This window comes from Brachyistius frenatus, unplaced genomic scaffold, assembly GCF_029030835.1.
Source record: "Brachyistius frenatus isolate BFR_SWC_R1_liver_20210118 unplaced genomic scaffold, ASM2903083v1 Contig_286, whole genome shotgun sequence".
Classification (NCBI taxonomy): Eukaryota; Metazoa; Chordata; class Actinopteri; family Embiotocidae; genus Brachyistius; species Brachyistius frenatus.
The window spans coordinates 267-115,255 of NW_027210885.1; the positions used below are offsets into that span (position 1 = coordinate 267).

General features: G+C 41.3%; 1 protein-coding gene across 1 annotated transcript; it reads right to left on the reverse strand.

Annotated features, from left to right (window-relative positions):
• Window positions 1-1,356: 1,356 nt before the first annotated feature.
• Window positions 1,357-104,959, reverse strand: LOC138635044 (ryanodine receptor 3-like; the record flags this gene model as incomplete). Its single annotated transcript, XM_069722352.1, has 92 exons — window positions 104,840-104,959; window positions 87,305-87,424; window positions 81,090-81,194; window positions 78,030-78,050; window positions 74,699-74,713; window positions 74,188-74,262; window positions 73,729-73,807; window positions 73,234-73,346; window positions 70,375-70,474; window positions 69,909-70,002; window positions 68,910-68,984; window positions 67,647-67,803; window positions 66,026-66,190; window positions 64,398-64,519; window positions 64,088-64,268; window positions 63,441-63,576; window positions 61,026-61,121; window positions 60,751-60,869; window positions 59,594-59,727; window positions 59,056-59,297; window positions 58,079-58,271; window positions 57,285-57,501; window positions 56,776-56,880; window positions 55,045-55,148; window positions 54,461-54,544; window positions 54,032-54,191; window positions 53,705-53,849; window positions 53,087-53,292; window positions 52,510-52,684; window positions 51,692-51,900; window positions 51,337-51,500; window positions 51,134-51,182; window positions 50,869-51,029; window positions 49,569-49,731; window positions 48,582-48,668; window positions 48,014-48,240; window positions 46,823-47,035; window positions 45,375-45,981; window positions 44,657-44,857; window positions 42,265-42,367; window positions 41,764-41,898; window positions 35,672-35,945; window positions 35,375-35,489; window positions 33,183-33,315; window positions 31,386-31,489; window positions 30,603-30,738; window positions 29,098-29,281; window positions 27,241-27,343; window positions 26,594-26,714; window positions 25,496-25,665; window positions 24,015-24,235; window positions 23,103-23,193; window positions 22,390-22,530; window positions 21,729-21,892; window positions 21,437-21,515; window positions 21,167-21,256; window positions 20,552-20,695; window positions 19,490-19,552; window positions 19,310-19,385; window positions 19,055-19,178; window positions 18,662-18,777; window positions 18,492-18,559; window positions 18,277-18,398; window positions 18,018-18,067; window positions 17,867-17,927; window positions 17,508-17,746; window positions 16,887-16,968; window positions 16,239-16,369; window positions 15,964-16,082; window positions 15,217-15,415; window positions 14,350-14,444; window positions 13,923-14,068; window positions 13,355-13,442; window positions 13,169-13,261; window positions 11,346-11,513; window positions 10,997-11,056; window positions 10,761-10,895; window positions 10,217-10,329; window positions 8,775-8,871; window positions 7,628-7,740; window positions 7,383-7,434; window positions 7,222-7,275; window positions 6,945-7,044; window positions 5,990-6,069; window positions 5,809-5,885; window positions 5,651-5,724; window positions 3,735-3,815; window positions 3,545-3,633; window positions 3,325-3,453; window positions 3,095-3,199; window positions 2,472-2,553; window positions 1,357-2,301 (listed from the first exon to the last, which is right to left on the reverse strand). Coding segments are annotated over exons 1-92 (12,601 nt in total), but the record flags the coding sequence as incomplete, so codon positions are not given.
• Window positions 104,960-114,989: the final 10,030 nt, after the last annotated feature.

The window sequence follows — 114,989 nt, forward strand, 5'->3', positions numbered from 1 at the left end:
CATACTATAGCATGTCGTCCAAAATATGAAAAAAAGTCATAGTATAGCATGTCGTCCAAAATATGAAAAAAAGTCATAGTATAGCATGTCGTCCAAAATATGAAAAAAAGTCATACTATAGCATGTCGTCCAAAATATGAAAAAAAGTCATACTATAGCATGTCGTCCAAAATATGAAAAAAAGTCATACTATAGCATGTCGTCCAAAATATGAAAAAAAGTCATACTATAGCATGTCGTCCAAAATATGAAAAAAAGTCATAGTATAGCATGTCGTCCAAAATATGAAAAAAAAAAAGTCATACTATAGCATGTGGTCCAAAATATGAAAAAAAGTCATACTATAGCATGTCGTCCAAAATATGAAAAAAAAAAAGCATCGTCCAAAATATGAAAAAAAGTCATACTATAGCATGTCGTCCAAAATATGAAAAAAATTAATATTTTGGAATGTGGTCCAAAATATGAAAAAAAGTCATACTATAGCATGTCGTCCAAAATATGAAAAAAAGTCATACTATAGCATGTCGTCCAAAATATGAAAAAAAGTCATACTATAGCATGTCGTCCAAAATATGAAAAAAAGTCATACTATAGCATGTCGTCCAAAAATGAAAAAAATGTCCAAAATAAAAAAAGTCATACTATAGCATGTCGTCCAAAATATGAAAAAAAGTCATACTATAGCATGTCGTCCAAAATATGAAAAAAAGTCATACTATAGCATGTCGTCCAAAATATGAAAAAAAGTCATACTATAGCATGTTATAGCATGTCAAAATATGAAAAAAAGTCATAGTATAGCATGTCGTCCAAAATATGAAAAAAAGTCATAGTATAGCATGTCGTCCAAAATATGAAAAAAAGTCATACTATAGCATGTCGTCCAAAATATGAAAAAAAAAGTCATAGTATAGCATGTCGTCCAAAATATGAAAAAAAGTCATACTATAGCATGTCGTCCAAAATATGAAAAAAAGTCATACTATAGCATGTCGTCCAAAATATGAAAAAAAGTCATACTATAGCATGTCGTCCAAAATATGAAAAAAAGTCATACTATAGCATGTCGTCCAAAATATGAAAAAAAGTCATACTATAGCATGTCGTCCAAAATATGAAAAAAAGTCATACTATAGCATGTCGTCCAAAATATGAAAAAAAGTCATACTATAGCATGTCGTCCAAAATATGAAAAAAAGTCATACTATAGCATGTCGTCCAAAATATGAAAAAAAGTCATACTATAGCATGTCGTCCAAAATATGAAAAAAAGTCATACTATAGCATGTCGTCCAAAATATGAAAAAAAGTCATACTATAGCATGTCGTCCAAAATATGAAAAAAAGTCATACTATAGCATCCCTTGAAGAAGCCAGTGAAGAGCATCCAGAAGAAGGAGAAGAAGCCGGTGATAATCTCCTTGAGGCTCAGCTTCTTTATTTTCTTGAACTGCTTGCGTACGTTTTTAACAGAGAAAATCTGGCGGACGTGCGCGATCTTCGTCTTGACTGAGCGACACGCGGTGGTGAAGGCAGAGGCCGACTCCAGCGCGTCCTCTTCCTCCCCTTCCAGCTCATCCAGGAGGCTGTGTCCCTCTTCCTCCTCCTCCTCTTCGGGCTGTTCGACCATATCCGAGTCGGAGATCTGCGAGGCCAGCTGCATCTCAAAGATGGTGTCCTCGCAGAAGTTCACAAACATCTCCATCTTCTCGCTCTCTCCGCCCTCGTTGACCACGGCAAAGATGAACTCGCGCTTGGACTCTTTGACCTGCGGCTTCTCCCACTGCTCGCGGCTCGACTCGCTGATCTCGAAGTAAATCCTCTCGATTCGCTTCGCGCTGCCCATGATTTCAATACGACCCAGGTAAGGCTCAAAGTAGCTGAGCACACTTTCTGCCAGATCCAAGAAGGTGGCGAGGCGCGAGTCGTAGGGCATGTGCTCAGACAGGTTGGTCAGCAGCACGGCCACGTTGAAGCCGATGTCTTTGGCCGGCTCGTGGAATCGCTCCACGAACTCCTTGTAGTTGAACATGTCGTTCTCGTCGGCCTCCGCGCACGAGAGCAGGAACTCGATCTCCGACTGGTTGTACTGCTTCTGGTTCTCCATGGACTTCTGGAAGTCCTTCTTCGAAATAATGCCCTTACACTCGGGGTCATACTCCCTGAAGTTGTCCGAGGTGGTGAGATCCTTCAGCTTGAGGAACATGTCGAAGAACTTGAGGATCATCTCCACATTGCTGGAAGACTCCACCAGCGTGTCGACCATCTGCTTTCCAATGGTTCCATTCACCACATTACCTGACGGCGACAGTTCATTTGAATAAATTACAAACAACACCACAACAACAACACAGACGTTTACTAGAACAATCCCAGCAGATTTGTTATTACTTTTAAAGCTCTGAATAACGATTTTACCGTTCCTTTTGTCATTTCTCGGACACTGAATGACAGCTTCAGGCTCTTACCCTCAAGCAGAGACAGCAACATGACAACCATGTCCTTCTGTAAGTCCATCAGCTCCTTCAATAGCTCGATCTGACTGGCATCCTGCAAGGAGACCAGACACTGTTTAGAGGGAGTTTTCCCAAGAAAGAACACCAAGTTGTTTACACTTTAATCGTTCACCATTTTAAATCTTTGTTTTACTTCGTGGCATACATGAATGCCCCCCCCCCCCCGTGCAAATACATGCATATCTAGCTATTGTAATTAATACACTCGTCAGCAGCAGTTGCTACACTCGAATCAAAAAATGGAAAGACTTAAACTTAAAAAGATGAATAAATGAACTAGATATTTTTAAGGGATCTAAATTAATAAGATAGAACAATGTCTAAAGGAATTTCCTAATGCTTTGAGTAAATACGTTTTTTAAATGTGCACAAACACGCAGCTTCATGGGGATAGTCCGTTTTTTACATACAATTTGCGGTAATTATAATTAACAAGTGATTTCTCATATTTCCCACATACTATGGTGTAGCCACATTGGGTTACTTATTGATGTACTTCATGACATACCAAAATAAAGTCTGTTAGCTTGTTACAGTCTGTGAGAAAAAGTCAAGCAACACACGGTTTGTCGTACCTGGGATAGTTTCATTTGCATGTTTGCAAACACGTGCAAGAATCCCACCACTGCATCCCACAGTCTGCTGTGAGCTAAACTCTGCTGGTTGCCAATACACGGGCCCTGAAGAGGAGGGAGAGAGATGATGCAGGACAAAAAAAAAGAACACATCATCAAATATTTGATGAAAGGAATTGAGTCTTTACTTTGCAGATTCAACCGTGTTGACTGAAGGAGCAGCTTCTTACCTGAATGTACTCAGTGAGTGAGTTGAATATCTGCTTGGCTACAGATAAAGCTTTGGAGAAGTTGATTTTTCCTGTTTCATCGATGACGTCTTTGCCAGAGTAGTACCAGTAGAAGTCGCTGATGGATTCCTGAAGAGGAGAGTCACATTAGTGGACGGATAAAATCAAAAAATAAATGACAACATAAGTGATGAGGATATGTGAGATGTCGGCAGTCTACCTGCAGACGGAGCAGATAGTCCACGGTGCTGATAATGATGTTGACTGTGGTTGTGTTTCCTGTTTGAGTTCTCAGGAAGTTCTGGAAATCTGACAGAAACAAATATTTTCTCATCCACATCCTCGTGTCCTCGCTGATCTCTCAGGAAACAGGTGTAGAAAATAAACGTTGTTTGTGTGTGCGGCCTCACCTCCATTGTGCCCCTCGCAGAGAAGTTGCAAAAAGCGGAACAGATCTTTAGTAAACTCATCGTTCTGTAGTACCTTGGAGCCTTGAGAAAACAGATACTTCTGTGAATAAAGCTCAAACCCAACACGGCAGTCTTTATTTGCTCAATATAAGGAGGTATAACAATATGTGAAACTTCCCTTTAAAAGCAATTAATGAGGCAAGCAGGACATGTTTCTTGTTTAAAACATTTTTGAAGTCCAGGGCCTTTAGATTGCAGGTTATAAAACTGAATCCAAAGTGCTTTTTTTTAAAAATGCTCTTATATTAAACAACACTAGGACATTTCCATAAGCTGGTGGAAGCTTAATAACTTTCACATGCAGGCCACGATTGGGCCTGACGAATGTTTTTTATTTTCAGAAAGGCGCAGCGGACAGACGTGGTTTACGTGATTCATGGTTTAAATAAATCGACCAGATAATCCGGCCGACAAAATGAGCAGAATACATTTCTGAGAGCAGATAAAACCATGTGAAAGTTAGACACATGTATCATAGCCAGCTTTGTGAAATAAGCCCCGAGTTCAAAGCAAGACAAAGCTTTGCTTAGGCTGCAGACGAGTCCACAGACCTTCAGTCAAACCCTTGGTGGCACTGATAGCCTGATGGCGGCATATTTGAGCATCAGTAATAGGATTTGCATTAGTAAATGTTAACATGGAGGGAATGGGAAACAAATACCACACAAAAGGACAGGCAATGGATTCTGGAGATCCACTTTCTGTGTACTCCAACAGTCGGCATGCACTCTGTGTCCCTGCAGAAACCTGTGGGGCGGGAAGGGGCAGGGTACCAAAATAAAGCAGGAAGTGTGGACCACAGATATGAGAGGGGACATTCAGGGTGGAAGCATAGCCATATCAGGATCATCTAAATTTGCTATTTACCCCTCTGAGTGTGGACTGCCATCGATGAGTTTTTAAAATGACAGGAAGGAGACAAACGATACACGAAGACATAAGCAAAAAGAGAGGACATTGAGTTACAGTACGAGGAGATATGAATACATCAGCTACGAGTGAAGAAACAGAGACATGCAGTTAAAAAGAAAATAGTTTTAGACGGAGGGAAGGGGAGGGAGAAAAATCAAAGGCCTGGGCCGTATCTATGTTGCATCTAACAGGATGAGTACCAAATAAGAATTCAGTAAAGATGAAACGTTTTTAACAGTAACAGAGACACGAGTAGTAACGGTGACTTGTTAACACAGAGCTCAGTGGAGATGTTTAGCAGAGGACTGATGGAGAGACGGACAGAGTTTGATGTGGGAAGCATCGAGTGAGGAGTGTGTGGAAAAGTCGGAGGAAGATCAGAGGTCTTGTTTTAATGCTGGACCATGCCCTCTATGACTAAATATATTCTACGATTATACATGAAAAAGACTGACAGGAAGTGGGATTTTACTTTTAAATGAATCCCACCTGTTAGAGCGTACACAGACCCATAACATATTTACAACTAACTCACGCTTTGTTTACTGCAAAAAAGACATTAAAGACACCACACTGACGACTTCAGTGACTTCAGCGCAAGCAGCAAACTGTTTATATAAATCAAAATTCACATTGATAGCAATGTAATCAGAATTCAGTGACATCAATGTAATTTTGATTCATTTCAGAAGGCCATACAGACACTATTACGAACTAGCATTTATTAACAGCTTTGAATGGACACTGACAGTTGTCATGGTTCAGCATTAGTTCAGTGAGGGGAAGAAGGACGGTGTCGTTTTGTTGTTTTGTAATCGAGAGTAATACCAGGTGCTTCAGGCATCGACTGAACTTCAAGAGAAAACTGTCAAAAATTTGGGTTTTAGAAGAGAAAAAGAATCGAATATAATGCAACGCATCTACTAAGACTTCACTTCACTTACTTGAACCGTCCTCTGTCACCATGCCAAGTCCTTCTGCTTTGTTCTGCCTCTCAAACGCATTCAAATCCAGGACACTAGGAGAAGAAAGTCACAGGTCAATTTTCAGCACCTGATGTTTTTAATTGTTTTTGCAGAACGTATAACATCACGTCGCCCACCTGCAGGACTGCATCAGTCCTGAGAGACTCTTGAAAAAGCCTGCATCTCTTTTTTCTTTCAAGTAACCAAGCATTTTCTGTGATAAGAGAAATGAAGATTTAAACATCTTGTTAAATCCACATCCTAAACTGGATGTGTGGACACACAAAGTGAATATAAACGAATGCTGGATGACCTCACCTGCTGAACTTGCACATTTCCTCCATTTAAGATGGCGATACCCAGTTTGAGGGTGCAGGTCACCATGGGGCCCAAACGACCTGGAGGCAGAAAGGTAAGGTTAAAGTCGAGACCAATCAGTGAGGCGTTCATAAAACAGCAAGTCATTTCATGGAAAAGATGCGAGGATTCTGCCCGAAATACATGTGTGCATATGCATGTATCATGTACAGCATGTAGGAAGTAGAAGTGACAGAATGTCTCATGTCAGATCTGATTAGTTTGGATTTTTTTTTTTAGATTTCTGCAATAAAATGTAATGGCAAAAACCTCTCTAATGAAACTTTTAGACCATCACAATCATCATTTAGTTACCTTAGAATGAGCTCTTAATATCTACATAGGAAGCAGATCCTCGTCCTCGGAGCCCGCCATGTTTCTACGGTAGCCCAAAATGGACAAACCAAACAGTGGATCTAATGAGGGCTTTTTGCGGGGGGGGGGGGTTGTGCAAATTTAACGTCCACAATACATTCTCTTCTAGACTTAGGAGATGAAAGAGAGGTGAGGTCTCTCAATCTGCAACCACACCACTAGATGCCACTAAATCCTTTACACTGTTTCTTTAATTCTATCAAAAGAAAAACATTTGCAATTTTTTTTTTTTTTAAATCAACAAATTACTAAACTTTCAAATGAAATAATTTGATTTTGCTCTAGCACATCCACAACCTCCTTATCCATGGATTATTTGGGTGGCTGGTATCCAGCACAATGTCAAAGGCTGTTGTTACTATTAATAAAAAGACCGCCTTTATCTGTCGTTTTTAAGTGTCTGTAAAAGAAGTTGGAGGATAATTTCCTTTAACCAACCCCAACGATGTTGACAATTGCTGTGACAGAGCTTTGGATCCAACTAGCTGTGTAGTTAACTGGTCCCAAAACAAATCTAAACAAAAGATCAGGTCATTATTACCTTTACTGGCGCTGATCATCTGCAGCACCATCTCTGCTGCCCCACGAGCATGCAGCCTCGCCTGCTGATACAGAATCTTCTGCTTTTCCATCTCCTTTTCCTGAGGGGCAAAACACACACACACACACACACACACACACACACACACACACACACACACACACACACACACACACACACACACACACACACACACACACACACACACACACACGTACAGTAATTGGCAAAAGGGACATTTTTAAGAGTCTGACAACCAATGTGTGAACCAGAGTACCTCAAATGTCTTCTCTTTCCCTTCTTCCTCTTCTTCCTCATCCTCTGCACAGCTCTGAGAACACAGGAGGTCACCAATCGAGTTTAATTTTATTTATTAAAGAAAGGAGAGTTTTACCTGACGTATTTATTGATTGGTAAAAGAACTAAAGCGAGCACTACCTTTGCCATCATGTCTGCATACGCAATATACAAAGGATCTTCTTCCAAGTAACTGAAAAATCAAGTCACAGTCCATTACTGTCCGTTTCATAATAACAGACACAGTACATCAAACATGACAGATTGTTGATGGAATTATTCCTTTATGTTAAATTTTAAAGGTAAAAGCTAAATGAAATAAACCACAATAATGAAATCAGTTTAAAATGCAGACTCTGCCATGTTCAGTCACTTAAACGCCTCACCTTCTCTCTGTCAGAGCGTTGTGGCTGAAGTGGAGGATGAGTTGGTGGAGGGGGTCAGGCTGGATCTCAGCCACCTCCTCTTCCTCCTCCTCCACAATCTTCATGGGGGTTTTCTGCAGGGGGGTCCAGAGGAGTGAACGGTTAAGCTCTGCCCAAACCTTTACCAGCTCAATACTCATCCCACGACAGCTTTAACTCATCCACATTTTCTTCGTCTTCACACACCCACCGACGACCGCGCACATTCACGCGTTTGTGAAAAACACTGAGATGAGTCGTTCACCTAGCACTGGCATGCAGATGGGTTGTTGTGTCCTGGTGATCCGTGTGAGAGGAACGGGACGAGGAAGTTAAAGAGTGCATTATGAAAAGTGCTGGAACCAGTTTTCAAACACATGCATGTGACAGCGAACAGATGCAAGCAGTAAGCCATTTGGTGATGTGACTTCAAACATGAGGAATGATCCTGACAGTGAAGGAGCATCACAAAGAGGGAGGATGACAGCTACACAAACCTTCAAGAGTCTAAACTAATCTGACAGAATTGTAGAATTAAAATCACAATCCTATCAATAACAGTGGATGAGCTGATAATAAAGCTTCTGTATCTGAGGTTTTACTGAGTTTTGGTGTTTGGATGAATTTGCTGCACATCTGCATACAAAGATCTGATATGAAATGTGATCGTCACATGACTACGCGAGCATGCCACTGACGTCACGGCCACAGAACGCACTGTAACGTCACCTTCACACTCACACTACAGACTTACAGAGTACAGCGAAAGGACAACTGATGGGTTGGATCCAGATCTGACAGCCAAACAGCTAGTGACAGTCTCCTACTAGGGAAAGGCCCTCCTTACCACTGCTGTCAGAAAGCCTGCTTTTCTAGAGCTGTGCGCGCCGGAGCTGGCCCTGTGTCTCCTGAGTTGGTCATGCAGCCTCTGACCCCTGACGGATCTCTGTTTGAAGGGTTTCGCGCGCCTAGAGCGGGGGCCCCTGGGTGCTTTGGGCGAGGTCCCCGCCCGGCTGCGCTCCCAAGGCTCAACGGGCGTGGAGCTAAAGAAGCATTCGGCAGACAGGACCGGCAGAGGGGTGCCAACGCAGGGCACGCGGGGCGAGGGCGAGGCGAGCCCAGTACTTACTGCCAGATCCTGAACTAGCTTCTCCTCAAAGGAGTACTCCTCTGCCTCTATCCAAAGTCTCTGATAGGCCGGGATGAAGAAGTTGATAGCACGATGCCTGGGGAGGGGGGGAGGTGAGGGGAGGTGGGGAGGAATGAAGGGGAGCAGGGAGGGAGGTACAGTGGCATTAGGGCGGGTTGTGGTGAGTTTTTTTTTGTTTTGTTTTGTTTTTTTTGTTTGAGGAGGAGGAGACAGGAAGGAGAGATGTAAGGGGGGAGGAAGGGGTTACAGGAAGTGCATTTCAGGCAGGGTGGTGATTGGTCAATGTGGGATCCACTGGGTCTTCTGACTGGTCATATTTCAATCTCTAAAACAACTGCAGCTACTTTCATCAGGTTGGAAAATTCATTATAGGAACATGCACACTTTAGGGGGGGGAGATATGCAGTTTTCCAACACATCAATGGGTCTATTCGACTTCCATTTGTCCTCTTTTAAATGATCAAATTCACTCTATACATTTTTCTTCACAAAGATGCACAGATGTGTTGTGAAAATGCACATCTGTCAGATGAAAAACAAATCTTTAAATCATCATAACTCTCTCTCTCTCTCTCTCTCTCTCTCTCTCTCTCTCTCTCTCTCTCTCTCTCTCTCTCTCTCTCTCTCTCTCTCTCTCTCTCTCTCTCTCTCTCTCTCTCTCTCTAGGGGGAGGAAATATGACAAAAAAAACAGCTTTTTATATCTTACTGTGACCAAGCAAAAATGTTGTAAACCAGCTAATCAGCTTATCAAAGTCAAGACTGCGTTTAACAGATTTCTTTCTTTCTTCTTCTTTCCTTTTCTTCATTCCTTCCTTTAGGGTTCACCTGAAATGAAACAGAGGCCTGCAGCTTGCAGTGTGCTTCCACTTTCCAAATCAGTTTGGTTCAGTCAATTCTCAGGCTCATTCTAGCTGACCAATCAGAATCAACAGTGCAGAAACAGTTGGTTGCTAGGCACAGCTCGCTCCACAGCCTGGTGGATGGAGTGGGGAAGGGGGGGGTCGGACAGATGAAGCATTCGCCCCGTGGTTTCACTTTACCGTCAGCAGGGAGAACAGGCGGTCAAAGCTGGAGGCTTTGAACGCCCTTTCCAGCCAAACCTCCCGATAGCCATTCAGGAAGTAATTATTATTTTTGTATCTGAGGGAGGATGAGGTAGTGTTATGCAAGAAAACAACACAGAGGAGAGACTGTCATTAGGGAGGTGATGAGGGGTTCACATGGGCACACAATCAAGAAAAAAAAATGGCCCACCCCCCCACGGCTACTCGGTGATTGATTGTTATGTACGGTTAGATTGTGATAAAGCAACGTCTTAACTGGCTTGTTTAAACACAGGATGCCAATATTCAATAATTGACATTTCTTAATTATTTTCAGAAGTGTGACAGGTGAAAAAAAAAAGAAAAAAAGACTCACCTGGGTAGATTGTAGAGCGGAGCCATGCGGAAACACGCCACCACGGCACGCTTACGCTGTTTGGACAGCAGCTTATGCATAACGGCCTTCTTGTTCCTCAGAGGTTGCTCCACCTGAGGAGTAATGAGGGAGTTGTGAAATTACATAATATCTGTATTATTTAACAGGCATAATTAGTGTATCAAATTATTATTTACATTACTGCAAATTAAAGTTTAATTTAGAGCTGAAATGATTTGAATTGATGATAATTCCTAATTAGTCTTTTTTTAATTTTTTTTTTATAAGAATTAAGAAAATCTCTTGCCGCAGTTTGTTAAACTACTTGATTCATGAAAAACTGTTATCACACACCCAGAAGGCCTTGCTCTGTGTCATTTTTAAATTGATTTGCCCTATTAGGAGGAAGACACCCTTTGTGGGACTGCTGATACTTTATCCCTTTTCTTGAGATGATCTAACTTTAGGTCCCAAGAACTACTAAGTCATTGCTACGTGATGGATTGTTTTTATTTGAGCTCTAATGGTAATCGTGGTTTTTCACCTGCTCCAGGTAGAAGACGGCAGCAGAGATGCTCTGGACTCGGTCCACTGTGTGCTCAGAGTCTGCCGGTTCTTCGCTCTTCACCACGACGTCTTTGTACAGGTTCAACTGCCACTGGACCGCCGGGTCATCGGACTACAGCAAAACACAGCAATCAAATCAATGAGTAAGCCACAGAAAAGTAGGCTTAACATTATTATCATTATGCGCTGCTCTTGCTGCCCGAGTTGTCTTACCTTGTCCTGGAGATGTAGATTCTGACGCAAGTGCTCCTTCACCTCATCATCTGTGTCTTTCTATAAACGGAAAAGGTGTTTACATCACAGAAAGATTGCAATGCTGTGGCCATAAAAGAAATTGTCACGATAGTGTTAAAAACGCACAATACAGACTGAAGATTAAAGTAAAGACGCAACATAATGGGTCTGGTCAAGAGGCACCAGTCTACCTGTATCTTTGATGTAGAAAGTTGCACTGGTAAGCACCGAGATATACCACACACTCATAGAACGAGCACGTGCCGGAGTATTTAGCTGGTATTTAGTTTGTCTGAAAATCTCTACAGTAGGTCTTTGGTCAGCTCACCAGACTGTAGCGTATCTTGGCCACAGAGATGAGCTCCTGGTCTCCTGGGGTGCACATGTTGAGGCCGATGGGCAGCATCTTCTTCAGGGCAGCTATGATCAGAGACGTCTGGACGGAGTAATATTCACCACGACGGCGCTTGTGTTTCCTCTCCTGGTCTCCACCCGACTACAGAGAGGGGCAAGAGGCGTGAAGTTTATTTATTGATGTGGTAACGCTACGAGAGCTTCAGGTTTCCCCGAATCTGTAAGTGTTTTTAAAACTGAAACTTTAAGATGCAGATTTTTTATTATTTTATTAGAAATTTTGTATTTGTCGTGCACTTTTTGCCTCAATCGTACCATTGGAATTATTTAGTTTTTACTGTTATTATTTAAAGGGATTTAGAGAGAAGTAAATCTAGCCTCTGGGTCCACAGAAGAGCTCACTGTTCTTTTTTATATTTGATTAATTTAAACTCATCCTGCTATGATTTGGCCTTCATGTTTCATAGCCGGGGTTATAACACTCCCTCAGAAACTCCAACCAAACAAATGCTGAAATAAACAGAAGACAGTTAAAATTGTGTTGTTTATATTGTGATCATTTGTATTTTACTGAATATCAAGTTATTAAATGTCGGGTCCTATTAAACAAGATTTCTTGGAGAATAGTTTTCGTGTTTTACAAATCAAATTAAACAATCAAATCCTTTTTAATCCCCTTAACTTTAATGCTTTAATATACAGTATGTCTTCCATTGGTTTTATCCGTTTTCTATGTTCTCTGAGAATGTACTCTTTTTTTTTTTTTAAATGAACTATTTTAAATTGCAAATCAAATTTAGCCATAAAATCATTTTATCATCATCATCACCAGTTAGCAAGCAGAGTACCTCAGAGGCTTCAGAGCTTTTTCTCCGCTGTGAGCGATCGTGTCAAAGCAACCCAAGAATACAAATAAATCAACAATCTGGCTCCAAAACAAATAAACAACCAACTCTCCCAGCGACAGCTGGTTGAGCGGCTGTCGAACCGAACGCTGTCCACATCAAGATATACGACCGACTTTACCACGACAAAAATGTCATATGTCGAAAACCCTGGATGTAAAGTGGAATTTAAGAGGTGTGAACTCCTGCGGTTGATTTGTTGAACATCTCCTATCTACGTATTCGGCTTGTTCAGCATCTGTCAGGGACGCCCGATTGAAGACACAAGAGAGGTGCTTATGTAAGGAGGTTTTTTTCTTATTTAAACTGGAACACTTTGAGGATCTCATCAGGAAAGTCTGGTTGTGCTGACATAGTCAAGGAGACAAATTAAACCCAGAGAGGACTGAGATGTACTCGGCTCCCTCTTCAGGGTTTGTTACATCCGATGTCACCCGGAGTGATGAGGTCAAACTCCAAAAAGAAAGCTTTACTCTTAGAAGAGGCCAGATTTACTTTTATTGAAAATTTATATTAGAAATTCATATTTAGAGAACGTCAAAGGAGAATTTGTACAATGTGATGACCCAAATAATCAGATCAATACAAATTAATTTATTATTTGTTGACCTGGTGATGATATTTCTGGATATTTCTGTCTACTGCTTCATAATTCTGCCTGATTAAAACAAAAATCAAAAATACTCAATAACTGCTAAATTGGAGTGATTTTTTTTTAATGTAATCTGGTCTTTTAAAAAAAAATTCTTACCATACACAAATTCCACGGAAATACCAAAAACCGAAACCTCCAGTAAGGATGTTAGTCTTAATAAATTCAAACTTTTCAAGAATAATTAAAAACAGTAAAAGTGTTAGTTTGAAAGTTAATGTCTTATGTCCACATTCTTACCTTGGACATCTTCGTCTTGCCTTCACCGGTTAGGAAACCCAAATTGTTGATCTCATTCTGAACCACAAAGTTTTGCTCCTCACGTTTAAAGTTCTGCATTCAGAGGAGAAAGAAGAGACGTAAAGCAGACCGTTATTATTCTGGTTTTAAATGTCTTCCTGTGATGGACCAAACTGTGAGACTCACATGTGACTTGCACCAGAGGATGAAGATCTCCGCCACCATCCTGAAGAGCTCAGTGGAGTCTGCATCCGGCCCCTTTAACCACCTCGACCTGGAGGGGACAAACACGGAAACAGGGAACATTTTTGACTGAAGTATGAGATACATGATGTTACATCCGCGAAGGACTGGACGACAACAACAACAACAACAACAAAGCTCAGTTTATTAAATGAAGAAGTAATATACTTTGGAAATTTGGATGGAATTTTTTTTTTTTAATTTAAATCAGCAAACAAACCCTTTTCACATATTTACTTATCATATAAAAACATGCAAATATTAACACCAGCATATATCTGTTGGATTAATAGATCCCCTAAAATATCAAGGAAAATGAGAATTGGTTATTGAGCAATATATAAATGGCATTTGATGCTGAACATTTGTGAAAGTTTCGCAACTCTAAATCCCGCAAAAAAACCCAAAAAAACTCAGTCTCGTTGAGAGAGAGTGTGTGTGTGTGTGTGTGTGCGTGTGTGTGTCTGTGTGCGCGCGTGTGTGTGTGCGTGCATTTGTGTGTGCATAGCACCTGTTGTTGTCCACGTATTGAATGAGCATGGGGTAGAAAGCGTAGAGGTCCCTGCAGAGCACAGAGAACTCATCCAGGATGAGCAGCTCCGCCTCCTGGTTGTCACTTTTAGCATCGGCCTTCAGCAGCTCCTCTTCAGACACCACCTGCGTTTACAGCACATCAACAACTCACCTCCTGAGATCAGTTCATCAGTTTAAATGTCTGCACACACGACCCCTTCACACCCGCCGGAGATAATCCCCTCTCTCCTTCCTCTCTCAGGACACAGAGGCACTTTTAATCTCAGAAAAGGACGTGAATTAACATATTCTTCCAACAGCTATTTCTGAAGTCAGCAGAAAATCTACTTTAATGACAGAAAACACCCAGCAAGGGATAAAATGTGCAGCTGTAATACCACGTGCAGAATATTTGAAGCTCTCACCTTCACTGTCTTCTTCTTCAGTTTGTCCAGTGTGGGCAAGAAGTGGGTCCTCAGCAGAGCTCCTCCGGCTTTGCAGATGATTGGCTGAGAGTAGACTGGAGACAAAGAGGAGAAAAATTATATTCTGATGCTCTCGAGAATAAATCAGGTTTGAGGGAGTATTTGGACCGCAAAGACACCCGTGTCCCTGAAGAACATTGGCTCTGGTGCAGACTGTCAAAGTTTTTTACAACTACAGCAAGTTCTCAAAATGAATTCAACTTTCTTACTATCCTGAAGGATATTGGTTTTAAGACAGATATTAAACATACGGGTAACAAGAACACACTGATGGCAATTAACGGGGAGAGTCAAGAACATAAAAGGACAAATATTAAACATACAAATAATGCAAAAAATTCAGTAGATCAAGTTAAACGTAGAAGCACGTCTACTATCCTCCATAAATAAAACAAAATCCGTATTGAAAAGTCACATATAAAGCACAGCCTTTTTTTTTTTTAAATCGAATTTCCTTTTTGTGAAGTATAGAATTCAAATACAGTTTTAACAAGCCAGAAAGTGCCTCAGGCTCTGTGTGTCCTCGCGGCAGCCAATTATACGAACTGGCGCTTCCCTAAAATAATAACTTCTCAGAGTTTGTCTTATTATGTGGAAAACTTCCTTAACTTTGACTCTTTCTTTGTATGTTCATGTTTTTAAAAGAGAAAATGGATTACCGAGGTAGTTTTGAATTTTTGGAGAAAAACAGAACAATCCCGATCTAAAACTATACAACATCCTCAAAAAAACTAACCACAATCTCTGAAAACGACCCAATCTGAACAGCGGGAATCTTTTCTGATCACGTTTATTGTTTTCTCCAACCTGCGATCCTCTTCATCCAGGGGGCGTCATCAATGCCCAGGTTGTTGTTGAGGATCCTGAGGATGTTTCCCAGAATGATGCTGTGGTGCTCAGAGGTCACCATGGTGCAGCACTGGGCATCTGAGAGGGAGTTCTCTGGACCTTTCTCCCACCAGTTGGACAGATAGTTACACAGCATGGGGAGGATCACCTCGATGACCTGCAGGAAACGGGACGAAGGTTAAACGTCTCAGTCAGATCATGTTACACTTTGCACCAAAACTTATATGTGTTATTATTAATCCACAGCTTCTAGCAATGATTCATTTTATGGTTGCAAAACATCAGACTTAGGCCCCATTGTGTTAAAAGGCTTTTAATATAATTTTTAAATGAAAGATTGTGTTTGATTTCAAATTTTTTATATCATTTAGAATGGATTGTAAAATAACATTAGGTGCACTGCAAAACTGCAAAGATGAAAACCGTATCCTCTTCAATAATGTTTTTAAGATTACACTAATAGTCCATGAAGTACCCACTTCATAAAAATGTGTTTCCTGGTGATTTATTATTGTACTATTTTAAGTGGAGCAAAGGTCAAAATTAATTGAACATGAGATATCCTGACTTTTTATCCCTTGTATGTTTCACAATGTATCTTACACTTCCAATGATGCAATTTAAAAGCAAGTACAATGGTGAGCGTTTAGCTGTCGGACCAAATATGTCAAAAGAGAGCTGAAATATCCCATCAGCCCCTCTGACCTGAGGCATGTCACTGTAGCGAGCACCAGACTCAGAGACATCGCTGACATCTTTCAGCAGCCTGTCGAGACGAGGCATCTCCGGACACATCTCCTCCACGGTGTCGGGCATACTCAGGACTGCAAAGAAAAAAAAATATCAGCCACTGTGAAGAAACGAGAAAGACCGTTTCTGAAAACAATGTGGATCCTATAAAGGGGGCAATAACAGAAGATGGCAGAAATGAACGTGCATGTGACGATCGAATTTAAAAGGAGGATCAGGTGGACACTGACTGGCTCGCTCTCGAGGGGTCTTGGTGTTGAAGACGGAGAGTGGGTTGTGGGCGTTTAGATGAGGCTCCAGGAACGCTACAGGCATGGCTGCCACCAGCGTCGCCAGGCTCTCCCCCAGCGCAGGCAGATGCCTGTAAATCAACATGTCGATTCATACAATGAAAATGAGCAAACCAAAAGTTTTAAAACACTTAGTTCTTCTGTTTGGAAAAAGATTCTTTTTCCAGGGTGCCATGTTGTGGTCACATTTTTTCACTGTTTATTAGCTTGAAAGATGTAGACATTTTTCATTCACAGCCTTTTTGAGAGGTTTTACAGCCACGTAACAACCAGTCAGGGAACAATAACTGTGGCTTTAGTGAAAAATATTTTACAGCCCTTGAAATATTTATAGGAAAAGTAGGAAAGTTTCTTAAATTTCCACCTTCATTTTGTAGCACATTAACTGCGGCACGCAAATTATATTACACCTTTTACTTAAGTACATCAGAAACAATCATTTATTATTATAAGTCCTGAGTGTATTTGTCACAAACATAAACATAAGGTAATGAAAAAGCTAAACTGCCGTATCCTAATTAACTGTGACAAGCTTAATTCAGATTATGCCTTGTTATTTCACTAATTTAAAAATGTTCGGCCTCCTACCGCTCCACAAAGACATTCTTTCCCGTCCCCAAAGAGTAGAAACACATCAGGATTCGGTAGCAGGACAGCTGCACATCATCCACTGAAATAAACAACAACAAATCGTCAAGTAGAAGATGAAAGTCACATTAAAAACAAAATATCGTGACTAAAAACGGTGAATATGTACCGTGTAAGTGCAGAAATTGCAAGCATAATGAGCTGGTAAAGACGGCAAGTGTATGAAAGACAAGGTGTTTCTTTAAGATTTCTACTATTGGACTGTGTAATGGACTTGAAGTGTCCTTAATTCAACATCACACCAAATTTTATTGCATTTCAGTCTATTTTATCTTTTCTCCTGGGTGACTATGTTGAGTTAACATGGCAAGACTAAAGGAAAATAATTGTTGCTGATCAGAATGTGTATCTGAGACCAGGAGCAGAAAAACTCATTTTCAGAGCTTCTTTATACGAGGAGGTTGAGGCCCTATTTGTTTTGGGAACATTGGAAATATAAGCTCAGGCATATATCAAATTCACTCTCAGTATAAATAAATGTAGCTGTTGCCGCTGGTGCTCCAGTCTCTTCTCTTATACAATAAAAAACAGAAAAAGCTGAGAATTAAAACAGGAACTCACGAAGCAGGTCCATTGCAAACTCGTATGTTCTGATGTGTTCAAAGAGGGCGGAGAGGATGGGCAGCAGCGCCACCGTCACGTAGTTGATACTCTGGGTGACGCTCTTCATCTGAGCGCGGGACTGCATGAACTTTCCCAGTTTCAGCATCTCCAGCAGCTTCTCCAGATCCTCGGCTGCGCTCTCAAAGAAAGTCCTGACCCCGGCTTTGACCAGCTCCGAGCCGGACTTCATCACTGTTCTGAGAGGGGAGGAAGGCGAGAGCTAGTGCGCATGTAAAATGATATTTGCAAGTAGTTTTCTAGCATTCAATTTGCCCCTTTTTCCTTCAGCTTATTTTCAGAAAATCCTGTGTACTTACCTGGTGTCGAGTGAGTGAGCGAGGATGTGCAGGCAGCTCACCATCATCGCCGAATCACTTCCTGTGACAGAGACATTTACTATAGATATTGGAAGGGATTCAAAGCAAAACAGGCACACGAGCACACGGACAGAGGCAATGCCAACCTTACCAAAGAGAGAAATCCTGTGTCTGACAAGAGCTGCCAGCTTACAGAACAGGCTGGAAAAAGAAAGGAGGCAAGGACAGAATTGAAGACGGGCTGTGAGGAAAGCAACTCAGTGGAAGGAAATAAGAAAAAAAGGTTTTTCATAAAAAATATGGAATTGGAATTGTTTTCATGCACGTTCTCATTTAGATAGTAAAACACAAAGCGAGAAAACCTGACAGTGAGAAAGCTGATTAGATGATGCATTTCTTCTACACAGTACCTGGTGATCATCTCCTTCTCTTTGTTGGAGGCACAGCCACAGCTGCTCAGGTTCTTGCTGGGCGTCGACAGGAAGTAGAGGCAGTGGTTCTTAAAGGTTTGATCAGACAGAGGAAGCAGCACCTGCAGAGAAGAAGTAAAAACTTTATTAAAAAGCCTTTTTAAAGATCAAAACAACAGCATACGAGTCACTCGGGTGCCAAAAGTGTTCCTCACCTTGGCGAAGAACTTGATTTCCTGGTCATGAGGAGATTTGTCTGTCTTCCCACTGGTGGCCATGGCCTCTGAATTCATGATAGTGTTGAGTGGCAAGGTCAGCTAGTTCATTTAGTACTTACAGAGATGCTTTAAGACAGCATCAGTGTTTCTAAATGCGACACACTCACCGAGATGAGCTATGAACTCCTGCGCAGAGTCGACGTACTTCAGCAGCCTCTTGAGGAACTTATAGGCGAAACGCTTTTCCATGGAGGATGAGTCCTGCTCTATGTCCTTCAGACCTCTGTGAGACGGAAAGGTCAGAGGTCACGACTGCTCAGACGACTTACTCAATCCTTTTAACAAAAGGAAAGCTTATCAGCATAATAGAAAGATTATTTGTATCAACAGCAGGGGTGGAAGGGATTTTGAATTAGAGGAGGACAGCCTAATGGAGAGGTGAAGTCACTGTAAGTTTAAGTTTCTCTTGTGTTGAAACTACTAAAGATTGAGACATTATGTTGCTAATTTCAGCTTCTTATTTAAGCGAATAAAAAAAACGTGAGTGTGAAGAGGCTAACCTCGTGATAACATAGCCGCTAATCTGCAAGAACTTGAAGAGATCCTGGGCCTTCTCTCTGTCTCTGTACTTCTCTTTAGCAGTCAGGGTGTCATAGGGAACCAGCAGCGGGTGGGTCCCTCCTCCTGGTCGGTCAAATCAAATTCTGATGTCAATTCAAGTGTTGTTGTTTTTTGTTTGTTTTTTTAAGACAAATTAGTGGTCAGAATTACCTCAATTCAAATCATTGAAGTGTGTTTAATCTTAACCGGCTCACCTTTGCTAACGAGTTCAGACTTCTTCTTCTTGGCCCAGATGTTGTGATAATTTTCTGCAACCACCTCCACCATGCCCTGCAGATACAGGAACAACACTATATGGTTCTGTCTTTTTTTTTTTTTTAAATCAGATTGGAGGAAATGCTGCAACAATAGTTCTGAGTCGAGTGACAACCAACCTGTAACTCTCTAGACAAAGTGACATTGTGCAGGTCCATTGGAGTCGGAGAGAATCCATTAACCTACAGAGTCAAATCGAGGGAAAGCAAGCAAACAAAGAGACACACTTGAATATCAGAAAAGATAAAAGCATCCTTCCATAATATTTCGCCGTCAAGTCAATGTGTAGTTTAGTACCTTTTTCCAACTAATACACAACAGAAAAACGACAAAAATCCTCCAGTGTACAGAAAGGGATGTGTTTCATAATTCTGGTTTGGCAATTCAGTGGTTGGTATGAACTCTGACAGTCACCAGCTACACAAAATCACATGAGTGCCTTTCCATTGTGCCTCACATAGTTATCACTAAGCTGATTCAAAGTCATCTGCATGTTCATGGTGTACAGATGACGTGGATGTACACATCTCACTTTTTTGTCAAGAGATGCACCGATCAGCCATTATAATAAAACCACTGACGGGTGAAGAATTAAGTGCAATAACACACTATTTTGGAAACAAGGTTTTACTGTAGCATAACTATCTTATCTGCAGTAGATTCACTTTACATATGTTTCAAAAAACGTAGTGAAATTATCGCAGAGATTCGTTACTTTTAAGTGAAATTGTGAAGGCGAGACGGGACATGTCACATTTGACCACGGCCAATCTTTTGAGCGTCCACAGTGCTGACAAACACATTTTGATTTATCACTTGTGTAGAAAGCGCAGCAGATACTTTTCAGCCCTAGACGACTCTCATCTCGAATCTCATCTCTTAAAAAAAAACTTGCATTTCTATGATGAATGACGCTTGAAAATAATGCGATGCCATTATTGATACAAGTCATTAGCTTTACTGCTTCGTGTTTATTATTCTTCCATGACAAGAGAGCGTTCCTCCCATTTACTTTCTTTAATGGACCCCTGTGATAAATCATCTCTGCTGAACAGTGGGAATCTTCACATTAAAACGCCGAAGAGAAAATAAGGAGAGAAGACATTTCTGACAATTATACTGTCTAACTGTGAAAAGTTTGATCACATCAAAGTGGATCATAGTGTAAATAAAGATGTTACCTGAGACTCTGAGATCTTTCGTTGCTTTTCGCTCTCTCGTTGTTGGAACATGGCTTCTCCCTCCTTGGTCCTCTCGATGTTCCAGTCCATCGTCAACATGCTCTTCAGGGACTCCTTTACTGGCCAGCGGTACGTTTCTCTCTCCTACAGATTGAACACACACACACACACGCACACGCACACACGCACACACGCACACAAAAGTTGGACCCTCTTATTCTCAGACAATAAACTGTTAAACCAAAAGCGGTGTCCCTACTGGCCATCACACTTCAACACAGGTGAAAACATTTATACAACAAGCTTTTTTTCTGAAGAATGATCCGTTTTAAATTATGATCCTAATTAAATTTTACTTTATTCATTGAAAAGTGGCATGAACATTTTTTTTATGCTAGCATTTTAAAATGTTCCTGCCTTGCTAATCAAGTTTTCAAGTTAGCAAACACCTAAAAAAATGCCACACAAAAACCAAAATACCAAATATCTCGTCTTCCAAACATTTCTGCTTTGGACTGAGGTTAATATATTTTTAAATAAAAACCCACATCTACCCGTTAAAGTTTAGCGGTTAGATTATTAACTAGCTTCCTAGCAGCAGCTGTGTGTATGTACCTTCTCACTCAAAGCTTTGTATGGCTTCAGCAGCGGATGGGTTTTGGCATGCTCATCCGCACTGTCTCCATGTTTCCAGCCTGCCGACATCTGCAACGGCAGTTTATTACAGTTGTACATTCAGGTCTAACAAATCCGCTGTGTTTTTGTACCATAAAAATGTAAACAAAGTTAGCATTAATTTGCATTTTGCGCTGACCTTTCCATGCGTCTCTACGGTACAGGAGAAATGCCATAAATTAAATGTGTGAGGGAAACACTTGGACTAACCTTCTCTGAGGACCACTTGTCATGGGAATGCTCTGCATATTTATGGGCAATGTAGTCAAGTTTTTCAGGAAGGGAGATGCTGGAAAGTAGAGCTCATGTTTAAATATTTAGGAGTCTTTCAAAGTCATTTTTACTTGAACATTGAGCAGGTAAAAGCTTTCTTTAGATTTTTTTTTTGACAATAAACATGCCAGAAAAAAAACAGCTTTTAAAAAAAGATTAATTCCATCATTGTACTTTTAAGTCTCCTTTTCTCTAAGAAAGTAAGTGAGAGCATTTCCAGACCACTTACTTGGCAGTATTGATGGGTTTGGGGTCAAAGTTTCCCTGCGCATCCACTGAAGCCTGTTTCTCCAGCGTTGCCCCTAAACTGGCATCCACGAAGTCCGGAGGCAGCGCTCCCGCGATGGCACACAGGCACGACTTGGCCATTTCGAAAAGTTTAGCATCATACTTCTACACAAGAGGAACATACAGAAGAGAGGGAGGAGGTTGTTTTTCTGATATGTTTTTTGAGGGCACGTCTGCGTATAACGGCCGGACGAGAAAAAGCAGTGAAACTGAAAGCTCGAACACTGGGAAACTCTGCAGCGAGTAACGGCCTGTCACAGACTGATAAATGATTCATATGTTTTGGCTTTGCTTCAGCTGCACCGCTCACAAGCACTTCACTGAACTTTCACTTCACTGCCTTCGACTACCGAGAAGTTTTCTCTCTGGAGAGCCACACACAAGTATTGAAAAACTCAAGATATCTTTGAAAAAAACAGAAGTAAACAGAGGAGAGCTTCATGAGAGGGAACACCACTAGACTACCAAACATTACAAGAAGGTATATCAGAGAAATGTCCATCTGTCTCTTGAAACTTCAGAGTATTACTGCTCTCTACAGGTATGAGTACTCACTGTTAGCTAATGTTAAATAATGTTTGCGACATGAGTTCTGGTTGTACCTTCTGAGAGAGCGAGTCAAAGATCCCCCAGAAGAGTTTCTTGGTGAGAAGGAGCTCCTCCTCGGAGGCTGTGCCGAAGATGCCCATCCCTGACGGCAGACAGTAGTACTTCCAGTTCTGCTCATAGTGGTTGGTTAGCAGCTAGAAATCAAAAGGATTCAGGTTAAAACTTAATGCTGCAGTGACAAGACGATAAAGGACAATTATTAACGTTTTCACTGTCCCATTGAACCAAAACATTGGATTGTACATGAGGGGGAGACCGGGTATGGTTGTAACACATTTTGCTTCAGGACCTGTTACTTATCTAAACTTTTATACAAACTACACTCATTTGTGTGCAACAATTGGCAGAAACTCAAGCCTCTGTAAGAATATCACAAACCTCGCGAGTTGATGTGAAATACACGGAGTTCCTTTGTTACAACCTTCTCAACTAGCGGGGTAAGTTGTAACAATTAGACAAAAGAAGCAAAACCAGAGGTCACACAATGGGATATGCTTCTAAAAGAGGTTTATAGAAAAGCTAAAATACTTGCTGCTAAATGTAAGAAATGGGGAAAGAGATCTTCTTGTTCATCACACGGGAAGTGAGGAAGATGAATGGGTTGTGAAGTATTGCAGGCCCGTGATCGCTTGTTATAATTATCCAATAAATCTTTCAGCTCATAAACCAAACACATCATTGACCAGAAAACGGTTCCGTGTCTCACCTTCAGCGGTATATTGCAGTATTCGGTGAGCATAGGAACGTCGAACACCAGACGTCTGAGCAGCTGCTGCATCATAGAGGGACGAATATACCTGTGGAATAAGAACAGAGTTACATTTTCTTCAAACAAAGATGTGGGTGGACTCTGAGGACATCCTAAAAGGGGAAAATAAATGCAGATTTAACAGAGGTGTCTTTCAGCATTATACTGCACTGCAATATTATTCTCTCTTGTGCAATTAAACTGAGTCAAGCACCTGAAGAAAATGTAAATATGCTCAAATCCAAGAATTAAAAAAACTTAGATGTGAAATGCCAGGTGCAACTTTGTGAAAGAAAACTTTCAGTAAGTTCACTTATTGTATGCAACATACTGCATGATTCTGGGTAAATGAATGGCAAACTGTGAAAGAGAGTAAAAATAGCAACCAATTGTAATGTTGTTAAAAATCTTAATTATAAGTACAATCATTTTGTAATAGTAAATAGGCCGTTAATACAAATAATGTTGCATTAATTAAAGTACAACATATACACGCGTACTTAATGGGCAAAATATATAAACCTGAAATAATAAATGAAGTAAATTCCAAAAGCTAGCTGCTTTCACTATTACCAGGTACCAAAACCCAAAAATGGTGTATTATGTTTTATGTATATGTATATCACGTGTATGTTTTGGTTGAAAAGTACACAAAAGCCTGGTTAAAATATGTATTTTTTTTTCTTTTTACAGAGCAGACCTTAATGTTTTAACCAGTGCAATTTCTTTTCTTTCTTTTTTTTAACTAGTGCCTGCGACAAGCCATTTCACGGCTCGATTGTTTGAAAAATATTATCATGCAGCCTCTGAAAATGTCCAGCTGACCTTTAATGCTTTTCACCCAGCTGAGTGTGAACAAAGCTTCCTTACTTGCAGATAGCCAGCAGACATTCCTCGATGGAGTCCCTCTGGGCTTTGGTGAGCGAGCGGCCTTTGGACAGCCGGTAGATGGTCTGCAGCGTGGAGTCGACCAGCTGCACGTAGTGCTCCGTGTTGGCGAAGAGGTGGGCGCAGCGGGTCAGCAGCGGCAGCAGCGCCGAGCCGATGTACCTGTTCATGGCCAGCGCCGTCTCCGTGGTGCTCAGCACCTCCTGTGGGACGGAGAACAATACATGCAGCTGAAGGATGACAGGCGCAGTACAGCCCCCACGTGTGAAGATAAACAGGTTGCAGTGATTACAAGTTCCTCCTAAAAGCAAACATGATCTGATTCTCTAACAGGAAAAAAGATGGTGATCAACGACTGATGTTACAGATGGGAATATTTTTACTCATTAAAACCAAAGTTTGAATAAGGCGGCACTGAGTGGACATGATTTGCTTTTGTAATTTCATGTTAATTTGACTTTTATGGGAGACAGGTGCTATTTGTGATGGTGTTGTTTAACTCTATGCAAATGAACTTGCCAAAAGCAAACAATTCCTTATATCAAAAAGGGCTGAAACAATTACAGGACTATTTGATTAGTTGTTGGCAGAAAATCAATCTCCGTTAAAATCAGTAAAATGGCCCGAAACATCTGCCCTCGTCTACACCCAAGCAGACTTTCACTTGGAGAGACTGGCATGGTGAGAAAAAAACATCCTCGGCTGAGCTTCACTTCCGAACCGACGACCTTGTGTCCCCCAACAATTCCTTTTCACCCACGCATACCCAGTGGTCTGCTCTGAGGGCAGACAAACTTGGCATCGGGGTGGGCGTGTAGGCCGGCCGCTGTCTAGTGTAACCGGGTCCTCGCCCACCAATCAGAACCTTAACCTGTGTGTGGTGTGCTGGCTCCGCCCTGGCCGCCCTATTTGCTCGACTTGAAGAATCTCAGTCAGCGGAGGAGTTTCCAACCGACTCGTCGACTCTCAGGGAGAAGCCCCAATGGTGACATTCACATTGTCCCTGTAGGAAGTATTTTACCCCTAAATACAGAATCATATTATTCTGCTCCATTAGGATGAGCAGATGTTTAATGTTTGTTACCCGATCACTGCACCAATAGTTAACTTAATGTTTCTAAAAAATTCACAGCAAGGGTTTGTTTTTATTTGATTGTTTATTTTTGCTAAGCTTGTTTGCCTTTTCCACACACTTGATGAGCAAACTAGAGATTCAGCATGACTGTGTGCATTGAAATGATTACTAAATGTATCATTTCAGACAGAGACGTGATAGGAGCAGAAATAGCGCAGATGGTAAAGATGTGATATTACTTCAGATGGCAGACAGAGATTCTACTCAGTGCAACTACAGGCTAAAAAAAAACTAAAAAACAAAGACATACATGTTTTAGAAGGTGGTGATTAACACAATGGGAATGTGAAGGCAAAAAGATATGTGGTGAAAAGCCTTTAGGACTCACTGTGTCCAGTGACGCCGAGGCTCGGAGGTCAGGCAGGAAGCCGACCTCCAACATCTGGAGCAGGAAGCTCTGGTCCTCGATGCCGTACACTCGGTCCAGGAAGAGCACTATGGGGGCCTTGTGGTCCGGACAGAAGCAAGCGGACATGTCGGGTTCTGTCACTGTGCCATCTGAAGGTCAAATGCATTTTAAAACACAAAAAAAGATTTAGGTTTATGTGAAAATCGTACAAGGAAACACACTTTGAGATTAAACAGAAATAACCAGTGTGATGTTTAGTCTTTTCCCAGCATTTCAGATAATTTAATTTGAATATTTTATCTTAAAAATCTAGTTTAGGAGAAGTAGAAGAAAGTATAGCTTTAAAAGAGAGTGAATTCAAAAAGAAGAAAAGAACAAGGGATGAAGGGAATTAGAAGTTATCTGAAGTAACACAAGTATTGAATGATACATGACTTATGACCAAAAGAATTGGAAACGGGGGAAATAAGCATAATTCAGGCGTGATAAACAGTGGAAACTGCTTTCTTATTATAAAATGTCAAAAGGAAAGCTGGATATAAAGTTTATTTTTTGGTGCAATTGTTGCTGAGAAGAGCTTTTAAAGTGAGCTACACATCATTTTTAAGGAAAGACATAAACTGGAGAGATACCACAATGCACTGCAGGCATGATTCTTCTTCCACAATAGAGACAGTAGAGACAGATAGAAGGGAATAGATTCATGCCTGCTGGTGGGCACACAGCCATTTACAATGATATACCCCCAGTTGGCAGAGCTGAGATGATTCTGGAAGTGCAGACATGCTATACGAGCCAAAATCTACTTTTTATTAGTTTTACTTCAGCAGCAAGCAGGAAAAATGGACTCCAATATACTGAAGCTCGTGTTTGTATACAAAGTATAAATTCAAATGTTTTATCAGACCGCTGTAGCTTCAGCGTTCAATCCAGACCAAACACTGTTTTTTTATCTCACTTGTTGGCTGCCACCTGCTTTAACTTTTCCATTTATCTGCTGCTTTTAAACTGCCAGCAACTGAAAGATATCATGTAGCAAACAAACAAATAAACAACAGCCACAGAAGACCAGCATACCTTTATTAGCCACGGGTGTTTTGAGGGTGATGCTGATGATGCCCACCAGGTCTGTAGTGGGAACCAGAGAGCGCAGGATGGCTCTGATACGCAGCGCTTCACCTTTACCTGCGTTGATGAGCTGGAAGAGATGCAGAGATGTACAGTTAAACATAAAAATAAAATCTCTACGTCATATTGATCCCTTTAGCAAAAAATGAAGAAGGGCTCATACAGGGCAATACATTCAAGATGGAAAATTAACAAAAGGTTAACGTGATAACTGCTAAATTTGATCGATATTTAGGAGAAAATATGAATAAAATATACATTTAAAAGCATATAAGAGTAGCTGAAATAGTCAAGTTGAATATGGTTTATACTTTAGAAAGCGGAAGCTGTTTCACCAAAGCAAAATATGGATTGCTTTACTTTATTTATTTACAGTGTGTGAACAGTGTGTGAATAAATATGAAAACTACAGTCGTCTAAAGAAAGCTAATGTTAAAAATCATCACGAGGATGGTGCTGGCAATTCTACTCATTTGTATGTGTTCTTTTTTTAAGAATCTAATGGTATTCAAGTCGAGTGTGCCCTCCACACTGCAGTTCGCGCCTCACTCTACGGAGTGTCTTTCCTCAGCTCAGCCTCGTGTTCAGAGCCTCACATGCATCTCGGGGGCGCAGCGTCCCAGCAGGTCAATGAGAGCCGAGTAGAAGGACATGATGGCGTTGCCCATGTGAATCACTTCTCCTCCCTCCTCACCAGACCTGAAACACACGGGACGCAAACATGAAGACTGTGAAGGTAATAGCATGTTTTTCTTTTGAATACCGAAAACCTTCTTGGAAGTTGCAGACTGAATTCAACGAGGTTATTTAAGAATTAAATGAGCAACAGATGGACAATTCTGTGAGCATTTATAACAGCGTTTATTTATACAATACATGATCTCCTCACAGGCCGCTATTTTACTTATTGATTTTGAACAGCTTCCAAATCCCTCTCCTCACTTCTTGCAATAACAACTTTCAACATTAAAATTCCGCCAGTGTGCTTACAGCGTGACTGCATACTGATGCGAGCAGGAGGGGACAAATATTTCCTGCACACCAGCTGCACCTTCGATCAATGTCAACGCTGATATATTGCTTTCTCTTCACCCTCTAAAGAGACGAGCACCTCCGCATGATGCTCGTATGTTCCAGTTATGTTTCACAATATATCAGATTCTGTTATTCAAGGCTTGCTTTAACAAATAATTGTCAGTTGCATTAGTAGTTCAACTTATATTGTACCTTGAAACAAAAATGAGTTAACTCTAAAAAATTTTTTTTAAATAAAACAAGTTGATCTTTAATTTCACTGAATAAAACAAACATTCAACATTTTTATTTAAGAACTCAATATTGGAAAAGTTTGACTTGTTTTGCATTGTATCCATCATTGCATTTTTAAGTTCCCGCTTAATTTAAAAACATGCTGGAAAAACCATTAGTTAAAACTAAATAGATTTTATGTGTCTTAAAAACGATGCTACCATCTATGGAACAGTGCTTCATATTTGACATGAAGTGGTTGAATAAAGAGTAAATCAAGTCCATCTCATCACCAAGCGGCAACCAACAGTGATGTCAACCACTGGTGGTTTTATGAAGCCTGAGGTTTGGATTTTGCCCGTTGCCATCTTGGTATTTTGAAGCCAGAAGTGACCATATTTGGACGCGCTCATGGGGAGTTGAGCAATGAATCTGATTGGGAAACAGAGGACACTAAGCCCCGCCCCCCTACAGCAGAAACCTGACTAAACCGCAGGGCTGTCAATTGAACAGACACATACAACTTTCTGAAGCCTAATATCTAATAAATCGTGGAATTAGTTTCAGATGGATCGCCAGAAAACTAATAACAATGAGTGACTTTATGAAATTGCACCATAATGACCCGTGGGGAAAAAAATATTGACTTTATATTTCATAAGAGAAGTTGAATGGGAGTCTATGGAGTTAGAGGCTTTTTGGAACCAACCCCTAGTGGCCCTTGGTGGTAGTGCAGTTTAAGGCACTTTCACATTAGCCTCTTTTTTTCCGACCCAGAAGCTGCATCAACTTATATTTATTGTCAATGGCCATCACAGACTTGACTTTTCCTGGTTTGGCAAGTTATTTTTTAATTAGCATTTTAATATGCAGCTAAAAGTCGACATTCAGACTCAGAGCAACCTCGTTTTCCTTAATAAACTTTAATATCTTCCCACTAATTTGACTGAACAACATAAAATATATGTCTCTATTAAAGTGTGTAACACCTAAGAATAATGTTGGTTTAGCGAAGCTCAGACACACAGGGAAATGTCATTAAAGTAACAATTCACACAAAGACAAAGATAATGGGAGATTTAATCACTATAGCGACGGCTTTCGAGCCTCTAAAGGGCTTTTCTCGTGGTGATCTAAATGCTGATTCAGCAGCTTTTCAACACTCAAGAAAAACTATTATGTAGGAAACTGGTGTGGTTTTGTACCCAGTGGGGACTCCAGCAGGGGTCTCGGGCAGGTCGAGGGCAGGATCCTCAGCGATCTTGATGGCCTCCTTCATGCCAGCCAGCAGACCCTGACCTCCCTCTCCCCTCAGCGCGGGGCCGAAACACTCCGGGCGTCTGATCAGCAGCTTCACCACCACGTTGGCATTTTCCTCCACGCTCTCACCTGGTGTACAAACACAGCAGACCAATAGAAAAGCGTTGACACTCAGCCTTCTCGCACATTCGGTTATGATTTAAATTATCCCCGAAGGAAAAGGTCAGAGTCAGCTGGAGCGCAGCGATCCTGAAAGTGGTACTCAGCGCCCTGCTTACATTTTTTTTTTTATCCAGGAAAAGCTGACTAACATTTCCACTCTGGAACCTCCCAGTCTTGGCTTCCCTGGCAGACTCTGTGATTTGTGCAAATCCTGTTTTTGTTTTGTTTTTTATTTCTCTAACAATAACAGTGTCAGTGTTACACCTCAGAAATGCATCTATACGCACTTCTCACATTTATGGATATAACATATTACATTTTATACATTATTAATGTTCTATTAAGGTTACATACAACATTTTATAAAGTTGAAGTGGCACCTACTAAATCCCTGCATTCACATACAAAATAAAGTACTTTGAAGTTGGTGTTTCTTAATTAGAAATTTTCTTGATATTAATCATTTATTGCTTCTTCTAGGCATCTTGTCAAAGTTTTTTTTAAAATCTGTTTAAGTACTTTTAAAGAGTAACTCTGTTGTACCCTTTGGACTTTTTAACCTCCTGCAGTGCTATGGAATTTTGTTTGTTTGTTTGAATCTATTTTACTCCGAATTTAAAAGAACCTAAAAGTCACAAAATTACACATAGATACACATCCAACAAATATAATCTAATGAAATGAATTATTGCTTCCAGTCCAATATATTTATATGTAATCTTGGGGTAACCAGTCATCAATAGCTATGTAATGTTGTGTGTCTCATAATTAGAGTTATGAAAGGAGTTTTTCAGCCAGAACAGGTGCTTACCCCTTCAAAGGTTTTGAAATATTTGTTTTCTTGTTTTGTAATGTACACACGCACAACCGAGGGTAATGTGATACATAATCCTGGAAATAGTTTTCACAAAATTTTTACTGAGTGAAAACTGGTGATGCAATGAAAATGTTTAATGATGGACATTTTTGTTAGAACACTTTTTTTTTTCATAACACTGAATGTAAAGAAACAAACTTTGTTTTTGTTCTTTTTAGTAAAACTCCACAGGACACCTTAACACCACAAAGACATGCTCTCTCTGGTTTAACATCTTCCAAGTCTGTTTGACGTCTGTTCAGCATCACTGATGGGTGCAGTCAGAAGTGCGTTTTGTTGTAACTGCACTGACGGTGAGCTGACAAGACGCTGGGGTAAACTTCCAAAGTGAGAGGAACAACAGGGGATGTGACATTTCTCTTTGAAAGAAAATATTTACAATATTCACACCACCGAAGCCGACGTACGTACCGTTGCAGAAGACGACGAACCTGAGGAACGATAGGTAGCGCTCTCCTTCGATGGGGTTCCAGCCGATGTCGGGGTAACCCTTGGCAACCAGCATGGCACAGCTCTGAAGACCACAGGCGGCCAGGTACGTCACCACCTACACACAAACGATGCTCTTTCACTCCAGGGTTTTATAATGGCACACTGTCTTTTTGACTCTCGGTGTCAGTGGCGGTGACAGTTTGAAAGCATCTGCTGAGTCAGCTTTTTCAACTGTCACATCTTTCTGCATTTTTTTCAGAGAAAAACGTGGGCGGCATGAATTTTCTATTTGACCTACTCTCGGGGTAAGTCAGTGATGACAAGCTTTAATAAGAGCAAGGATATCTGCTGATCTTTTTGTACTTCAAACTGTTCTGGTATTTATTACTAATATGACCGAATATATAAACATAATTTGAAAATTGTAGCACTATCGAGGCTTATCTCATCTCAATGTCCCAGCACATGTGCTTTTTTGACATACTACAAATATATCGTGTTCTCTTCTCGCAGGACGATACATGAAATCTGATTCATTTTACAATTTTACAGAGCCTGAAATAGTATTAACATCAAACTAAATCCAGGATCATGTGACAGATTTAACTGCTACAATAACAAATACCTCGAGGTCAGACCGAGCAGAGTAAACACTGGCTGGTAATCTAATCTGCCTGGTGCTGTAGGATTAGTAGCTGTGCAGTCAGCCATTTGTAAACTTGATTTAGCTGTGATTTTGTTTTTCATGTGGATGTAACAAACCTTCTCCAGATCGGGCTCCTCCAGGGCCAGAGCCAGGCCGTTGTTGTCCATCACTGAAGATGCTGCCACATCCAGCGGAGTGGAGCCCCGCATGGCTTCAGAGGCTAAACACCCACACCCACACACACACACACACACACACACACACACACACACACACACACACACACACACACACACACACACACACACACAGAGTCATGAACAGAGCAAACTTTACATATGCCCTGTATTAAACAACAGGGGGCAGTCTATCAACACATCACATGTTCCCTGTTCTGTCTGAGTATCAGGTCATGTAGAAACTAGTTTGACTTAATATCTGACCTTTTTTAAATATTATTTTAACATTTTAGATATTTAAGGAGAGCAAATTTTTTTTTGACTTTATCAGATTCAACTAAAAGCACCAAAACACATGTTCTAGAAAATAACTGGGTGTTAAATTTCACAAAATATTTAATTAATACAATTCTACTGAAAATATAATTTCAATAATATTTGGCATTCAATTAGAGGTGCGAACAGCAAGAGAATTTGGAGAAACCATTGAGATAAAAATAATATACATTACCTTTTATATTACTATATATATATTATATTACTTTTCTCAATTTTGGTTGTAACCTATACTTTGACAATAATGAATTGTGATTCAGATAATATTTCAGAGATGAAGCATCTCTACAACTGTGACTCCAATTTTCCGCAATGAACATACTGTAACCGATATACTTTTTAGAAACATCTTCAGAGAAACAGCAGCAGAAATACTGATGACATTATGCAGATAATCCTACATTCAAGGTAATGAATCCTGTGTGCGCACACACACACACACACACACACACACACACACACACACACACACACACACACACACACACACACACACACACACACACACACACACACACACACACACACAAAAACTCCCCGCCCACGTAAATGCTACCATTCCCAGCGGACACCTTCTTCCTAAGTAATTATGCAAACTATTTCAGAGCAATTAAGATCACAAAATATTTCAAATATCATAACTGTGTCCTTCATGCAGTCAAATTTATCATTTGGGACAATTTGCACTGAAAGCTTCCAACACATTGACGCATGTAAATTATAAACACGCAAATATCAAATGTGTCATTTTCGGCACCGCAACTGCTGTGTTTGCATTCATACGTCCTCTCCGGACCACATGAGCCTATTCGTCTTCCTCAGGCAGGTGCTTTAGTTTACAGCAGCACACGCAGCCCAGTGACTCATCAGTCCTGCCCTGCACACCTAAATAACTCTCATCTTCCTCCCGCCCTCGCTGCCATTCTTCTCTCTCTATCAGCCGCCTCCTTCTCTGCACCTTTCACTCTCAGCCTCTTATCCTGGCATTTTGAATTACAGCCTGCTATTCTTGTTCACTGGCCGCACAGCATAATGTGGGTGAAAAGTCTGAGTCTGCACTTCAATTAACCTTGAAAACTGCTTCCAGCGAGTAGCAACGGCTGGTTTCCATGAACTTTTTGTATTGTTTTAGGAGCAGCAAAAGGGCATTTCTAAGTCGTCATAGTTTGGCAAACACTTGAGGAAGAATTTCAAAATGCCAAAGTATTTCCATCACTACTTTTCTCAGTAATTCTCCTCTTCACTTTACTTCTAGAACTTTTTCTTTTGCTGCATATTTGTATTCTTTCCCACATTTTGAACCTGTCTTCCTCCCAGAATGATTAACTCTAAAAGCCGTACGGTGACTGTCAGTAGAAGCTCGGCTGTCCCTCATTTCGTGAATCTACAGTTACTTACCCAGTCCGACGCTGCTGTTCTCCAGCAGGTAGCCCAGGTGGTCAAACATGGCTTTCTGGTTCTGGCGGCTAATGCGACAGAAATAGCACAAGAAACGACAACAGCTGGCCACCATCTTGGGGAAGGCAATCTCCTGAGGAAGAAGAAATGGAAACACATGTACATGTACCGGAGCACCACCAGACTCCTGAATGTTTGAAGATATTATCTAATATCTGACTGAAGGAGCAGTTGCAGGAATTCAGGGAGATTTTTGAATTTATTTAGATATGTCTGGAGGATGCAGAGTATCTCATGCTCGGTTTGGATAAAGATTGCTCACAAAACCATCAAAAAGCTTATGTCAATCAGTAAAATTTATTTCCTGCTCAGAAAACAACAGCCGGAAAAGGATTTCACCTTCAAGCCCTTTTTTTTTTTTTTTTTTTTTTTACTAGCTAATCCCATTACCTCAGTGTCATCCTCATTTATCTAAGTTCTACTATGGGCTCATTCCAAGGTTCAGTCTGAGCATAAATCAGCCGAGTCATTTTCTCCACACCACGAATGTAAAAAGTAAACTGCCAGAGAGATGGATAGACACTAGAGTGAGAGAAATCCTCCATATTACTTCAAGCAAATTACAATCTGCAAATGCACGGCTCAGAAAATCACACTTCTCATCAGACAACTGACAACTGGTGAACTTTCAATCATCATTTTTCTGGTCTTTCTGGTCTTATTATTGAGCTGTCAATCATCTGTGAAGCACTTTGAACTGCACCAAAATGTATGAAAAGTGCGACATAAATAAAGTTTGATTGTTTAAAGTATGGTTTGGAAAAAAAGCCTGTTGATTCTTAAACTTTTGCTTTTCTGATATAATTATTTTAACTTATCTTAAACTAAATAAATAACGGTTTGATATTATTCATCACCATGCCACGACGAAGACAACGGCAAAGATAATCACAGAGTAAATATTACAAAGCTGATATACTTTTACAAGCTGCAACAGTGGCACTTTATATGGCCGCGGTAAGCGAAGTTGTATCGAGTGTCAGTAAACTGGTCTGGAATTTATGTCTGAGACTGTGTGATTCGACGGCCAGAGTCAGACGTGAAGGCCTGAGTGTCTCCCTGAGGTCGGTCTATCTGTCTGAGCTTCACTTCAAGCTTGGCACTGGCCGTGGCATTAAATCTCCACCAGCTCTTCCAGCTTCTGTCAGCACAGCCCAAAAAGGTCAGGTTGAAGAGGCCTCCTCTCTCCATTCTCATGCCTTCCTCTGCTCAGTTCACTTCTCTGCCCTCTCCGTTACCCCTGTGGCTTTTATCTGGGTATCAGCCGGTTGCTCTTGGCTCACCTCAAACTTCTTAGGATAACATCTGTTCTCCTGAGATCAGTACATGACGTGTGAGGCCTTAACAGTTTAACAAACCATCTGAATCAGGAACTAGCAGTGAGCTTTTCATGTGCATTTCCCCCAAAACAAGACTTTTTCAGATTAGATAATTGATTTTGGTAATTAAGTTAGTTTAGATAATCAATTTGTAACTATGGATCAATTGTTTGAGTTATTCTTCAAGTAAAAATACCAAACATTTGTTGTTTCCAGTTCCTTAAAGGTGACGTTTTTCTGCTCCCATTGTTTCATATATATTTGCCATTCAGACTATTAATTGAACAAAACAATTTGAAGACAACACCTTGGGGTCAGCTATATTTTGATGGATTTCTTTTTTCTTTTTTTTTTCTGACATTTTATAGACAAAATCTGTATATTAATCCTGGTAGCCCTGGTTAAGAAGAAAGTGGCCACTTAATTTGGGATGAAGGGACTTTTAAGGGGACAGAAACACAAAATTAGGTCCCTGTGTCTAAAATACAGGTAAAGTTTCAACATTTTTACGAAGGTCTTCCTTCTGGTGCCTGGATCGTTTTCTGTTCAAAATACAATTTACTCAACAAATCAGCACAGATGGGAACGATCAGAGGTGCTCTAAACAATAAAAAGTTGTAATATAAACCTTTCCAGTGGAAATGAGGACTCTCATGTGGCCGAAAGCTCCAGTTATTGTGTGTAAGTGAACTTTGAGTTGAGCTTGTTTGAAAAAAATTGCAAGTTGCAATAAATTTACCTTTTGGGACAAAGAAACTGATTAATTCAATAATTTTGTAACAGCAAATCTATTCTAACTCTTGTCAAGCCTACCTGGGACTTGTCTCCTCCCAGCACGTTGACCATGACTTCCATGACTGTCTCGTGCATGCCCAGCACTCTCATCAGATTGGGATGCTGGTAGAATACCTTGTTGTTCATGATGTCACTGGATAGTCAGTGAATAGTGAAGGTCACAGTATTGTACATGAAATCATTTTGAGGCACTATGTTGCACACAGGACAATATTCAACGAGGAACAGTTATTTAAATTACAATTTACTGTACTCAGCCTTTAAAAAATACAAAGAAAGAGGCGTCACTCTGTTCATAGCAACATATCTTCTTACCCGAGTCCGTCGATCATGAGTTTTTCCTCCTCCTTGCCCATGCGCACCGACAGCAGAGACCTGATCTGACCCAGAGACACCAACAGGTTGATGGCATCCTGCACGGACGCGGCACTGATGGTGTAGGATTTCTTCATGGCCCGGAGCAGCTCCCCGATGCCGTCATACTGCCTCCTCAGTAGGCTGAACATCACCCGGACCAGCTCGGGGTCCTGGATGTGAGACTCCTGAGCCCAGCTGGTTATGGTTTGGGAGATCAGCTCCTTCAGGTTGGCTGGAGAAGCGAGAATTCAATAATGGTATACAGTTATTGCTGTCCTGTTATCAGGGGCTAATTGTGCCTCTATGCCTGACCACCACTAAACAGAGAGTCCCTGTGTGTTGGATTGGTTTTGACAGAGTTTGGGCACCACTTCTGCAAAATGCCGCTGTTGTGCTGACACATGATTTTATCCCGACCATTACGTCTTATTTTTTGTCCTTCGCAGCAGGCAGATCTGACAGAGATGAATAAATCATTAGCAAACAATTTAGAAGGAGAATCGCCAACCAAACAACCACACAAGATGCTCTGCATGAATCATCCACGGTTCACTTATCTAAACAGTATCTTAGTGGAAATTTTTGATGAAGCCAAAATGGCAACACAATAAAGTAATTGACAATCACGATCTAACTTGTATGATTTGATCAGAGGCCTCAGGGCGGCTACTTGACCGTCACCAGCGTTGCGATTATTATATTTACATTTCAGGTTTTTAGCACACAGCACAATGTGAACAGGCTTCTGTAATGTATTGAATCGTAAAGGAAGCCAAAACGATTATATCATTCGCATGAAAAGAAGCCAATAAGGAGCTTAAGAGGCTCAGGAACAGACCTGAGGGGGCACATAAGTAAAATATTCTATGATTCAGGAAAAAAAAAAAAAAAAAATTATTATCAGCAAGAAAAATCCACAACCAAGCAAAAAGTGTTTGGTTTAGAAACAGAAGTACAGAGTGTGTCTTTTGTTATTTATGTCAGGAGAAAACCAACATCAGATGTAAGGTTGGATTATGTGGATAACACATTCTTTCACTTCCTGCAGTAATCGCATGTATTAAAGGTTTCCAAGGACTGTTGAGAAACATCTGTGGGTCTGTTCCCCTCACACAACAGGAAGGGTTTTCATTTAAAAAAGGGATAACATGAGTTTACTTCCTGTACTTTATGCACATTTAGAGCACAACAGAATATATATATATATAGATACAGAGACAGACCAATTAAACTGCAGCCCAGGAGGGAGGTGTTTTTTTTCTTAAAAAGTTGCTAAATCTGGTTGAGCCTTTGAAACTCCATTTAGGTAGGTAAGTAGGTAGGTATTTACCTTATTAATCCCCGAGGGGAATTTTTTTTCACTACAGCAGCATACAGAAGCAATAAGATAATAATAGAAATAATAGAATAAAATAATAGAATAGAATAGAATAATATAATAATAGAAAAGCAATAAAATAAAATAAAATAGCAGTAAAAAATATAAATATAAAATATAAAATGCACAGTATATACAGTACATTATATATCTATATATATTATATACAACAAACCAAGAAACACAGTCAACCTATATATATATATATATATATATATATACAGTACAGTATATATCTATATATATTATATACAAACAAACCAAGAAACACAGTCAACAGTGTTATTGTACTGTGATGAATTTTGCCAGAGGTGAGTTATTGTACAGTCTTATTGCAGTGGGCAGGAATGATCTCCTGTATCTGCCCTTGTGACAGCGGAGCTGGAGGAATCTTTTAGAGAAAGTGCTCCACTGTCCCTGCAGCAGGTGGTGGAGAGGGTGGACAGGATTATCCAATATGGACAATAGTTTGTTCAGCGTCCTCCTCTCCACCACCTTTTCCAGGCTGTCCAGTTTGTAGCCGATGATGGAGCCGGCCTTCTTAACCAGTTTGTTAAGTCTGTTGGTGTCACCGGCTCCAATGCTGCTCCCCCAGCAGACCCCAGCGAAGTACAATGCACTGGCCACAACAGACTGGTAGAACATCTCCAACATCTCGCTGCACACATTGAAGGATCGAAGTTTCCTCAAGAAAAAGAGTCGACTCATCACCTTCTTGTAGGCAGCATTGATGTTGGTCTTCCAGTTCAGTCTGTTGTCGATGGGCACACCCAGGTACTTGTACTCCTCAACCATGTCCACCTCCTCTCCCAGAACTCTCAGCGGTTGTGGAGCCGTCGTTTTCCTCCTGAAGTCGACCACCATCTCTCTGGTCTTGGCTACGTTCAGGAGCAGGTGATTTCTACCCGCCCACTCCACAAAGTCCTCCACTACTGCCCTGTACTCATCCTCCCGTCCGTCCCTTATACATCCCACCACTGCAGAGTCATCAGAGAACTTCTGCAGATGGCAGGACTCTGAGTTGTACTGGAAGTCAGTTGTGTATAAGGTGAACAGAAAGGGAGACAGAACAGTTCCCTGTGGAGCTCCAATACCACTGACCACCGTATCAGACAGCACACTGCCCAGACGGACAAACTGTGGTCTGCCTGTCAGGTAGTCATTGATCCAGGAGACTGTGGACGCGTCCACCCCCACCACCCGCAGCTTCTCACTCAGTAGCAGTGGTTGGATGGTGTTGAATGCACTGGAGAAATCAAAGAAAGTGATTCTCACAGAGTCACCGGTTCCATCCAGGTGAGACTGAGCTCGTTGCAGCAGGTAGATGATGGCGTCGTCCACTCCCACATGAGGCTGGTACACAAATTGCAGAGGGTCCAGAGAAGATTTCACCAGCGGCCTGAGGTGGGCCAAGACCAGCCTCTCCAGCACCTTCATCACATGAGATGTGAGGGCAACCGGTCGGTAGTCGTTGAGGCCAGATGGAGTCGTCTTCTTGGGGACAGGAACCAGGCAGGACGTCTTCCACAGCACCGGGACCTCCTCCTGCTTCAGGCTCAGGTTGAAGAGGTGTTGCAGGACCTCAGCCAGCTGGACGGCGCAGGTCTTCAGGACCACGGGGCTGATGCCGTCAGGTCCTGCAGCCTTGCGCTGGTGGATTCTCTCCAGCTGTCTCCTAACCTGGCCAGTCGTCACAGAGAAGGGGGTGAGGGGGGGGGTCGAGGTGTCGATGGAGGAAGAGCCCTTTGAGATTGAGGGCTCTATGCAGTTCACCAGGGGGTGCAGAGGGGGGGGGGAGGCAGCAGAGGTGTTTGGGAGGTGTGAGGTGTGGAGGAGACAGATGAGGGTGGTGAACTGAACCTGTTGAAGAAACAGTTTAGCTCATTGGACCTCTCCAGGGAGCCCCCTGGTTGTCTCTCTCTCCCTTTGAACCCAGTAATCTCCTTCATACACCTCCCTCACGTTGTTCTGCTGGAGTTTGGCCTCCAGCTTCCTCCTGTAGGAGTCCTTGCACTCCCTCATCTTCTCCTTCAGGTGGCGCTGCACTCTCCTGAGCTCCTCCCTGTCCCCAGACCTGAAAGCTGCTTTCTTCTTATTAAGAAGAACTTTCAGGTCACTGGTGATCCACGGTTTATTGTTGGGGAAGCATTTTACAGTCCGGGATGGTACGGTGGAGTGTTCACAGAATTTGATGTATTCTGTGATACAGTCCGTCATGCTGTTAATGTCCTCCCCATGTGGTCCAAACAGCACATTCCAGTCCGTGGACTCAAAGCAGTCCTGCAGGGCATCTTTAGCCTCCTGTGTCCACCTCCTCACAGTCCTGGTGGTCACAGGCTGCCTCTGCACCAGGGGAACATACTTGGGAGTCAGCAGGACCAGGTTGTGGTCTGATCTACCAAGGGGGGGGAAGGGCAGTAGTACTGTATGCATCCATGGCATTAGCATACAGTAAGTCCAGAGTTTTATTGTTCCGTGTGGGGCAGTTAACATACTGGTGCAAAGTTGGCAGTACTTTATCCAGACTGGTGTGGTTAAAGTCTCCAGTAACTGCCAAAAATGCACCGGGATGCTTAGTCTGCAGTTTAGCCACAGTTTTTTCCACAGATTTTAAGGTCACATCAAACTTTAATCTTACAGATGACAAGCAACAATAAAAACAAAGCCCCGCGACGGGGAAACTCGCTGACCCGGAGTGAGGAATGAAAAGTCTGTAGCTGAATGCTGCACCTCTCTAACTGATAACATTGTTATTCCAAAGCTATCGCTGAACTTTGAGTGTTTAAGTCAAACAACACAACATCTGTAGCAAACAGCGGGTCAGATCCGAGCAGAATCCTAATTAGAGATGAGACAGAAACAAAAAAAGAGGGAGAGGAGGAGGAAGAGGAGGCCAGCTGCCCTGAAGGTGAATGTCTCGCAGGCTCACATCTGCTTTGCATCATCTCAAACTGCGGCTCACAAGGGAGTCCAAAAAAAAAACTACACGGTCTGCAAGCTAATCTGCAAATGATCACAATCAAACGTGAAGTATCATTTCTAAAGACTTTTCAGTTTCAAAGCTGCTCCAAAATCAGCAACGGCCAAACTCTGAGTTGGCCACATGTCTTTAATTGTAAATGATACAATTTCAGAGCTCTCACTTGCTCAGTTCATTTTTTTTTTTTTAAATGTATTTAGCGTAACACCACAATACACCCGCAGAGTCTGCCTTTACCAGCAGGACTAAAACTGAGCAAAAATAATCCTGTGATTAAAATTCAATTCTGTATAATCTTTAAAAATTCTATCAATATGTTATCAGAATATCACGTAGGGCTCTGTGATGTAGGAGTAAATAAAGCCAACCAGGAAACCAACCTCTATTACAAATAGAATGTAATGATGTTGATTAAACTGGTTGTTAATACATCTGGCATTTGTAATCATGCATGTAGGCTACTGTACTTAATGACCCAGATGTGCGAAACTCAAATTCAAATTCGAGTTAAATAGTATAAATTCCAATTTTGCGATTCTAATTGAATTTAAAATGCAATTATTCAAGTTGAGCAATTCAAATGAGAATATAAATGATTCAAATTGTTTCTAGTGATACATTTCTTCCCATAAGTTCCAACCCCCCCACACATAATTTAATCAGCGTACTTCAATATGATCTTCATATGATGTAGAAAAGGTAATGCTTCAGTATGAGAATCACTGAGTCACATCATTTGTCCATTTATAAAGCTTTTCAATAATGCAGGCTCGGTGTGGGAGGCTGGAGGAAGGCATTAAAATTTATAGCAGGGAGTCTGACAGAGACTGTCCATTAGTCTTCTAATATTTGATACAGAACAAAACCACACTTACAGCAAAGGGGAGCAGAAAGGAAGATTGAAACCACTGACCCCCAAGTGTTTTATGTTCTGTATCATTCATGATGGATAAATCTGGACCAGTTTCAAAATTTAGCAGTGCAATGTGATGTTTAATGAAAGATGTAGTGTTTTGCCATTTAGAAATTAGATAAAAAAATGTGGATATTGAATAGATATTAATTTAATGGCAACCAGAGATGAGTTGTAATTTTTAAATGGTCATTAAAGAATAAAAAAAATTGTATAACTATATATATTACTATATATATGTACATATATATCACATAAACTATATATTGTTCTTACTGGCGCCTGATTATATTGTGTTACTACTACCTAAAAGCTTTATGCCATTAAGTATCAAAAGAAGGAGAAAAACATGGCTTTATTACCAGGCTCAAGTAGAACATATTTGGCACCGTGAAATTGGATGCAATGTTACAAATATTATAAATGTGCACAGACAGATAGAGCCATCAAAAACTCCTTCAAAAGCATAAATGAAAATGAACTGCAGTGCGAACTCTGCCAGGTAAAGCTAATACATCGTAGGTCTACCACAGCTGTGCACGTTTGAGAGCAAAACACCGAGCATATAGTTGAACTTATATTGTGTGTTCAGGCAGCAGGACATTGGTAAAGTTTGCATTTGGGAACATCCCATTTCCTAGTTGAGAGCATTCACATGACAACAACAATCAGGCAACATGAACGCCCACAGAAAATCATTTATTTCTGCTGTCACGACACTTTATCAGACGAGTACACTTGCAGGTTATTAGGCCTCACAGGTGTTTGAAGGAACTTACTTGGAACAGCCTGTTCCGTCTCGGTGGGTTCCTCTTCTGTCTTCTGAGGTGGGCCCTTGATCTTGTAGAGCAAAGCGAGGAGGCGGCCTTTTATCGAAGTGTCATGCTCTTGCTCTTCCTCCTCCACTGGAATTCCTGCAAGGAGAAACGTATTTCTTTCAGACACTCAATAGTTTTAAAGTGTTATATCGACTATTTAATTGTGCACAGAAATTTACAGCCCTGTTGAAGGTGGCTAATATAGTAATATCTTCAAATAATTTGTGGATCACTGTTGGTCATAAACCTCTTTTTTTTACACCAGGCATATAATTACTGCTCATGATAAAATTAAAAAAAAATTAAAAACATAAAACATAATGCTTGACTTGTGTTTATCAAAAGTTCAAGAACAAACTTATTAGAATGAAATCAGTTTGTGTCAAAAGCTATTTACAGTGACATGTTTGGACAATATCTTGTGTTTGTACTGCATCTACTGAGTAAGCAGTTGGACTCTACCACAGTGCAGTCGCAACTCTTCATGGAAAGAGTTGAGTTCTTCCTGGATCTCCTCGGGGCAGGGACAGTCCTCCCCGGCACTGAAGTTCAACAGGATGTTGATCTGCCGGAAAATGACGAACGGCGCAATACGGTTAGAAGAGCAAGGAAGGGAATTTGTATTTAATGGGTTTTTCAGAGGAGAAGGGATGAAGAGAAAGGAAGCAGACAAGAACAGAAGAGTGTGAAGGAATGAATAAAAGAGGGACGTCACAGCAGAGAGCAGTGGAAGGTCACGTAGGACAGCACGTTACCATCCTGAGTCACAGTGAACAGCAGAATTACTCATGCAGTCTCTACACACACACACACACACACACACACACACACACACACACACACACACACACACACACACACACACACACACACACACACACACACACACACACTCTTTTCTTTTAATATCTGTCTGATCAATGCAGAAAGAAGTCATCTGAAGCATTTTACATCAAGTGAAGATTAAATCATTAAAATACTTCACATCACATGACGTACAAAAGACTTCCGCTACTTTAATTAGTCACAAACCTGCTGTGTTTGCTTTACAGTTTGTCACAAGCTAACTATAAAACACTAAATATAAATGAGATGCATCCTCAGGCTGCGCAAATGCACAGTCTGGTTTAGGCTATTCTGATGTCTATTTCTAGCAGAGCTTTTTAATAAACAGGAAACACCTGCTGCTGACCACCACCACTTATTTTTCAGGGATCAGAGTGGAGCTGTGGACAAGTTCCTATCTACAGTGTTAAATAAGTCAGAGGATTTGGAATTAAATACTCCGAACACGGATGCCTAGCAGTCGAGCATATATTAAACTTCACTCGCTGCTGTGCTGCATTCGAGAACACTACTCGGCCCGGTACTAAGTGATCTGAACACGAAGGAAAGAAATGACTGAGACTTCAGGACTACTGGGCAGGAACAAAGAATAATGAAAAATAAATTGATGTTAAAATGGGGCCTGATGATAACAAAACAGCAATCTGTCTACACACTGAACTTGAAACACTAAAAACGTGTGGTGGCCACAAGGGGATCTGTGAATTTTGTGACATAGTGAGCCACTGAAGAGTGAGATTCAGTACTTAATCACAAGGAAATAGTAAAAAAAAAAAAAAAAAAAGAAATGAAAAAAGGAAGCCAAAAGTGAGTTTTATAAAACTACAATAGAGGAATCCATTGATTTTGGACAGCGAGTGTTTCAATCATCAACAAATGAATGATGAGAATAAAGCAACTTGGTCAAGCCGTTCCTTGAAAGCCGAACATATGCATTGTATAAACAACTTAGTGACTATAAAATGTTTCAATTAATTTTGATTAATGTGGCGGAAAATCACAACACAAATCATCTCGGGGCAATGAATATAGAAAACATTTTAAAACATTATAAAGAGGAACCCGACAATTCAGAGAGAACGAATAAAGATAACGAGATGCAATGGTGGCATATAAATGCATAGAGAGTGAAAGAGAGGAGAAGACAAGAGAGGAGGTCAACGCATTATGGAAGGTCCTCCAGCAGCCTCGGCCGATGACAAGCATAACTGAAGGAGAGTAACCACTAATACGGATCCAAATAACAATAAACGTTACACAATCCACTCTGACCCCGGACTGACCTTTGCCCCGTCACGGCATAATGAAACCTGAGTCTGACCTCACAAAAGTAAAAGAGGCAGACTGCTTGAGCATCTGTTGTGAGAGTTAGTGAATCCGCAGGAGGATATTTTGGTCTGAAAGGTTTAGATAGCAGCGACTGCTCCGTTTGTCAGTTTGATTTTAGGCTTCTCAGCAGCAACACCTACTGTTTGCCTCGTTTTGTTTTTGGCACAACCGTCACCGACCTTAGAAACAACTTTAAGGCCGACCTGTGAGTAAGTGCATCGTAGACAGTGTTTCTCACTGAATCCTGAGCTGTAAACATATTTGAAATTTTAAAAATTTGAACACACTGTGACAAATATTTTCCCCTTTGGGTCTAATAACAATTTATCTCCTCTTGAATGCCAGATGTTTAGCTTTCTCCAAGTTCAATTTAGCGGCACATATGGCCCAATTTACCCTTTGGGGAACCCAGCTGAAAGTAAAGCTAAAAAAAACAACTGAAATCTAAAAGGCACTTGGAGAACTACAAAAGCCCTTATTCCAGTCTGTGCCTCAGACTCTGCAGCACTCAAGGTCATTGATTTTTTTTTTTTTTTCATCCCGTGGTCCAAGTTGTCCTTCCAGTTTTTGTTTTTTTTTGTTCCTGTATAATACCTAAAACAACCTTGAACATAAAATACATCTCTACAAAGAGTGTAAACAATTTGTGATACACTTTCTCCACCGCAGCGTACTGTACCTGCTCATGTGGGGGCGAGCGAAACTCTTTGGTCTTCTTGGCGGTGACGGCGGCGGACATGTTGAAAGCCAGCATCAGCTCATTGTAGCGAAACTTCTGATTGTACTGCAGCTTGGAGACGAAGGAGTCGGAGAAAGAGACGATGGATTCGATGCGATGCTTCAGCTCGCAGTCGCAGAAGTAGTGCAGCAGCTCGCACATCTGAAAGGGACAGAAAGCCATTTAAAAACCTTTCTCTTTTTCTTTGTCTCTACAATTCGATGTGGGTTTTGAATTATTATTGCAATATCCGGTTTTTTTTTCCTAAGTTTTATGACTTCTTACAGTGAGAAATGTTGCCTATTACTGCCATTTTCCAGAGATTATCCGTCTCCACCTCCATCATCCACGGATTAAAAATTGTGTTTATCAAGGCTTAATGTTTACAGCATTGTGAAGATTTTTGTCGTTGACAAGAACATTAGTATTCAGCCACCACCTTCCTTCACACGCAGGCAGTCACTACTCAGCAAGAAATAAATCATAGAAGCTCTTAACTGCCGACAAATGAGGAATTAGTGTACCAAATCGGATGAAGGCAAATAAGATGGACAAAATTTAAATTTAATTAAAACCATGGCAGATAAATTGATGGACTTGGTTTTATGTCGGTATTTTCGATCTTCATTCTTAATCACTGAAATTAAATGCATTTTTTTTTCATGACCGTTTTAATCACCTGGCGTTTGACGGACTCGGGCAGCGACTTCTTCAGCAGGCCTTTAACGGGCGGTTTGCTCTCTTTGGTCTCCTCCTCGCCTGCCTCCACGGCCTTCTCCTCGTTCTTGCTCACCTCCTCCTTCTCCCTCGCCGCCGCCTCGTCCCCCTTCTCCTCCTCGCCCTCCTTGGCCTCGCCGAACACGATGGGGGCGATGAGGAGGAGGATCAGCCTCACCTCGTCGCTGGTTAGGACTCCCATGATCAGCAGCGTTCCGATCAGCTTCAGGATGGGAACAAACTGGTACTCGACGCTCCCGCCCACCGGGTCGCGGATGTGGAGCCCTCCGCCCTGCACGGCCTCTGTAAGCATGCTGATGGCCTTCTCTTTCAGATTGGTCAGGGGGATCTGGGGGCTGTAAAGGAACTGGTGGCGCTTTGTGCTGATGATGCCGACGGGCGAGAAGTTGACCCGAGGTTTGAGGGAGGTGCTCAGGCCAACGCCGGGCAGCGAGTGTCGCTTGGACTCGTCGGAGAAGAGCTTGATGGACCTCGTCTCGTCCGTCACGGGGATAATGAACTCGTTGTTCATCATTAGGCGAGCCTCCTTCGCTGTCTCAAGATGGATGCTGGTAATAAGAAGAATTAGATCAATCACTGCATTTGTCCGAGGTAACTGGCCATTACACGTACCAGCAAATAATGACTCAGGACTCTAGATGTAGTACTAACAATAACCTTTCCTTAAATAGTATAAATGTGCTATTAGTAAGACTTCTACAGCCTCATAGAACAGAATTACCATAATATATCTGAGGGAGGGTTGTTGATCAATACCCATGACTCAGCAGTTACCTGACGAGCTACTCAGCTACTGAGTTCTCCAACTTAAACTTCTCAAACAAAACCAGGCCAAAAAGTTGTTTATACCGTCCATATAAAAGTGTGTTTTCACTGATAATGGAGGAAGGGACGACGTCATTAAAGTACAAAATGTGATTTTGCTCTATTATGTGACATAACGTGAAGAAAAGAGAGCCTTAATTACACTGGATGTGAGAAGGCAATATAAACACATCACTGAACCATTATTATGATTTATAAGACAGATTTTCTCAGTGATCTCGTGCTCCGCTCCATCAATTTAACAGTTAATGTTGCTGGAATTGACACAGTAATAAGAAATAATTGTATTTAAGATTATCATTCAATTACTGATGACTAAAAATATTGCCAACCTTCTTTTTCTCTGTGCATGACAGTTGAGGTTATTAAAGTCTAGAACTTGCAGTATTGTAGATGTTAACTTTGTGTCACTGACAAAAGCATTCATTGTTTTCCCCAGTGTTTCTTCTATAGCTCACATGCAGACAAATAAGACAATTTTCCAAATGACAAGAATTCAAAAAAATTGATATTATTTGATTATGTTAAATTCAAACCCAGTGATTGACAGTCCAGCTAACACACCTGATGAGGACGTTGTAGAAGCCCTCCCTCAGCATGCCGGAGAGGTATTGGTTGTCGATGGTGTAGAGCAGCTGTGATTGGTCCAAATGGCTGCAGAGGGCGTGAGCTACGCGCGTGTTTCCCAGAGCACAGAGGGCGCAATACAGCTTCAGCGTGTGGTAGTGGAACTTCCGTAGGTCTTCATGCTCGGATAACTCCAGAATATCCAAACACCTGGAAGACGGACAGGAAGAAAATATGATTGTGTCAACCACAGAAGCCGTTTACACTGCTGCAGTGTGCGCTTAGTTGGCAAACCAGAATGTCATTGTTTACAAAAGGGATTAAACAATATTACAACGTAAGCCGTGAGACGATATGAATCTGTCAGACAGCTTCTACTCTTTCACACGTTGATTTTATCAATAAGTCCCACACCACCTGACTAAAAAAAAAAAAAAAAAAATTACAATAAAAACAGATATAAAGCTGAGATTTCTCTACTGCCCTGGAGGAAAAGGATGATATATTCGTCTGGATATGAGATGACAGCTTTTCATGGAAATTAGGTTTTGAAAAGTTGGGGTAATCTAAGTTATGACAAGTGTAACTACGGTATTTATAGAATGTTGCATTATGGGCAGCTGTGGCTCAGATGGTGGGGTGGGTGGTCCACTAATTATGCCAAAGTGTCCTTGGGAAAGACATCGAACCCTGATGGCAGGTGAGCACCTTGCTTGGCAGCTCTGTTAGTGTGTGTGAGTGTGTGTGAATGGGTGAATAAGAGGCAAAACATTTAACAAAGGTAAAAAAAATTTTTTTTTTTAAAAAAAGTGCTTTACTATTTGTACCATTTGCTATAACATTTAAAGTCAGTATTTCGTAGTTAATCAGCCCTAAACCAGCCCTGTTTTGTTAGCCTAGTTTAAGAGAAATGAATATTAAAGGAAACAACTTGCTGGTGTACCTGAATCAGCTGACTCATGGCTAAAACCACTGAGAGACAGACCGGCCTATAAACATGTGTCCTACAGTTACATTATGAAAAGTCTTTGAAAAACATATGATTGCGATGGCAAAAAGGCACCGCTTAGGAGTCCCATACAGCTAAAGTATGACCTATGTATAGATGATATCAACACAACATAACTTTGTATAACTGAACCAGTCATTTACTGCAGGTGACAGTGTTCATATATTCTGTTCTGTTACCTGTTCTCCTCCGGTATATGAACAGCCATCATCTCCAGAGGTTCCAGGCACTGGACCACCCAGCCGTGCCTTTCACTGACCCGAGCTGTCTCCACACTGAGGAAGGTATTCGGCATCCGGCTCCACATCACGGCCACGATGGTCTGCACATCCAGTCGTGGCGGACACTGTGGCACCGGGTTCCTGTGCTCGCTCTTAAATATGGCCGACGAGAGCGGCATGGCATCCTGAGACCAGAAGGAAAATCAGATACGTTTCAAGAATTAAAACTATATTAACTCGTGGGTGTATTGCGTGCTTTTGGTGTTAAAATTACAGTCTCTTGAATTGACATTTTGACACTTCAAGCACAGACAGAAAACATTAAATCAATTATTGCAATATCTGGGCCTGCTGACCAGTGCATGACTATTTGAAATGAAGTGACATAAAAAATGTACAAGGCCCCATGCTTCTACATATGATAGTGACCTATTAATTACTGTGAGGGAGGTGAAGCGAATGGCCATGGTATGAATCAATGAGAATGCTTAAAACTCCCCTGTTTGATTTGGAGAGAAAAACAAACCTTGATCTTGACAAATTCTAACTGGAAGAGGTTTGCACTGGTGGGGCGTACAAACACAGCTGGGAAGAGTTTGGTATTTGGCTCCACCTGAAAATAAACATAGTGAAGTTATCCACATCACATATTAACTCAATCCTAACTTCATAGCAAATTCATAACACCTAAAAAATTGTATTAAAAACAAAATGTCAGAAGTATTTAAACCTTTAAGCAGATGGATTATCTGGAGTTTTCCACCCAAGCCCAGTTGCATTAGTATTAGTTGTTTCAATGATAAAGATCACGGATTGAAGAGAGAGAACAGAAACGTTTGAGCTTTGATGCGGTAATAGGACAAAAATCTTTTTCATCAAGTTAAAAGCCTCTTGATTCCCTCAGAGGGGTTCCCCCCCCTTTGAAAAAAAATGCCAATTCACGACGACGTCAGGCAGAGAATAGAAGAGAGGAAACCAGCAGACAATAACAGAGACAAAGAAGAGAAATAGACGAGGATGATGGAAGCTTCTCGGGGCATCGCTTCAACGTATAGTCAGGTATTCAGGATGAAGCCTGGAGATCAGCAAGGCGAGACGAGGATTACTGAGCAGATGTCTGTCTTCGTTATGACTCCGGTATAAAATAAAAGATGAGAATTCAGCTGTATAATTTCCTAACTACCTTTCTGCAGGTCCAATTTACTGCAGTGCAAATTTGTTAGCGCTACCTGAAAGGAAGAGAGAATGGAGGGTCTTTATCAGTGCGTGTGGGTAATACAAATATGGGGTGAGTCTTTGGAAAGATTTATTAAACCAAAAATGGTGAATATAATTAGTGATGGAGCAAAGCATTGAGGGGTAGATACTCTAATTTCAACAACGTTCCACTCCTTCCAGACTGGTTTAGAAAACTACTTTATATATATATATTTACCACAGGAGAAAGAAGTCATTAAAAGAACATCCTGGAGTTTGTGCTTCGCTCCTCTGCGTCACACTTGTGCTTGTTTACCTGATACGTGGTGGGCAGCTCCTTGCCGTTGGCAGTGAAGGAGACGAGGCCGGTGGCCAGGTCGATCAGGCAGCCGATCTCCAGGTCAGAGTTGGAGCGGCTGGAGGAAGACGGGCCGACGGCGTCTGCTCCACACACCATGTAGCAGTTACTCCTCTGAACACTGCAGCACAATAAGCACAACGATGAGCACCAGCACTTGTAAACACACGTGAATGTGACCGCGCACAGGACAACGGAGACGGCTGAAAAACAAAGAACTCGTGTGCAATGTATTTACATGATGTCAACATTTATCGATCCGTGTTGACTTGTGACTTTTGCCTCATTCTTATTCACAGATGCTCTCTTCCTTTTTTACTCCCCTGAATACTGAATAAGGATGAAAACCAGCTGATAAAAGATAAATCGATACGTGTCAATCAAAGGTCTGCCACACATTTTTATTTAACATGATTATTGTATGTTTGATTTGGGGGAATCTATATTATAATGCAAGTACTCTTTCTTTGTATGTACGTATGTATGTTTGTCCCTCGCATATCTCGACAACCGTTCAATCCATCTGCTTCAAACTTGGTGAGTGTGTCATTTGGGACCCGAGGATATGCGTTGTCGAATTTGGTGCAGAGTCGCGGGGGCACTGAGTCGCACTGCACACTCAAGAAAGCTACACAGCTATAGCACAAGCCAGGCAATCATACTGCCAAGCAGGCTATTTTGACCAGGCATTGCAATAGTTGTAATTTTAATGGTGGCTATTCTGCCCATATTTGATTATGGAAGGTTCATCCAGTGCTCCCTGTTTGCAAAGGAGATAATCACACAAAATGTCATATCATGATTCTAATTGTAGAGTTATTATTGTTTGTTTTTTTTGTTTTTGTTTTTTTCATTTACATTAATTTGCTGACTGAGCAGAGCTTGTCTTCTGGAAAAACATTGGATAAGTTAATATTAAAAAAAAATCAAATCTAATGTAATATTTGTTTGGGGCGTCTGTGTCGAATTGGGTTCTCTCACAACACTACGACATTCACCCATATTTCAACATAGTACACTCTCTTGCAACACACAGCACTAACCTACTTTAAAGGACCAGCTTTATTTTTACTTCAAACTCTGCCTGAAGCGTGCTAACACATCAAGAGAAAACATGAGAAATCAAAAAGTAATGAAAGGGAATGGAGAAGGTGTAATGATCAAGCAGAATGCATAAGACATATCCTGCAGCGTCCTAAAGGGCCGTGTACAACAACAGGGTTCACAAACTTCATATGAACTCCAGCAGGGAACGTACCTCTCATGGACGCGGCCCCTCTCGTCTCCCAGGGTGACGGTGACTGTACGCGTCTTGTTGAGGCTGAAGTTCTTGCTGTAGTAATGATAGTCGGGTGTGACCCAGCCCACCCACACCGAGGCCGGTTCCTGTCCAGCAAACACTCGCACTGAGTGGTAGTACTGCCCCAAAAAAAACACGACAGACAGAGAGGACATTTTTTTAGTTTTTTCAGGTTTTTCTTTTCAGATCTCGTGTGTAACTCTGAAATTTCAGGTTGATTTACAGTTGTGATGCTTCCGTAGTTGACACCTCCATCTTCCTTCGGAGGGTGGCTGCAAAAAAAACAAAAAAAACGGACCGCTTTAGAGATTTGCGTGCATCTTAGAAACGACAAGCTCATTTCACACAGAGAATTTAAGTACAAATTGAGTCTGTCAATCCTATTAGAACAGTTTCAGAAAGCAGCTGCCTCACTGAACGTCCGACCTGAGTTTCAGTGATTCGTCCAGCAGCTTGTCTGCAGAGTAGAACTCCACAGGCATGCTCAGTCGGCAGTAGACCATGTCACTGTTGCTGTTCTGGGTGCCGTAAGTCTTGTGGGTGACCTTAAGGCAGGGAGGGCTGTCCACTGTTCCGTCGATCCTCGTCACCTGAGGAGTTAGGAGTCAGGAGGAGGGAATAAAAAAAAAAACCCAAAGAAGAAGAGCAGCAATATCAATAAGTCCATCCAATCCAGTCGCATTGTTAGTTATGACTATAAGTGTCAAGTAAGATAGAAAATGGCCAAAACACCAGAGATCAGATGATATAAATAATAACAAAAGTGAGAATACTTCTCTACCTCAATATGCACGTGGTCCTGAGGTACGTTGAAGAAGGTGGGCAGGCGCTTGCTGAACCACATGGTGATGTCTCTGTTCATGTTGACGGCAAACGGCTCGAAACCTTCCTGGAGACCACACATGGTGTAGTACTTAAAGGTGCTGGCGTCCTTGCCCAGGTTCATGCGGCCGATCTGAGACATGCCGAGACTGCACACCGGGATGAAACCTGAAGGAGGGTAGGGTCTATTAGTGGGTTTTTACCTGCGATTGACAGACGTATAGTGAGAAAATATTAATGATTTCTGAAATATGGCACGTCAGTCATTTCATTCCATGTTGACATTTTAAAGGTTCCTTCTCAAACAAAGTTGGACCATCATAACTTAGTTTCCCTACCCCTAAAAGCTACATTTAATTAGCCATATATGTTTAAAAAGAAATTAAAAAAAAAAAAATTCTGGTACTAAAAATTATTAAACTTTTAAATTAGCACAACTGTTTCCCAGAAAAGCACATAAATGTCATCAGTGTTTCAGCACTTTGCGAACTCTATATTGCAGCAGAAACCAGCATCTAACAATTCATTTTAATATCTTTATTGTTCCTATGTGACTGTCTACCCTGTCTGATGGTTCATTGACAGAGTAATGGGCCAAAGACACAATGGACTTCATTAAATTGCAACATTGTTAGCATTACTGTACTTTTTTTGTTTTGTTTTGCCGCATGCAAACAAACAAGCCCAGGCTTACCCCTGGAGACACCGTGGAGGAAACACGCACAGAATAAATGAATGACTAAGCACTTTAAGTTGACTGGAGTGTGGAGCCCTCACCGTCCTCCGTCTCAAAGTCAGCGAAGCAAAGCTCAGACCCTTTGCCAGTGATCATGAGCTCTCCGTTCAGGGTGAAAATCATGGATTTGTCCTCCATGTTGATCATGCAACCAACCACGTCGCCCTCCTTCCACGGAAGTCCAAAGTAGCGGCTGCCTGCATGCATACGTCGACCCTGAAGAAACAACAACAACAACAAAAATATGTTTGTTTTTGCAAAATTTACTGACTAAATGAAAACCCTGCTGAAGCTAGCGTGACTGTGAATGTATGTTTAGTCAAAATATCACAATAAGAGTCATATTAATAATAATATCTATATGTTTGTTTGTTTTAGAAAATTTGTATCAGCAAACAAAATTATGAAAAAATATACAACTTTATGTGATTTCCACAAAAACCTTTCTAAATACAAAGATACTGCTGTTATTTTTGGATTCCTAACTAAAACCGCTCAGTCCAGAAAATGTACACTAAATCAAAACTACTGTCTATCTTTGACCTTCAAAAATCGAAATAATTTCTTTTCTCGCTGTCAGTCATCTTAAGGTTAAAAGAAAGGACACATGTGGATCACCCTTAATCCATCAAAGACGAAGGCTTGGTCGTCCACTCCCAGCGCCATGTCAGGTCTGCAGCCCGGTCGGGCCCAGCCGACCCTCATGTCTCCTCCACTAAGGGCCTCAAACTCAAAGTACCACTTCCCTGTCTTCACCGCGTACGTCTGCTCCACGCGGAAGAAGCGGATGGTCTCAATGCTCTGATCATCGGATGTGTGCAAGGCTGTGGAGAGAGAGAGAGAACGGCAAAACTGAGCCTCTAACATGAATGATACACACATGCTGATATTTCCAACAAATGACAGGCTGAAATAAAAAAAGGTTAGGAGAAAGTTGTTTTGCGGGATTTGAATATGTGAAAATATTGCATAGGCTAACTAAGAGTTACTAAATTGTAGTATTTACTGTAGTACAGCATAATAATACTAAATATGTATGTTGCTCATCAACAAAGTAACCCCTGAACATTCAACAACATTAACTGAAAGCTTACAGATAAAAATGAGCATTCATCAGGCGTCTTTAGATTTAGGTGACGACACTTATAATAAACAGCAAATGGCCCTGAAATTTTTATATTATTTATATTTAAGTAAGTGTATATATAGGTTTTAAAGGTTCCGTGCTGGTCTCACCCTCCTGGTCTGGAGGGTCGATGTTATACCCGTATCCAACCATAGTCCTGATGGCCTCTCGCAGACTATCTCTGTTAGATTTTTTGGTGCGTTCGTCCAGTAAAGCATACGGCACCAAGCGAGGATTACGCCTGGTCTTCAAATCCTGCCATAAACAAAGACAACCAAACAATAAAAAAAAAAAAGAGGAAGCATGCCGACAGACTACAGTCATTTATTACAGTGCAAATAAAATAAAAAGGTAAAATAATCTGAGGTTACTCTAATAAAAGTATTTGAAAACTAAAGCCAGTTTCTTACTCATTAAGAAAGAGTCATAACTTTTACCTGCTGGATGCCATAGGTCCATCCTTGTTTAATTCTGTCTTTGGCCCACACATTGTGTGCATTTTCGGCCAGTTTATCAACTAGAACCTCCTGACCTGCATTCAGTTTCACGTCAGACAGTTCCAGTGGCGCAGGCTTGTACCCGTTAGACATCATGTAGCTGCAGACGATACAACACGACAAGATCAGAGGATAAAGATGAAAGCACTGCACCTTGACATCTACATGACTTCAACAAGAATATATTTGATCACATATAGACGGTAAAATGCATCATGTTTGCTTTACTAAATTTAACAAATTCGAAATTTGGGCAATAGATTAAAAAAAAAAATTAAAAAAAAAAAAAAATCATTAAAACCAACGAAAATAATAAACTGCAGGTAGAAAATTCTTATGTTGAATTGAATTCATAGACAGATGCCGTACTCTTTGGGTAATTTGATTTTCTTCAGATCATCTTCAGCATTAACGTTGACCTGGGCAACGTGGCATCCCAGAGCCAACAGGGTCCTGAGGAGAAAAGACAGATATGAAACAGGGAGAGTGATAATATCAATGTTCAAGCCCTATTACACCTCATTAGATGAAAAAGTCTGAGCCTTACAGCAGAAAGAAATCCACTGAGGGAGATTTTTAATGCAGCTCATTAGACATTGATAAATCTCAGTGAATCGATGCAGCAACAATATGAGCAGCACTCAGCTTTGGCTGTGTGGATACAGTATGTAATCGATGAACTGCATACCTGATTGAAGCTCACTGTAAGAGGAGGCCCTCATCGAGCCAGGCCAAATGTTTTTACAGTGAGATGACTCAGTATTTGGCTCAAATAAGCTTTGGATCCCAATATTTCTTCAAAAATCAATAGTGTAATTCACTCAGGAGATGCAAGTCATTACAAGCAGGGCTTTAATCTTAGTCTGAATCTGCTCTTGCGCGGCATTCAGCAGGGAGCAGCAGCAGTTCCATGAATATGTAATTGGATTATTTAGCGAACTGCCCGGCCTTACTTAAGTGTTTCACTCGACATCTGCAGGTTGTAGTTCCTTTCAGTTTCAGGCAGCTTGGTGAAGTCCACAAGGCAAGGGTGCTGCCTCTTGTTGTCATCACGAACCTGGAGAGAAAGCAGTTACTGCACGCTTCGTCTCGCAGCACTCAGGCTTTTGGTTTATAAGCGTCTCTAACTGTTACAGATTTAAAGACAAAAACACCCCGAAGTTAAAAAGATTAAGCCTCGCTCGGTATTCAGAAAATAAAATCGGGGCTGTAATCAATTTTATCTGCAGAGGATGTTCACGGATGCATTATATATGTTTGTTTTAGTCTTTGACTGGTTTAAGCCTGAGGTGTTAATTTTTCTAATGAAGCGCAGATAAGCCTGAATGAGCTTAAAGAACAGAGTCACAGAGGAGGGAAGCTCAGCTCTCTCCGAGAGAGTCGACTAAAGGAAAATTTACTGCTGCACGAAGACTCTCAATAAGACGCCGCCAGTGACTCCTTCTGATAATGTGCTATCTGCTGTTGGCAATAGCTGTGGTGCACATAAGGTATGAGCAACGTACAGCAAGGGCAAGAAATGAAAACAACGACGCTGCATCCAACTTTATTATCATCCCGCCTGCCAAAATATCCGCTGCTCGTCCAAAGATGTGTCGGTCTTGGATCGAGTGCAACGTCACTCCGACCTCATTGACTCATTGAGCTTGTTACAGCAAAATTAAACACCGAGCAGCTGTTTGGACCTAAATGTTGTCCTTAATAAACTGTAAGATCTGGGGTTAACACCCCGAGTGCAGCGTCCTCACGTCTTAATTAATGTGATTGTCATACTCTTTGGAAGGTGAGACACTCATTAAGTTTGTTAAACGGCCGCAGTGGCGAAAAGCCTCAGAGGGAAATGATTCTCTGATAACCACTAGAGCACAAAAGAGGCTGCGTGTGTGTGATCGGACTTTTAACGGAGCTGTCCTGCAGCGAACAAGAGCATCGACTGACAGTGAAATGATGGGAGAAAGATAGAGGGACAGTGGAGACAGAACCGATTAAAATGTCTGTAGATGTACAAGATGTTAACTGCAGTTATCTTTAATTTATTTCTGTACCATTTTCGGTGAGTTTGAAAATAATAATAATAATAAAATCACTAATACAAAAATCTACGTTTAATTGTATTGTAATTTACCTTAAAAATAAACCCAGCAGAACAAAACTCTGTTTATAATCATCAGCTCCATTTTTTTCCAATTTTTTTCTGTTAAAGCTTTTTCTGAGAAGTGTTTGCTCCAGGAGAACATTGTACAGTGAAAACTAAACGAAACAGTGATTTCTTACAGCAGGTAACAGACTGATTGTGTATGTATGAAGACAGATTACCCGCCAGGTAAAAACTCTTTGATGGAAAACCGTCTTTTCCCAGTAAAAGATACTTTCTTTCTGTGATTGTGTTCCTCTTTTATAACATCTTTCATTGTCTCCTTTCTTCTCTTCTTCAACTGACATGAAGCTTTAAAATCTCCTTTCTTTCACTTGAGTGTTGTGGAACAGTCTTTTTCTGTAGCTGTGTAGGTCGTGCCGTGTAGATTGAGGGACCGAAATCTTCGAGTTAATGAGCCATTAACAAGCATTATAATGTCGATGGCTGGACATGACCTTCATCACCGCCCCTTTCCAAACACACCCGGGGTGTTTTTGTGTGAGTTTTGTCACAGTCTGCATGTGATGAGGATGAATAGCAGGATTACCTTGCCGTAGGTCCAGCCCAGTTCAATCTTGTTCATCCCCCACAGTTCGTGGATGTTTTCTGCCAGCTTGTCCCGGATGTTGTCCAGGTGAGGGGGCAGAACGATCTGCACCATGAGGAGGAGGGAGCAGATGGTAGAGTTGGAAGAAAGATGTGGGAGGAAAAATAAGATGACAAAAGAAAACCGCTCTCTTTAAAAAAAAAAAAATGTTTTTTACTTCTGTCCATGCATTTGTTTGATTGCTGGGGATTGTAGAACTGAGCACCTATTTTGCATTTGTGCTTCAGGGAAACTGCTGCAGGTCCAAATGTTATGTAACAGGGGTGTGACACAAAGTAAATTCATCTTAAAAGGGAGATTCCTTAAACCTCCTGAGCTTTTATTTTATTTTTAAACGATACTTAAAGAAGAAGGAGCAGATCAGACATACAGCAGAAATCTGCAAATCTTCATTTGCTCTTTTATTATCTACATTCGTCCTTGGCTGCGTCCTGAATTTTCCGCCTCACCTGGCTGGTGTCGACAGGGGTGGGGATGAAAGAGGCCTGAGAGAGGAACTTGGTGGTTCCCAGCAGATCACGGACCCCCTCGATGTCCCTCTTGTAGTCCTTCACAGGCTCCACGTGCATCTTCTCCTTTGGCAGCAGCGCCTCGTAGCACGGAGAGTAACCGGTGGGCGGCAAAAACTTGAAATCTCCGTGGCGTCCGCCCAACAGGAAACGGGCTCTGAGATGGGAGGTGACACAGCATTGGATGAAATCCTTTCACCTTGTAATCAGGAATTTTATTTCTACTCAAATATAACTTCAAACAAACGGACCTCTGTCATCACATAAGACCGGGGCTGCAGTGAAGAGTAAAGCTGATGAAAGGCAGCGATTTTACCAACCTGCTTCTACTGAAATAAATCTTTCAGTCAATAAATGTATTCCTACTTTCTAACACAAATATAATTAAAGTGGTGAGCAACAACTTTCAGGGAACGGTGTCGGGTTTCTTTTTTCTTCATGACAGGACATAAATCAGTTCAGTTATGTGTTTGTTTAGGTTATTTTTTTGGGCATTGTTACCTTTATTTTTTAGGGAATAGTGAAGAGGCACACACATGAAACAAGGAGAAAGAGATGCCAAGCTATGAACAAACAGTGGACACTGTACTTATGTGACTTAGCAAAGGTTAAATTTAGGACTACAATATTGCTGATAAAGGCTGACAAGCTGCAAACATACAAAAAAAACAACCAGCACCTCTGTTGGAAATACTTTTCCAGTGGATTTCCAAATTATAAACGCAGAGCCTTACTTGACACCTGCTGAGAAGCTGACGACGGGGAAGAAGAACCCGTCGGTGTTGAAGTCCTCGAACATGCCCTGGACCGGCTGCCCGTTGATCCTGAAGGACATGCTGGGAGCTCCCAGATCCAGACAGCAGCTGACCACGTCGTCCGAGTTCAGCAGGTGCTGGTTAATGGAGGCCACGGCCCTCGGGATTCGGCCTAGACAACGCCGGGCGGAGACAGAGAGGGAGGATGGATGGCTGTTATACGGCTGCAAAGTCATTGCGAATGTAGGGCAGGATGACGCGGCGAGGAGAAGAGAGGGAAGCAGAGAGGTGGAGATGATTGCTTTAAAAAGGAATGACATGAAATGGATGAGGCGAGGTGATGGGTCTTTCCCGCAGATTTAGAAGGGAAGAGAGGTGAAGTAGGTGTTACAGTATGCTTTTAGGGCAGAGAAGAGAAGAGAAGAGCCCTGAAGCACCGAGCCAACAGTTGGCTGAGCCAAATTACTGGCAACTTCTTTCCTCTGATGCAGGCAAAAATAAATATCTCTGCAATCAGCCTTGCACTTGAGTTAGAGGCCTTGCAGCGTGTTTGAAGGTGTCATGCAGGTGTATCGAAGTCATTAGCGAAGGTGTACGGCTTTTCAGAACCACTCACGGAGGTCTGTCGGGTAAAGGTTTCATGGTGGAAGTTTTACATCAGTATCAGTGCTGTGTGTCCTTCACTGTGTGGAAAATGTAACAAGCAGCCAAGAGAGTGGACAGCAGGCTGCTGCATTATTCATAGTAAGATCTGTCAGGGAAAAGTCCTTCCATGTGTCTTTTTCTTTTTGTATAACACACAATAATGTTACAAACTGGTATAGAAGGATTTGACCAGTTCCTATTATATACTGTAGAGCAGACAAAATTTGTGTCTCTTTGTCTTCTTACAGGTTTTAAATCTCAACACTCACATGAAACCAGACACCTGTGAAATATTAGGTTGAGAAACCCACCTGACCACAAATGAAGCCCATCAAAGCTGTAGGAGTACAGGTCGTCCCCGACGCCGTTGCCCCCCCACCCCTCTCCTCCACCGGGGTACGGAGCGTAGCCCTTCGTGTTTGCCCAGCCGACCCTCAGGTGGGTCGGCTCTCCGGTCACAAAGTGGTCCACCTGGTCGATGACCAGCTCGAAATACCACTTCTTATACTGAGCCGAGCCTTCAGCCATGCCCAGGAAGATGTTGGGCCTCATACTGGAGGGGAAAACAGAGCATGAAGACGGGTGACTGATGAAAAGTAGTGGTAGTGGAAAAGTTATTTAGGTATATTTGAAATTAGCTCCAAATATTGATCCCAAATTTCCTCTTTTAACCCATTCAAAACATCAACTGAGTGCAATGGGATAATAATTTGAGATTTAGGGGTGCTATCGGTTGCAGTAAGACACTGATATTTCTCATTTTAACCAACGATCAAAGCGGATTTAAAATATTGTGAGTGAAAACTAAATCCATCAGGAGGCTGCACCAACACTCGTCTGTTTCTTTACCTCTGAACGTCATTGACCAGTCGAGTCTGAAGCAGCAGGTCCCTCTTGGGAAGCAGGTTGTCACAGATCAGGTTCTGATTGGTTCTCACCGCCACCCCGTTGCAGACACAGAGGGAGCACAGGACGTCCAGAATCTGACAGAGAGAGAAGTCAAGGTAACACTTGTGGCAGGACAAATGTGTCAATCATTCACACACTAAGATAAAAAAACATTCAGATTCTCTGTAACCTGCGACGCATGCAGCGCATGCACGCAGCATGAAGGGCCGTCAAGGCAGCAGGACTACAGGGTTCCACCTGTCAATCATGATCAGCAGCTATTGTTTACAAGGATGCCATTTCATGCCTGGTACGATTTACAAGGTAAATATTAGGAGACTGTGACATTTGAACACTGTGTTTAAAATGCACAGCAGGAATGCAGCTAAACACTTAAGCCATAGCAAAAGGTTTTAAATAGACTGTTTTTAGAGTTCAAGTTTGTCAGCTTCACTTTTGTTTAACAGTGATTGAGGATTATGAGCCAATATGTAAATTTGGTGTCAGAATCAAGACGATGTCACGCATTAAAGAGGATGAAGAAATGATTCGGGGGTTCAGATAAAGGCTAGAGCTAGGTAGAGCTATAATGTGCTTTTCAATCAAATTCGGATTTGTCTATTGTGAATAGACTTGAATTTGAATTAACTCAAAAGAAAATAACAAATAAAATTCCACTCAAACAGGATTGTAATTAAGGAAAAACGTCATGAAATTTCCTGCATTTCAAAAATGAAAAAATACCTAAAACATTTGCTTCCAGTTGCAACATATAATAAAATATTTGTATTTTATGGCTTCACCTAATTTCACATTAAGATTCAGCTAAAAGCACGGCTGAGCTTTTAGACTCTGATGAAAGTAAGGTGAGGTCACACTAAACATTAAAATTTTGACCTCAACAGGTGACAAATGTCTCTATTTTTAATCCATTTAGGATTTTGGTTTTCTGGTTTATTACTTTATTTTGATTGTGTCTTTCAAAAATCATGACATTCAGTCTAAATATAATCCAAGTGTTCTACTTGGAGTCTTGGCTCGCACCAGGAGCCAATCACTCTCCGCTCCAAAACACGTCTCCCTAATATTTAGGCTCCTGCCTTCATATTTTGACCCACCTTGTGATTGCGTCCGTGCTTGTAGAGCAGAGAGATGATGGATTTAATGTGCCCTTTCTGGATGATGTTCAGAGCCTCTGGGCTTTCTACCAAGATACAATGGAGGACTTCCAGGATTCCTTAAAGGGTGATACAAAATATTTGTCGTTAACAGAGCAAATGTTTACTCAGTGGACAACATCTTAACATCCATCGAGCAGTTATTTCATGCATGTTTTTAAAGTTTTCAATCAAGAATCTGAAAAAAAAAAAAAAAAAAGTGTTTCCCATGATACCTGATGAAGATTCGAGTCTCTCCAGTTTGCTGACCAACCAGTCCAAGTTGCGAGAAAACTGGGTGCAGTTGTTCCTGTTTCCACGAATCAGTGACGCTTAAAACACACAAACACACATAAGCTTTAGTGAAGACAATAATAATGTTTAAATGTGTAAAATTATCGCCAAACAGCGGATATTGCTGGATGTATGACTTTCTGGTCACCAGGTAGATATTAGAATTCATTAAATCTGTGAAACTACATGACAGGAACTATTATAAAATCTTTCTGCTAGAAAATATCTGGGAAAATCTGTAAAGCCACTGTGAAATCACGAGCTCACTGCCCTATAAAAAGTTGAGGTGTGTTGCCTTGTGCCCTTTGGGTGCCACTGTGGCAACATTAAGAAGTCTCCCTCATTACTTTCCCGGATCATTTTTCACCATTATGATTCAGGGACACCAGACAGATAATGCCCGTGAAACAATTTAACAGCACTTTGTGCCCAAGAAATACTGATGGTGGTCTAATCTCCTATAATTCAGCCTCTTCAGAAAAGTTATAGTTCAATGCGAACACAGAACGAGTCGGAGGCAGTGATGCTCACTGTGAATGATGTGAAAGTGAAATGAAAGGACAGAGACGAGAGCTTGGGGCTACACAGACTTCACATTGTGGTTACATTAGCATAGAGTGTCTTAGTTAATGCTAATGTTACTTAATAGAGAGAGGGCAGAGCTTCTAATAGTGATACTGGCAGCAATTTAATGAGGCTAAGCGATGAAAATGAAAAGATTTATGCTTTTTAATCCATGATCAACAATTATGCCTCATAAACAAGGTCTCTTTACTGAAAATTTAACTTTATTTGTCACATTTTACCTATTAGATGGGGAATTTTGAATAGGTTCCCATTAGCTATGCATTAAAACATCAACAAAACATTGTATAAGTCATACTAGTGGATGAAGACCCTCAAAAAATGTTGTTTTTGCTGACCTGTAGTGATTAAACTTTACCATTTGCTGCATTGATCTCATGTACACGTAAATTAACTTCACATTTTTTTTAAAAGTGAGGGCAGTAAGTTTTTCTTATTAAATATAAACTCCTCATTTCTTAGAATAGAAGGGAATAGAAATATGTAAACATCTACATTAATGCCAATAATTATGACAACAATCTGCTCTCCATTGTGGACAATAGACTCAATAGACTCACTCTACTGTCAACACACAGTAAACACACAACATAATTGTATTGCTTTTACGCTTTATCTTTCTAACCAATGCTGCTGTAGCGAAACCATTTACCTTCATGGAATCAATAAAGTCTGTCTGTCAATACTGACACAACTTGACCAACTTCATCTGGCGATAAAGAACATGTGATTTGATAAATATCTCCAAAATAGCTGGATGTTCAACATTGCGGTGCAACTGTTTTCTTAACTGCTGCTTCCAAAGGTCAACAATGACCTGAACCCCAAATTATTCATGTATTATAATAAATTATAAATGTTATTAATAACACAATACAGATACGGGCTCTTAAAAAAAAAAAAAAACAGACATTCAAAATCACAGATCTACCTCTTTGGGAACACTTGCTGTCTGGACAATTAGCTTATATCAATAAGTGTGTGTTTTCCTTAAAAATTAAGACCCTCTGGCTCTTTGGAGAGAAGGTCAGAACAAACAAGGCCGCTGCACAATTCATCATGCAAAATGTGCTCCAGCATGCCGCCCTCTGCATCCTTGGGGATGACCCCACTGTGGGGAAGGCTCGAAGTCTACTCAGAGGAGTGTGTTTGTGTGGCTTTTCAGCATGTGTGTGTACATGTGGAGAGTACATGCGGGAGAGGGGATGATGAATATAAGGGCAGTCAAGGTGAGCCGAGGGGAAGCTGTTGATGGGAGAGCTCCGATGACAGCAAAAACAAACTACCCCGAGAAAAAAGTACAACTTTTCATGGTCAAAGCTTTAACATTTATGACTCAGTGCAGGCCCTGAGAGGATGGGAAAATGCCAGCACCTGTGATGGCTGGCATTTTGTTAACGATGTTGTCTTTTTCTTCAAATATTCAGCTCATTGCTCCCTGCCCTGCCTTCAGAGAGGATGTGACCTAGATGGAAGGCAGGTCAGACTACAAAATGATGAATTCAAAAGGCTTTTTCTCTCTCCAGTCCCAAATCACAAATAATTACAAATAAATGTCATGTAAAGTCTGTGACCAGCTGTGAACTCCAGAGGCATGAAACAAGAATAGTGAGGAGTGAGTTTATAAGGGAGGAGGAGGAGTGTAAAGGAGAGGAGGAGGATTCGGCAAAGACACGGAGGGGAAGATTAATACTGCTCGTCCGGCAGGAGTCAACAGCTGACAGCGCTGGAAAGAAGATCTTTGCAGTGATCCATCGCTCTGGCCGGCTTACCCAGCAGTTCATAGAGGAGATTGAGGATGTCCTTCCACGCCGCGCCCGCCTCCTCCCCGGCCATCTCTCCGAAGTGGGCTGCACTGTTGTACACGTTCATCCGGTCAATGCATTTGGACAAGAGACTCAGCATACCCTGAGAAAAAAACAAATATGAATCATACGATTTAATGGATAATATGCGATATTACAGCAGCAGACCAGAACTATATTCTTTTTTGTATCAAAAAACAGAGAAATAATACCTTTGAAATTATTGAATTTGGTGAATTTTTTTTTTGTGTGTGCATATATTTTATGGAACTCTGGCCAAATCAAAACTGTGAGATTAAAAAAATAAAAATTCAGTGTGTATAAAAAATGTATTGTATTTCTTCCCAATCTTTTTGATGCTCCAGTTGAACCAGATTTAAAAGGCTTCAGACTGTGAATTACTTCTCCGTTGATGTAGTTGATGCATTAAAGATGCACTGAAAACAGTATGGGAAACTTTTATCCAAAGTATTTCAAACATCGGACATCTTAAGCCCCTTTTTTATCGAGAATAAGTTTAATTATCTGTTGGTGTACCAACGATGTAAATTATCCTGACGTAGCGAACGTCACAATCAGCCTTTTGTTAGAGAAGTCAATGGCTCCCCTCTCACCTCCTCTTTGAAGAGGTCCTGCCGTTTGATGAGTGAACGGAGGAGACACTGTTTCTCCTCGTGCTCCAGCTCTAAATCGGGCTGCTTAAAGTACTCGATCAAGTCGTTCAGCGTCTGCAGCACCTCTTCGACGTACCCGGCCACCGCCGTGGACTCGCCGTCGGCAGTTCTGTCCAAAGCCCTACAGGAAAGACAGGGGAGGCGAGGACGAGACTCAAACTGTAAAACTTGAAACAGACCTGGTGAGAATAACTATCATGCTGTCTTTTTGTGACGGGCAAATTAAAGTATATGCGAATGCTCCTCTTACTTGATGAAGTTGGTGAAGAGGAACGTGGAGTTACGGATGATGCGCGCGGCCCGAGACTCCTCATGCTGACAGCGCTGGAGGGTGAGCCCGTCGTCCATGTGGCCCTCAGAATGTAGGCAGGCCTGCACACGGACAAAACACGGGTTTTAATTTGATTTTATTATTAAAATAGAACCAACACAAACCAGGGATACAACCAGGCACCAAAAACCAGCCAGGCACCTTTTGTCCAATCAGATTTTTGAAAATGTATCAGTGTAATATCTGAGATGTTCATGTTTTAACAGCTATTAAAGAATCATACAAACACAGAGTTAACCCAACATTGCTTTTTGATTATTCTTAGATATAACATCACGGTTTTAGCAGGTATTCTGCAACCACGAGCTAGAAGAAAAAAATGTGAACACTTTGTTTCAGGGTGAATGAATTATCAAGGATTCATGCATTAATACCTCATGAAGTCATCAGGAAGTAACGTGGATTCAAAGTCTTTTATTCATGATCTCATGCATGAACAACACATCAATTAAAGCATTAACTAAGGTGAACACATCATCAATGATTATGATTTATGAAGCATGATTAGGACAAAGTCTTCCATTCAAATTTGGACCACTGAACCAAACTCTGCAGCACAGAGCTCATCTAAAATCATCATTATGTAATGATATATTCGTACGTAATCTGTAACTATAAAGACAGAGGCTCCTGCAGCTAGAGGGTATACGCCACCAAAGCTCAGTGAAATGTGACTCACTGTGATCAAACAGCATGATCGAGAGAAGAGAGGGCGAGCAGGAGGATTAAAGTGTAAACTGACCATCACCTCCTGTCAGGTGCATTGGCGCGCTGCCAAGGCTGCAGGGACTGTCTGGCGCCAGCACGAGGTGGCGTTCAATGTCCCTGGAGGAATGCCCGGCAATGAGCGGCGTTCATGTGTTGCCCTAATCCCCCTGTCTCACCCAAAACTAACTGTCACCCTCCATGTGACCAATTATCACATTTAAACAGGCTGCTGCCTCGTGTGCAGGACGGGTGCGAGTTTGCAGAGTGGCGCCGCAACAAGTGGACCCGGCGTAGACAATGTTTTCATGTGAGGGGGAGAATAAACATTTGCCGGGATACATAGATACATAGATATGTGTATCGCTATTCAACGATTGAGTCATAATTATACATTTGGCACTTTCACCGGTGATACAGATAGCTCCTCACGACATCATCGTATTGTTGAACTTTTGTTAACCATAAAAAAAAAAAAAAGACTAGATTAAAGTAGGTGAATGTTTAAAAGTCTCAGGTTCACGATGCGATTACTTTGATTACCTGTTTGGGGATTTGCACTGCCAAAGTACAACACCGACTTTGTTCTGATACTATCAGGTGTAGTAGAAGAGGGAAAGAGGGAGCAGTAACAGAGGTGTCATCTGCCAAAATCTATTTTGAGCAGCTTTATTATTTTGTGTTTGTGTGTTTTGTGGTCTCATTGCGCATTTCACTGAACAGACTACATACAGGAAACCTAGGGCCAGTGCGGAGAGGGGGGGGTTGGAAAATATTTTTAATGTGTGCAGGGATGATTCGGTAAAATTAAACTTTCCCAAGAAAGGTTTTGTCCTACTTACCCTTCTTTTCAGGGGACCAAGACGAGATGATTTGGCATCAGGCGCCTGGTAGGACAGCCACAGTCCTGTCTCCAAGTGCATGATGAAGCAGACAGAGTCTCCGTACTTGATCTCCGGCACTGCCATACCTTCAATGTCCTTCTTTGGGCCAGAGTCCCCCTTTTCCTGTCGTGTTTACATTGAGAGGAACATACCCACATTAGCAAATATACACTGACAGAAATTTAGCATACACACACACTCACACACACACACCACACAGGTATGGGAATATGCAAAATTAAGATATATTGTGATTAGACAGTAATCAGAGAGGCAGGTTGAGGAGAGTGCATTCCATCGGCCTGCCAGGACGTTGCTGCTGGCCTCATTAACTCGGCTACATTTCTGGCACGGAGATGGAGCGATGCAGGTGATCGCAGGCGACAGCAAACGGCAAGGAACATATTAATACCAATGTTCAACATGGCAAAGCGTTGACCTTTGCAGGTACAGGAACTGACTGGCACAGGGTGTTGTAGATAAGGAAATGGGGAGGAGACAAGACTCAGAAATGAACAAAGAGTCTTTGTATATAAGAAAGAATCGACTTTTCCACACAAGCACGAGTCGTCATTAATCTCACAAGCCCTCAAGGGTCCTGACGCAGTGATTACTACGGGGGCAGTTACACGAGTCGAGAAACAGTTGACAGGACTCAGGAGGATTTTTATACTGTATCTACTGTAGATAAAAGGATATCTACAGGGACACAATGGAGCTCCGTGAAGGAGACTCATTATGTGTTGTGCTCTTTTTATGTGACTGTAGTCATTTCAACACATGATAATAATGAAGGATTCCTCTCAAAACAAACAGTGTGGTGCACAAAAATGTACACAATAAAGCATTTTCCGATTTCAATATTAGGTCTTCTTTTGATCACAATGGAAAAACGATCTGTAATATAATCTTTACCTTCTGCAGCACAGTTTGAAACACTTTTTACAACATTTCTGAGCATCATTCAACTGCCTATCTTCAATTAGAATTTTAAGTAAATCACATGCTCCTCTCTCAGGCTTATTTTTAGCAGCGAGATGTTATTTTTGGAAGGCAGGCTAATAAAACAGAAGCAGAAACCTGCAGGGTTCAACACAGCGAGCGTGGGAGACAAAAGAACAGGCTATTATTGAGGGAATGAATTAAGGAAGGAATGAAGGAATACAAAGTGGGTATCCTGAGAAAAATAAAACCTCAAAGGATCAGATTAATTCCTAATACTGCAGCAGTGAAGGTAAATTTCTCCTAATTTCCAAATTGAAAACGGCTAAATGCAGGCCAGTGTATGGAAAACATAAATGTTTACCATGTTGTCTACTCAGCAGCTGTGAAAAGGTCAATTTATGGCAGAAAGGCTTGAGCTCATTAAGAGCTTATAGAATCGCCTCGGGAGTCTTTGATGAAGTAGTCGGGGGAAGATATTTTGAGTCCTCTTTTAATGAGGTAAGTTAACTAACAGCGTTTATTTACATCAGCACCCAGAGAAGCCTTCAAATGGTGCAACTGCCTTGCTCAAAAGGCACATCGGGGCTGGTGGTAAAAATAGAATTATGTTTACACAGGGAAAGAGAACACCGACCTTCGAGGCCCTGAAGCAGAAAGCGGTGGCCGAGGTGTCGGACTTCTCTCTGTCCTGCAGGACCAGTCCACGGTCTTCAGTCAGGGCCAGATAGTGGCCGGTGGCGAGATGGCGCAGTCGGAAGGCCTGGCCCCACCGGATGTGGCTGCCGCTCCAGCTGAACACAGAGAAACGGTGTCATAAACTTTGGATGCAATATACGATTGTCTGTTTTTCGACAGTGTAAACGTCCCTTTATTTGACATTAACAGGTGACAGGTATCAAAGCAGCACTTTGAAAAGGAATTTGTAAGAAATGTTTAAAATTTATCTGAAAGATCTCGAAAAAAGGACTTTTTTGATGTCTGAAGCTTCAGGGCCATATTTATTTTTAAAGATATTGAACAATATCCAGCCAGATTTTGGAGGTAGATTAGTTTAATTAACAGACAGAACCAAATAATATAGTTCTCTTGCAGATCTAGTTATTCACATAAGTTGACCAAACTGCTCTCAGTGCTTCATAGATCTGTTAAGTGAATGAAAAACTGACTTCATGAATGAAAGAAAAATAACACCACTGATATTCGTTTACCATAATTCCCTCCTTTGTATTTACAGAAACACTGACTGCTATTTAATTCTGCAGTGACGATTAAATCACCCAGCTGGAAAACATTAAATGTATCCAAAACAATATACAATTAGAGTTTATGAACTAGAAATGGCTCAAGTTTTATGTCAATGGAGTTTAACTTTCTCGATATGGATGATTCAGTGTGAAAAATCCTGCTCAAAATTCCTCCCTGAGCCAAAAAGAAGAAAATGTGCCATAATAGATGCACCTGCGCCGTCTCAACGTGTAGCGACTCTGACAGGAATTCCCAGTGAGAGCTGGCAGAAGATATGACTGGAGAGAAATTGCGTGGGTGGCCAGTTAAAGAAAGGAAAGAGAAGAAAGAAGAGGGAGGGTGATAGACAGGAGAGAAGTGGATTGAAAAGGATGGTAAACAGAACCTCACACTTTTGAGGATTCTGCCAACTAATTGGTAGCGACAGCTCAGAGGGAGGTGAAGTTTATATATAACCTACAGTACAGCGTCCGTAACGTTCAGACATAAAGCTCCAATTCTTTATGTTGTTCTTGAAGATCCCACCCAAACAGGACTAGGAAATAGGAAATTGGTGTGTTTCTGAGAGAAATCTATGTCAGAGTTTTATATTATTTACTTTACAGGTGTTTTTATTTAGATACAGTGAGTGTGTATTCAGGTGTGATCGCACCTGATCCGGAGAGGCTCCAGTCGCCACAGTGAGCGGGCCCTCGACGCTCCCTTACCCGCCTCATAGTTGACTATCCTGGGAGCACAAAGACACAAGACTCAGTTATTTCGATCCTTCAAGACCCAGCAAAAATAATATGAGGAAATTACAGGGGTTTTTCCTCTGTTTCTGATGCTGTCATAGTGTTATAGGTGGTAGGCAATTATTTGACTAAAAACTACGTATTTTCACATAATTTTGGACTATTATCATTACAATATTTATTTGAAAGCGCACTGTCTGCCATAAAAATAATAATTAAACACATAAAACAAAGCTCAGTGAAGCTACAGTGGCTTAGAAAAAACCTTTTGGTGTTGCACCTCAGTGTTATAATTGAAATGAAAACCCTGAAATCTGTTCAGTGGAGCAGGGAATGCCTTTAATCCTGATCAGATCTCCCTGCTCAAGCAGTTGGACACTTTTTAGTGAAACTGATTCAGGAGGAAGAAAATTTCCACAGTGAAACGTGAAAGGTCAGAGCTTCTCAGCAAAATATGACCCGTCTGCCTTTGCCGAAGATTAAACCAGAAAATGAGCTGACATTAAAAAGGATCTGAGCTGAATTTTACACTCATGAACGAATACAAAAAGGGGAATTGTATGAATTCTCCTTGAACTCAAGAGAAGGACACTGGACATGTATTGTAAGTGTGAAACTTCAAACCTCAGTTCGCATAATTGCTCTATTTCGGCACTTCATACCATCATATATACAGTACACGGACAGAAGTTAAGTCATATTACAGTTGGTCACTAAGTAATTTCATTGAAGTTTTGATAAGTTTCTCCATCAAACAGCACTTTGGCCATTAGAAAAGGACAGCGTTTCTCTATTATCATCCCTAAAAAAAAAAAAAAACATCTTTCTCCATTGTTAGCTTCAGAGATTTAAAACTCTCTGGTCACAAAACAACTCAGCTGAATTTAGTTGCATTACTGAGACAGCTAATTACAAACCTCTGCTCCTCCTCACTCTTGTCTGCTCCGGGGATGGTCAAACTCTCATCGTGCCCATGACAGAGACGCATCACATGTCCACCAATCAAAAACCCTGACAGAAACAAAAACAACATGATGTTTCAATATTTTCCTGTTTGATCTTGCAGAAACTCTGTATCTTTAATATGGGTGTATGGTTCCTCTTTTTTTCAGACACCAACTGTATAATGAAAGAGAAGATGTGGAAATATTAATTTAAAGACTTCAACATTAAAAATACTGGAGTGCTGTTAACTGAAAATATGATTAGAGTTGACTTTAAATGTCCCCCCCCCCTTTTTAGCATAACGGCTTAGCGTGTATAGAACTTCATTAGACACAAGAGACCCATTGTATTTGAGAGCTTCACTTAATATGCAGAAAACTGTCCTTGAAAAGAAATGAACAGCTGTTCCTCTGGTTGTTGCTGCGGTTAATAACTCACCTACAGCCATGTTCCCCGATGAACAGGTCGGCTGGACGTTCCACAGGGTCTGCATGAAGGAGGCGTCAACCTGAATGTTGCCGTTGGAGATGGAGAGATGCTGGAAGACAGAAGCAGGTCACACAGTGCTTCAGACAGACAGTTGTTGTGTTAGCGAGAGGGAAACGGAGACAAACAGTGAGATTCAGCGACGCTGCACAGAGGACGGAGATGTCCCAGTGTTTGGATTTGAAAAGAGGCAAAACAAACTTTGTGTCTCTCCTCCGAAGCTGCCAAACAGCGTTCCAACACTGTTGAGTAAAAAAGGTACAGCTGCATGTGTTTCTCTATGCAGCAGAGTCCTCATAATAAAATATTTTCTTTCCAGCAGTCTGTCTTAAATAGATGATGTGGAGGTGTGGTAGCATTCAGAGGTGAGTGAAAGCTTCAGCAATATTCAAGTAAGAGGTGGCATGTTGTTTTGTAATTTTTAAAGTACTGCGCAGAAGTTTTAGGCACCTTAGACGTTTAAATTCTGATCCATCACCCAACACGACCAGGGAGGCGTCTGATCCGTTCCAAATGTATTCTGCAGCATGATATATGACCCAAAACATACAGTCAAGAGTTATAAAGAATTATCTTCAGAGACAAGAGGAACAAAGAGTCCTGCAACAGACAATCTGACCCCAACACAGCCCCGATCTCCACATCATCTATTTAAGACAGCCTCAATCCACCGAAAAACAGCCGACCAGCCAACCTGAAACCCGAAAAACTGCTCGTACCAATGAGAACTGGTGGTAAATGCATTGAGTGGTCGTACAAAAAAAATGGTTTGATTTACTTTAAATTCGTCGTATAAAAAGAAACGCTTCATGGTATCATTTTTGCAACTATTCTCGCTTAAGGCTTTTATTGCCTAAAACCCTTTGCACAGTATAACCATTGAAAAACAACATATTTTTACATCGTTGTTGAGCCAAATATAAGCAGCAAATTTAGTCCATATTGGTGTCAGCTTTTGAGTTCTTTCTGAAACTGTACCGTGCACACGCCCCACCGTGTAGACAGATAATATGGAGTGATGGAGAGATGCACATCAGTGTTTTGAATTATAACTGCACTGGTGCTCCCTAATATGATTTATTTTTTATCATCCTGACATTTGGGCACCCGGCTTCAACCCTGGATGCAGAGCGGAAGGAAAACTGCTGACATAATTCAGCCGAACCGGACACAAAGACACAAAGCAGCCAACACCTACAACACACTGCATCACAACCTCCCTGATTGTTCACGGTAATAAAGCACTGATTACTTTTGCCTGAATTTCTGATGCGTCGCATTCTTCAAAAGACAAATTTCTGTCGCAGCGAATCAGGTGAAGATTTCCCATCGGGGGACATGAAAGTCTAGCTGTTTGCCGGTTCTGCTTTAATTGCACATTTCCCTCCCTGAAGGAACGGAGCAGCCCCGAGAAGACTGCTCACTCTCCGATGCCTGGCACGTCGCTGCACCTCCCTTTCGCCATTTCTCTCTCTCTCGCTGCCTCTTCCTCTCCTCCCTCCTTACCGAGCAAGTTAATTGAGGTTGGGTGTATCGCTCTGCATAGGGGACACAGCATTAACTCCAAGCTCATCAGTTAGATGGATGAGTTCCATAAAAAATATTTTTTTTGAAAGGAAAGTGCACAGGATGGCTTTTCAGGTAATCAGATTTCCATTACAGATAGCTGTGAAAAGTTCTCCAGTTCTCCCCTTGAACTGCCTTGTCAATCTTAAGTTAGCTGGAGTGAGACGGGTATCAGAGCTATCCAATGGCTATGAAACTTTCCAAAGTGCCTTCTGAGACAGACAGCAAACAAAAAGCAGACAACTCCAGCTATGTGGGGCGCATAATTCCCCCCCCCCAAAAAAAAAAAACAAAAACAAAAAAAAACACCCAACCATCCCTCATTACATTTGGTACAATTCTCTTTCAAGCTTCGAGACAGACACATGAAAACAGAGAAGGTCGTACGCAGTGAGTCAGAAACAAGAGACTAATACTGAGAATGTATCCAGACTGTCTGAAAAACAGTAAATAATCATGAGAGGAAAAAGAGTGTTATCTGGCAGTGAGAAACTGAGGAGAGGCGTGCTGGTTTAATGAGAACTGTTACAGTTAACGAGCCATCTTTAAAAGCTGCATCTTCCTCTCCAGTGTGCGACGCATTGTGCCGCCGTCTCCCAGTTTCTGACGAGAAACCACTTTAGTAACAAGATGCTGACTGACCATAATGTCTAATCATTGGAGTTGTTCCCTGCTAGCTGGTAAATGACGCTTTGAATTAAGAAAGTTACAGATTAAACAAAACGGTATGTGTATTTGTAATCACTGTCAATAAACCAGGTAATTAAGGGTAGATGTACGAAATGAAAAGCATCAGATGTTTTCTCCTTGACTTTATTACTTTGTGTAAAAGTGTGTGTATGTGGTTAATTAGGTGTTTTTGGATAATCATATTATTTATTCATGTAATAATTACCAAGTCCACATGGCTTTTCATTTTATAAACTGCAATTGTAAAAATAAAATGAGACTTTATGATTAAAAGTGTTTTTTCCTCTCCTACTTCTTGTGGACTGAAGCAAGCTGCTGCTTCAACTGCAGAAGTGACTAAAGTTATGTTGGACTGAATTTCTGGAATTCAAGAAACGTGAATTTGTCATCTTTTAAACAAAATAACGCACGAGATTATTTGTGCTAATTACAGTTTGTTTGCTTGTGAAACTATCAAAACTACGTATTTAAACCTTTAGCAGTCTAATTTTTTCCTCCGTTACAGGTGAGTTTGAAAGTTTGTACTGTGGTGAGGAGCCATTAGATGCGACTAACCAGGTATCTCTCCGTCGACACGCTGACGAGAATCAGGTCGTCTCCGATACGGACTTTCTCTCCCTCGGATCTCTGCTTGGACGCAGGGTGAATGGTCCACCAGCAGGCCTCTCCTATCGACGCACAAACACACAAAAACATTATCCATTAATTGGTGATAAAAAATGGAGCACAAAACTGGAGCATATCTATTTAGAGACGCAGTCATAAACATGCTATTTTATTCTCTTTTAATATGTTTGTCAAACAAACAGCAAAAACCATAAAAAAAATATCAACCATCTGAGAAAGACTGAAGGAGCAGTGAGAGTCTTGTTTGCACTTGATAAATGACGATGCCTTTTTATGGTTCAAATGTTAAATGTAGCACTACAGTGTACACACACACACACACACACAATATTTCTCCAAAGTGTATCGATTCAATCTCAAGGTTAAGTCCTGAAATGGCCACTCAGGAAGACTGAACTCAACGGCCCATTCGTCATACTGTACCTATTGAATCCTCTTGTAGTCCGACATCAAATGACAGCTTGTCTGTCAGAGACCTCGATGTCTTCAGACAGGTCAAGTACTGGTGAGTGGAAAATGAATTAGTGTCAAAGGAAACACACACAAAAAAACAGCTGCGAGTGGAATAAAGCTCCCGTTATAGTACCTCATTAGAATTAAAGGTATTTGCATATTTAACAAAAACATTAATGGTTCAGAGCATTAAAGTGCTAAACAATTAGTATGTTGTAAGATCAGAAAATGATCTATTATAAAAAAAAATTTTTAAAAAAAAATCTACATTTTGTCTGTCTGGTTTTATAATTGTAGTGCAAACAAAATAAGCAGTTTGAATACTTCACATTGGTCACTGTGTCATTGTCAACTTTATACACTTATTACAAAAGTTAATTTCATTCCAGCATGTCTTACTCAGCTCCACGCTGTATCGTTGATACTCACCATGCCACTGAAGGAGTGGCGTAGGAGGATGGCGTGGCCGTAGAGCAGCGTCCGGTGTCCACCGCCCTGACCCGCCTACCGGGAAATAAACAGGTAACAGATTATTATCATGTCCCAGCATACCTTCACCTGCGGACCGTGTCAGGCTTGATATTTCGCATTTATAGTCTAAGTTAGTACCTTCCACTTCACCTCTGATTAAGATATTAAATCTGAGTTCCCTTTGTGTTTTACAATTGGACCTCCATTAGAAGTGCAAGCAGGAAACAGACAAATAAAGAGGGAGGAGAAACACGCAAAGCTACATTCAGAGTCAAACAAACCAACGAACACGAGTACGGTACCACACTCAGTAGACAGATTGCTTATTCTTGTGACAAAACAAGAATAACTGTGACCTACAGTAGCAAAGTGCCCGAGGAAATGTGAGGAAACGGTTGAGCAAAAGAAAAAGGATGAAGATGAGTTTTTTTTTTTCACCGTCATCATGGTGAATAAAGAAATGACTTACCTTTTTAATCAACCTCTAGCAGCAGAGTAAAAAAAAAAAAAAAAAAGAATATAAAATGAGCGGTGACATCTAAATCACCTCTGCATCTGCAGCTGTGATTTTGGTTTTGCAAATATAAATCTGGAACAAGCCGACAGCTGGAGTCAGTTCACTTCTAAATCAAACGAGTGTGAGGCAAAGGCAGACAATTATGTACAAGTTATTTTCCATGAGATAGTTTTGGTATATTTCTCAAAGTTTGATTTTTAAACTTTGGATTAAATTGTTCAAAAAAAAAATAATAATAATCTAGCATAATACTTATGTAATAGATACTGTTACGAAAACGTTATTTTGTTAGATATTTCTCACTGTCATTAAAACAAATTCTATCATCGGGACTAAAAATGAACACGCTCTTCTCATACATTAGATGCCCAGTCCGCTTAATTTGACTGTTTTTTAAGCTTCTACTAGAAACAACCAAGGTTTACGACTCTGCTCCCCACTAAGCTGCACCCCTGTAGTGTTTATCCAACGAGCAACACATAGAAGCTATCCTCTTTCTTGTCCAGTTGTCAGCGTTAATTTGTGTGTGCTGGCAGGGGCATATTTAAACAGACCTAAAGGGAACTCCCAACTGTCCCCCTAAACATGACCCGAAGCTAATTCTCTCCTGGCCTCAAAAGTCTCTCCCAGATGGCTCGTATAAGATAGACGAAAAAAGAAGCGGAGGGTTCGATCAAAAGAAAAATGGGAAGAGTATCCAGCAACAGCTGGGGGAGCGAGGGGGTGGGTGGAGGAAGAGAGGGAGAGCTGGCCTGTATTTCAGGCCTGCTGTCGTGCTGACACATCACTGCCAGGAACTGTGACCTTTGGTTTCGGTGCCCCTCCCGCTGCACACTGTATCCTGAACAGCAGAGCACTGTTGGCTGTGATTTGTGTCAGGAAGTTTTGTCGTATAAGGGTTTGTATGAGTGCGTGTGTGTTATAGCAATAGTTTGGTTACATAATATACATTCAAAGCATATCTTTGATGATTTTCTAGGTTTTTCTTTTAGTCAACAAATCCCAAAAAGACTAGAACCAAGAAGGAATTGATCCTCCTGACAAATATATTGTGTCTGACATCCAAAGTCGGCTTTAGCTTATTTCGTTGTTAACAAAAACACCATTAAAAATTCATCACAGGGCCACGCCATTGTACTGGGTGACATGTTTCTTTGTTACAAAACTTATGGACAATATAGTTATTTCAGAAACAGCTACACAGATTGTGACGATGTGGAGTTTCAAATACGTGAGACCGATTATGGTCTTTTCATGGGATTTTAACTAATAATAGGAAAATTATAGGAACGAGCCAATTTTGTCTTAAATTCTCCCAGGTTGTTTGAATTTTAATTGGTTGACTGCTGACAATTTCTGTTCAGTCGGGAAAGCTGTGAGATCAAAGCTAGACACCGAAATCATCCATGTGTCAGACGGTTTGCTCTTTACCTCAAGCGAACACCTGAACACACAAATACTGATATTAGTGTACCAGTAAAACTAATGTACCAGTAAATGTACCAGTTATCGTGATCCATATCTAATTGTTGGAGGAAGCTAAAGTTGCTGTGTATTGCAGTTTATACAAACTACAGGCAATTTAGACAAAGAAAAACTAAACAGTAACGTACATAACGCCCGGATCGAGTTTTTTCTTTGTTTTACTTTGTATGGAATTAGTTGTAGGTAAATAGATTTGCTTTGTAGACCATTGATAGAGTTCAAATCTGTTCAACTGGCATTAGGAAACGGAAACAGTACATAAAATTTCAACCCATTTTTCACCGCGACCTGTCAACACATACCCCCGGATCAAAGGCAGATGCCAGTTAAAAATGAGTCGAACTGATCCATTTATATCTGCCAGTCACACGGATAGAGGCCGTGCCTTTGATTACTACGCTTACCTACAACCAAAAATATGATGATCACAGAATATTTTGCTTGTTTTCTGTTAATATGTCATTGGGTGAAAATTGTGGACTCCTCCGAACACACGGATGACTTTGATGTCTATTTATAGTCACTCAGACGATCCAATATCCGAAACAGTCATTTTATGTCCATGGCCGCTTGCCTTTACAAGAACAGAAGAGTGTCTGCCTTCTCTTTGCCAGAGCTATTACACCAAACCATGACTAAGTAATTTCCCTAAATGTTCACTTAATATAAATATTAATATTATTACGTGGAACGGCCAGAAGAGGGGAAACAGCACACTAATAAATGTTTCCAAGGCCGTGGAGAAATGATTCATGCCAGACTCATTTGCTAAGTACCATCTGATATATTGATCCTCATGTACATATTGAATGCCCCGTCCTTTAAATCATCCGGATAATAAGACAGGGATTGGGCTACATTTGCTCCACATGTACTTTATATCAGTAATTCAAAATATGATATGCGTTGTGATATGTAATGTTGGTTAATTATAGGCAGGTAAAAAAAAATAATAATAATACTGAGCTGTGCAACGTGAACGCTCTGAAATCACTTCTGATTTCAGGACATTTCCTCTTAACAATATTCTTGAAATTAATTGATGTTAGAGACCAAACCCAGAGAAAACAGAGCAGCACGCCCCAAACAACAAAGTGAGTTTTCTGCCAACATGTGGGATTTCAGATCCTTTCATTTAGATTTGCTGAATTAGATTAATAAGGAGAGCTCATTATTACCATTTGTCTGCAACATTTGTAAAATATGGAATTTTTTTTGCAGCACAAACATTTTTAACATATATTATAAGGCTTGAATTTATTGCGTTTGAAAAGCAAAAATGCGATAATGAATGCTTTAAGCAAATGAGACGCAGACACGATTGTTTGCACACTTGCACACCAGGTAGTCCGCAAAGAGGCCAAGCAAAAACATTTGACTCATGTGCAGCAGCGACGGATGTCTATTTCAAGATTGCCGTACGTTAAAGTTGGGAGACGTGTGACAAGTTAATTGAACGTCTGTAGGCTGACTGAGGGGAAAGAGAATGTGTTGAGTTACGCTGAGGTGAAAGGCTCATTTACTGTCCTGATGGAGTCCACACAGAAATAAATGTCTCTTTGATAGCAATATGTGGAATAAATTGAAATGTACTGCTATTAGTCCGACATCTCTCTACAATGCAGCAGCTGCCGTCTACTTCTAAACTAAACGCTGCACACACTACGGATGCAGCTTTAAATGACAATCGAGAAATAGGCATTGCTTTCAGTGAAAGTTCAACCCTTTCCGTTTGGCAGTCAGGAGGTTTTGTCATGCACACCGACAACATGATGGATGAACACACTGATGGACCTACCCATTTTTCATGGTCAGCACTCTAGTGATACACAAATACAAATGAAAAGAACGTGTTATTGGGGACGTACGGCAGTCAGTTACACAAATCTGAGAGCGACAACGGGGAGAAACAGGTTCTGTCCCGTGGAAAAGTAGGAGCGGGGTGATTTATTAGCCTCGCTAGCAGAGAGTTTGTATTTGAGCCAACGTCGTGTTGTCTTGCCAAACAGGGGCCAGCCAACAATGCTGCACTCTTGAGCACAAAACAAATCTGCTATCCAGGCTAATAACAATGCAGGCCTGATTCTCCAGCAGAGAGAGCCCAAAGCGGGATACGGAAATAAGACACTTAAAGAACCATCTGTACCAGAGGGCTGCGTGGTGCATCAAAGTACAGTGGCGGAGCAACCCAGCACAGCACGCAGCGCCGACTACCTTGCATTAGTGGTGTGCGGGATTTTGCACTCAATTCATCTTGCAAGTAGCACGGCGAGGCTGTGCAGCGGCCGGGTTTGTGTAATTGCTGCACTGCGCAATGATTCATGCTACCGTAGCTTTGTCATCTCTAATCCTAGAATACTGGTGATCTGTTTCAAACTAAGTATCAGCTAATGATACCTAATTAAATCCATCAATTGAGGAATGCTTTTTTTTTTTAAAAATTGGAACAGACCATGTGTATCCAATAGGAAGAGATTTATACAAAAAAAAAACAACTAACTAGCAATTTATTGCACGTGGTGGTTTATTTCTCCAAATTTAACCTTATTAGAGATTTAAGCACTGTTTTCTCTTTGTTTTTTTCCCAAAACATGTGGATAATAATTTATCCAAAACAAGGGTGTAACCATTTGTGTTGACGTTGGGTTCAATTGGGACATTGGGAAAATTTGCTAGATTGCATTTACTATTTGAAATCACCTAATCTGTGAATCAAGACAGTTGCTGCCACTTTGTTTTGGTCAGCTGCTTTTGCGTTTACCGACTTTAGAGGCAGCTACCAATTTTGACATACAGCGCTGCCTAGCTGGCTAATAAGGGTAGCACGGGTGCAACCAAGTCAATGGGGGTGGGGGGAGGAGGGGGCCACACACTTATGTTTTACTTAACAATGGGAAATAAATTGACAATAAATTGGAATTAACAAGAGAAAGATCCGTTGACATGGTTCATAAAAGGAGATTATAATATATTTCCTATGGTATATGAGAGTATTTCCCTGAAGAGGCCCCTCGGTAACGCCCCTGGGTGGTGTCGTCTCTTTACGTCTATGGCTAGCTGGGCGATGAAATTTAAACGACATATGTAATGACTCTGTTAGAGCACAGCAGCATGAGTGAATGCGATCGTCTGACAAAGATTTACAGCCCCCTCCTCCCCCCGGCATCCTTGCGCCTCGTTGCTATCGATGACACCCCCGGTGGCACTGCAGCGAATCTGCCCCATCCAAGATTACTTACCTGCTCTAATAAACATGCCAAGTGAGCGCTGGAGCGGAGGGGGGACGAAAGGGTTCAGCCTTGTTTAGTGTAAATCAAGAGAGCGGAAGGGGAGGAGAGAGGATGCTGTGGATGCGGCAGAGCCCTCACAGATAATTTTCCTCCTTTCTTTGACCCTTGACGGCCTTCTGATGTCTTTTTTTGGGGGGCAAAACAGGAATGTGTTACACAGAATGAAAAGAGACACCTTCTGTTTAGGATTCAGTTCCAGTTCTTGGTGTTAACGTAGCTCAGGGTGTTGCTGGGTGTTGTCTGTCTACTCAGTCCGAACACCCCGGGGATTTGATCCAAGCTACGTATTGATTTTCACCACATTCACTTCTAAAAGTTCAAATTTACTGCAAAAGTAGTTTGAAGTAAAAACACAACTACCCATCAATGAACAGCAACAAATGAGCATTAGTCAGTTAAGACATCTTAGACCTGGTAAGTGTATTCAGTGCCGTGATTAATGGGACCTTCTGGAGTTTTTAAAGTTGTTAAATTTTGTTGTTCTAAGTTTCTCGAACTTGCGGTTATTTTTAATCACCGTCCGAAAAATGTTCCACATAGACCTAAAAACTCAGTTGCTGAAAGGAAAAAGAAATCCAGTGACCAATTAAAGCAAAGGAACAAAACTCCCAACATGCATTTTGCAAAATATCTTCAAAATAAAAGCCTCCTGAAAAACAGAAGGGGATTCAATTGACATTGTAAAGTATTTTCTTAAAGCATGTTTTTAAAAAATATAGTAATGACCTGTTAAACATAAGATTTACTTGTTGTCGATGTTTGTTTGTTATATGTGTTAGTGTTTGTGTTCATGTTGATTTGTGATGTGAAAAGTTACTTGATTGGCTGCCTTAAGCAGCAAAGTGCTTATCTATCGAAGTCAATTTGCATAAAGATTTAATTTGTTTTCTTGGTTCCTGAAACTTTTATGTGAAGGTCGGATGTGCAGACGAGAAAGTGGGACATCCAAAATGGCCAACCTCCAACTTAGATTTCCAGCAGGTACTTGCGTCAGCGTCAAATTACATCTTCCACATAATTTACTTGAAAAATAATTGTCTGTGATCAACTCTACAAAGTATTTGATGTCTGAATCTGACATCAGAGGGTGTTTGAAGTCCTGCTTCCTTCTGTGAAGGATGATTTTGGAAACGGCAGTAAATGCGTCATGGCTGGACTCTGCCTTGATTGGCTGGACTCAAACAAATCCCTGAAATACAATGCCAGTTTCCCGGATTAAATTATTTTAAAGCAGACTCAGTGCATTTGTACTTCCGATACTGCGACTGCTCTGCCGTGGGGTTTCCCTTCAGCTAAACTATGTTCACTGGAAAACAGTCTGAAGAATATTATTCACTTATACTGATCCTGTGTCACATGAAGCAGCAAGATCACAGAAGTACAGACTTCTAACAGCAACTAAAAAAAAAACAACTCAAGGGCATCTTGGACCAGAGAGTGAGTGGTAGACTGCAGACTGATTCATTTATGCAAGTGTGCACGGATGTGTTTGTCTACACAAGCATGTGAGAGTGTGTATTAGACGGAGAGGAGAGGGGTATGATGGGAAGGAGGGAGGAGGTACTCACCCCCTCGCTGCTCTGCCCGGTGTTCGCCAGCATCTCCTGCAGGGCTCGCACTGACAGGGACTGCTCCAACACAAAGTTACAGATGCACAGGTCTGGAGGAACATGCTGCAGGATGAAAGGACGGAAAGGAGGAGGAGGAGGGCAAAGGGACAGAGGGAAATAAACATTAGCAGAAGAGGCAATGACAAGGTATTTTTAGCAAATACAGGCTCCTCTGCTGGTTACAAAAAACACGGTGGCAGGAGTTTACTCTCCTTGAATTGCCTTTTATGTTACCTGTAGAGCTTCATAGGAAAGCAGCTGCATCAAACTCCCCTGATTTGCAATCCTGTTTCTGAGATGAATATTCCAGGTTCACATAAAAACTAAAGAGTTCAGAGCAGTTCTGGAAACCTAATCCATAAACATGTTTCATGATTTTCACTGACATTTTCAAAGCAAACGTGTGAAGTATCTGAATAATTTGATGGACTGTGATGTGCAGGCAGTGACCTAAATACAAATGACACTGTCAGTCTAAAGTAGCTCAAAACTGGAGGCAATATATTCAGAAGATATTTAAATTTTAATCATATATATAAATATATACATAAAATCTATAAACATACCAGCTGACTGTGGATTTTCGCCTCAAATTTCAGTTTGGTGCCTTTGTACCATTACGCAGGTTCTTCTTCTATAGGACATCATAAATAAACTAATAAAAAGATTTTATCAGCGACACACAGACAGCTGAGATAAATATGATTGATTTGTTTTGGGGAGGTCTATTGTGATGTTGAGGGAACTTTTTTCTATTCTTTGATTTTTAAACAGACGCATCATGATGTTAGTTTTCATTGTTAACTGAATTTTAGTCCATGAAGAAATATTGGAAGCAGGACTTGGAGAATCTGGTTTGGTCAGAAAAGTTCGACATCGACTGTCCCAGGAGACGTTTGTCAGCATCTATCTTTATGCATCTTGGGGAAATTTAACTAAATTAACTTGATAACAGGGAAATGCAGTACTGTGAAACAATGTTTATTTATTCAAGCACATGTACACAAATATATTTGGAGAATATTTAATCTAACTTGCTAAACATTTACTAAACTTTCTGCTGCAATAGTTGGTCACTAGATTAACCGCAGGCCCTGAACGGGACACAAGAGACCAACTGAAATGATTAAACTGCTCAGGGACGAATGGTGCTCATAAATAATACCGATAACTTCCGGCTTCTTCGCCGTCCCGGTGTGCCGCTAACGAGAGGCTGGGGATTATATGAGGAGAGCTGTCACAAGGTGTGCAGCCTGCAGCTACAGTGACCCATAATTAGTTTGGCTAAAGGCCTTCATTCCTCCAGACGCGGGGTTGTTTGGCTTTCCGCGGAAGTCGGCATCAGATTTGGCTTTCAGAGTGAAAGCCCCATCGGCTGTGCTTCAATAAATTCAGTAATAGCAGATGATTATACATTATTCAGTGATCAACAACTGTCCGCAAGAAGGGGGGTAGATGTGATGGTTTTAAAAAGAAAAAAAAATCCCCAAATCAAGACAGCTGTTCAGAGCCAATGCAAAGAGACGATGCTGAACAATTAAAATGTGTGTTTGAGGCTAAACCATGTTTGTAAAATACCTGCAGCTCGAATGCAGCACAGAGGCAGACCTTGTATTTATTTGTCAAAGTATGAAAAATTAATGTGATATGCTAGGTGGCAGTGTTGATTAATATTGCACTGCTGACATTTTGTGTAAACAACAACACGTAAACGGACAAATTAGCCGTCGGCCAGTAACTCCCACGCCTTCATCAGTTCATATACATCCTCATGTTATTCAATACATACGTAACAGTGTTTCATAACGTATCATATCATTTCATAACAACAGCCGGCTCAGCGTAACATGCATCACAGTCCATGTTTTTCCCCAGCAGAGATGTGGACGAGCGGGAACACAACCGGCTGACCTTTGACCTCCGGAGTGAAGAAAGAAATGTGAGCAGAGGGGAGGGCTGCTGGGTGATAATGGCGATGGAGCTGCTCTGTAACTCAACAAAAAAATGCAAAGGAACCTCCAACCCCTCACAGAGTGTGTGTGTGTGTGTGTGTGTGTGTGTGTGTGTGTGTGTGTGTGTGTGTGTGTGTGTGTGTGTGTGTGTGTGTGTGTGCGCGCATCCAGTTCACTGTAACCAACAGCCCCGTTCGCTCAGATACTCATCATTTAATTCCATTTAGATAAGATGCTGCCAGTGATACAAAAGCTGAGGAAAATAATAGAAAAGACTTATATAATAGGCCAGCAGCCCCTAAAATCCAGTTATCACACCACAAAATATGAGATAAAGGTTACTTTAATATTTATTTTTCACCCTCAAGAGGAGCCAACATGACAAGATGCAGCTACACCTGTGGTGTCATCCGACCTTCTTCGGCGATAACTCGCAACCTGCTGCAAACCTTACACCTCTTATGAATTATTCACCGCCAATTTTCCAATTATCATACTTCTTCCCGGGTTGGGCAGACACACTGAAAGTTCTGCCTCGTCTGGGTGGAGAAGAGACTGTCTCTTTTTCTCTCTCTCTCTCCGTGGTGTGGTCGCGGTCACCTTTTAGAAAGTCAAATTCCTTCGCGCTCTACAGGGAGCCTGATTGAGTGCAATGAAAGGGGTAAAATAATCCTTCAGGAGATCTAACTGACTTATTTGACAGTCTGGAATATAATGTCATATGCAAGCTATTTAGAAGAAATCAAATAAAAGGAAATGAAATGACTTACTCCATCTTCTCAAGGCCATCTGCTGATAAAGGAAAAAGCTAATGATATTCAAAAATTTTTGTTCCTATTGTCAAAAAAATCTCATAAAAAGGCCGACAGTAAAGTGATCCTTTTAAAAAAGTCTATGTAGCAAAATTCGCATATATCTTCCTCCTCTACAAAACAGATTATTGATGTCTAAAGGATATTAAAAAGACATCAGAGAGCGACACCAGTGCACAACACCTTTATTACAATGAACACACTGCAGTTTATTTTGAGTCAACCGTCCTGCTGCAGAAAATACACACTAAAGGACCAAGTGTGTATAATTCCATGATTTAAAATGGTCTCCAACGAAATCACCATTTAGTCCGGTTGGATTAACGTCTCTACAAACTTTATATGGAACTATTTAGCCTTTTTTAATAAGTGTGTATTCATAAATAATTTTATGGATCTATTTCTTCAAAGGGACCAAATGGGCTTTGGGGAAGCTGGATCCCGTTCAGAGTTTAACGAGTTTTATGGGATTATTAACAGGAAGAATGTTTAATATCGTCACCTCTATCCTTTAGCACAATTAAAACCTTCAACAGAAGTGATCAAAACTATGCATTAGATAAAAGCAGTAATGATAAGAAGGGCATGGGCTAATTTAATCAATGAACAAATGTCAGTTATCAGTCTGTAACTCCAATGGGAACATCTCAATTCTTCAATTTTTCCTTGAAAGATTTTCATACTTTTGCAGGAAGATATTCAAAGATCGAATCTGATCTCAGTTGCAGAATCATCAGAGTCAGTAAGTGGTTTCTATTATGTGTCGTGCAGAAGTTAATTCACAAGAATTAGAGATCGTTCAACAACAATGGAAGCTGACAATGTGCCATGGAAAGATATCATATGTTATATAATAACACAAACAGTACATGTTAAACACTATAAGAACTCCTCTTTAAATCGGACCCAGTGTTTCACTTTGCCCTTTTTTTTCTGTCCACCGGCTGCGGCAGGCGGTCCGGCTTCATTAAGAGTCTGCGAAACGAGGTGTCAACACCTGAGATCGGCTCGCAGATGACAGCAACTCCCCTCGTGCCAAAAACAACAGCCGCCAGCCTCGATGCTCGGCCGCATTTCACACCCGAGGAGGCCCGAAGCATTGTCACCGATACCAAGGTGAGAGGCGTTTGAGGCGGTCTGCCCGGAGCTCTGCAGGTGATGCCCTCCAGCTCGACGACTGTTCCAGGTGAGTGAGCACAAACCTGTCCCCAAATTTACTTAAAGTCGTATTACTCATTGGCCCGATAAAAAAAAAAAAAAATCCAGCCCGGCTTCATGCGCGCAGCTCATAAAATAATCCGAACCCTGTTGGAGAGTTTCACAAATCGTGATCTTGAGATTATCACTCCGACATGTGAAGTACGTGTGAAGTGGAGTACTGACTGACTGGCAGGAAACATGCTCGCACTGAAAAAAAATCTTGTGACTAATGATGCACACAATGATACACAGCAATTACAAAGCTATTAAGCAGCACATTCTCCGGAGCTAACACGATCTGCTTCATTTCATCGTGTCTTGTCTTGTACGTTTTCTTTTTGTCAAAAAGATTAGCGAGTTGCGTAACAGACTGCTGACAGCTCAGCCGCATTGCTACAACGCCATTCAGTGTCAATAATAATAAAAAATAAAAAAAAAGAATAATAATAAATCACTCCTCTGACAACAAACCAACAAAAAGTGGTCAAAATCCTGTTCCGTAAATATCAGACTTGTTGTTTTTTGTCAGGACGAACCGCTGAGATGCACCAGAGCAGAAACAAGTGCAACGCCCCAAACTGACCCCGTAAACGCTGTCAAGCCAAGCTGGAAGTAACTGAACCTGGATCACTGCAGTGATGGTGCGCTCACCAACACGCCCATTTTAAGATTTTTTTTTTTTTTAATCTAATTAGCTGTAGTTAGCTGCACCTCGGGGTCTGTACAGAATCTTCACTTTTTCTAATTCATCCCATATTTGCCAGGAGCGCTCATCTGAACAGCAGCAGTTGGAGAGAAAAGACAGGATAAACAAATGGGTCTCAGTGATTTACATGCTGTCAGTACGAGAGATGCCAAGAACAAACCTGAAGACATATTTGGATGCAATATTATTTGGTGCATCTATTAAGCTACACAGGAGAAATCTTTTTTTTTTTTTTTCAGATCCCATTTCAATTGTTGAAGGGTTCAAATTAGTGGGAGATGTAATTCATTGTTTGAGAGGCGACACGAACATGATAGAAAAACAGAAACTAATACGACGCCAACTGATTGTGTTGTCACACTTCATCAGAATTAACATCGTCCTCCTGATTAAGGAAACCCATCTATTGCTTATCGGGATTAAACGACGAATGAGACGACGAGATGTCTCGTCATGCCAGAACATTTATATCTGGTACATTTCAACAGGTTGGATGCGTCTACGCTGAATATTTAGTCTCGTAAACTATAACTCTGTCACGTCATCAAGAAACCAGCTTCCTTCTGTAAACATGGGGTATTTCTGTGGTTGCCATAAAATGTGTTGCTAAAAAATGATAAGAAGTTAAAAGAAAGGTTGGAATAGTTTGTGTTAGCTAAAAATGAACATAAATGGTGGAAATGGCAACTGGTAAATGGTTAACTTATAGCTAATAAGGGTAATTGGTTGAAACTGAAAACTGGACTAGTTACCTAAATGTAAGGATAGCTAGCCCAGATGGCTAAAAGTAAATGCTAAACAAAGTAATGGAAACATGGTTGAAATAGTTAGATCATAATTTAAATACTTAGCAAAAATAAGGATAAATGGTTCAAATGACTACAAGTAAGATATAAACAGTTGAACTGCATAAGGTCTCATGTTTGAAGTAAACTAGAAGTGATAGATAGCTGTTGCCAAATGATACAATAGATTGTTGTGATAGCTGAAAGTAAACAATATAGTTTGCTAAACGCTAAATGGTTAAATTGGTGGTTAAAAGAAAATAATCGAAATAGCGAAAAATAAGAATAAATGGTTGAAATAGTTAACAGTTGAAATATTGGGGTAAAAGAAATGTTTTATTGGTTGACATGTCAAATTTTTTACCTCTTTGAGTGTATAAATGCAAACCTGAGCAAATAGACTTAAATATTGATGATTAATTGAGAAAGAAATAACGATAGTTGCGTATACTGTGACTGTCGAAGAAGAGGTTTGGAAATTCACCTAATGGGGCCGTGGGGTTACAACAGGCAAAAAAGAAAAGATGGTAACAATACAAAAAATGAAATTGAAGGATATAAAAAAAAATTTAAAAAGTCGCCAGCACTACTTTTGAGAAGCAACGTCTAGTTCTGGCTGCATGTTTAATGCAAACCTGCCACTGTTTTCCCATTTTCTCCAGGAGATTTATAGCAGCTTTGAAATGCAGATGAAAACAAAGCTGCGTGCCCTCCTCACCTTAGCTTCAGACGTGGATTCCAGGTAACACAGGCGGTTTCCGAGTCCCTCGGCGGCCAGGCAGAACTTGCGATGCTCCTTCTGGATGCTGGCCGCACTCTGCAGCACCACCTCGTCATCCTGCCGGAGGAGAGACGAGCGTTAAAGCCAAATATGTTGTAAAAGCGACCCAATCAAAATAAACAAGACGCCTCTCCGACCTGGAAACCCAATTAAACTCCTGTGAAACTTAGATTTCAGACATAAAAGATAAAACCCTTCGAGTTTGTCGAGCCTCAAAATTACCAGATATAGAAGCAGCATTTTGATCTGATACCCAATATTTATTTATTTTCTACGACTGTTCAATTCAGCAGTAGAAAAGAAAAGCAGGAAAACCACATCAATCAATAGCATTGAGGGCATGTGGCTCTGAGTCATATCATTTCTAAACCTGTTACGCACACTGTGGTATCTCTGTGGGAGTAGAGGAAGACCTCGATTCAATCAGTGCAACCAATAACTGAACATCTGTATCTGTCAGGGCGGAGAGGGTCGGGCTCTGTTTGGCACAGATATTGATTTGTTTGTGCGTGTGCGTGTGTGCGTGTGTATATATATGTGGGTGTGTAGCGTGTGTGTGATGTCTCCTGCCAGCTCGCGTCCCACACTAATCTGAGCTGATGGTTGCCATGGTTCTGGCTCCCACCTCTTTCACAGCAGTATTAATTCAATAGATTCAGACACAGGCTGTGGAGCACCCACAGACTCAGGAGGCGAGATAACAGACCCGGACAATATTTCAGACAAAAACGGCACATTGGACCCCAAACGAGGAAAGTTTGTGTGATTAGAAAGTAAAAAGCCGAGAAGAAAAGGATTTAAGAAGGTTTTTGACTATATATCCCATTACGCTGTCAGACGTTTTTCTGCATTAGAAAGCATTCGGTTCAATTTAGCATATCCAACAATGTAGGAGTAAATTGTTTCCAGTCAGTAATTTCACACTGCCGGATGAATGGAAATGGATTGGAAACAAGAGAAAAAGCGTGTTATGACAGACTGTCATGTTCTTTCAGCTAAAAAGTTCAAACGGACCCAAAGCCTCTTTCTGGTTTCTACACGTGGGAGGTGTTCACAAATGACTGGACTGTGTTCTCCCACAACAGTAACACCCACCAGGATAAAACAACTGAGCTGCATTCGATGAAAAGTACAACATTTTAGGAATACGTTTGGAGTTATATGAAAAGATCGATACCACCCTTGTATCTAAATACAAAACCACAGCTGGTTGGCTTTGCTTTGCCGAAAGGCTGGAAAGAAGAGGAAATGAACTGAACTGAACTCGTCATCCAACTCAAAGCAAATCAACCTATTTTCCGAAATGTCAGACTTTTCCTCAACATTGTTTGTGTGAATTTTTATGCTAAGAATTAGGTGAATATTGGAACTAGTCCAGATCTACGACACGCAATGCTACGATACACTTTATTGTCCCCATGGGGACATTTCTTTCGGGCAAGTTTTGCTGTATTTGATAGAATTCTACATTTTGGACATAATATAACATCATTCCTAAAAAAATTAAAAAAAAAAACAAACAAAAAAACAGACATTTTGTGGCATAAATAGTGCTTCACTTTACTTAAAACATATTGTATGAATAGGACGGCATTTCATAGCTTAAAAACTAGCAGGGTATACAAATCTGTGATATTGAGGTCTTGAATCTTTTATTTGCATGCAACATAAATTAATAATTGATCTTAAATGGCAGCAGGCAAAAAATTATCATCTGGCTTCCAGCTGCAGCATGTTTCAGCGATCATATCTTATGTCTAAAGAGGAAAAAAACTGAAATAAATGAATAAACTAACTCATCTTATATCGAGGCACAAAGAGGCACGACTACACAGCCGCTGATTTGAGACTGAAAGCCAAAGTTCTTGTTTCGAGGCTGTGTTTTGGTCAGTAAAAATCCATCTTCCAGTGTTAAAAGTGAAGCACAGTCAAGTTAAATGTCATGGTGGTGGTGGGAGGGGGGGGGGGGAGGGCTGGCACAGCAGTCCACACCAGCAGCATTTTAAACACCCCCTGACCCGACTGTGGGTTTCAGGGAGGATTACTGTTAGCAGAAAGCATCGGCACTGGCTCAGAATCACTCGAGCTTTCCTGGTATACTCGTGTGATGGAGAAAACACAGCTTGTTGTTTCAGGTCAGAGATACAGAAACTCAACACGGCCGCAGGATGACCAAAGACTTGCCACCTCTTTAAGATCGAATATATACACCTCTTTCTTTTAAGCTGTTTGGGATTCTGGTGGCCTTAGCGGGGCCTCGCACCCTTACCAACACACTATATTTACGTGTTTATTTATCTGGCATTGCCAGACTTACATTCTCCTCCTAATTTATGGGTCTGGTCAGGCTCCACTGAGGATTGTTTACAGTTGTTGCATCCAAATGGGCGTCGACTTTTGGGATAATTTTTAAACCAATGCCTGAGCCTTTAACCAATCATTTCTGGCACAACTTCACCTCCTGTCGCGCGAAAGAGAAGGAAAAAGAATCTGCAAGTGGTCGACGTTAATGTTTAGACCCATTAAAGTGTTGCAGGAGACTTTAACCAGTCGGTACTGATCACTATGTTATATATATGTTGTCCACCAAAACTCACCAAGCCGTAAACACCGCAAGAAACCCTCCCCCAGTGTAGAAAAGTGTACTGCCACGTGGGTAGATGACCATTTGCATACTTTTTCTTAAATTTGTAGGCATTGCTCTTGTAGTTCCTTAACATTCGATCGCATTGCCACAGCTGTTGGTATCACTTCAGCTAGCTACTGTCACCGATGTTGGAACAAGATTTCAAAACAAAATGCTTGACTTTAACGTCATCGCACTGAGCCATGATTACCACTTGTTACTGATTGGTCTGCCCTTCAGAGCGGCCGAGCCGAACCTTCATGCCAACAGGGTTTCCAGACTGCAATTCAAAACTGAAACCTGTGAGCGATAGGTGGGCGGAGCCAGGCTCTGAAAAACCCTCTAAAGCAACAGTTCAGTCAAAGTGGACGACCACACTGAAAGGCTCAGATGCACAAATATATATATATATATTATTCTCACTCCGATTGAGCAGCTTCAGAGACAGAAGTGAACAGAGTTGCACTGAGATCAGAAAGCTTCACAGATTAGATGCCATCCGGTCATCTGATGAGGGTGAGGCAACAGGAGGAAGAGCAGAATGGATGATAGCGCCAATGCAGGTTTAAATAAATATAACCACAGGAAACACTGTACGGGAGGGTTTAATGTCATGAGTGGACACACAGCAGCATTTTCTCATAAAAATCCAATCGCTGTGATCAAATCTCAAAATCTAATGAAAGGGCCATGTGTGGCCACCGCGGAGAAGCTTTCTTAAGACAGTTTCTGTCTGTCTCTGCACTCCTGACTTGATTCAGAGCCAGAGAATCCGGTGAATCTGAGGCAAAGTGATCCCGGCCGCAGCGGCGCGACCATCTGCTAGACAGCTAAAGAGCAGCATCATTACTATGTATAGGGCCGTGGCCTGCAGCAGGAGGAGGCGAGCGAGGGTTGGGTGGCTGCTTCACCCAGCTTCCAAGTGTCGAGCGGGAACTTGACCCTGCCTGCTCCCAACCCGACGCCACCCGCCCAAACATTTCTCCACTTTTAACAAACCAAAATTAAGAGTTTGTCACTCTGGTCAGAGACTTCCTTCACCGACCACCACTACTACTGTTGGATGCACCGATTCTCTTTCCCAGACCCTCAGCATTTCCCACTCGCCTCTTTTCGTCTTCCTCCGGAGCAGCCGGTCTGTGTGTGACTCAACTGACAGCGACAGGTGTGTGTGTGTGTGTGTGTGTGTGTGTGTGTGTGTGTGTGTGTGTGTGTGTGTGTGTGCGCGCGTTTGCCTGCGTGCGGCCTGATGCAGCCACCAACAGAAACCCGAGAACTCCCGATGCTCCAGCATGCCAAATAAACTCCCACAACTCACCCGGCGCTGCCACCAATGTGAACTTGAGAAAAGGTGAATCTGTTTAATCCCTCAGCGCTGCTATTTTGACGCACATGCTTTGCACATGCTCAGTGGAGATCAAAACAGGCAGGCTTTGGGAGGAGAGAGCGAGGGGGGGGGGGGAAACATTTTTCAAGAGAGGGTTGGGAAATAAAGGGAATCGAGAAAATCCCAGCACATTTGCCTGCTCGTTCACACGGTCTCGGTGTGCAGTCGGTCTAAAATGCTGTGACTGCTCAGGAGTCGTGTTTCTCATAAATGTCAGGCGGGGTGCTAAGTGCAGGTTGAGCTACGTGTTTTTAGAGGAGCTTAGCTAACACCACGAAGAGCGAAGAAGATAGAGTGTAGATGTGTGAGAACTACAGCCTGACAAGCTTGATAAGGGCTGATTTTGGTGTCTATCGGAGATCTGTTTGCTGAAAGGAGATTCAGGCGGTATTTTCTGATAAGAAAGAGAAAGAAAGATGTTGTGTCCATGGATCGTGATCTCAACTTTCTTTCTTTGAACCCCTGATGGAAACGATCAGAGCTTAAAATGATTTGCATTCATGAGTGATCCGTCAACCACGAGCACCCGACTATAAATAATAAAGTTAGTGTTCATAAAGTTCCAACCTCATGTTCAATTTTTAAAACCTTGTCGAGCCTCAGGAAATAGTGAGAGAAAAATGATTAAAGGAAGAAAGGAGACCATGACAAAGTTCAGCAACAGTACAAAAAAATAAAACAACATATGCAGCAAGCCGAGACGAGGACTGAGAAACTGATATTTTAGGAGTTGGAAATTTTCACTGCAGCTTCACAGACATATTTCAAAAGTCAAGATGCCCTGAAGGTAGAAATGAGCTAATGACCCGAGCTCTATGGACTCTCAGTATTTCTGGTTAAAGAGAAAACGGATGACGTGTCTGGTCTCAGCCTGCTGCTGTTGTTTGACTGATACTAACTCCAGCTATTCAATACTGTCAGCTGCAGTGGTTGCATACAAACACAAAGATGCAACAGTCTTTATAAATATAGTAGAAATTACAGAATAAATAATACATTTAAGCCTGTTTGATTCAAATATTAAGTTACAAAACAATCTTAGATTACCTTAACGGTCCAGCAACTCCCAGCTCCCAGAATAAAACACAAAAGACTCTTCAGATCTACCGAGCTGTTAGAATAGTTCCCACCTTGGCTCCCAAACACGCATTAAACTTTGATGAACACTGATCCACATCATCTGCTGACAGGAAAACTCTGAATCAATGGCCCCATATCTTTCTGCAAAAGTCTGCAACGTTAAAAAAAAATGGTGAGAAGTAACTTATTTACTCAAGAACCATATTTGTGTACAATTTACATGAGTATTTCTATTTATGCTACTTGGTTTACTTCAGAGGGGAATGTTGGACTTTTACTCCACTACATCTCTGTCTCAGTTACAGTTAACTCTCAGGTTAACATTTTACAAATGACATACATGGCGAGTTTATAAAATGCAAGATTAGTTTTATCAAGATTAATGACGGGGACGCTGGCCATATTTGAATTTTGTCATTAAAACATGTTACCAGAAGTTATTCATCCAGATTAAATTTGCCGTTAGATTGCACTCAGATCAGAGAAAAATGAAACCGAGAAATGAAGAGGTGGTAAAAGTAGGAGACAGAGATTTTGTCCTTTCATTTCTAAAGTTTAAACTTCCACATTGCTGCCCTGTGCAATAATAATTCATCATAGTCTGGGTTTAAGCCGCGGTAGCAGTTACACCGAGTCAACAACAAAAGCTAGACCGCTTCCTGTCATAACTGATAAATGTGATGTTATGATTAATTAGATTTAGATGTTGATCCACGTCTCTTTATTCACAAAACGCATTCAGCTTCAGCGCACAAACAAAATGAAGCTACAGTGCAGAATCTGCTGCCTCGGCCGGAAATGTCAGGATTCGAAGCAATCGGTGCAAGTTATGTATTTAGTAACTTTTCATATTAACAAAAGCAATGTATAATGTGGTTTGGTTTTTTTCCTCAACACAAAAGAGACTTTTCAGGTTTCAGACTTTGCTGTCACCCTCTCCATAACTTCAGCGCTTTGCTCTTGTTGTCACTTCCTGCTGCTGCCCTCTTGTCGTTGTCCGGTCACCCTTTGTGGTCTGATCGGGGACTCCTGCTGGATCGCTCCTCTAAATTCACTCCTCTTGATAAGTTGTGGCAGGTCCTGAACTCAGCTGGGTTTGATTTAAGTACTGGTTTCACTTTTACTTGCCCATTAAAAAAGACATCTGTCAACTCTGCAGGTTTTGTTTTAACGTTAATTACAGGTACAGACAGCAACCTTTTTTTTTTTTTTTTCAAAGATTCTTGGCCAGCATGGCAGGAGGTTTCAGGAATAGCAATACAACACCAGGCCGAGAAATAAAAGAAGGACAGTATTGTATAAAGGCCCAAAGAGCAGAGAAAGTTATCAGTATTAAGAAAGGTAAAATGAGCTAAAAACAATCAGTAACAGAATCTTTTACAGAGTTTACAGCTTTGAATTCAGTCTTTAATTCAGTTTTCTTCTAAGAACTATTTGAAGTAGCTGGAGCAGAAAACATGGCAGTTTTCTTCTTTCCCATCTCTGTCTGTACACGAGGAACAGACAACAGATGTGCGTCCCGTGAAAGAAGATTAGAATTGGAAAACTTTATTACGCGACATAAACTGGAAGCACAGGGCAAGTAGTTGACAAAAGTTATGCCCTCAGATTTTGTCTTCAGCTTTTCTATGAAAACATTATTAATGAGTTGGACTTTGTAGAAAATAATTAAGGACTCACATCATGTTTATCCAGTTATTTTTGCTTTGTTCTCATCTATAATTACTGCATTAAGAGTTTTCGGAAATATCTTGACCCTCCAAAAATGGATCACGAAGGTGGTTTTGAACTCTCTGCAGATGATCAAAGCTGTCACACAGCCAGCCTCAGAGAATCAAAGATATATTGGTGATTTAAAACTAAATAAAATCTTCAAAGACTAAATAATCTCTTAAGACTTCAGGAGCTACACGCAGTTTTGTCACCAAGGATGCATTTAATATTATGCAGCAACTGTCATGTTTCATGTTCAGACATATGAGCGTATATTGTGTGTGTGTGTGTGTGTGTGTGTGTGTGTGTGTGTGTGTGTGTGTGTGTGTGTGTGTGTGTATATCTGATGTAACGTCATTGGTCAAAATGAATAATGCACCACACATCTGAGCTCTATATTAAAAAAAAAAAAAATGAAATAAAATTCTGCAGTCGGGCGAGTTTTGCTCCACGGTGCACCGCCATGGATCACAGACTCCCAAGATTTATATGGTGTTCTCATAACAAACTGGATTTTTCTTGGCTTAGTTTGAATGCGTGTTGCTTTAAAGTAGCTTCAAATAATAGAGCCCCCCCCCCGTCCCCATGCATGCGGGGCCGAAGTGTCCACCTCAGCAGAAGTGCGGAGAAATGTGTGCGGAGGGCTCCTCTGGCTGAGGGATGAAGCAGGAGCGTCTCTAAAATCCATCATCCTGTCTGATGAGACAGAGCAGACACAGGCGAGATGTAGCGGGGTGCGACGGGGTGGGGAGGGGTCTGTGTGGTTGCGTCTGAGAAGAGAAGTGCGGAGATCGGATGAAGTAAAGACGTTTACCTGAAGCTGACTTCAAGTCTTCTTTTCTCACTCTGAAGTTCTCAGCTCCCGACCCGGGCCAACAGCCGCTTCACCCTTCAATGCCGGCGGTGCTTTGTGTGTCAGATTTGATGCAAACTCAAAAAGATTTTAGCTCTCGTGATACAAAAGCCTCAGAAGACCGCAATCTGATCCCGTTTCAATAGATTTTCACGGGGGTCGAGTTTTCCCTCCCGAGACAGACTGAATCGCTGCGGGTCAATAGAAAACGTGACACGAGATAAATTGCATGAGCCTTTAAGTGTTCTGCAATACATCAGAGGCGGCCGGTGACAAGGTAAACCTCCCTCCAAACAAGGGCTGGAAATGGTTTCCAGATCCATCCAGCAACAAGATGTCATCTCGAGACTGCAGCTGCCACGGCCGGATGCACACGGCAAATAGAACGGCCTGTCTTACTGGAAAAACTGAAGATGAGTGATTTATTAGGAAAATGACAAAAAAAAAAAGAATCATGTTTCTCAGTGAAAAATCCTTAAATCCCCATCATGACAGAAAATAATTAAAATGGGATCAGCAATTCAAACAATTGATTATTTATTTGCGATAATAATGAAAAAGTGCTTGTTCCTCCTTCATTATTACTGCAAGGTGCCTTTGAGCAAGGCACTTAGCACCAGTCTGCATCAGGGAGTTTTTCAGGGACGATAAAACAACGCGTCTTTGGAAAAAAAAAAAATGCTTATCTGCATGCTGTACATTTCAAGCCCCTAATAAAACATGTCATAATAACAATGTGTCAAATGACTACGAGCAAACTATTTGTCATTTTGAGAGGAGTCGTATGTGGTGATGTCACCTGAATCTGCAGCTCTGCTTGGCTCTGAGGTGACTTAAAGCTCATTGTTTAGCTGTTTGCTCTCATAATGTCACTTTTGGCTTCACCACGCTGCTATTTCAATAAAAAAAAAAAAAAGAAAAGAAAAAGAGGAAGAGACCAAAAACAGAACCAAAAGGACAGTGAATAATTCACTTAAATTCACCAGATAGACAGAAACATGACTCCATATGAGGGATAACGTTTATCTGCAACTGCAGGATGTGTGAATAACTGTTTGCTATCAAGTTTGCCATATGAACTTAAAAAGACGATGATGTCGGTGGTTTCTATGTCTTTAAGGTGCATTGATACCAATGACCCTTTTGATTGGCTGAATCTTTTCTGAGTGACACATGCCCAGATCAATAACAGGTTTTCTTTGCTCTTGTAGTTTTCTATCTCCGCAACGGAGTGTGTATTAGTGTGAGCTTGTGACATCACAAACTTACAGAAGCATTGCATTTCTCTGTGGACTGAACATTTTGACACTTTCACAGTATTTATATAGCTCAAAGACCCGCTTAAGAGTCAAATAAGAAATGGAAATCTGAATGTAAAAAATACGGCACCTTTAATTGGCCAAACATTGTTGACTTTAATTGTTTTCATTTTCATGACAAAATAAGAAACTCAAACATTATTAAGAAATAAATTTAGGAAGAATTTATTTATTGTGTAAAACTAAAACGTTCTTAGATCTGATTGGTGCACTAAAGTGACATCACATAAAGCCCCGCCCACTGCAGACCAACAAGAAAAACACAAACAAGAAAGTACAAAAATGTCTCCTGCAAAACAACCGGAACTGTTCAAACCTCAGCATAAAATAGTCGCTTTATGTCGGAACTCATTACTGCCAGCAAATAAGAAGCTGACAGAAAAAATAAAGTTGTCAGTGCCTTAAAGGTGGATTCATAAAGGCTACAAATTATGCTAACTGGTTTCGAAAGGAGAAACCGTTATGGACAAAGACCCGACGTTAAACTGAACCGTGCTGGTCTTAAATGAAAACGAACCGAGTGACCTCGGGGACACTTAAAATGCTAGGAAGCTCGCCGGCTACACCTTTTTCTGTCTTCTGTTGAGTAATGAAGGTAATTATTTGGGTTGAGAGTCCACACGCTGCTGCTGCTGGGATTGTCTAACTCTGCCTGGACCTCCACAGCAACTTACTGCACAATCTTTCCCGCTGAAACTAATCAATATGTGCAAAACATGAGTTACATGTATTTGTGTTATTGGCTAGGAAATAAAACTTAATGCACGCAGTGTGAAATTATATTGCGGTGTAAGTGCATTCAGAGCCAACAATGTAAACGTAGGTATTGATTGTGATTGTGTCGTGTTTGCAAATTAAATCAGTTGCATTTTTATGATTTGTGAGACAGCAGAAAAGGGCCACAGCTACGGTCAAGGAAAAATAATAGTTGAAGCAGGAAATACAAAACCATACGAGATACCTTCAAATTTACAGACAGATAGTACACCGTTTTATAATTAAGGAGTTCCTTCATGCTGATATGCAGCATTTTGGGAATGAACTGCAGGTCTGCAGGTGACGGCTGCCCTAAAGGCCTCGCTCTGACGAGAGCCTCGTCCTTCCTACTTCATGTTTTACGGGTCTTACATAAGCTGTTCAACACCAGTTTCACAGCTGAAGACGGAGTAACGCAAAGATAAGGCTTCCCTCTCCTTACCAAACACAAGAGCAATGAATAATGTAGACATTTGTATGCTAATGCACCACCAAATGAGCTTAGATCACCTTGTATTCTTAAATTAATCTATCATTCAACCAAACAGGGTCACCTCAGTCAAACCCCTCACTTCTAAATGTACAAATTAAAAAGCATGCAGGAGATTTAGTGGCGTTGGGGTCCTGCCACTGTGACGTCAAGGTTGTGTAAACGACGTTGATGGCAGCGGCCTCGTCGTCCTTCAGCGATGATGACTGGAGAGAGCCGGCAGTTGCCAGGAAGCTAAACTGTTGCTCTGCCATCACAGCCCGGTCAATCAATACAGAGGAAATCCTTCCCATTCAATTCTTATCAAGCCGAGGGAGGTTCACCTGCGGCCGTTAAAACAACGCTCCATATCTAGCAGCGACTAGTGCGATACAGTGAAGGCTGCGTCCTGGACTCGTGATCCAGTGACTCAAGAGGAAACAGGAGTTTATAGCTCCTACTTCCCAATACTCCGGATTGTGTGTTAGGTTTATTCAACTATACTATAACTTACACAGCAACGTCTTCTCCTCACATCCGCTGATGTAAAACTGTTTAACAGCTTTCAGAGGACGAGTCATATACTGCCAGGATGAAAAGCTAAACCAAAATGTTTGGGTTTGTTATCCTCCATTTTAGTTCGGATCAGTTTCCAGTTTCCATTCGGTGTTGAATTTCATTACTGTCTGTTTACTGTCAATCACTTGAGACCTGCAGAAACAAATGCAAACCACCTCTCGGAAATAATCCCTCAAAATGACATTACATTTCTTGTGTGTTCAGCTGGTGTAAATAGGTTAGGTTTGACTGAGGGAAATTTGCTTTTACTCCTCTTAACTTTCACTGAATTTGCAAAAAGCTGCTTTTACTTTGATATTAAATAATCTTTTTCTAGTCTACAGTAGCACAAATTCCCCATTAAATCTACTTTGATTCAATGCTGTAAAACAATATGACGTCAAAACCTCTAAAGTTGTAGGAATACATTTTAGTGGCACCGTATGTAATAATAATAGCCAGCTATTAATTTCATCATCCCTAAAAATGCGCAGCTAGCAGTAACTTAAATCTTCTCTCGCTATTTAGACGCGGGACAAAATGGACATTTGATGAAAAAAAAAAAAAAAGCCACCTTTGAAAGCACGAGTAATAAACTCATCAAAACGTATTCAAGGTTCACACCTCTGTTTTAAAATCTACCAAACTGCACCCCATCTGAAACCCTGGTGACACTGCCCATTACTTTGACAAATTAAGCTTCAGCGCATGCTGTATATTACCGTGTGGTTTTAAGCATTTGATTTCTAAATGCTACTTTATCCCTATAAAAATGGTGTTAAAGTGTCGCTGGTCTTGTGCTGCCCCGGCTGAAGCACTGCCTGTCCGTGCTGCGGTTTGGTGCCAGGGGAGCAGAGCTGTATGTGCTGTGGAAGCATCATCTTTAAAAAGGCTAAATTTAAACCCCCCGAGTCCTCGCCTTGGTATGCAGAGGGCTTCCAGAACAACATAAACTCCAAATAAGCCCCGAGGAGCTGCTAGACTCGATCACCTTGGTTTTTTGTTTTTGTTTTTAAAGAAAAAAAAAAAGTGCAACAGCAGCTCACCTGTACAGTACAACAAAAGATTACAAAAACAAAAAATTCTGTTGTCGGGTACAAATACACTATCTCGAAAATAAAAGCTTGGATTGACTGCAGCCGACTAAAAACAGTAGATACACCTGTCAGGCTTTCCGTTTTCACTTGACACGTGCGGTTTACGACGGTAATGGCGGAAAATGTACCTGTCAAAATTCATGGTTAATTTAAAAAAAAACAATGGATCATTGATTTCAGACACATGTAAACAACAGCAGGCTCATTTCTAACCAATGACAACTGTCTCTGGCTAATTAATCTAACGGTGGCTCCATGAAGTGGTTGAACTTACAGTGGGTACGGAAACTATTCAGACCACTTTAAATTTTTCACTCTTTGTTTCATTGCAGTCATTTGCTAAAATCAAAAAAGTTCATTTTATTTCTCATTAATGTACACTCAGCACCCCATCTTGACAGAAAAAAACCAGAAATGTAGAAATTTGTGTAAATTTATTAAAAAAGAAAAACTGAAATATCACATGGTCATAAGTATTCAGACCCTTTGCTCAGTATTGAGTAGAAGCACCCTTTTGAGCTCGTACAGCCATGAGTCTTCTTGGGAATGATGCAACAAGCTTTTCACACCTGGATTTGGGGATCCTCTGCCATTCTTCCTTGCAGATCCTCTCCAGTTCCGTCAGGTTGGATGGTGAACGTTGGTGGACAGCCATTTTCAGGTCTCTCCAGAGATGCTCAATTGGGTTTAGGTCAGGGCTCTGGCTGGGCCAGTCAAGAATGGTCACAGAGTTGTTCCGAAGCCACTCCTTTGTTATTTTAGCTGTGTGCTTAGGGTCATTGTCTTGTTGGAAGGTGAACCTTCGGCCCAGTCTGAGGTCCAGAGCACTCTGGAAGAGGTTTTCTTCCAGGATATCTCTGTACTTGGCCGCATTCATCTTTCCTTCAATTGCAACCAGTCGTCCTGTCCCTGCAGCTGAAAAACACCCCCATAGCATGATGCTGCCACCACCATGTTTCACTGTTGGGATTGTATTGGGCAGGTGATGAGCAGTGCCTGGTTTTCTCCACACATACCGCTTAGAATTAACGCCAAAAAGTTCAATCTTGGTCTCATCAGACCAGAGAATCTTATTTCTCATAGTCTGGGAGTCCTTCATGTGTTTTTTGGCAAACTCTATGCGGGCTTTCATATGTCTTGCACTGAGGAGAGGCTTCCGTCGGGCCACTCTGCCATAAAGCCCCGACTGGTGGAGGGCTGCAGTGATAGTTGACTTTGTGGAACTTTCTCCCATCTCCCTACTGCATCTCTGGAGCTCCGCCACAGTGATCTTTGGGTTCTTCTTTACCTCTCTCACCAAGGCTCTTCTCCCACGATTGCTCAGTTTGGCTGGACGGCCAGGTCTAGGAAGAGTTCTGGTCGTCCCAAACTTCTTCCATTTAAGGATTATGGAGGCCACTGTGCTCTTAGGATCCTTGAGTGCTGCAGAAATTATTTTGTAACCTTGGCCAGATCTGTGCCTTGCCACAATTCTGTCTCTGAGCTCCTTGGACAGTTCCTTCGACCTCATGATTCTCATTTGCTCTGACATGCACTGTGAGCTGTAAGGTCTTATATAGACAGGTGTGTGCCTTTCCTAATCAAGTCCAATCAGTTTAATTAAACACAGCTGGACTCCAGTGAAGGAGTAGAACCATCTCAAGGAGGATCAGAAGAAATGGACAGCATGTGAGTTAAATATGAGTGTCACAGCAAAGGGTCTGAATACTTATGACCATGTGATATTTCAGTTTTTCTTTTTTAATAAATTTGCACACATTTCTACATTTCTGTTTTTTTCTGTCAAGATGGGGTGCTGAGTGTACATTAATGAGAAATAAAATGAACTTTTTTGATTTTAGCAAATGGCTGCAATGAAACAAAGAGTGAAAAATTTAAAGGGGTCTGAATACTTTCCGTACCCACTGTATGTCGAGCGCACTCTGACGACTATATGCACGGTTGTGGTAAAAGATGGAGGATAAAGATGCACGTCCAAAGCAAAACTTCACCAAATCACCTGTTGATCCATTTAATAAAGAAACAGCCTTTTTTCTTGGGTAGAAAAATATCAGCTCAGACTTTTCTTTCATCCTAAACTATGTCTCATTTTAAAACAGAAGCCTATGTTTTTACTTGAAATGTTTGTCTGGGTGTGTTTGGTTTATTAACACCATCTCTGGTATCACTATTGAATCAACACTCCAGAAGGCAGAGCCATTAACATTAGCCCAAAATCTGATAGCACAAATCCTTTGAGATACAGTAGACGTGCTGGTTGTGAAGAGGCTTTTTTTAAACGTACGCTGGAACCCAACAGACTGATATACTCAGCAGATGATATGCTAACATTCAGCCTGGGAAGCAATGCTCGGTTAATAGTGCGAGTAGGCCGTTAATAAGCCGGACAAGCGAACATTTGCTGCTCATATTACAAGAGATAAACATGCCCTTTAATCTATTCTGTTTCTTTTTCGGTGGATTATTGGGGGTTTTTTATGGTTAAAAATCACATGCCCAATGCATGCTACTGCAACATGTGCAGAAATACAAAGTTTGAGAGACACTAGCATGCCTTGGTGCAGTTGCTATGATTTGACAATGTCTGGACAAAAAAAAAATGCACTCCAGAATTACATAATTAAAGCAGGAAGTTTATATTTCTGCTTTTTTTTTTTTTTTTTTTGTAACGGCACTGTTTAACATAGTTGCACAATTAATGAGTACCAATACAGCAAATAAATCAGGTGACTGCACATTATTTTCTGATGGCACTTCAATTACCACCCAGTGTTCTTATAACGCAGCTCCCAGTAGGAAGAAAATACAAAATTAAAGCCAAAACAATGTTGTTTGCATCTCCAGCTTCCTGCGAAGTACAAGCCAAATCTCAACGCTGATCATTTTCAGCAGCTTGGCACCACAATAAATACTATTTTGTTGCTCTTTGTTCATGAGCACTGGAGTGTGACACCAAACAAGCTCCAGGAACCGACTACACCACATCATTACTGTCAGCTTTATTCCAAATTAAATGAGCTGTCCAAGAGAACTCTTTCCTAATCACATACCTGCGATGTATTGTGAGTTGTTGTTTTTTTAGCCATTCATTAATGTGCGAGCTATTGTCCCGTGTCAGACAAAAGAGCGAGCTTTAGTGTGGGAATATAAAGTCACAGAAGGGACTGCTGTCTTCACCTTTGACAGAGAAGCACTCGTCGCTGCCAGCTTTGCCAACGTTACACATCAACAGCGAAGAGCGTCCACGCTGGAACTGAACCACAATGTCCGGACCTCTACCACCACCTGGCAGGACTAAATCCAGTAGCCGGATACTTTGCACTTTTGACCATGTCGAATTCTTCCTCTTCAATTTTCAGACGCAAACTCCACCACAATTTATGCTGAACTATCTTCCTTCTGAAACCCAAACAAAGGCAGCACCATATCTGCAGTTGCTGACAAAACCAATTAAGCAATGTTGACTTCTGGCTCCACAATAAGCCACACCACTTGTACACAGGCTTATTCCTATATGTTCAACACTTTGTAACGCAGTGTGTTTCAATTAGCACTCTTATTTCAGGGCTTCCTGCGAGGGCACGTTTCTCTCACCACAGAGGTTTGATAACAAGGCTCGGTGAGCCTCAGGGGGAAGCCCCCCTCTCCAAACCGCTGTTGTCATCAGATAACCAGGATGCCACAGTGACAGTAGAATCTGAGAGGCACATGGGTCAGCATATCACTGGCATCACAAATAGTAGGAGCTGTGAGACGCAGGGTGCCGCCTGCCCCTGACAACCAGCCTGGCCTTCAGCGGAGGATTAACAATAAACGCATGTTTCAACATCTCTGAGCTATGAATGGGCGTCAATGGGAAGAGGGTGACACTTAAAAGATCATGCTGTGTTGGCACGTTTAAGTTCCTTTAAAACTTTACCCAAATTCTACAAAATAAAGGTTATGAGAAAAGCATTATAGCCTCTGAAAACATCTGAATAATCTAAACCTCTGGAGGACGTCATGTTTGGCTGTGGGGAGTTTGAAAGATGTGGGTCTAATAAGAGATTCGACCAAGTAACATCACTGCTTGTAGGAATTTATAGGGTGTGACTCTATAGTACTATTGTGACTAAAAGTCAGAATATATTGGCTACTGCTGCAACAATTTTGACCACTTAGTCTCCAATAAGCCCTCTGACATTATGGAAGTGTGATACTAATCTGATGCGAGTACTCCTGCTGTTATTTCCAGGGTATTTATTTACAGTTCCAGGCAGCCATTGGTTTCCTTTTAACTCTATTGGCACATGCGTGAAAGTTGCTTGAGTTATGTAGTCTTTCACAGTTAACAGGTGTTTGTTGACAGTTTTTGTAAATATTTTATTGTCTTAATGAGCTTAAAATGTTGAATAATTCATAACAGCTCTACAACTTTGATGAAAAATATTGCAGACTTGATGTTAACTGGGATGATTTACACAACTCATGCAAGTTCCAAGAAATAATAAACTAAATATTGCACAGTAAATCCGCATTTCTAAATCACAACAGTATTGTTATGTTAATAAGTAAAAGTAATCTTTAATAAATCGCACTAAATTTCTCATTTCGACAGCACCATTGACATACCAACAAATTCCAGGAAATCAAACTATTGACAAAAGTTGTGTTTATATAAATCTGTTCTGATTAAGGTCCAAGAAATAGTTTTAGGCTTTTAATATCACTAGAAATGTATGCCAATTAAATCAACAAGTCAAACCAAAAGGTACACATTCACAATTTGAAATCAACAAAATCCACACATGTTTTCTAAGGACAAAAATAAAAGTCCTATCAAGAAGTAGGTGATATAAACCAGGTAGCCATCCCTGCTCTACATGTAGCCAGAGTCTTACTGCTCTTCATGAAACACCACAAAGTTTCATGAGGGAGGCCACCGCGAGAGATATATTCCCACCACACCAACATACAAGCTGTCATATCATTTACAAGGATAGCTGCTTTGCACACCCACCCAGAGCAGGGACCCCGTAAGCAACCTGCGTCAAACAAACTAAAATAGTAATCGCAGAGTGTGGCTTGCGGGTGAGCAACAATTTAGTGAAAGTCTTCTTCTCCCCGGGGAGAAAAATACACCCATGAAAAGCAGAAGAAAAAAAAAAAAAGCAGCAGTGGATGATTGGGTTAAAAAAAATTTTTTTTTTTTTTTTTTAAATACATGTTTACGCACGAGGCTTTCCTCAGAGAAAGAGACAGATCAGACAGCGATGAAGGGGTCAAATGAGAGAGGGGTGTATGTTGGATGAAATGTCAAGATAGCGTTCAGACATTTTTGCCCTTGCACCTGCAGACGGGAGTCATTGAGATTCCCCACATCTAGAGTCCCGTCGACAGGTGCGCCGTGGCCGCGGGGTGCAGCGTGCAACCTGCGGCAACTTCCACAGTCATCAACCGTACAGGCGCAAAAGCACAATTAACTCCTGACAATGCTTTTTTTTTTTTTTTTTTTAAAACAGAAACTTCCACAATGATTCAACTTGGATGGGCGATCCGGCTGCACATGAACGAGTTAATTGGCGAAACTGAAGCGCCCGCTATGGCCGAGCCGAAGGAAATTCTCTTTACTTACAGTTCTCAAGAACTGGATCTCATCTTCCCCTTCTCCACCCTCAGCCATGGCTGTGAAGGAGCCTGCTCAGACTCTGGAAGCCACCACTGACTGCCGGCAGAAACGCGATTGCTGTGCCTCTCAAGCCGATATTAGCATAGTGCTCATCCACAACCATATAGGGCAGCCCGGCCGAGCCCCCCTCCTCCCCCTCCCCCGTCCACCCTTTCTACGCCTCCCCTCCCTCTCCTTCTACCCCTACCCCCCCTCCTCCCTCCTTCCTTCCCTGACGCCAGCAGCAGCAACAGCAGTGCGGACCAGCGGGCGGACAGAGCCGGGGCATCAGGGGACGAGACTCCCGGTGATGCCGCTGGCAGCTGATGGGTGCCGATGGGTGATGGTGCTCAAATACTTTTCAAAATGTTTTCGGCGAATCAACCCTCCGTTTGCCAATTGATTCGGCAGTTTAACGAGTCCCTGTCTGACAGTGACGCATGCTGGTCCTGGCTGGCAGCTGTGGGGCTGAATGTAAAGTTATGAATGTCCCCGTGTGCAGCCACAGTGCAAGCCCAGCTCGCACATTAAACACCGGTGCACAAAGTCTGCAGGCAGGTGTGATTGTAGTTTAATTGTTTTAATTGCAGACAGGGATTATACTTTCAAATCACAATTTGGTCTCGACTTGCTTTATTGCATATCTTACCCTGCAGTTACTTACATGCTTGCTGATTTATCTACTGACTAATGAACCGAGATTCTTAAAAAAAAATAAAAAAAAAAAAAATCCAGTCACAAATACATGATTTAATTTCATTAGAAAAGTATGAATCTGTCATTCCACAAGTGGCCAGTTGCATCAATATAGTTTAGTATTCGGAAAAATAACTTAAGCGTGGATGTCCTCACTGACTCACTTGATTTAAACAAGATTTTCAAAGGATCCTCATGAGATACCGAATGCAGTTTCTTCTTCGAAATGACTTAATAAAGATTATAAGCATATTTGCTGAGATAATTACAGTTTACAATTGAAAAGGCATAATATCAGTATTGTAAAAAGGTATATATAAAGGAAATGGCTTGATGCAGAGCAGATTTTAAACAGAACAGAAAAACAAATGAATGATTTCTGAAAATGAAGAATAGTTGCTCATGGTTCCAAAGAATCTCCACAACCAAACAAACATCTAACTTGAATTGTATTTGTATTGTTTTAATTGGGTTTCTAGACAAGTTTCTAAAACATGAGTCAGGTGAGAATCGTGGATTTATTCGCTGATCAGGAGACACAAGAAAAATAGGTTCTACATCATGTTTGCTGCTGAGACATGACTGACATCTAGTGGTCACGTGGTGAACACCCAGTGAAACTGTGCACATGGCATGGGATGGTGGGGGGGGGGGGGGGGACTTTGCCTCTACCCATCTGGAACACCTGAACCAATAAGAGGCCTGGATCACGCCCTGCTGAGTCTCTCCCTTTGTTTGCTGCAGCATGCTGATCTTCATTGATCAAAGTTATTGTTCTTTCTTTGTTCCTCAGCGAATGTGTTGTGCTTTGAATTTGATTTGCCGTTGTTTTTTTTGTTTTCCTTTACTTTTTTAGCTCCAAAATCATCTGTGACAGTCAATTATTATTCAAAAACGAGGATGATCGTGTCTGCTTAAACCTACGACCAGATCTGAAGAGTTAACATGCTGTGGATTTATTTTAGTTAATGTGGTATACATCGATGAAATATTATAACATGTCGGGAGATTTAAATCGCCTCATATTGTCATTATAATATTCTGCATAAGTTACATTTGACTCCGTTGTCTTTTTTTTGAGTAACCTAATTTGTAATCATCCATCTTCTTATCTGTATCTGAAAAGCTGTCATTGTTTTGGTTTCAGTGACGCTAACAGCTGTTTATTTTCTGTAAACGTCTGTAATCCATCGCAGACAGCCGGCCAACGGTGAGATTAGCCCGGTGCGTGCACTGACCAGTGCACAGCATGGGGCGCAGCTGACCTACATAGTAAGTGGACTGCTGCAGGGCAGATGTGATTTACACGATCCTGGCTAATAGAGATTATACTGCACATACCCAGTCCCGTAGGGAAGAACACGCAGCAGTAACTCACCAGGAGGAACATTATTTCTCATGAGTTTACTGAGCGATGAAATGTAACTGAACAATTAGGAATTTACAAACAATACAATATAAAATGTTACGTAATAGATTCAAAATCCCAACACAAATATGAATACCCATTCTGCTGCATAATGAGTACTTTTACTTTGTATTTTTACGTATAAATAGTTTTTTGGAGTTGTGTTATTGTTAATTTGACTTAATTTAAAAATCTGATGACTTTTTCCACCCCTGATCACAGACATGTGCACTTCTGTGGAGCATAACTGACTGTCACACTGTTAAAGACACTAAAAGCAGCTCTTAACCCTGAAATATTGCAATAATATGTCTTAATAGGAACACAATTGCAAACCCTAGCGATGCACATTATGTATTTATTTGGAAATAGATTGAAGTCAAGCAGATTACAATGATAAATCCAAATCCTCCCCGAGCCTACCGTCTGTTTGTTAATGTGCTCCCCTCAGTACCTGTCAGCCCTCAGGGGATTAGTGGTCCTGAGCTTGAACTGATGAGCCAAAGGGAGTCCTTCATATTTCCAGCTGGCATCCGTGATTGGCTAAAGCCTGTGTGTTAATGCAGTGGGCGGGGCTTCACTTCTGTCACCTGAGCGTTGCTGGAAGTTCAACAGAGTGATCAGCTACAGTGAGGAGGGATGCTACAGTTTACTACAAGTAAGTGAGCAGTAAATAATATGTATTTTATTTCCATCTATGTGACATATTCAAATGTTAATTATGTATTCAAAAAATACAAAAGAAAGTGGAAGCTTTTCTAGTTGTTCCATGTAACGTTTACTTTTTTCATCTTTGTAGAGGTTTCAGCAAAATAACAAAAGTCAATTTAGGAACTCAAAGTAAGAACTTTATAATTTTTGAATATAAATGTTCCATGCATGTGTTTAGTTAAACTTTAAATTGATTTTAATAGTATGGTTGGACGATACTGAAAGCAGATACAAACACGATTTATTTTAAACAGGTGTGAAATAAACGTGTGTTTTTTTTTCCTTTTTATGGCAGGTCTCTTGTGGTTGGTTCGTGGCGACTGAGATTTCTCCAGAACCAACCTTCACCTGCTTTGTCTGTGGTAATAAAAAAAACAAAAAAAAAAACATAATGGAGAGCACACACAGTACCTTACACCTCTCCAGACCCATCATGGAGAGGTGCTGCGTGAGTCCATCCCTCTCCCTGTTCAGGGGCCCATCTCCCCCCTCTGAAGCCCCTCTCGGCTACCAACAAAGACTCATCTCCAAGCACGAGGACGAGGAGGAGGAGGAAGAGGAGGAGGGGTCAAGCACACAAACTCAGCCTCACGGACTTGAAGAAAACCCTCAAAGCGTTGGATGACTCGTCTGAGATCTACTGGTTGACAGAGTTGTTACCGCTGATTTCGGACTGCCAGGACTTCACGAGTATGGGCAACCAACAGGGCACGAAGCTGAAGACACACTGCCATCCAGAAAGTTGGAGCGCTTTACCAAAGTCCCCCAGAATCCCTCAGAAGAGAAGGAGAAGAGCGGAGGGGTTCGTTTACAGCGGCGACCTTCAGCGTGACCTCAAGACGACGCCGCGGATCCCACGGGTGCCTCCGAAGGCGAAGAGACTAACGAGGCCCCGGATAACGAGCTCTCCTTCCTTTGGGGAGTGGAATTTCCAGGAGGAGATGCCGATCAACTGCACTCCCGCTGCTAGAAGAAAGAGAGTTATTGGGAAAGAGAAGGAGAGTAGAAGTGCTCCCACACAGGAGTGGAAGCTGCCTGACGCTTCGTCTGCAGGTTTTTCCAGATCGTACGGCCGAAAAGGGCCTTTCGCTCCCCGAGGGGACGAACGTGCTCCCGCCAACTCAGACACCGACCTCTCCGAGTACGACAACGACACGTACTCCACCTTCATCTCTAGTATTGAGGGAAAGGGTAGCAAGGCGACGGGCCAAAAACGCGAGGAGAAGAAAGCAAAAGGTGCAGAGACGGAGCCCCGTCAGCAGAGGTCTGAGGAGGTGAGGAAGGGGGCGGCGGCGCAGCGAGTAATGGGTAAGATCCAGGAGGTGGAGGGGATCCTGCACCGGGTGAGTCTCACCAGTTCGGACTTGATCAAAGAAGACGGCGAAAGAGCGGATGAAGGCGCCGGAGAGGAGTTGCAGCGGCTCCAGATCCCGCAGCAGAGATACTTGGCTGAATTCAGTACTGAGGCCTGGCTGGAGGACCAGGAGAGGGAGTCCGACAAGGACACGCCGTCGCTGGTCGAGGAGCTTCGAGTTCTGGGAGAAGCCCTGAGCCAAAGTCTGCACTGCGCTCTGAGGATGGAGGAAGCAAAAGCAAGAGGCGAAGCTTTCACGGAGGCAAACGAGACTTTCTGCGAGCAGCGCAACGCGACGGGAAGACCTCTCCATCTACCGCCGCGTCGTCACAGCTCCGCCTCTGCTGTGCCAAACAACCCCTCGCCGTGCGCCCCTTCGGCCGGCGGAGAAAACCCCCCCATCGCGTCTGCAACCCCGGAGGTTTCTTCGAGACCGTCCGGCAGCTCGGACAGATGTCCCCCCCCGCTCGCGTCCGGCCTGAGAGGCAGCGATCGGCACGAGGCGGGCATCTCTGACGGTCGCGGACAGCGGGCCGACGCGGCGGAAGACGCACGTGGAGCCGGAGGCTGCGAAAGTGACACTGCAGCCGCCGGAGGAAGAGGAGGAGCCGATCGGAGGAACGCGCGGGAGCGGCTCGCCCGGTCAGACGGACGTCTGGAGGAAGACCACCTGCTCTCTTCAGGTAAAGACGTTACCAACGCTCTCAAACCGACGCCCTCGGCGAGCCCGCCGGGTGGTTTTCTTTCATGATGGTGTAAGAATCTGCTTCACTTCCTAAAACTCTGCTGTCCCAAGAAGAAAAATCGAAAGTTTTCAGCTTCAACACTCGAGATTTATACATAAACATAAACGATTATTTCCATTTAGCTTTGAGCTGCGAAGAGCTACCTTGATGAAAAGACTCTTTTTCTCCCAAGCAAACCAAGACTTATGATACCAAAACACCACTTTTGTACTTCTGTAATACCCTTTTTTTTTTTCTAGAAGTGTTAAATGTTGTCAAAACACAATTATCAAATAATTATATAAATTAAAAACTGATTAATTAAAATTAAACACGAGAGCATGAATCTAATCGAGCCGCCAGCTTTGCGCTTTGTATCATTTGTAGAGACATTTCTGATAATCATATCTGGATTGAAAGTTGAGTGACCTTTGACCCCTTTGCCCGAAAGTCCTGTGTTTGTATTTTGAATGGCGAGAACGCATTTTAAATGAAATGTGACAAACCAGACATCGTTTGAAAGCCCAGAGCCTCATGATTAAAACCGTGGAAATCATTTTTAGATGCCGACACCACAAAAACAATAGATCCTTATTTTGTAATAAGAGTGACTACACAACAAAATCTTTTTTTTTTTTTTTTTTTATCCTCCATAGGGGCGCATACTTTCCAGACTATTTTCTAAGCCATCCAAGCTTAGTCATTAATTAAAAAAAAGAAAAAAAAAAGAATGATGTTAATGAGTTAATCAGATTTCTTCCGCAACAAGAGGTTACATAAAAGTGTCCAGAGAATCCACAGTGTTTCCGTGGAAGTGAAAGACGTTACGAACGACGTTAAAGGATTGTGAGCGCGGCCGTCACGCGGAGCGGCTTCCTCTCCGATAATCCTCCTTCCAACAGATGTGGCTTCATGGTCACTCTGCATACGGTGGATTCAAGTTCCCAGCGGTGTTACAGTGGGAGAAGTGCGTGCGTGCGTGTGTGTTTAGTGGTTGGTCAGTGAAGTGAACATCAGAGGAAGAACAGATGAGTCCTGACTGTCACATTTACACATCGATTAAAACGCTTCTGATTTTGATGCTCCGACGATGCGTCTGCAGTCTGATCTGGGTCGTTGAACACACACACACACACACACGCGCGCGCACACACACACCGCAGACCAGAAGGATGTGTGGTAGTCTGTAAATAATGACCGCTTGCTGGTTTGACATACCACAACATCTGAGTAGGTGTGCGAGTGTCTGTGGTCACCCAGGCGTGAAGAACTCGTGAGCACCTGATGTGAACACTGTTGTAACGCTCGATCTGCAGCGACCTGAGAAACATAGTTTGTGTCCTTGGTGAAGACATGTTTGCTGGCCTGCGGGTTAGGACTTGGTTTTATTGGTGATGGTTTGGGGTTTGGTATGAAGTTGTGATGGTGTTAGGAGTGTGTTATGTTCTCACACAGAAGATGTCTGCGAAGCACCAATTTGTCGCTTCTTTGCAGCGACATCCATATTTGGAAGCATCGTATGCTGTCATGGCAACACATTTTTCTATCAGAATCAGTTTTATTGGACAAATTCGGGGTCTTTACACGTATTAAATGAATCTGGACATGCGTGGAAGGAAACTGCAACTCGACCGGTTGGTAGAGACAAACAACTGCATTTCGGTAAATCTCGCTTTGCATAAAACGGCGTGAATGTTTAAAAGGTTAATAAAGTTCAAAATGTCAGGTTGCTTTTTAATACAAATTCATGTGGTGCAGCTAAACATTGTTCTAATCTCTTTTAAAAAAAAAAAAACACTATTATTTGGAGCATTTCAAAACCTCATGTAGAGAAATGGAAGAGCTGGAAGATGATATTGATCTTATGTACAGATTATTCAACAGCCTTCTTCAGGGAAATAAAAAGGGAAAACGAGAACACGTTCGTGTATAGAAATACTTGCCCAGTAACTGTATTTGCTGTAGCCGAACCTGGCATCCACTCCGATCGGCAGACAGTCTGATGTCTCGTCCTCGGTGCCGCCGGGCTGCAGGACTGCTGGCTGTCCAAATAGGATTAAAGCCCTGAGCTTTGTGAAATTCAACAAATCTTCAGGGGACGACGATTAGTGAGAGGAAGAAAGACTTTCGGTGCCTTCTGGAGGTTATCCTGAAAAGAAATCCAGTTTTCTGTTCAGTGTGGTCAAACTGGGAACAGATACCACATTTCTGTAAACGGATTAATCCTGTGGAACGGTTACGTGTCTCCTGAAAGTAACACGACTCCCTGAAATGAGACTCACAGATTTACTGCAGTGAAGAAGCCTTCTCCAGTAGTTTTTAACCAAATACAAGAAGTTTGTTACATCGAGAAAAAGAGTGTCATTAGTTCAAGTGTATAAATGGTGCTTTACATGAATGCATCAGTAAAGATAATCTAGTCAAATCCGTATTGTAACTTAGCACCCAATTAAAACACCATCATCCATCATAATTAAAACAAATCAGGCCATTAAAACAAATTAAGCAATAATAAATCTGTTAAAAACATACTGAAGAATCGTAATAAGAAATAACAGTGCATCTGGGAGGTGCTACTAAACTTTCACATACAAACTTTTCAAGTGCATTTGTCTCATAATTAAAGATCAATTCAAGAATTGTCTGTTTTTAATGCAGGGAATCAGTACGCAACACCATCACGAGAGATGTTTTGTTTTTGTAATTACAATAGTTTCTTTCTCTGAAGTTCCTTCTTAAATCCTCATGGTGACACTAAAGCTCAACATTCAGCTGCTTTAGAAAGTTAGTTGGCGTTTGAAGTTTAAAGTGAAACTCCAGTGAAAGATGGACTTTCTTTTCTTTTATGCAACTCTACAGTCCAGACTGTAAATGTCTGGATTTATCTTTTTTTTCCCCCTTCGGACTCTGTGTTTGAGCAAATACAGTTTGCTAATGAAGGATACAACATTAACGTGCCAAGTCTCAGATTTCCTTTGAGTGGGTTTATGTTAACACCGAAGGACCGGTGTTGCAAATTTAAGCCTTTAAGCACATCCCCAAAGGTCAGGGGTTCAAAATACTGTCCGAATACTTCTGCATGTTATTGCAAAGGATTTGAGTCTGACCTCTGTGTGACGGTTCGTATCTTCTCCAGATGAGGCTCTGCAGAGGCAGGAGGAGATCTGGCAGCAGGAGGTCGAGGACTCGCTCTCTCTCTGCCGCTCACTTTTTGATGCGTCCCGACCGAAACACGTCGACTTCCTGCGCATCACCGCCCCCGAGGACGACATCAGTGACACACCCACGTCCACGCCTCTCCCCCGAGAGCTGAGGGTGAGTAGAGTGAGAGACTTGACCTGATGGTTGAGTGCCTCGCCATAGTTTATTTCTGGTTTAAAGGGCACCTCCGCCTCTTCACTCCTGGTTCCCACTGTGTGCATGCATGAGTGTTTTTGACGTTAACGCGTCGTGTTTAAAATTAGATTTTAAAAGCACATTTTAAACACACAAACTCGTACAGTATAAATTAATACTGATTAATGCATGCAAAAACACTATTAGCATTCGTAAGCTTATGTGTGACCTGTTAAGACCTCACTGCAGGTAAACAGGCACGTCTCAGACACAGGAAGTACAATAACTGTTTAAGGAAATGTACACAGTGTAATGACAGGCAGTAAAAATATAAAATAGTATCACCGACGTGGTTTGTCGACAACCTGCTGGCTGCGATAAGATGACAGCAAACAAGGGTGGAACCAGATGATAAGTAAGAATAAGTCAAACAGTGAAGGAGGAAGTTTAAAGAGTCTTATTTGGGTTATTTTACTTCTGGAATCCATGAAAAAAAAAAAATGAACACACATAGTGAAGAAATATTTATTAAACTGATCAGTAATACTTTGAAAAATGTCCATTAGATTGAAACCAGTGAGACTCGAAGCCTTTTTTTTTTTAAAGTGACTGTATTTGTGCAGATAATCAGCAAATACATGTCTTTCTTCCCTTCAGTGATTTGCCTCCTATCTTTTATGATAAATGTAATTTCTTGTTCATATTTGTATGATCTGTTGACCTTATTTTATATTTATTTATTTAAGCTTTATTTTTATTTTTTAAAGATTTGCCTCAAACAGGAGTCGCCAGTAATCAGAAGATACATCCTGTTTTGTAACAGGAAGCCAGAAAAAAGAAAAGAAAAAAGAAAAGAAAGAGTTGTTGGATGTGTTTGATTAAACAGACTTTTATCTGTTTTTAGTCTTCCTGTACAAACCGGCTGAAATATTACAATTCACAAAGTACAACGTGTGTTGTTAAAAAAAATTAAATTAAATTTAAAAAAAACAGGATTAGCAATGTTGACGTGACCAGAATGAAAAACTACTAACATTTAAATAACTTAAGGAAACCTGAAGTTTATGAAGTTACACGTCAAAGAGCTTCAGTAAAATGGCCGCCATTTTGTTACGTGGTTTTGCCGGGAGCCGGCGGGACTCCATTGTGGTGGACAGATACGTTTCTAAATCAGACCAAACCAACTATTTTCGACAGAAAACCATGTTGAAACAACACAGAAAAGACTCTTAAACTACTTACAATTACATTGTGATGATATAACAATCATTACTGACCTGTTTTGTTTCGGGAAGCGACAGAAAAGAGACGTCAGACGTGTTCCTTCTTCTTCGTCTGAGGAGCGGAAGTCTCGCGCAGCTTCACCACAACTCGCGCTCAGTAGCAGATACTCCCCCTTGTGTCGTAATTCTGTAACTGCACCTTCAGAGTCACAACTTAAAATCACTGTAAGGCAGCATTAAACTTGGCCTTTTGCATTAATAATTACAATTATAACTTAACAATTGTGACCATGAATTTGTAGGCGACACGTTATTATTATTTTAAAATTGTTCACTTCCTCCACAAAAATGATCACTAGTTTGTGTTGACTGAAACCATTTCTTCTTTTGACAATGGAGTTATTCATTTTTTTCTCTGTGAAGTTGCTTGATGACATTTTTTTAAATCTTTTTTCTTCGTCTTTTGTTTGAGTAGAAAACTTATTTTTATGTATATTCAATATTTTTCTTTTATTTATTTATTCCCATTTTTTTCACAGTATATTTATTTATAGATTTGGTTTACTTAAAGTATTTTTGTGACCACATGTTCCCTCCTTTTTTTTTATTAACAACTTGAATGTTATTTGATTCAAAACTTTATTTTGAAAAGTTATTTATTTAT